The sequence below is a fragment of the Podarcis tiliguerta genome (assembly GCF_965153285.1).
Source record: "Podarcis tiliguerta genome assembly, chromosome: 1".
Classification (NCBI taxonomy): Eukaryota; Metazoa; Chordata; class Lepidosauria; order Squamata; family Lacertidae; genus Podarcis; species Podarcis tiliguerta.
Genome location: NC_139534.1, coordinates 128224656 through 128368834, shown reverse-complemented (window position 1 = coordinate 128368834; position 144179 = coordinate 128224656). Strand labels below are relative to the sequence as shown.

Sequence of the window (144179 nt, the reverse complement as noted above, 5' to 3'; positions counted from 1 at the left end):
TGATCCTGTAGGCTCTTTTTACGATCTTATGTCTCTCTCTGTGCATCTACTGAATCCACGCTGTATGGAAAGTTTTAAAGCCATCAGTTTCTACAAGCAGCAGCCAGCATGGATGCAACTAGACAGATGGGGACAGCCGAGAGCATAATTAACCGAGTCTTCAGGAAAGCTTACAGCCGGACACTCTAGATTAATTCACAGAGGGAGTAAATACGGTGGAGCAAGTGGGGGCGGGGGGGTGGCCAGTCCTGCAAATAAATGAAGAGCTAGATTTCCAATTTCAAGGAATACCCTGATCTGAAGCCCCAAGTTAAAGTTACAATCGCTGGCATCTCCACTAAGGGGTGGGAAGGACTCCCTATCTGAAGCTTTGGAAAGCTGCTACCAGCCAGTGCAAGCAATGCTAAGTTAGATGGCCCAATGGTTTGGCTCAGTATGAAGTTGTTTGCTATGATTCTGAAGCCTGGTGTACAGATGGGGAGAAATTTGATTCGGTTCACTTTCAAATGAGAACTTATTGAATTTTCACTTTCCAAAGCAATGCATGAACAGAAACACAGTCGTCCTTCAAAATTTGTGTTTCTCTGAAATTCTCCGGATTCTGCAACACAATGGTCCGTCCAAGTCATGTTCACAAAAATGCATATACTAGTGCATATAATTTATCAGTGAAAATACAAAAGGGCATAATATTAAGGAAAAGTGCTTTGCAAAACAGTATGTTCGGCAAAATAACATACAAACACAGGTATTTTATTTTGGAGGTGTTAATTTTGCTGTTATTTTTATTAAAAATTGCGATCTATTTTTAGATCTTATCATGACTTGCGGGGGAATTGTTTAATTTCATTGTGTACATTTGGATATGTTATTATTTATTGCTTGTGACTGCTTTTGTTATATTTTTGTAATTATGTAAATCTGTTCTTCTTGGGCATGGCTTTAACTTTGGAAAGATGGCATACAAATAAAGGACGGTCCTTTTTTAGGGAAAAATTGCACTTAAATGGTGGTGAGTCTTCAAAAACAATAACATTTCAAATTGATGTAAAAGAGCTTATAACTGAATATAAAACTGGGGAAATGATAAATCAAGAGAAACCAAAACTAAAAGGTTTGCCTATTACTACCCCAGACCCAGGGACTGGTTAAAAAGGTAAAAAGGTAAAAGTAAAGGACCTCTGGATGATTAAGTCCATTCAAGGGCAACTATGGGGGTTGCGGCGCTCATCTCGCTTTCAGGCCGAGGGAGCCGGCGTTTGTCCACAGACAGCTTTCCAGGTCATGTGGCCAGCAGGACTAAACCGCTTCTGGTGCAACGGGACACTGTGACGGAAGCCAGAGAGTACAGAAACACCGTTTACCTTCCTGTTGCAGTGGTACCTATTTATCTACTTGCATTGGTGTGCTTTCAAACTGCTAGGTTGGCAGGAGCTGGGACAGAGCAACGGGAGCTCACCCCGCCATGGAGATTTGAACCGCTGACCTTCCGATCAGCAAGCCCAAGAGGTTCAATGGTTTAGACCCCAGTGCCACCCATGTCCTTTACCTTACCAGGGACTGGTTATGGGCCCTCTAAACTTTCTATCAGTCACTCTTGTCTGGAAGGCCAAGCGCATTTTGCCCTGATGCCACTGGGCAAGTGGAGCTGCGAGGGTGCACCAGTAAGCTTGACAAGCAACCAGAATGTTTTGTGCTGCGAGCCCACCCAGCAGAGCAGCCCACCCCTTACTGGGTGGTCCAGCTCGTATTTGCATGGATTCAATATAACATAAGGCCTGCTGGATCAGGCCAATGGCCCATCCAGTCCAGCATGCTGTTCTCAAAGGAGCCAATCGGATGCCTTTGCGATACCAGCAAGCAGGATTGGAACACAAGAGCACTCTTCTCGTCCTGTGGTTTCCCGCAACTGGTGTTCGGTGTGCTGGGCCTGGGGGTTAACCCAAGCAGAGTGATCCAGGTCCGGTCCCAAATCCAAGGATTCTATGAGTAGTCAGACTGACAGGGTCAAGGCAGGAAACCAGGCTAGGTCAGGCACAGGGTCTCAGGCAGGTTCTAGCAAACAGCAATGTTGCTCCCGCAACCTGGGACAGGGTCCGACAGCCTTTTATCTTTGTCGGGATAACGGCCGGTCCTGATCCCCCAGTGACTCACCTCCCTGACTTGCCTGAAGGCCAGCACTCCTCCTGCGAGTACTCAGGTCTCTCCTTCTCTCAGACCTCAGTCTCTGCAGCTCGGGAGACGTCGGTGGGTTATTAGACCCAGGGGCCGTCTCAGCCTCCCCTGACCCAACTGGTAGTGGAGCAGCTGTAAGTGATGGCCCAGCTGGAGGCAACGAGGTCATCCCCGCATCTGGAGCCAGGGCAGGCTCAGGCCCCTGACTCGGCCCAGCTGGTGCTTGTTGCAGGGGAACCTGTGCAGACTGGGGCTTTTCAGAATCAGGCCCCAGACTTGGTTCAGATGCCGCCTGAGACAAAGGATCCGGTGACAACTCTTCGTGACCCCTTGGACCAGAGCACGCCAGGCACTCCTGTCTTCCACTGCCTCCCGCAGTTTGATCAGACTCATGCTCGTAGCTTCGAGAACACTGTCCAACCATCTCGTCCTCTGTCGTCCCCTTCTCCTTCCGCCCTCCATCTTTCCCAACATCAGGGTCTTTTCCAGGGAGTTTTCTCTTCTCATGAGGTGGCCAAAGTATTGGCGCCTCAGCTTCAGGATCTGTCCTTCCAGTGAGCACTCAGGGCTCACTGAGCACTCATGAGCACTCAGGGCTCATCCATTTCCTTCAGAATGGAGAGGTTTGATCTTCTTGCAGTCCATGGGACTCTCCAGAGTCTCCTCCAGCAGCATAATTCAAAAGCATCCATTCTTCGGCGATCATCCTTCTTTATGGTCCAGCTCTCACTTCCATACATCACTACTGGGAAAACCATAGCTTTAACTAGACGGACCTTTGTTGGCAAGGTGATGTCTCTGCTTTTTAAGATGCTGTCTCAGTTTGTCATTGCTTTTCTCCCAAGAAGCAGGCGCCTTTTAATTTCGTGACTGTTGTCACCATCTACAGTGATCATGCCTCCATCATAGCTAGTAGCAATCCGTTCCCCTCCCCCCCCCCCATTTTTCTAATCCTCTTTTAAAGCCATCTACGTTGTTGGCCATCATTGCCTCCTGCAGGAGAGAGTTCCATAGTTCTGCTCTTCAGTGTGAAATCAAAACTTCAAAGCACCAAGAAAAGAGCACTGTTGATAAATAAAGGAAATTCAGTCTTTTTGTTGGGGAGGGGATCCCTAATAGAATTCAGTTGACCTGTGAAGTCTTGCCAGGGATTGGGCATATTGTTTGCTTTCAGATTAGCAGGTGAGGACCCCGCTGACAGTCACACTAAATGGAAACATTGCAAAAACACATCCATCACACCCATCTTCTGACAAGCGACTTGGACGCTCCATTCCTGACATGACCTTGGATTCTGAATCTTCGCACTTCTCTCCTTTGAACGCCTTTGGACTGGGTTACATAAACATTATGGAAATGTTCCCTCCAGTGCAATCATTCCACCCCAAACACTTCCCAAGTCAAGCTGAAACATTCCTACTCTTGGGCCTGAGTAGCAAAATGAGCAAAGAAAAACTCATCTAGTTAAGTCAGAAAAAGCTACCTCCAAAATGAGGGATGCAGAAGGAATTTGATTCATTTCACAGTTATAGGGGAACTTTCCTAATTCACACATCCTGAAAAAATATGGAAACCAAAACACAACCATCTTTCGAAGTTCACACTTCTCTGAATTTTGCAATGCCAAGTAACATGTACAAAATTCATATACTAGGGTACACCGAGGTAAAGTGTGTATTTTTTTGTGTATTTTATATATTTGAAATCACTTAGCATTTCAGAAACCTCTAAGTGGTCTTAGAGATGTGCGTAGCATTGAGAATAACATACAGGTGATGGATATTTGTTTACTTCTATATTTCTTCTGTATTACAGTATACGCAGAAAAGGAAATTTGATATAAAAACACAGTTTAGCATTGAGTGCCTGGATGAAAAGCCACCTGGGAAGACCATGTAAGCCCCTTTGGGTTGCATGACAGCTGAAGCAGTTGTTTAGAATGTGAATAATAATAATAATAATAATAATAATAATAATAATAATAATAATATTTCGTCAGGCAAAAACACTCCAAGATGGTGCAGAGCAGGGTCAGTGAAAGGTGTGGCCTGAGGAGAGCCAAGGGCCAGGAATATAGGCCCTGAGGGCCCCATTTGAGGTTCCTCACTCTTGCCGTAAGAGGTCCACGATCCAGGCACTGACCAGACCCAAATTTCCTTTGTTTCAGCAAGCTGCTTGCTTTCTGTGCCTTCAGGCCCTGCCCTTGGACCAGGGCTGAGGTCCTCTCCTTCCACTGCGACCACAAGAATGCTGGGCAAAGCCGTACGAACCCACAGAAGGGAATTATGCAAACAACATATGCCTAGCTTCTCGTCATTTGCTTGATTTATACAAGCCACAGGACGGAGCTTTTCTCGGGCAGAACTGAGAATATCCCGGCTTCTAATTTTGCAGAGTCAATACAGCTCTTTCAGCGGTCGGTGTAGCTTAAGGGGTGAATCCAAGACTGATTGAGGTTGACCAGTTATTGAGTTGTTCAATTGATTTCTCCCCTCCCTGCGCCACCCTTTGTGAAGCGAGTGTAAGTTTGCCTAAGTCGAAGCTAACACCAATTTCCTGCAAAAACATTAACCAAACACACAGAGAAACGGTCCGTGTAACTCTATCTACTGCTTCAATACAATTAATAGAGGCAGATATTGACACTTCTTGCCTGACTCCTATTTCCACCCATTGCACTCCAAACAATGAGCTGACGCTAAATTCCTTTCGAGCAAATGTGTGGTGTTGTCACTTTAAACAATACCTAATTTAATTTTGGTGTTTGGAATGCAGCGATTGGAAATTATTAATGCTCTCGCCTAATGCTGGAAACAGATCATTCGACTATAAATTATTAGCATAATCAAGCCTTCCCCATTCTCAAGAGCATGATGCTCTGACAGTGAAAATGGGAAAAACCACCCAGATTTGATGCGATGAAATGGAATGCCTGAAAAACTTGATTTCAGATGCATCTATAGAATCTGGTACATTGCTTAGCTCTTCTCAGGCTCATTTCATAATGTGTGGAAAATACAATCCCTTAGGAGAACTGAACACCTATCTGATCACATATTTATAAGAGTTGAAGACGGATTTTGAAAAACTGCATGTTTCCCCCACGCTTCTGAAAAGAGTGTGAAAAGATGGAGACAAGTGTACAACAACGAAGAGTCTGGTGTGTTGTTGCGCAACTCAAATCTAAATTTTTGCAAGCAGAACATATCTATGACCGCTCAAGCTTTCCATAAAAACACAAGAAGAGCTCTCCATCTAGTGGCCCGTCTAGCCCAGAGTCCTGTTCTCACAGTGGCCAACCGGATGCCTCTTGAAAGAAGTGTTACAGCTTCCTGCCAAGGCAGACAAAGGAAGTGATCTCACAGAGTTCTCTCTAGGAATTTTTACAGGAAAGCTCTGTGAGCTTCAGTCCCTTCATGTGCCCATCTGGCAAAGCAAGAATTGTTGGTTAAACTGTACTAAAGTCCCACAATGACGTTTTCCCCTGAGCTTTAATTGAAGCATGGGAAGTTGAGGAGGTTGGCTACAAAACATAAGAGATGCATCAGTTTGGGGCTTTCTTCCCTTTACTCTAATTTCCTCTCTCTGCTTCAGTTTGCAGGCTTTCCTAATTATTATTACTATTATTATTATTATTATTATTATTATTATTATTAATATTATTTATCTGTACCCTCCCCTCCCCAGCCAGAGCCGGGCTCAGAGCAGTTAACATCATATAAATAATACAATATGCATAAAAACAAGCAATCAATCAATTAAAATGCACCCCAAAATGAATTCAAATAAGTTAAAGTTAAAGTTAAAACTGGACAAATAACAATCCCCAGGTTAAAATTGAAAGCGGTTAATACTCGCCAGGACCAGCTGTTTCCACTGATATTATAAGGACCTGTGAGCGGGCTGAGAAACCTCCTTCGTGCTTGTTCTTATACAAAGAGAAAATGTGTCAGGCTGGACCCTGACCAAAGGCCTGGCAGAACAGCTCCGTCTTGCAGGCCCTACAGAAGGATGTCAAATCTTGCAAATGTAGCTGGTTGAGCACTGGACTAGAATGCTGGATGAGATAGGCCTTTAAGCCTGATCCAGTGGGACTCTTCAGTATGCTATTCTCATTGCCTTTCGAAATTAAAGATGGAGGCCACCAGAAGTGGAACTCAGAGGTGCCCTGGTGAGTTTTGCACACATGCACACAGTTACTCAGAATTTGCCCCTCCTTGAAAGCTGAAATGCCCTTCCTTTACTTTGCTGTCCATGGCAACATAGGAAGGGGTGTTTCAGTTCAGTCATAATACATACGGACCCTATGATCAACAGGTGAGGCTGGCTGGTGGTTTTGAACTGTAATTGTTTTTAGAATGGTGGAATCTACACACATATAAAAACACTGTGGAAATGCTTTTTTAAAAAAACGTTTTGAAAAATATATTGAATTTGCCATAGCTCACCATCGCCATCTAGTGGCACATTTGTATACTGCACTTCACAACACACTTAAAACATTTTATTTGCAGCTGTATAGCTGAGTCCAACGTTTCTGGTCTGTTTGAGAATGTTTGCTGTGATTCTGTTTTAAATGGTGAATCTGGGGAAAAGGCCCCAGGCTCTCTGAAGGACCGCATTCTCCCACACAAACCTGCCCAGGCTTTGAGATCCCCAAAGGAGGCTCACTTGGTGGGGATGTAGGAAAGGGCCTTCTTGGTGGCTGCTCCCTAGCAACTTTGGAATTCCCTCCCTGGAGAATCCAGACTGGTTTCCTCCTTGTTGTCCTTCCATTGGCAAGTGAAGACTGTTTTATTCTGACAGACACTTTGAGAATGACTTTTTTTAAAATAAAAGGAATGGGATTTTTATAGCGAAGAGCTGTTTTCCTATCTGTATTTCAATAGATTCTTCTTTATGTTGTTTTAAATTTAATTTTGTTGTTGTTGTTGTTTAGTCATTTAGTCGTGTCCGACTCTTTGTGACCCCTTGGACCAGAGCACACCAGGCACTCCTGTCTTCCACTGCCTCCCGCAGTTTGGTCAAACTCATGCTGGTAGCTTCGAGAACACTGTCCCACCATCTCGTCCTCCGTCGTCCCCTTCTCCTTGTGCCCTCCATCGTTCCCAACATCAGGGTCTTTTCCAGGGAATCTTCTCTTCTCATGAGGTGGTCAAAGTATTGGAGCCTCAGCTTCAGGATCTGTCCTTCCAGGGAGCACTCAGGGCTGATTTCCTTCAGAATGGAGAGGTTTGATCTTCTTGCAGTCCATGGGACTCTCAAGAGTCTCCTCCAGCACCATAATTCAAAAGCATCAATTCTTCGGCGATCAGCCTTCTTTATGGTCCAGCTCTCACTTCCATACATCACTACTGGGAAAACCATAGCTTTAACTATACGGATCTTTGTTGGCAAGGTGATGTCTCTGCATTTTAGGATGCTGCCATTGCTTTTCTCCCAAGAGAAATTACCTTTTAACAATTACCTTTTAACAATTATCTTTTATATGAGTTTTAGCTTTTAGGTATTTTATCTGTGTTGTTTTAAACTTGCATGAGCTGCCTTGAGTCCTGGCCTGGAAAAAGGCGGGATACAAATAAATAAAATAATATTAATAACAACAAACTAACTCACAGATATGAAGCCATCAATAACCTGTAGTTATTGTAGTTGCTGTTCCTTTTCATGTCCCAAATGGTTACCTGTCCCGATTGAGATGGGACAGGACCGCACTTAGAACCTGCCCTTCCAGTTGCACAGGAGATCCTCCATCTCATTTATTTCCCCCTGTCTTCTTCTTCTTCTTTTACAAAATGTTCTGGCGCAGCAAGGCCTTGGATTGGGCCATTAAGGGGCTAACCAGGGAACGCTTGCAATGTTTTGATCGGGTGCGTCTCGGCGCCGCTGCGCCTCTGAATGGCTTGATTGCCTGCGGAAGGCTTAAGGATCTAAGTCACGCCCTGAATCAACATGAAGGGTTTTTAATCGTAAACTTGGTGACATAAAGACAAATGTCGAAATCTCAGGACCAAATTATGTCTAATTGCTGTTCGACGGGAGACGCGCCGCTGAACTGCCAATTTGCATATGGGGGGAGGGACACACGCTGCATTGTTTTAAACAAGTTTACCAAACATATCATTAGCTGCAAGCACCAGGAACCCTTTTTTTTGTTTTGTTTTTAATTCTTAATTAGAGCTCCACTCAGCGTTGAATGGGCCAACTTCATCCTCTTCCAGTAAGTGCTTCTTTATCAGAAGATTATATTGAGCACACCGTCCACAGGGGGTAAAGATCAAATGTAAGTGAAGGCAGCCAGTTTGGGCAGAAGGGATGGAGATCAGAGAAAATGAAGTTGGAAGCCTCTGCTTATGAATCCCCAACAACGTTTAAAGGCCCGGGAACTAGAAGGGAGCGGACTACCCCGAGCCAAATTTGCATCTCTGGTGTTTTAAGAGATCTGGAGGGCTGGAAACGAAATCTTTCCTAACCTGGCAAAGCAATCCTTGCGTGTGCTTTGTAGTCTGCAGTGGGGATGAGAGAGTTCACCAGCCTCCAAATCATGTTCGGTTATTGTTGCCTACGTTTGCTCTGTCTTGCGTTCCGCTCCACGTCAACTTGAAGCTTAGACAGAAGTTCTAAAGCTGATTCCAAGATTTGCAACATCCCCATCAGCGTTCAGTTCCTATCAGTCCTTCCAGTACAAACTCTGGTTTTCTCCTGCTTGAACTACTGCAATGAACTCTCCCTGGGGCTACCTTTGAAGGTGACTCGGAAACTACAACTAATCCAGAATGCGGCCGATGGACTGGTGACTGGGAGCGGCTGCCGAGACCACATAACACCAGACCTAAAGGATCTACACTGGCTTCCAGTACATTCCCAAGCATAATTCAAAGGATCTACACTGGCTTCCAGTACATTCCCAAGCATAATTAAAAGTGCTGACCTTTAAAGCCCTAAACTGTCTCAGCCCAGTATACCCGAAGGAGCATCTCCACCTCCATTGGTCAGCCCAGACACTGAGGTCCAGCACTGAGGGCCTTCTGGAGGTTCCCTCCCTGCGAGAAGTGAGGTTACAGGGAACCAGGCAGAGGGCCTTCTTGGTAGTGGCGCCTGCCCTGCGGAACGCCCTCCCATCAGATGTCAAGTAACTAAACAGGTATATGACTTTTAGAAGACATCTGAAGGCAACTCTGTATAGGGAAACTTTTTAGTGTTCAATGTTTTATTAAGTTTTTGTATATGCTGGAAGCCACCTAGAGTGGCTGTTGGGTCAGCCCAGTTAGGTGGGTATTATTGTTGTTGTTGTTGTTGTTGTTATTATTCCCCACCTCCGGGTTATAGGTGCATAAAAACTCTCTGCAAAAATGACAATCTGCTTGGGATAATCAGTATGATCTTTTCTGTGTGCTCCTGGATATTCTGTTATTGCAATGCATTTTACTTGGGGCTTCCCTTAGGCCTGGTCTGGAAACTTCAACTGGTGCAAAACACTATGGCTAGATTATTGATGGGGACACACTAATGCCAGCCCATAACTCTGACGCCTGCCCTGGCTACCTGTATGTTCCCAGGCAAAGTTCTTCTATTCATTTACAAGGCTCTTAACCATTTTGGTCCAGGATACCTTGAGGACAACTTGATTCCTTATATCCCTGCCAGATCACTAAGGTCTTTGTGGGAGTCTCTGTTAGTGGTCACCCACTGCTCAGAGTCCCAGATCACATCGACCCAGATCACATCGACTATTGTGGCCCCCAACTCCCTCCTGCCTGAAATATGGAAGGTTCTTTTCCTGTTGAACTTCAGGCACCCCGCTTAAGAACAATTCAGCAGGGATTTTAAGTTGGCATTTCTTGTTCAAATTGTTTTCTCTTGTGCATCTCTTCTGTAGCCTCATTGTGCGCTGCTTAGAAAGCAGCAGCGTTAAGCAGCACGTTAAGTTGTCGAAATAAATTAATACTGGCAAAACCCTATTCGGAAAACCTACAGAAATCTAATTGAAAAAGCAAAACGAGACAGATGCTGAAAGACAGATGGGAGCATCTCACAAGAGCCCAAAGTGAGACTAGTGAACCAAGTTAAATTTCCAGTTCTCAGACGCGGCTGTTTCAGTTTGTACAATTCATCGATCTTTCAGGGGTAGATTCCCTCCCCACATTTTATATTACTGGTTATGCCCCATGGCTGCTGTGATGTGTGTGGAACTTCAGCATATTTGAAGGGAGGAAGGAGAGAGCCAGGAATGGCGGTCAGGAGGGATGGAGGAAGGAGCAAAACTGTGGGCTGAATACACTAATCAGAAATTAATCAGAATTGTGCCCTGTAAATAAAAGGAAGTGTTCAGCACTGATAGCATTGTTGTAGACATTCTGCATCCACCTCTTTATTCAGGCAGGGAGGACAGCTGATTTTATTCACAATAAGTCACTTGTGTCTGGGATGCTATTTCGCTGAGACATTTAATTAAATGATCCCAAACCTTCTATTGAGATACTGTAATATTATGGTTAATCAGTTGATGAATCAATTGATCGGTTCTAAGCCAGGCAGAAAATGACATCCAACCGGGCAGGGGAGGGGGAGGGGGTGGAACAACCCAACGCTTTATCTGGTTGACTGTCCCAGAAAGGAGGAAGACTTGTAACCTGAAATGGCTTCACCCTTCTGTTTTTGCAGCTGGAAAAAAAGAGAGAAGCAAGGTAGATAAAGGGCCATCTCATAATTGGCCATTGAAGCAAGGGATGTCCACTTGAGTACAGTGGAGGTTGAAGACACTTGAACTCAGGACGCAAGGGAGAAACGGGCTAAGAGGAAGGCACGCTTGGCAAATCCACACTGTAATCGACTCCTGCCTGGAAACCCATGTCCCCACTGTGGAAGGACGTGTGGATCCAGAATTGGCCTCCACGGTCACTTATGGACTCATTGTTAAAACCGTGTTTATGGAGGACAATCTTACTCAGCTACGAGTGATCGCCAAAGAAATAGAAGAAGAAGAAAGCAAAGAAATGAATGGTCCTTTTGTACCAGCATTATGTCAGGGCCTGGTAGAATGGAATAGAGAAAGCTTGTTGTTGTTGTTTAGTCGTGTCCGACTCTTCGTGACCCCATGGACCAGAGCACGCCAGGCACTCCTGTCTTCCACTGCCACCGCAGTTTGGTCAAACTCATGCTGGTAGCTTCGAGAACACTGTCCCACCATCTCGTCCTCTGTCATCCCCTTCTCCTTGTGCCCTCCATCTTTCCCAACACCAGGGTCTTTTCCAGGGAGTCTTCTCTTCTCATGAGGTGGCCAAAGTCTTGGAACCTCAGCTTCAGGATCTGTCCTTCCAGTGAGCACTCAGGGCTGATTTCCTTCAGAATGGATACGTTTGATCTTCTTGCAGTCCATGGGACTCTCAAGAGTCTCCTCCAGCACCATAATTCAAAAGCATCAATTCTTCGGCGATCAGCCTTCTTGATGGTCCAGCTCTCACTTCCATACATCACTACTGGGAAACTTCAATGAATTGGCTGCAGTTAATTGAACTGCATCTAGCCCATCGCCATCTTCCAAGCACTGGATGAAGTTTGTTGTGGCAGGAGCAGTGGAAAGTCAGGCTTTTGACTGGGCCTATACATTCCCTGCCATTTCTCAGCAGTGATCATGTGTCCTGGGGAAATCGCTTCTGTGTGCTGGCGAAATCTCTCCTTAAATACACAGCTCAAGTCCTTATTAGCTAGGCACAAGAAGTGGAGAGAGAGAGAGAGAGAGAGAGAGAGAGAGAGGCAATAAAGCAGGGAGCTGTTTAGCAATTATTCTAAGACAATCAGCCTTCTTGGCGTATCTTGAACTCTCTTCAAGATATAAATCTGAAACTCGTGCTGCCCTCTTCATGAGACTCAAACGCATGTGAATCTTGGAAGTGACTCTCGGCCGACTGATATTTTTATTCACCTCACACTCCCAGGAGCTCACTGACTGGAATTCAATAGAAACTGTTCTCTGTGTGAAAGTAATTTCAGAAAGTAATCTAGTTTATGGAAATGAAAGGCATCAAAACACAGGGCCAAAAAAAGAAGAAGAAGGGAGGGGTAGCCCACTGTTTCTGTAGAAGTGTTCCGGCATCAAATATTTGACATGGAAATTTATCTAATCCCTCTGGGGCACGCAGGTTTCACAAGTGTTAACGTCTTTCGAAATGAATTTCACAAATGTTTATTTGGGATTCCCGGGCACACAAATAATTGAGAATATCAAGGCACCTCGCGGAATCAGCCTTAATGATAGAGATCTCGGCGAGTTAAAGGGTATGAATTTTAATCGGGGGGGGGGGAGGGGAGGTGCAATTCCCTCCCCCCACACACACACCAATCGTTCAACATGAACACGGAGAGTAAATATGCCTTGGCACTTTTGAGTCCTAGCTGCCATTTTACTCTGGTACTTCAAGATGAGACCAGCGCATTTGTCACATTTTAGGAAAGGGGGCAGGCTGGAGACAGAGCAGGCCTAGCTCACGGTGGGAAGAGCACATTAAGAAAGCGTTGACAGAAAGGCAGAAAAGGGATCCTTGTGACTGAAGAGAGAAAGAGAGGCAGTCTTTCTTGGGATTAGGGCTGTAAAACGGCCTCCTTCCCCATTCTGCCCAGTATCTATCGCATGCAGGAGTGCTTCCATTCCGATGCATTTCATCCTTCCACTGAAAACCACATAATTCGTCTCGCTGTCTGCTGCGGCAAAATTAAATAACTAACCCAATTAATTAGGACGCGGGTGGCGCTGTGGGTTAAACCACAGAGCCTAGGGCTTGCAGATCAGAAGGTCGGTGGTTCGAATCCCCGCGACGGGGTGAGCTCCCGTTGCTCGGTCCCTGCTCCTGCCAACCTAGCAGTTCGAAAGCATGCCAGCGCAAGTAGATAAATAGGTACCACTCTGGTGGGAAGGTAAATGGTGTTTCCGTGCGCTGCTCTGGTTCATCAGAAGCGGCTTAGTCATGCTGGCCACATGACCCAGAAGCTTTACGCCGGCTCCCTTGGCCAGTAAAGCGAGATGAGCGCCGCAACCCCAGAGTCGGCCACGACTGGAACTAACAGTCAGGGGTCCCTTTATCTTTACCTTCACCTAACACAATTAATTAGAGAAATTACATTGTTGTTACATTATTGCACCCCATCCATTTCAATGCAAACTGAATGCAATGCAAATTGAGTGGTGAGGGGACATAATCAATAAAGTATAATTTGTGGACTGAAAGGAACAGCAGCTGCCCACTGACTTCCATTCTGTACAGTGGGCAGATTAGTAAACACAGCCATTTCTGCCCCCATTCCTGTTTTTGTTGGAATTCTCCAAGATCTGTACTTGAGAGGCAGGCCAATACAGGAACACAGTGGACGCTCAGGTTGCGAACGTGATCCGTGCGGGATGCACGTTTGCAGCCTGCAGTGTTCACAACCCACATCTGCGCATGCGCGGGTTGTGATTCGGTGCTTCTGCGCATGTGCGGCTGCCGAAACCCGGAAGTAACCCGTTCCGGTACTTCCGGGTTCTGGCGGTCCGTAACCCGAAAAAACGCAACCGGTAGCGGCTGTAACCCAAGGTATGACTGTATCCAGAAACACTTCTGAATCTATCCAAGTCTGGCCTGCGAGTGGTTGCAGACCAGATCCAGTCACTTTGGGAAGAAATGGATTTTCTGGATCCATTTCAAACAGGGTTTTATGCCCAGTTTTGGAGATGCCTTCAGGATGCCTTCAGGAACAGTGGCGTAGCGTGGGGGGTGCAGGGGGTGCCAGCCGCACCGGGCACAACATGGGGGGGGGGACGCGCTCGCACTCGCAGCTCTCTGCCCCTACCTGGCTCACTCACTCTCTCTCACTGCAGGGCTGGCTGTGTGAATCCGATCCGAGCCGCCGGGTCACCGCCCACTGTGGGGGGGAGGGTGCCAGGTGTGTGGTGCGGTGCGGAGAGAGAGCGAGGGACTATCTGGGGGAGGGACAGTGCAGCGGGGGGGGGGGCGCAAATTACTTGCCTTGCCCCGGGTGCTGACAACCCACGCTACGCCACTGTTCAGGAAGGCCCCAAGGAAGGCACGAAAACCTAGCCTCTCTTACACATGCGTGCACCCATGGACACACATGGCTTAGCATAAATGTGCGAGCCTCCAGACTCCCAGAGAAGGGATCATGGCCACTGCACTCCTCCTGCTGAGCTCCACTGAGGACACACCAGAGGTGGAGTTGAGAGAGCTATTGCTGTTATTGATATTATTGTTGTATCTTTAGTTTTAATTATTTTTAAAATTGTGATTGTCTTCTATTTTATATGTGACCCCCGAGGTCGTGTTTTAAGCTTTATATATGTTTTCAGGGTGATTTGGCACTGGCTGTGGCTCTCCAGAAAGGGAGTTGTCCTCAGCCTTTCATGGAGATGCTGAGGACTGAACTAGAGACATTTTTCAAGTAAGGGGGTCGGGGGGGACAAAAACACACATCCAAAAGCAAGGATCTCCCCCCCCCCCATTGCCCTTCCCCATTGCGGGATTCCTGTCATTAACCTATACTGCTATTTTTCCTTCAGCAGTCTTAACATGCAAGCCACATCTCACCCGCCTAGAAATATATTTTGCCCCTTAGGTGATGTCAGGGAACTGCCATCAGTGCCGGAGGGAGAGAGCAAAATCCAGAGGGATTCCAGAGAGCGTCCCGGGATTGGGAGAGGCAGCCCATCTTCTGGGGAAGAGAATCAGCGTAGCACCAGTGGAGAAGGGGGGCAGATGGGGGAAGCGGCGAGGCGGTCCCATGACTCCTTGCCGGGGACCAGCGGGGAGAGTAGAGGTCCTCCGCTGCCTACGCCCTCCTTGCGCAGAAGGCTTTCGCGCAGAGAGAGTAGGAAGAGACTAGGCGTCAAAGAGCTTCTTTGCTGGAAGAAGTTTAAGAAACGCCCACTGACGGATTCTGCCAGCGATTGAGACAGCCACGGGTGAGTGGCTGTCCGGACAGAAAAGGTTCACTCAGGCAACCCAGCCAGGTGTTTGCACCAGCTTACGCACGAGCAAGCCCTAGAACCATTACAGGTTCCATTCCCGTACGGTAGAGCTGCATATTCCTGCATTGCAGGGGGTTGGACTAGATGATCCTCAGGGTCCCTTGCAGCTCTGCAATGCTACGATTCTATGATTGTGTGCCATCCACACCATTACTGGTGCCACCACTCTCTCCACACAAAGCAGGTGCTCTTCCACCTTCCCCTAAACTTGATATACAGTGGTACCTCGGGTTCCAGACGCTTCAGGTTCCAGACGCTTCAGGTTCCAGACTCCGCTAACCCAGAAATAGTACCTCAGGTTAAGAACTTTGCTTCAGGATGAGAACAGAAATCGTGCAGTCGCAGTGCAGCGGCAGCAGGAGGCCCCCTTAGCTAATGTGGTGCTTCAGGTTAAGAACAGTTTCAGGTTAAGAACGGACACCTGGAACGAATTAAGTACTTAACCCGAGGTACCACTGTATATGAGATTGAAATGGGAACAGTTTTGATATTGCATTTTCAGGTATCTTCATGTTTTGTGTGGTTTATTACCAATTGCCCCCACTTTTTTGGGGGGGGGGGGATAGCAAAGCCTCTGAGAAAATAACTGTTTTGTCCCGCAATAAAAAGTGCACTGGCTGCTTCCCGTTTTATTTTATTGTATTTCTTGTGTGTGAAGCCGTTGCTGACGGCCACATTCAGATTGACAGGCGACTGTGCAAGTACAGAAGTAGATAAAAAGGGCACCTGTCACTCCCAGGATTATTTTATTTAAAAAACCCCACCCATCTTCCTCTGGGTCCAGCATCAATTCCCCAGTCTGAGCCACCTGCCCCCGGCCCACTTTCTGCTAAGGCCTGGAGCTCACATCTCCGAACTCATCCCTGCGACATCTGGGGCCGGCTGCCGGCCGGAGACACTCCCCTCTCATTACCAGAGCCAGCGGGGAATACAAGAACCCTGTTCCCCTTCACTCTCCCTTTATGAATGGGTTGTCGGGGCGGGAGGAACACTTGATGGGCAGGCAGGGGAGGCAGGAAGAGGAGGCGTCCCACCCAGAGCATCATTTTCTCAATGGAGGGATGAAAAGGCCTGCAGGCTGCTATTCATCCCGACTCTTGTCTCGTCCCCTCCCCATTCTTTAGGGCTGCCATTCCAGCTGTTATTGCTGTCTAACCCCACTGACCTCTGGTGTGTCCTCAACCATGGGAGGAACTCGGCCGAGGGAGAGGGGGTCTGCTCCCCCTACTGTTTCAACACCAGTCTTATTTGCCACCCATTGACTCGGCTGCCCAGGGTTCTGTCCTGACCCACAGTTTGGTGGCACTGCTCAAGGTGGCTTAGCCATGGGTGCCCGGCCAATCTGTGAAGCCTGGTTGCAACCGTGATGGAAGGGTTGATTTTTTTTTGGGGGGGGGGATAAATCTATTTGCTTATTTAAAGGTACAGTGGTACCTCAGGTTACATACGCTTCAGGTTACAGACTGCGCTAACCCAGAAATAGTGCTTCAGGTTAAGAACTTTGCTTCAGGATGAGAACAGAAATTGTGTTCTGGCGGCGCGGCGGCAGCAGGAGGCCCCATTAGCTAAAGTGGTGCTTCAGGTTAAGAACAGTTTCAGGTTAAGAACGGACCTCCGGAACGAATTAAGTACTTAACCCGAGGTACCACTGTCAAGGTAAAGGGGGCCCTGACCATTAGGTCCAGTCGTGGCCGACTGTGGAGTTGCGGCACTCATCTCGCTTTATTGGCCAAGGGAGCCGGCGTACAGCTTCCGGGTCATGTGGCAAGCATGACTAAGCCGCTTCTGGCGAGCCAGAGCAGCGCATGGAAATGCTGTTTACCTTCCCGCCGGAGCGGTACCTATTTATCTACTTCCACTTTTGACATGCTTTCAAATTGCTAGGTTGGCAGGAGCAGGGACTGAGCAATGGGAGCTCACCCTGTTGCGGGGATTCGAACCACTGACCTTCTGATCGGCAAGTCCTAGGTTGTGTGGTTTAACCCACAGCGCCACCCACGTCCCTATTTGCTTATTTACATATGCTCAAATCTCCCTTTGTGTACTTTGTAACTCAAGGAGATTCACCAGTGTTGAAGCAATGATTCTTCAACATCAACTTCATTGGACTGGTCACGTTGTGCACATGTCTTCCAAAGCTGATGGTCAACAAAAGAGTTTTAAAGCCTCTCTCAAGGCAAATCTTTAAAAAATGTAGTATAAACACTGAGAACTGGGAAACACTGGCCTGCGAGCGCTCCAGTTGGAGAACAGCCTTTACCAAAGGTGTCATGGGCTTTGAAGACACTCGAACTCAGGACGCAAGGGAGAAATGTGCTAAGAGGAAGGTATGCTTGGCAAATCCACACCGTGATCAACTCCTGCCCGGAAACCAGTGTCCCCACTGTGGAAGGACGTGTGGGTCCAGAATTGTCCTCCACAGTCACTTACGGACTCACTGTTCAGACTATCTTTATGGAAGACAATCTTACTTGGCCACGAGTGATCGCCAAAGAGAGACAAATGCACCATAAAAAAATAATAATACCACTAATAAAGAGTGAACTCCATCTTTGGACTGGCAGGCTCCTGTGACAGCTGGGTCCATCTAGCTTACCATCTGTGTACCACCCTGAGACCTGCGGGCATAGGATGGTATAATAATAATAATAATAATAATAATAATAATAATAATAATATGTCCACACTGATGAGCAGCAGTTCTCAGACCTACCTGGAGAAGCCAGGGATTGAAAATGGAGCCTTCTGGATGCAAAGCGGGTACTTTTATCACTGAGCTAGGATTCTTCTCTTGCATGGAAGGGTTGTGTACCTTGTCTGGGGGCTGGGGCTGGGGGCCTGGGGCAGGGCAGGGGCTGGAGAAGGTCAGGCGACCCTCTAGGGAAATAGCATGGGTAGGTACTGATCTCTCAGCACCAGCAATTCCTAGCCGTGGTGGAATACCTGATCCAAGGCCACAGGGAATTCAACTCAGGGGCCTTATTTCCCTCTTTTAACATTTCGACTTTACCATTGTTTTTTTGTTTTCCCCCCAAAGCAATATTTTAACTCCAAAGTTCACCTGCTAATCCTTAAAGCTGCTGAGACACCAGAATCAATAGGATGGGATTTTGCGATTCTCATTATTGTTATGTATTGTTCTTGCTGAGCATTCTGTATTAATATTTATAAATGCTTGGGAAGTCATATATATGAAATTTATATGAATAGAAATGAGATGGGGGGGGCTGGCTTCCTTGCTACAGAGAACTATTGTATGCAATATACTTGATTACCTTTTGGGACAATGGCAAGGAAATGAAATGATTTGCTAAACAATCCACTTGATGCTAGGCGAGGGTTGCTGAACTGGGAATGTGTTTGGGTGCGGAGGAAATGAATGAAAATGCTTCAGGTAGGTTGATATGATAAGTAGAGACCTGTAGCCCAGTTAGGGTGACTATGTATGTATCACCCAAAACAAAGGCAAGGCTCATTTTCAAAACATTTAGATATGCTAATTTCTGCGAACTGATTTCTGTAATTTAACTGGGTGGGGATCTCACCCTACTGGGGAGCGAGACTCTGCCCAGGTAATCTGTGTGTGCCTTCTCAGCCAGTATGTAGTTCAGGTGCTCACAAGTTGATCGGCAACTTGAATAGCTTCTGCAGGTCTCTAACAACAACAACAACAACAATTTATTTATACCCCGCCCTTCCCGGTTCAAAAACCAGGCTCAGGGAGGCTAACAACAAATTTAAAACACTTTAAAACACTTATAAAAGCAGCATAAAACACAGTATACAAACATGAATAACAATAAAATTCAAAAATCAAAATCAGATAATCTCCAGGGCTAGCTGGCTGAATTGGTCCTACTTGGGCCAGCGAGGAGGCCAGGGGAGAATTAGCTGTGGGGTCTCAGAGCAGGTGATCTTCGCAAAAGGGGGAGGGGGAGGGAAGAAAAGGGAAATAAAAGATCAGGCTGAATTCAAATTAAAGGCCAAGCGGAATAGCTCTGTCTTACAGGCCCGACGGAAGGAGGTTAAATCCTGCAGGGCCCTGGTCTCATGGGACAGAGCATTCCACCAGGTCGGAGCCATCACTGAAAAGGCCCTGGCCCTGGTGGAGGATAGTTGACTTCCCTAGGGCCCGGGACCTCTAAACTATGGTTATTCATGGACCTTAAGGTCTTCTGTGGAGCATATATATTAGACTTGGACCAGTCAGCACTTCATATAGAGAACTGTCCTCAGTAAAGTGGAATATAGGACAAGCCTGCAGATGCACAGAAAAATCACCCTAACCACCATCCCCGTCACATCAGTTTGGCTTCCTTCTGCCACAATAAAACCAACCAAGAGACTAAACATAAGGGCTGTGTCCCAGATATGGCCGGATCCTGCACTCTGGGGCGGATTTGGGTAATATTTCATAATACGGCACCCTGCATGGCAAGGCAAAAAATTAGGTCTTATCAGTTATGGATCTTCTCAATGTTTCACCCCCTCAGTTTGGCACCCTGTATGGCAGAACCGCCCTCACTGACCTAAATCCTGTGCTGCATTTTCAGATCAACTCAGGATTTGGCCAGATCAGGTTGAGGCAGGGTCAGATCCCCTGGGTCAGATTGTGTCCAATCTGGTGCCCTCCATATATTCTTGAACTATTGTTGTTGTTGCTGTTTAGTCGTTTAGTTGTGTTTGACTCTTCGTGACCATCTGGACCAGAGCACGCCAGGCACTCCTGTCTTCCACTGCCTCCCGCAGTTTGGTCAGATTCATGTTTGTAGCTTCGAGAACACTGTCCAACCATCTCGTCCTCTGTTGTCCCCTTCTCCTTGTGCCCTCCATCTTTCCCAACATCAGGGTCTTTTCCAGGGAGTCTTCTCTTCTCATGAGGTGGCCAAAGTATTGGAGCCTCAGCTTCAGGATCTGTCCTTCCAGTGAGCACTCAGGGCTGATTTCCTTCAGAATGGATCGGTTTGATCTTCTTGCAGTCCATGGGACTCTCAAGAGTCTCCTCCAGCACCATAATTCAAAAGCATCAATTCTTCGGCGATCAGCCTTCTTTATGGTCCAGCTTTCACTTCCATACATCTTGAACTATAACTCCCATCAATCCCAGTCATCGGGCATCTTGGCTGCAGGTGATGGGAAAGGGATTCTGACATCATTCGGAAGACACCAATATTGCCTATCGTGGCCAATGCAGTACGCATGAAAAATCGAAAGACTTGCTGTTCCATTTTGTTGATTCTGGCTTCCGTTACCCACCCCAAGCCTTTGGGGGTGGGAGGGCTACCAATCTAAACAAATAAATCCCGAGCCACCTAAGCCTATGTGGAACGATGGCCTCTTTATGAATATCTGGAAAGCGACCAAGTCCTTTCCGTTGCGGCTACTTCTGCAAATAAATAATAATTAGAAAAGAGATTGAATTTCTGCCGCGAGCACCTTCGCAGTACATGCAAGAAAGAGAATACCTGAATAGTTTAAGCAATAACACACAAGATGGGCTTCGTTTTACAGTTTTGCCGCCACCGCAGGGGCTGCTAATCTGAAATGATTTTATCCGGAGGAAAATGGGGTTTACCAATGGCTTTGGCCAAGAGCCCGCGATAGCAAATGCCACTCTTCTGGATGGCGGAACAACAAAAGGGGCGGTGGAATTAACTGCCCAAGTGTGTTTTTGTTCTCTTCCATCAACACATTTCCCATGTTGTCCCTTTTTTTCAGAGGGAAAATTATATAAAACAAAGAAAACACTCTAAAGGAGCTCTTCGTGTCCGAGCTACTTATTTGTTGGGCATACGGCGGCATCGTCAAAGTGATGTTTTCTTTTTTCCCCAAACCTTTGTGCTTTTCTCCTCTGGTTCAGCGCAGGTAGAGCTTTCCTGCTCACTGAGTCAGAAAACTGGGTAATCAAACCTGGAGTCCTGCCCTGAAGCACTAACCAATACCTGATACTTTAAGCACATTCGTTTCCCAATAACAGCGCCCAGTGATGAGGTCTCTCAGTGGGGGCATCGGTTTACCCCCTGAAGCAAAGGGGCTTGATTGCCTTCATTATCGGACTTTGGCGAACTGCAAAAACATTGTTCCTGGCCACCAATGAACCCAGCCCTGCTTTCAAGCCAAATCATCCTCGTTTTGTCTCGAAAGCCGAGTTGTATTGGTGGAGATAACGGGCACTCAAATTTTGGCAACATCGTGCAATAAACTTTTTTAAAAAAATGTTTATTTTGTGGGCGAGGGAGGATTAGCTTGTGCTGGAATTCTAAATGGATATTCAACTTGTAAGTTGCATCATTAAATATATATATATCTCAACCCAGCCTATTCCCTTTATGACATCAAAGCTGGGAAAAAAACTACTTTGGAAGAGAGCATCATACCCAATACAGTGGTACCTCGGGTTAAGTACTTAATTTGTTCCAGAGGTCCGTTCTTAACCTGAAACTGTTCTTAACCTGAAGCACCACTTTAGCTAATGGGGCCTCCTGCTGCCGCCACAGTGCGATTTCTGATCTCATCCTGAAGCAAAGTTCTTAACCTGAGGTGCTATTTCTCGGTTTCTCTGTAACCTGAAGCATCTGTAACCTGAAGCGTATGTAACCCGGGGTACCACTGTACTTAAAATAGAAGACTTATACACAAATGTGCTTGGGACAAAGTAGGCTTTGAAATGCTAATATTTAAGAGTTGTTATGTACAGGCAAACAGGCTCCACGTGGTTGCACCAGACACCACCCTCCTTCTTTTTAAAAATATTTTAACATAAATAAATTAACATTTCATTTCCAAGAATAATTAAACATACTTTTATATCTTATACAAATTTGTTATGACTTCCATCAATCGCATCTGAACATTTTCCAATCTATTCACTTAATTTACATTCTTTACTTTCACTATGACATTTAAGTCTCATAACTAATATCTCTCTTCTTTCTCTACTTTGCAATGTTTCATATATTCCTCCTTACAAACGTCTTGTAGTCCTACCATCCTAATTTGTTGATTACAGTTGCTCTTCAAATAATTTGTATATTTCTTCCAATCTTCTATAAATTTCTGGTCCCCCAGGTTTCAAATCCTTCCTGTCATTTTATCCAATTCTGCGTAGTCCATTAGTTTTGTCTGCCATTCTTCTTTCATCGGTATTTCTTCTTGTTTCCATTTCTGGGCTGACAATACTCTTGCTGCTGTTGTTGCATATAGACGCAATTTAACATCTTGTCTGTTAATATCCTCACCTATAATACCAATTAAAAACATTTCTGGTTTTTTAAAAAATATTTCAACATAGGGACGCGGGTGGCACTGTGGGTTAAACCCAGAGCCTTGGACTTGCTGATCAGAAGGTCAGCGGTTCGAATCCCTGCAACGGGGTGAGCTCCCGTTGCTCGGTCCCTGCTCCTGCCAACCTAGCAGTTCAAAAACACATCAAAGTGCAAGTAGATAAATAGGTAAATAGGAAGGTAAACAGTGTTTCCATGTGCTGCTCTGGTTTACCAGAAGCGGCTTAGTCATGCTGGCCACATGACCCGGAAGCTGTATGCCGGCTCCCTTGGCCAATAAAGCAAGATGAGCACCGCAACCCCAGAGTCGGTCACGACTGGACCTAATGGTTAGGGGTCTCTTTACCTTTACTATATTTCAACATCTTTTTCATCTCATTATATATCGTTTCCCAGAAGTTTTTGACATCACCCTCCTTATGGGCACCCCAGTGCCTGAGCTTAGCATCGCACACACCCTTTGTTCTTCCAGGACTTTTCCTGAGCTCCCTTCACGCCCCCCATGTCCTGGGACCTACTGACTCAGCTCAGGCCACTCCTTCACTCAAACTAATGGTAGGGCCGGCCCTGGAAAACATCACGGTTTGAAACCATTGATAGCACCTGGTATTCTGGATCTGTTCTTCTGACATCACCTTTCAAAACGGCTTTTGTTACTCTTTGAGAACCGTTACAGGTGAAAAACAGTATGTGATAAGAAATCTCCGTTGGAAAAAAGGAACGCTCCCAGAGATTACAGATTGGCAGATACTCATGTTAGAATATCTACAATTAGCAAAACTGAGGGGATCAATTAGAGGAATATCGAAACGGAAAGCAACTAGAGAATGGATAATATTTAAGAATCACATAAAACTTTATTGCACAAATAACTCCACATTAGCAGAAATTGTGTGATATTTGGAAAGAAAAAGATGAAAGGAATGTATACAAAGCAGAAAGAAATATTATATCATGTAAACCTGTGTAAAAAAGAATGTTATATCAAACAGTATAATGAGAAGGATGGGAACGATTGTGTCGATGATTACTTTTACTATGGAAATAATTTTGTCTTTTTTATTTCTTTGTTTCTTATCTTTGCTACTTCTTAATTTTTTTATTTCTTTATGAATTTTCTATTTTATATAGTTTTTTTAAAAAAAAACCTGTTAAGAGATAGTACATAATGTTTGTATAGACATGCAATTTTTTTAATCAATAAAGAATATTAATAATAATAAAAAAGAAATCTCCAGACATCTCACAGAATTACAGAATTGCAGAGTTGCGAGGGAGCCCCAAGAGTCATCTAGTCTGACCCTCTCCAATGCAGGAATCTCAGCTAAAGCATCCACGACAGATGGCCATCCAACCTCTGCTTAAAAACCTGCAAGGAAGGAGAACTTCTCTGGTGCAACTTCTGTGCATCACAGTCGCTTTTGAGGTGAATGTCCTTCTGAGGCCCTCCTTTGTTTGCTTCTTCCTCAAGAGGTCCAGAAGGTGGAGACACAAGAACGGGGCCTTCTCTCCAGTGGCTCCCTGTCTGTGGAATGCTCTCCCCAGGGAAGTTCTCCTGGCACCTTCATTATACAACTTTAAATGCCAGGCAAAAGGGTTCCTTTTTAACCAGGCCTTTGGTTGGTCTTATTGACATCTAACACCCTTTTAGAATGTCCCTTGGGGGGGTGTTTATTGGGTTATTGCTTTGGTTTGCTTTTATATGTTGTGGTCTTCTTGTGAACGGCCCTGAGACCTCTGGGTATAGGGCGGTGTATAAGTTGAATAAATAATAATAATAATAGAGGCAATGCTCACCTCACACAAGAGAGTGATAAAAGCTGCTGAACTTAGCAGTTGGTCTCTGAATATCAAGGAAAAGTTCTGGTGGCTAAACTACAGAAATCGCAGGAGTGACGTCACATTCACAAGGCCAGCCAGTATATGGACATTGGCATCAGTTCCTTGGGAAGCGGATGGTGCTGTGGGGTAAACCACAGAGCCTAGGACTTGCCAATCAGAAGGTCGGCGGTTCGAATCCCCGTGATGGGGTGAGCTCCCGTTGCTCGGTCCATGCTCCTGCCAACCTAGCAGTTCGAAAGCACATCAAAGTGCAAGTAGATAAATAGGTACCGCTCCGGCGGGAAGGTAAACGGTGTTTCCTTGTGCTGCTCTGGTTCGCCAGAAGCGGCTTAGTCATGCTGGCCACATGACCCGGAAGCTGTCTGCCGGCTCCCTCGGCCCATAAAGCGAAATGAGTGCCGCAACCCCAGAGTCAGTCACGACTGGACCTAATGGTCAGGGGTCCCTTTACCTTTTATCAGCTCCTTGATAAGTGAGTCGAGAAAGTCCATCCGTCAAGAATGAGGAAATGGCCTTTGCCATTTTGGTTGCCCGCTGTGCCCTGGGGCTATAATTTGCCAAGTAATTTCCCATGAACATCTGCCAATGCTCTGTGTGGTAAGCAACAGTTAGCCAGCTAGGGATGTTCCACCATACTGGCACAATCCAGTCTACGAGAGGAGCATTTTCTCTCCTCCTCCTCCTCTTCTCTTTCAGTGCTCCTCGCATCTAAAATGAGCTTGTGGTAAATCCTGTCAACTCAACACCTGACAAAAGCGCTTCGACGTCAGATGTAAAGAATGCCACCTACGGCTTAATGTCTGGCTTTAGAAAATACAACAGAGAGAGAGAGAGAGAGAGAGAGAGAGAGAGAGAGAGAGAGAGTCAGAGCGGGGATGGGGGGGGAGACTATCAAACCACTCCCGAACGTTGCAAACAATGAGTCCTTTTGTCTTCCTCAAGCCCAGTTAAGTCAACCGAGTGGAAATGCTACTTCCATCCTTAATCGACAAATGAAATTAAAGTTGTTGAAAGATGCCTGTGAAACCAGGAAGGCCTCAGCTTCTTGCTGAGAGCAGAAGAAAAGCTGAAACCCACCAAATATTTTAGCAGCTTTATTAAATTTCCAATTATATCTGGGATCGTTGCTAAGCGCATGCTTGCAGACGCACCGCGAGCATGAGACGCGCAGGTTGGCTCGCAGGAGGGAGATTTAGAGGTTTAAAGGTTTCTTCGGCGCAAAAAAGGAAAGAAAAAGAGAAAGGAGTGTTAATGAAGGAGGCTTGACAATCCGTGACGTTTGTGCGGAGCCAAGGAAGTCAGAGCGGCGTTTCCATGTGGTTAGAGGAGGAGATCCCAGGTCCCCAGCAGCAGAAAGAGACGACAGAACTGGTTGGCACATTGCAGTCTGCAGCAGGAGGGAGTCACATATACACCAGGCAAGCAAGGGGCCCTTTAGCTATCTATGGCACCAAGGTCTGCCTGCAATCTCCTTTCAACCAAGAAGGGGAGAATGAATAATAATAATAATAATAATAATAATAATAATAATAATAATTTATCATTTATACCCCGCCCATCTGGCTGCGTTTCCCCAGCCAGCTCCCAATCGAGTGTTAAAAACAATAGAGCATTAAATACTAAAAACTTCCCTAAACAGGACTGCCTTCAGATGTCTTTTAAAGAGAAGATAGCTGCTTATTTCCTTCACATCTGAAGGGAGGGCATTCCACAGGGTGGGCGCCACTACTGAGAAGGCCCTCTGCCTGGTTTCCTGTAACCTCACTTCTTGCAATGAGGGAACCGCCAGAAGGCCCTCGGCGCTGGATCTCAGTGTCCAGGATGAACGATGGGGGTGGAGACGCTCCTTCAGGTATACTGGACAGAGGCCATTTAGGGCTGAGGTCTAGCGCCGAGGGCCTTCTGGCGGTTCCCTCACTGCGAGAAGCAAAGCTACAGGGATCCAGGCAGAGGGCCTTCTTGGTAGTGGCACCCACCCTGTGGAATGCTCTCCCATCAGATGTCAAAGAGATAAACAACTACCTGACATTTAGAAGACATCTGAAGGCAGCTCTGTTCAGGGAAGTTTTTAATGTGTGACATTTTGATGTATTTTTAATCTTTGTTGGAAACTGCCCAGAGTGGCTGGGGAACCCCAGCCAGATGGGCGGGGTACAAATAATAAATTATTATTATTATTATTATTATTATTATTATTATTATTATTATTATTACATCATAGGAGCCTACACAACACCAAACACTGTTGCTCTATATAGGTTTTATTTTATTTTATTTTATTTTTATCTTATATTTTGGAAATGTACAAGTTTTTTGCTTTAGATTTTTTTGGGGGGGGCCCAAGAGAGTGGGGCCCTGAGCTATAGCTTGTTTAGCTTATACGTAAATCTGGCATAGAAAAGCAATGACAAACCTAGACAGCATCTTAAAAAGTAGAGACATCACCTTGCTAACAAAGGTCCGCATAGTAAAAGCTATGGTTTTCCCAGTAGTGATGTATGGAAGTGACAGCTGGACCATAAAGAAGGCTGATCGCCAAAGAATTCTGGTGCTGGAGGAGACTCTGGAGAGTCCCATGGACTGCAAGAAGATCAAACCAATCCATTCTTAAGGAAATCAGCCCTGAGTGCTCCCTGGAAGGACAGATCCTGAAGCTGAGGCTCCAGTACTTTGGCCACCGCATGAGAAGAGAAGACTCCCTGGGAAAGACCCTGATGTTGGGGAAGATGGAGGGCACAAGGAGAAGGGGACGACAGAGGACGAGATGGTTGGACAGGGTTCTCGAAGCTACCAGCATGAGTTTGACCAAACTGCGGGAGGCAGTGGAAGACAGGAGTGCCTGGCGTGCTCTGGTCCATGGGGTCACGAAGAGTCGGACATGACTAAACGACTAAACAACAACAAATCTGGCACTGGTCATAGCCATCGGGGCTTGTAGCCATTGGTAGCCCTGTCCAGAAGGAGCCATCGCAGGTAAGAGAAACTGACTGCTCTGGCAGTCCAAGTTGATTTCAGCACTGCTGGACAGGACAGCATCCCCACCAGCACAACTGAGGGCAGCAGGGAGAGGACACACAAAGATCTGCTTCTCAGGAGGATCATTGCAGAGGCAGCAGAGGCTGTTGCCATTACCCCAGGGCCACCCCAGCTGGCTCGCTCTGCTTAATGCAGGGGTTTAAGTTTTAGATCTTAAAGCAAGACTTATAGAACAGAAACTGCTATTAAGAATCTATTGGACTCCCTTAAGAAGGTAAAGGGGGACACGGGTGGCACTGTGGGTTAAACCACAGAACCTAGGACTTGCCAGTCAGAAGGTCGGTGGTTCGAATCCCCGCCACGGGGTGAGCTCCCGTTGCTCGGTCCCTGCTCCTGCCAACCTAGCAGTTCGAAAGCATGTCAAAGCACAAGTAGATAAATAGGTACTGCTCCGGCAGGAAGGTAAACAGCATTTCAGTGCACTGCTCTGGTTAGCCAGAAGCGGCTTAGTCCTGCTGGCCACATGACCTGGAAGCTGAACGCCGGCTCCCTCGGCCAGTAAAGCGAGATGAGCGCCACAACCCCAGAGTCGGCCGCGACTGGACCTTTACCTTTTTATAGGGAAAAATTAATATGCTCTTGAACTATACAGTGGTACCTCTGGTTACATACGCTTCAGGTTACATACGCTTCAGGTTACAGACTCCGCTAACCCAGAAATAGTGCTTCAGGTTAAGAACTTTGCTTCAGGATGAGAACAGAAATCGTGCTCTGGCGGCGCAGCAGCAGCAGCAGGAGGCCCCATTAGCTAAAGTGGTGCTTCAGGTTAAGAACAGTTTCAAGTTAAGTACGGACCTCCGGAATGAATTAAGTACTTAACCCGAGGTACCACTATATACCCATTGTATGGAAATTGACAACAGGGCAGTGAAAATGGATTTTGTGTACTGAGACTGAAACTGATGAATTGGAAGAATAGAGAGATGATTCCCCTTCATTGATGGGTTGACAACATGACAACATTGGCAACAGCTTATAGACCCAGACTTTCTTTGGAGAAATGCAATGATATTTGGAATGAGTTTACACATTAGGTTATTGGCAATTATATGTGTATTATTAGGATAATCAGAATATACACATGTATGGTAAGGGGGGAGTCCCCCTCCCCCTTTGTCATTCTCACTCACTTTTTTTCTTTCATTCATTCTCTCTCTCTCTCTCTCTCTCTCTCTCTCTCTCTCTCTCACGCCCCCCCCCTTTTATGAATGGAATTCTCTGAATGAAATATTAATACTTAATGCAGCAGTGATGAACCTCATTCCTAGCAGCTGAATTCAGCCTCCTGGGCCTCTCAGCCTGGACCCTGGGACTCTCCCCAGCCCAACCCCTTCTCCACAGGCCACAACAACCCTGTGAGGTAGGTCAGGTTAGGATGTGGCCATTATTTGTCCTCCCTGGTCTTTCAACAGCTTTAGATACCACCGGCAATTGTATCCTCCTGGAGTGGCTCTGGGGATTGGGAATTTGAGGTACATGGTTTGATTGATTGTCTCACGGTTTATTCATCATCTTCATCAGACCTTTATTGGCATCACATACAAACATCCATAGCAAATCAGTACAGAATTCTGCCTTCCCAGTGACACAAAACATTTGTGAAATGAAAGAGAAAAAGCAGTCTAACATGAACTCGCAGTTTAATGGCTGCTGTTAAGCTGTGGTCCAAAGCCATAGTTTGTGGCTCGCTGAGGAACCTTTGGTTTGTTCCCACAATGGCTTGGCATTCTGGGCAAGCTCAGGGTCTTTTGTGAATGATCCCCAACTCAAATCTCACTTCCGTCACGAACTCGGCAGGTAGCCTTAGGTTAGCCTTTGTTATCTCTCAGCCTCAGTTATCCTCACCCCATCTGTAACATGGGGATAATAAGAAACACGTAATTGCTTTCAAAAGAACTGAAAGTGGTACTTTGCATGAATGTACACTGCAGTCTTGCTGTGACTTTCAGGCAAGTAGAAATCGCTGGTTTTTGAATTGCACAAAACTTTGACTAAATAGAGGCAAAAGTAGAATGAGTGCCACACTGCAAGGAAGAACATTTCTTTCAAAACGCCTTCAGCTCTAAAAGGGAGAAGCTATCTCCAGGCTAATACGGACTGACCTTACAGGGCTATTGTGTCATTCTTGTCTCAGTCTTCAGGCAACGCAGATGAACAAACTAAATGCCTGTATTCTAAAGAGACAGTGAGGTGAAGTGGTTAGGGACCGCTGTTCCTGGTATGTCCCACGGAGGACCTTACAGTCTTCAAATAAAAACATCTTGGAGATCCCGGGCCATAGAGAGGTTAGGCTGGCTTCAACCAGAGCCAGGGTCTTTTCGGCTGTGGCCCCGATCTGGTGGAACACTCTGTCACAAGAGACTAGGGCCCTGCGGGACTTGACATCTTTCCGCAGGGCCTGCAAGACAGAGCTGTTCCACCAGGCCTTTGGCCAAGGCACAGCCTGACCCCCTCCTTTGGCAATCCTCACAGAAGGAGGTTAAGGGGTGATATGATAGCCATGTTCAAATATATAAAAGGATGTCACATAGAGGAGGGAGAAAGGTTGTTTTCTGCTGCTCCAGAGAAGCAATGGATCCAAACTACAAGAAAGAAGATTCCACCTAAACATTAGGAAGAACTTCCTGACAGTAAGAGCTGTTCAACAGTGGAATTTGCTGCCAAGGAGTGTGGTGGAGTCTCCTTCTTTGGAGGTCTTTAAGCAGAGGCTTGACAACCATATGTCAGGAGTGCTCTGATGGTGTTTCCTGATTGGCAGGGGGTTGGACTCGATGGCCCTTGTGGTCTCTTCCAACTCTATGATTCTATGATTCTAACTCTAGCCCAATGGTTGCTATTCATTTGATTCTGAATTGATTTTAGAATGTATTTCAATTAATTGACTGTGATTTTATGTAAATTGTGCTGCTTTTACTGTTGTTAGCCGCTCTGAGCCCGATTTTGGCTGGGGAGGGCAGGATATAAATAAAATTTTATTACTATAAAGGTTCAGATTCACACTCTGCCCTGTTGCTCGTTACGCTGAGCTTGGGCCAGTCACAACATCCCACCCTAACCCACCTCACAGGGTTGTTGTGAGGATAAAATGGGGAGTGGAAGAACCATGTACACGCCACCCTCTGCCTTCTTGGACCTGGGAGACGAGGGTTCGAAACGCTACTCAGCCACAAAGGACTGACCTTGGCCAGTTGCGCTCCCTCAGCCCAACCTATCCCACACAATCATTGGGTGGATCAGATGAAGAGGGGAAGACCCACTTATTCCACCTCGGAGGAGGAGGAAGAAGAAGAAGAAGAAGAAGAAGAAGAAGAAGAAGAGTAGTAGTAGTAGTAGTAGTTTGGATTTGATATCCCACTTTATCACTACCTGAAGGAGTCTCAAAGTGGCTAACAATCTCCTTTTCCTTCCTCCCCGACAACAAACACTCTGTGAGGCGAGTGGGGCTGAGAGGCTTCAGAGAAGTGTGACTGGCCCAAGGTCACCCAGCAGCTGCATGTGGAGGAGCAGGGAAGCGAACCTGGTTCACCAGATTACGAGTCCACCGCTCTTAACCACTACACCACAGTGGCGAAAGGAGGAGGAAGGTGGCATATCATATCACAGAATCCTAGTTGGAAGGGACCCCAAGGGTCATCGAGTCCAACCCCCAGCAGTGCAGGAATCCTGCCCACAGCCGTCTCTGGGTGGGCTTGAACCACCGACCTTCTGCTTAACAGCCAGATGCACCGACACACAGAACAGAAAGACTTTCTGACAGTAAGAGTTGGAGGGTAGGACTCGAACCCATGGCTTCAAGTTACAGGAAAGGAGATTCCAGCAAAACTTCAGGAAGAACTTTCTGATGTTAAGAGTTGTTTGACAGTGGAAGTGTCTCCCTCAGAAGGTGGTGGACTCTCCTTCCTTGGAGGTTTCTAAGCAGAGGTTGGAGGGCCGTCTGTCATGGCTGGTTTAGCTGAAATTCCTGCATTGCAGGGGGTTGGACTAGATGACCCCTGAGGTCCTTTGCAACTCTACAGTTCTATGAGCCATGATGGGCTGGAGGACAGCAACCATTAAATAGAATAGCAACAATTAAAATAAAAGAAATAATAACTTGGGGAAAAGCAGGGGGAATAACTGCAGTCATAAATAAATGCATGAAATCTAAACGCCAAGTTTCATTACTCATATATCTAATTGGGTCAGGGCCGGATTTAGGTTTGATGAGGCCCTGAGCTACGGAAGGTAATGGGGCCCTTGATATGTCCAGCTGTCTTTTGGCAACAACAAATCGTCACTTTTTTGTGTGTTGAATATATGCTATATGGTAATTTATGGACCTAATACAGTGATGGCCAAACTTGGCCCTCCAGCTGTTTTGGGTCTACAGCTCCCATCAATCATCCCTGGCTAACGGGACCAGTGGTCAGGGATGATGGGAATTGTAGTCCCAAAACAGCTGGAGGGCCAAGTTTGGCCATAGCTGGCCTAATAGTTATGTATCTAAAGCCATTTGCACATGTTGCCATGCGACAAGTCCATGCAGAATGTAGGCACCCTTTATATAAAAATGAGCAAACCAGTGATATTTTAGGGAGCAGGCTAGCAGGCGGGGACCTTGACTTACATCATAGGAGCCTAGGTAAAGGGACCCCTGACTATTACGTCCAGTCATGGCCAACTCTGGCGTTGCAGTGCTCATCTTGATTTATTGGCCGAGGGAGCCGGCATACAGCTTCCAGGTCATGTGGCCAGCATGACTAAGCCGCTTCTGGCGAACCGGAGCAGCACACAGAAATGTTGTTTACCTTCCCACTGGAGCCGTACCTATTTATCTACTTGCATTTTGACGTGCTTTCAAACTGCTAGGTTGGCAGGAGCAGGGACTGAGCAACGGGAGCTCACCCCGTTGCGGGGATTCGAACCGCCGACCTTCTGATCAGCAAGTCCTAGGCTCTGTGGTTCAACCCACAGCGCCACCCATGTCCCTTCATCGGAGCCTACACAACACCAAAAACACTGTTGCTGTATGTAGGTTTTATTTTGTGTGGTTTTTTATCTTATATTTTGGAAATGTATATCCAGTTTTTCCCCTTTAAATTTTTTGGGAGCCCCTAAGAGAACAGGGCCTTAGCTTTAGCTTGTTTTAGCTTATACATACATCCAGCACTGAATTGGGTATTTGATAAAAACCAAGGAACCACCTTTGAGAGTTCCATGGACTGCAAGAAGATCAAACCTCTCCATTCTGAAGGAAATCAGCCCTGAGTGCTCACTGGAAGGACAGATCCTGAAGCTGAGGCTCCAAGACTTTGGCCACCTCATGAGAAGAGAAGACTCCCTGGAAAAGACCCTGATGTTGGGAAAGATGGAGGGCACAAGGAGAAGGGGATGACAAAGGACGAGATGGTTGGACAGTGTTCTCGAAGCTACCAGCATGAGTTTGACCAAACTGCGGGTGGCAGTGGAAGACAGGAGTGCCTGGCGTGCTCTGGTCCATGGGGTCACGAAGAGTTGGACACGACTAAACAACAACAACAACAAAGGAACTACCGGCGTGTCTGTGTGTGTGGATTGACATTTCTGCTTCCCCTCTCCTCCCTGGGTTTTTAAAAGGTGGCATATTTCCTTTTCCCCCTTCTCACCATTAGAAAAAGAAAAAGAAAAATCGGGCGATGAAGAAGAGGAAGGAGATGCAAGGGCTCATTCTAGTGTGACAATTAAATCCAACCATTTAGCAACTTGCATCTGTAAACAGAGGAGAACGCGCCTCAAAAGGCCTCTCCAGCCTGCCGGCGAGGAGAAGGGAAGTTTTAAATCTGACGCCCGCATTCTGAAACACATTCCAAAATGTAAATACGCACACACAAGCATGCAGCTACATATTTTGAAGGAAACAATTGCAAGGCTGCCTCTGTCAAAGATGCCCCCCCCTTTTTTTTTTTGCAAACGGAGAGATGCTCCCCAGGTCTTCTCTGGCCTGCCCTCTGCTGGAGAGAAGCCGCAAGCGCAGGCCACGCTGCCTCCAATTAAAATTTGGCAGCTTCCGCTCGCATCTGCTTTAGGAATCCAAAGCGTGAAATTTGGAGTAGCAGGTTTAATATTTGATCCAGCCAAATAAATTTTGCTACAAGGACTTACCTATGGTAGGGGTTTTTTTGTGGGGGGGGGCGAGGGGGGGAGTTATTATTCTTGGTTCTCTGCGGTTTTTTTGTTTTTTGCTTTTTTGTTCCCTTGCCACCCAGCCTGTCCAAACTCAAAAAAAAATCTGTCACCAAAGTAAATACGTGGCAGGCATAATTTCATGGCTGTGCAAAAATTTGTTTAATTTCCCATCCGGTACAAATAATTACTTAGCATAATACCACTTAAAATGTGGGCTCTTATCAGGAAACCGCTGATGGCACATTAGGGAAAAAAAGAGAAAAGAAACAAAAAATATATAACTTGAGAAATAATTATGGTATCTTGGCAGGGTGGGGGGGTGACATTTGCACTGATCTCCTACAGCGAGGGTCAACCTGACAGCGGACACCAGGTAATATGCAGCTAGCACGGCGGCCGAGGTTTGACCAAAACATCCATGGAGTCATAGAATTGTAGATAGTTGGAAGGGACCCTCAAAGGCCATTTAGTCCAACCCTCTGCAGTGCAGGAATCACAGCTAGATGGCCATCCAGTTTCTGTTTAGGAAACTCCAGCGGAGGAGAGTCCACCACCTTCCGAGGTGATCCGTTCCACTGTCAAACTGCTCTTGCTGTCAGAAAGATCGTCCTAATCTCTTTTCTTGTCATTTGAATTCTTTGATTCAGGTCCTTCTCTCTGCAGCAGTTGAAAACAAGCATGCTCCATCACCCGTGTCCTTCAGATATTTGAAGACAGCTATCACAGCTCCTCTTTTCCAGGCTAAACATACCCAGCTCCTTCAACCGTTCCTCATATGGCTTGGTTTCCAGACCCTCGATCATCCTGGTCGCCCTCCTCTGCACATGTTCCAGCTTGTCAACATCCTGCTTAAATTGTGGCACCCAGAACTGGACACAGCATTCCAGGTGTGGTCTAACCAAGGCAGAATAAAAAGGTAAAGGTACCCCTAACCATTAGGTCCAGTCGTGGACGACTCTGGGGTTGCGCGCTCATCTCGCTTTATTGGCCAAGGGAGCCGGCGTACAGCTTCCAGGTCATGTGGCCAGCATGACTAAGCCACTTCTGGCAAACCAGAGTAGCATGGAAACGCCGTTTACCTTCCCGCCGGAGCAGTACCTATTTATCTACTTTGACGTGCTTTCGAACTGCAAGGTGGGCAGGAGCAGGGACCAAGCAACGGGAGCTCACTCCGTCATGGGGATTCGAACCGCCGGCCTTCTGAGCGGCAAGCCCTAGGCTCTGTGGTTTAGACCACAGCACCACCCGCGTGGCAGAATAGAGTGGTACTATTACTTCCCTTGATGGGGACACTATACTTCTGTTGATGCTGCCTAGAAGAGCATTAGTTTTCTTTTGCTGCTGCATCACACTGTTGACTCGAGTTAAGCTTGTGATCTGCTAAGATGTAACAGGGCTTAGTGAGCAAGGAGACTCTTATATACTTTTTCACATTGTGTTCAACCCACATCTGATGGTCTGCAGCTATTGAGCATTTGCCTGGTTGTTCTTTGAGCACGTGGTTGCTCACTGCTTTGAACCATGGGGAAGATATTGGGTAGGATCCAGACAAAGGCTGCAATCCTAGCCCCACTTACCGTGGAGGAAGCCCTATTGAATTGAATAAAGCTTACTTCTGAGTAGAATCGCACTGTACGTTGCTTCCACCTAAACACTAGGAAGAACCTCCTGACAGTAAGAGCTGTTCGACAGTGGAATTTGCTGCCAAGGAGTGTGGTGGAGTCTCCTTCTTTGGAGGTCTTTAAGCGGAGGCTTGACAACCATATGTCAGGAGTGCTCTGATGGTGTTTCCTGCTTAGCAGGGGGTTGGACTCGATGGCCCTTGTGGTCTCTTCCAACTCTATGATTCTATGATTCCACTGAGGTCCCACTGAAATCAATGGGGACTGAGGATGATTCACGACTGACTTGTCCCATTGTTGTAAAAAGTCCGTAGTTCAAGAAAGTTTGGGTCTAGCTCATGGCAAATGGATAAATGCTACAGTCTAAAGAGCCCTGTGGGAAAAGACCGCAGCTGCCAGTCAGTCTACTTCGATGTTGCATAAATTTCTCCAAGCAGATATTATTTCCAGGTCCTGCTCTTCAAGATCTTTCCACCTGGAGACACTGGGGAACAAACCAGTGATCTCCTCCATGTTGGCTGGTACCCAGGGGAACTGGTAGGGCAGGAGGCAGGGAGCCCAACAGCAGGGGGCGCCAGAGCCAATGGCAGGCTGAGTCAGCTATTTCTAGCGTTGTCCCCATCCGTGTCATGGACTGGTTGGGTGTAGAGGAATGGTGAGAGGAACCAGCCGGAGAACCCAAAAGGAAAGATGGCTCAGCGTGGTGGTGGGACAATGATGAACGGTCAGAAGGAGAATACTGGGAAGAGGAGGAGTCAGAAGCAGAAGATGTAACAGGGCTTAGCGAGCAAGGAGACTCCATGGCAGAGAGAAGTTCAGAATCAGAGGCAGAAGCAGGAGAGGAGGGAGGCCAAGAGGCAGAGATGAGTCAGGCTGGTGAAGAGGCACAGGTGTCTCCCCCTCCTGCTGCGACAGGCTCCCCGTCCCCGGTCTCCCCAGGACCAGAAGAGGCATGAAGAGAGCAGAGCAACGTCGGAGGAGTCTCAGATTGCTTGGGAAGGACCAGGTGGAGCAGGAGGCTTAGGCAGTGGACCTTTAGTCTCGGCAACTGCTTCATAGGGTCAAGACCTGAGTTGCAGCGCTGATTAGGCCTGACACTCCTGTGCAGATCCTGATTTGCTAATGAAGGATCTCTACCCACTGGATAAAGGAAGCTGCCTTATAAGAGTTGGCCCTTTTCCTTTTAGACATTGCCCAACCAAGTACATAAGAAGAACCTGCTGCCCATCAGATGCCAACCAGGTGCTCGTGGGAAGCTCTTAAGTTGGAGCTCAACGCAACAGCCCTCTCCCCTCCCTCCTATTTCCAGCAACTGGTATTCAGTCTTGTCCAGTCCCAGATAGTGCTGGTAGAACATATACATTGTGGCTGCCAGCCAGTGCTGGCCTCATTCACCTCCAAGGATCTCCTCCTCTTCTAAAGTCATCCAAGCTGGTGACCATTCCATAGTCATGGTGAAGAAGACCTTCCTTGTCCCGAGTCTTCCAACATTCAGCTTCCTTGGATTCCCCGAGTTCTGATATTAGAGACAGGAAGAACAAATTTTCTCTGTTCACTTTTCCTACACTCCATGAATAATTTTACACACCTCTGTCACATCGCGTTGATTTAGCAGGAGGCAGGTGTAAACCTTTCTCCTAAGGCATCCTTTAATCTATCAAGCAGTCTGCTTTTCAAATGCTGTCGCTGGAGATTTTACTTTGGCTCAATAAGCAGTTGAGAAATAGCTTAAATAGAAAGATCAGTGAGAATTTAAGTGCAAATACTTTTTTTACACACACACACACACACACACACTTACGATCTAGATGCCAGAATTGTGACTGTACTGTCATAATTATGTACGCTAAGGATCAACTATTAAGACATTGTGTGAATTATATTATATATTTATACTCTCAATGTAAAATAGTTTTTAAACATTTGAAAATAGTGTTTTATACGGCAGGCCCCTTATATTGTCTAATTAGTTTAACAAGATAATAAAGTTGATGAGACTTTTTTACGTAGATGTTTACATTATATACCATAACATGTTTTAGAATAGTATTCTATTACAAAGAGAAATGAGCAAAATAATCCAACAGCTTGCCCAGTGGTGAGCTTATATGCTGAATATTGAAAAACGTGACAACAATACTTTTACATAGAGCAGATTTTCACAGCATCCTGAAAAATCACAGAGATTGGTGGTTCTTAAGTGTACTCGAGAAAAGCGCAAGGCATTTTGGCAGGAGGGAAATGAACATACTTCTCTTGGTGCCAGATTTATTTGTGTTCCATTTCCATAAAAGAAGGGCACCCGTTTTTATCTTCTGAAGCAATATTGGGTGCTAAAATGGCCACCCCAGCATGCTTACTCGCGAGCAGGTCTGCCCAAACTCCTTGGGACTGAGCAACTGTGAAGGCTGTGGAGCAGCACCGCTGCCTTTTAAAAGTAGGTGCCTTTAAAGGCGAACAAACAGTTGCTTAACTTCGTATTTTTTCAATTTTTTTATTACCAAGTACTAAGCAAGCTCTCTCTCTCTTTCTTTCTCTCTCTCTCCCCCTCCGATAATGCTTTTGTAGACAAGAGCGAAGGGGTGGGGAAGAGGAACGACTTGTGGTTTCGCCTTGGCCCCTTCCCATGGAGAAGTTACTTTCAAGTCAGCGAAAGTCCTTAGCCTATGATTAAAAGTCTTTGCCAATTAGCGCTCGACAACTCCCATTCATCCCCTCCCGGTTCAAGATGAGTAGGAGACTAATAAGGCCGTGTGATAAAAGGGCAAAAGGCACCGAGACAGCCAAAAAAAAGGTCTTAATGAGCCCTCCTTCGTTTATTTGTCCCCCTAACAGCTGAACTGTTGCGGCCATTGATGCTGTTCAAAAGGCCGTGCTCTGAGCCCGGCAGGCTCCAGTGGGCATCTTCAAACCGCCGGAGAAAGGGAGCGCAGGATTGTCTCCCTTGGTGTCACGCCAAGACCAATAAAGCCCTGGCCGATCAGTCAACGAAACGCCAGCCCCCACCATTAGCCCCACTGCCACCACCCTCTCCCAGCCCGCCCCCCTCCCCTCTCATCCATCCCCCTTTGAGATTTATTTCCTGGCTGCAGCGGACAAGGAGGCAGGTGGAGGGTTTGGGGATTGTGCAGTAGTCAAGACCTCGTCAACGGCTGTCACAGGAACCCTTGTTGCAGAGCAAACTCGGTGACGGGCACCTCTTGGTCTCAAGAAAAAAAAAGAGCTCTCCATCCCATCATACAAACCCAACTCCCTGCCCTCAACGGCTTATGACATCACAAAGGACACTCCAAAACAGGGGCCCGCGATGGCATCCTGTAGCACTTTTAAAAGAGAATTAGTGGTTTTAATTATGGCCGTCGTCTGAAAGGGAGCCCAGCGGAGTTCACCAGGAGGCCTTTTTGATCAAGGACCTTGGCTAGAACAATGGTGCGGAACTGTGACTATTCCTCGTACGGAGGAATAGTCGGGGTGGGGTGGGGGTGCGGGGGCTCTCTCCCCCCCCCTCCGCCCCTGAATAGCTCGCCAGTGATCTTTGAATGCCAAGCAAGCTCCTAAAACCTTCCCTCTTCATTAAGCGGACATTTCTATACAGGGGCCTGTGTAAGTGCTCTGGAGTCTAGCAGCTACACAATTGGAGCGGGGTGCAGGGGGGCCGAGAATCCCTACAGATTCTGGCTACTACTTACCCAAGTGCTGAAGGGCCCTGAGTGACTTAATTCATTAAAACAGGTTGCTATTAATTAACTGTCATAATCAAATAAAGAGCCATTATTTGCATTTCTTAACGCCGTTCCCTTTTAGTCCGCAAGCAAGGAGGCGGTGCGTGGAGTGGGGAGGGATTCTTTTAACAAAAAAATATATATTGGGGGGGGGGGGTTTAAAAAACCCCCAGCACACGCACACAAGAGAGAGAGAGAGAAAAAGAGGGTGAAAAGAAAAACACTCTCCCCCTACCCGCTTTCCACAAATGCTCCTTTTCAACATGTAAGCAGCAGGACCGGCGGCTAATTACAAGGACCAGATCGGCAAAAGGAACAAACAGGGGAGGCAAAACGCAAATAGGAAAGTAATTAGGAAAATGCAGAAATGTGTTTACTTGGCAACCGGTTTGTGCAACTGAGACGAAGGGAACAAGGACGGCCCCTGGTTGTTTGAGAAACTCGGGGAGGCCGGTGGCCCCAGGAGGACCGCTGGAATTAAACTTCTGCCCGTTGGCTTCCTTCGAGCATGGCGGCCGCTGCAAGGAATGAGGAGGCCTCACTCTGGACGCGCTGGGTGGATGTTTGGTGGCAAGCGGAGCTTTGCTTTCCAGAGGGCAACCAGGGTCAGGCAATCAGTTCGGTAACGAAATAAGGGTTGGTTACAGGGAGACTCAGGCACCTGGTGACATTCTACAGGGAACCAGACAGAGGGTCTTCTCGGTGGTGGCACCTGCCACCCTTCTGTCAGATGTCAAACAGATAAACAACTGCAGTCATACCTCGGGTTACAAATGCTTCAGGCTGCATTTTTCCGGGTTACGGACCGCCGAAACCCAGAAGTATCGGAATGGGTTACTTCGGGGTTTCAGCAGCCGCGCATGCACAGAAGCGCTAAATCGTGCTTTGCGCATACACGCTGAATCGCAACCTGTGCGTGTGCAGACGCATTGCTGCGGGTTGCGAAAGTGCATCCCACACAGATCATGTTTGCAACCTGAGTGTCCACTGTACAGTGGTGCCCCGCAAGACAAATGCCTCGCAAGACGGAAAACCCGCAAGACGAAAGGGTTTTCCGTCTGCAGAGGCGCTTCGCAAGACGAATTTCCCTATGGGCTTGCTTCGCAAGATGAAAATTGAGGAAAAATTTTGAGGTTTTTTTTGCTCCAAAACCCCTTTTCTGAATCGCTAAGCTGCTAAAAGCATTTTAGCAGCAAAACCGCTAATCCCTTAAGCCTTAAAAAGCCATTTTTAGCCCTTAAAGTGCCAATAGCGCTAATAGCGCTAATCCGTCACTGGGCTTGCTTCGCAAGACGAAAAAACCGCAAGACGAAAAGACTTGCGGAACAGATTCTTTTCGTCTTGCGAGGCACCACTGTATTTGACTTTTAGGAGACATCTGAAGGCAGCCCTGTTCAAGGAAGTTTTTAATGACTGATGTTTCAATGTGGTTTTAAGATTTTGCTGGGAGCTGCCCAGAGTGGCTGGGGCAACCCAGTCATAAGGGGGGGCATATTATTATTATTATTATTATTATTATTATTAACCCTGTTTCAAGAGACTCTGGCCCTTTCCCTGCAGGCAGTGTTTTGGGAGCAGAACACTTTGCCCCAAGCATGGAGTTTCCAGGTGTGGGTAAGAGGGCGAGGGGCTGTTCAGGTGGGCCTTTTGTCCTTGCACCAGAATTGTCCCTGGACTCCCAACTCGCATCAGCTCCAGCATGCATGGGCAACAGGCAGGGACAAAGATGGCAGTCATTCCTCCTCTGGTCGATGCTATGGATAAACAACCTGACTGTTTGCAGGCATTGCAACTGTCTATTCACTCTAAGCGATTTTGCAGCGGCAAGAGGATGCTACAAAACAGGCAGGAAAACAGGGTAATTTATCTGTTTATTCGATGAACGATCGTGCACCCACAGGTTAAGAAAAACACCTCCCAGTGCAGCTAACACAATGAAAAACGAAAACAAAATGGCAATATACACATACAAAAAAGCAAATGTAGAGGAGCATTAGAAAATTGCCCTTCCAAAAGAATGAGGGAGGTGTTCACAGTGAGATCCAGCACCTCTTTTTCTGGAAAAATAGCACCGGGTTCAACTAATTCTAGTTTTTGTCTCCATCCTCCTCCCTGCTGAGTTCTACAAGGGCAACTCTGAGATTAAGGAGGAGAAGCTAACAGGCACTGGAGATGGATGTAAGAGACAAGTCTGGCAGGTTGGGGATGTTTAAGAGTCAAAAACAGCACCCTGAATTAGCCCACTTACCCACCAACCCAAAAGAGATGGGGAGCTAGCACAGCTGTCTTAAAACAGCTGAAATGCACCCAGTCCCAGTTAGCAACCTAGCGGGTGCGTTTTGTACTAACCACAGTTTCCAAACTCAACGACAGCTCCACATTCAGTGCATTATGAGCATATGAAGCTGCCTTATACAGAGTTAGGTTATTTGTTCATCTAGCCCAGTATTGCCTTCTCTGGCTGGCAGTAGCCATCACCATAAGGATAATGAATTTTGTATTGATGGTGAGTAATCCTGATTGAAGTCCGAAGGCCAAAATTCACAGGAAGATATAAGCTGCTTTATACCATGCCAGGCCAATGGTCCATATAGTTCAGTATTGTCTGCACTGACTGGCAGCAGCTCTCCAGGGTTTCAGGCAGGGGGCATTCCCAGCCCGACCGACAGGTGCTGGGGATTAAACCCGGGACCTTTTGCATGCAAAGTGGGCGCTCAACCGCTAGATTTATGGTCCCACCCCTTTGGATAATTACAACAATCCTGGGATGCCACCAGAAAATTTGTAACTTTTGTTCGGAGGCTGCAAATGGAGCACGGAAAGGAGTGCTGTGCCGATGAGGCTGCTTGGCTCTCCAAATAACAGGCTGGATTTAGTAGCCCTCAAGAGACTCCATTGAAAGTTCCCATCGGCTCATTTGCAGGGGACTTATTTGGCAATGAGCACGGCCCCTCCGATCGCTCCCGATCTGGCTGAGGGCTGTTGGCACATCTTCCCGTCAAGTCTTTCCTTCACTTCAATTCTCAATGTATTTCCCTGTTGCTTTTCTGACTGCAAAAAGGCTGTTCCTTTCTGAAAGTGGATTTGTTGCACTTGGGCCGCAGAACACTTCCACCCGTTTTAAACACATGCCCTTCAATTTGTGCACAAACTACTGAGAGCATTGGATGACTAAAGGTTTCAGTAAGGTAAAGGTAAAGGGACCCCTGACCATTAGGTCCAGTCGCGGACGACTCTGGGGTTGCAGCGCTCATCTCGCTTTATTGGCCGAGGGAGCCGGCATACAGCTTCCGGGTCATGTGGCCTGCAGGACTAAGCCGCTTCTGGCGAACCAGAGCAGTGTACAGAAACACTGTTTACCTTCCCGCCGGAGCGGTACATATTTATCTACTTGCACTTTGACGTGCTTTCGAACTGCTAGGTTGGCAGGAGCAGGGACCGAGCAACGGGAGCTCACCCCGTCACTGGGATTCGAACAGCCGACCTTCTGATTGGCAAGTCCTAGGCTCTGTGGTTTAACCCACAGTGCCACCAGTACTATTGGCAAAAAGAGAAATGCTTCTCTGTCTACTTTCCCAGCTTGCACATTGTTTTAGTTTGTTTGTTTGATGCCATTTCATAAAGCCTCTATCATTTCACCCCTTTCTTAGACCCTCCCCCAGTGCCAGATTTATGGATAAGCTAGCAGTTCGAAAGCACGTCAAAGTGCAAGCAGATAAATAGGTACTGCAGCGGGAAGGTAAACGGTGTTTTCGTGCGCTGCTCTGGTTCCACATGACCTGGAAGCTGTACGCCAGCTCCCTTGGCCAATAAAGCAGGATGAGCGCCACAACCCCAGAGTCATCCGCGACTGGACCTAACAATCAGGGGTCCCTTTACCTTTAAACAAGCTATAGCTTAGGGCCCCACTCTCTTGGGGGCCCCCAAAAAAAATTAAAGGGGAAAAAACTGGATGTACATTTCCAAAATACAAGATAAAAAACCCAATAAAATAAAACCTACATACAGCAACAGTGCTTTGTGTTGTGTAGGCTCCTCTGATGTAAGTCATGGGCCCCGCCTGCTAGCCTGCTCCCTAAAATATCACTGGTTTGCTCATTTCTGTCTCAATTACTTTGATAAAACACATATTTTGTTATGTGCAAATGGCTTTAGATACCTACTAGGTCCATCAATTACCATATATAGCATATATTCAACAGAAAAAAACAGCGACCATTTGTTGTTGACAAAGGACAGCTGGACGTATAAAGGGCCCCATTACCTTCAGTAGCTGAAGGCCTCATCAAACCTAAATCTGGCCCTGCCCTCCCCCCATTTTTTTTAACAAAGTAAGCAACCAAGAGCTTGGCTTTGCTTCCACCCATAGACCGCTCAGCTTAGATTCTCTTCCTATATTTCATTATTTCCCCAAGAGTTGTTTTCTACGTGTTGTCCACAGCTCCTTCACTTTGTGCTTTGCTGAAAAGTCTCCCGGCCCGTTTTCATTTGTCTCAACCCCCGAAGTTCCTTCTTCAGGTGTTTCACAGCTTGCAAAATGCTGCTCTGCTGGGGCTCATCTGCTGCTTTCTCCGTGTAGAGGAGGAAGTGCTTGATGGCTTCTGACAACAGCAGTTCCGGGTCTTCCCTTTCCGGCTGAAGGTGCAACATCCTCTCGCAGGCAATCGCGTAGTTCTTGTGCCAGTTGACCGGGTGCACTTTGTGGGTGCTGACGATCTCCCTGTACAGCTAGGGACAATGTGGGGGGGGGGACACTCAGTTTTGAAGGCTCTTCCGAACAGGATGGATCTGATTTAAATCACTAGTCAAATATTTACAACCAGATGAAGGTTTCATTTTGAGAATAATAAATTTTTCAGAGTAGTTTTTACAGTTACAGTGGTACCTCTGGTTACGTACTTAATTCGTTCCAGGGGTCAGTTCTTAACCTGAAACTGTTCTTAACCTGAGGTATCACTTTAGCTAATGGGGCCTCCTGCTGCCGCCGCCACCGCGCAATTTCTGTTCTCATCCTGAAGCAAAGTTCTTAACCCGAGGTACTATTTCTGGGTTAGCGGAGTCTGTAACCTGAAGCGTCTGTAACCCGAGGTACCACTGTATATCAAAAATTACTGATTTGGTTATACTGTTAGAAATACATAGACCGATCATTATGAAATTATTGTGAGGTTTAGTAAGTTACCGTATACTGGCTGGCGAGCAGAGAAAGGGGCGAGCCAGGGCTGCCCCGACCTTAAATTCACCTGGTGGGACTGCCCCCCCCCCCGCCAGCCGATTGGCTGGCCCGGGAGGAGGCGCATATTAATGGGACTAGGGGGAATCCCTGACTCCCGCAGGGCTTTCCTGCCCCCGCGAGACTGTAGTCGCGGGACGGCAGCCCGCAACCCCACCCCCTCTCTAGGTTGGGAGTGGCTTTACCGTATACAGTGGTACCTCGGGTTACTTACGCTTCAGGTTACATATGCTTCAGGTTACACACTTTGCTAACCCAGAAATAGTGCTTCAGGTTAAGAACTTTGCTTCAGGATGAGAACAGAAATTGTGCGGCGGTGGCAGCAGCAGGAGGCCCCATTAGCTAAAGTGGTGCTGCAGGTTAAGAACAGTTTCAGGTTAAGAACGGACCTCCGGAACGAATTAAGTATTTAACCCGAGGCACCACTGTATATCCGAGTATAAGCCGACTTTTTCAGCACATTTTTTATGCTGAAAAAGCCCCCCTCGGCTTATACTCAAGTGTGGCGGGCGGCGGCGGCTGCGCGGTGCCCCTCCCAGCCGCGGCTCCTATGCCTGCTCTTGCAAGTGGTAGAGGCGGCGGCAGAGGGACAAGTGGCCTGAAAGGAGCCCCCTGTTCCTTCCTCCTTCTCTGCCTATGCCGTTGGCGGCGGCGGAGGAACGAGCAGCCCGAAAGCAGCCCTTTCTTCCTCCGCTGCTGTCGCCACCACCCATAGCTGTCAACGTTTCCCTTTTTTTAAGGGAAAGTCCTTTATTCCGAATAGGATTCCTCGCAAGAAAAGGGAAAAGTTGACACCTATGCCACCACCAGGTTTGTGGTGTGGTGAACCGGCTTATACTCGAGTCAATAAGTTTTCCCAGTTTTTTGTGCTAAAATTAGATGCCTCTGCTTATATTCAGGTCAGCTTATGCTCGAGTATACAGTGGTGCCCCGCAAGACGAATGCCTCGCAAGACGGAAAACCCGCTAGACGAAAGGGTTTTCCGTTTTTCAATGCGCTTCGCAGGACGAATTTCCCTATGGGCTTGCTTCGCAAGACGAAAATGTCTTGAGAGTCTTGAGATTTTTTTCCCGCTCCCCACCCCCTTTTTCTAAGCTGCTAAACCGCTAATAGCCTTTTAGCAGCTAATCCGCTAATCCCTTAAACCTTTAATAGCTGCTAATAGCCGCTAAACCGCTACTAGCGCTAATCCGCTAATCCGCTAATAGGGTTGCTTCGCAAGACAAAAAAACCGCTAGACAAAGAGACTCGCGGAACGAATTAATTTCGTCTTGCGAGGCACCACTCTACACGGTAACTTTATATTTGGAACACTTTTCCACTGCAGTTTATTAGAAGGAGAAAAATAATAATTTCCTTAATAACAATTTAAACAATCTATTTAACTAAAACAATAACATCATAGCATATGTATGCATGTTTGTTGACTAATGTGTCAAACTTTTTTTTTGTAAAAAAAACTTAGACTGAGTTTTAGCACACATGAAAAACTTAAAACTAATTCTTATTTCCTGATGAATAGCCTTTGGACAATAATGTACCGTATTTTTCGCCCTATAAGACGCACTTTTTCCCCTCCAAAAATGAAGGGGAAATGTGTGTGCGTCCTATGGGGCGAATGCAGGTTTTCGCGGAAGCCTGGAGAGTGAGAGGCGTCGGTGCGCACCGACACCTCTTGCTCTCCAGGCTCCAGGAAGCTATCCGCAAGCCTTGCGCACCTGGGGGGAGTTCCCCTGGGCGCGCAAGGCTTGCGGGCGGCAGCCTGCAGCGTGGAGCACGGGGCGCCCTTCGGAGGACGCCCCGTGCTCCGCGCAAGCGTCAGCAAGCCTTGCGCACCGGGGGAGAACTCCCCCCCGCGCGCAAGGCTTGCGGGCGGCAGCCTGCAGCGCGGAACACGGGGCGCCCTTCGGAGGACGCCCCGTGCTCCGCGCAAGCGTCAGCAAGCCTTGCGCGCCGGGGGAGAACTCCCCCCCGCGCGCAAGGCTTGCCGGCGGCAGCCTGCAGCGCGGAACACGGGGCGCCCTTCGGAGGACGCCCCGTGCTCCGCGCAAGCGTCAGCAAGCCTTGCGCGCCGGGGGAGAACTCCCCCCCGCGCGCAAGGCTTGCCGGCGGCAGCCTGCAGCGCGGAACACGGGGCGCCCTTCGGAGGACGCCCCGTGCTCCGCGCAAGCGTCAGCAAGCCTTGCGCGCCGGGGGAGAACTCCCCCCCGCGCGCAAGGCTTGCGGGCGGCAGCCTGCAGCGCGGAACACGGGGCGCCCTTCGGAGGACGCCCCGTGCTCCGCGCAAGCGTCAGCAAGCCTTGCGTGCCGGGGGAGAACTCCCCCCGGCGCGCAAGGCTTGCGGGCGGCAGCCTGCAGCGCGGAACACGGGGCGCCCTTCGGAGGACGCCCCGTGCTCCGCGCAAGCGTCAGCAAGCCTTGCGCGCCGGGGGAGAACTCCCCCCCGCGCGCAAGGCTTGCCGGCGGCAGCCTGCAGCGCGGAACACGGGGCGCCCTTCGGAGGACGCCCCGTGCTCCGCGCAAGCGTCAGCAAGCCTTGCGCGCCGGGGGAGAACTCCCCCCGGCGCGCAAGGCTTGCCGGCGGCAGCCTGCAGCGCGGAACACGGGGCGCCCTTCGGAGGACGCCCCGTGCTCCGCGCAAGCGTCAGCAAGCCTTGCGCGCCGGGGGAGAACTCCCCCCCGCGCGCAAGGCTTGCGGGCGGCAGCCTGCAGCGCGGAACACGGGGCGCCCTTCGGAGGACGCCCCGTGCTCCGTGCAAGCGTCAGCAAGCCTTGCGCGCCGGGGGAGAACTCCCCCCCGCGCGCAAGGCTTGCCGGCGGCAGCCTGCAGCGCGGAACACGGGGCGCCCTTCGGAGGACGCCCCGTGCTCCGCGCAAGTGTCAGCAAGCCTTGCGCGCCGGGGGAGAACTCCCCCCGGCGCGCAAGGCTTGCGGGCGGCAGCCTGCCGCCCGGCGCATGGGGCGCCCTGAAGCAGAGCGCCCTCGCGCCGGGCAGACATCGGCCAGCCCCACAAGCTCGGGGGACAGCGGGGAGGCGCAACGCCGCCATCCCGCTCCTCCCTGACCTGGTTTTGGGGGGGAAATAAAGGGAAAAAAATTTTTCCTTTATTTCCCCCCCAAAAAAGTAGGTGCGTCCTATGGGACGGAGCGTCCTATGGGACGAAAAATACGGTAACTTAAATAGAAAACTATCCGTAGAAACATTTTCCCTCCAAAAACATTTTATTTTAAAAATCCGATTTAAATTTTAAAAAATTGATTTAAATAGAAAAAAATCTGATTTAAATAAAAAAACTTTAAAAATTTTTTTTTTTAAAAAAACAACATTGATTTATATCCACCCTGCTTCTAAAACATTTGCAGAAAACCTGCAGAAATGTCGCATGTTCATACCATGCCCTCATTTTTCTCAAATTTTAAACTAACACTCAGGTTATTTTTTTTAAAGGTCACGCTTGATGCACCAAATATCCATAAAAAAAGTTATGTATTCGTTCAAATCTGCAGAAAAGTAGTACATGTTGAACAAACACACACCGTAAGACACAGCTCAATCTGATGCATATCTATGCAGAGGGAAGTCCCGCTGAATTCAACAGGACTTACTCCCAGGTAAGTGTGCACAGGATTGAAACCTTTGAGGTTTTGTGCCTGCAGCTGACAAAGCCTCAGGCAGTAATTGGCTGTGCTGCTGTGATGCCACAGGAAGACTGGTCCAGCAGAGCAAAAAGGAAGGGAAATGAGAGAGCTTTGGAAAGGAAGATGGTAGGGAAGGGAGCGAAAAATGGAAGTTTCCGTGGGGATCATAGAATCATAGAGTTGGAAGAGACCACAAGGGCCATCGAGTCCAACCCCCTGCCAAGCAGGAAACACCATCAGAGCACTCCTGACATATGGTTGTCAAGCCTCTGCTTAAAGACCTCCAAAGAAGGAGACTCCACCACACTCCTTGGCAGCAAATTCCACTGTCGAACAGCTCTTACTGTCAGGAAGTTCTTCCTAATGTTTAGGTGGAATCTTCTTTCTTGTAGTTTGGATCCATTGCTCCGTGTCCGCTTCTCTGGAGCAGCAGAAAATAACCTTTCTCCCTCCTCTATGTGACATCCTTTTATATATTTGAACATGGCTATCATATCACCCCTTAACCTCCTCTTCTCCAGGCTAAACATGCCCAGCTCCCTTAGCCGTTCCTCATAAGGCATCGTTTCTAGGCCTTTGACCATTTTGGTTGCCCTCCTCTGGACACGTTCCAGTTTGTCAGGGTCCTTCTTGAACTGTGGTGCCCAGAACTGGACACAGTACTCCAGGTGAGGTCTGACCAGAACAGAATACAGTGGCACTATTACTTCCCTTGATCTAGATGCTATACTCCTATTGATGCAGCCCAGAATTGCATTGGCTTTTTTAGTTGCCGCGTCACACTGTTGGCTCATGTCAAGTTTGTGGTCAACCAAGACTCCTAGATCCTTTTCACATGTACTGCTCTCAAGCCAGGTGTCACCCATCTTGTATTTGTGCCTCCCAGAAAGGTCAGAAAGCAGGACAGCACTCCATCATACACACTAAGCCTTCCTCTCTGCTTCTTTGAGTTAAAGAATACAAGGTACCTACCTTGTAAGCGTATGTATAAAGCTGGGCTTTCACATCCGTAGACACACGAGCCGTTTCCGCTAGGTCAAAAATGAAGAAGGCTGTCTTCATCCTGCAAAAAAGTGGAAGCTGTTAGGAGCTCAGCCTACACTCGAGTAGGACCCTGGCAGAGACACATGCCCGACTGGCACGTTCTCTCCCTCCTGGTCGATCGTTCGGGAGCTTCAAAAGCTTTCGTCAGCCCGAACGTCACAGCGACCGATGCCAACCGACACCGGCACACTTAGGGATCCGCAGAGTTTGCGCATCATGCGTAACAGACCTCAGCAACTCAGCATTTTGGCTAATCTACTTTATTTACCTATAAACACACACGGAGCACTGCAACATGGCTCCCTCTCTCTCTAGCATCAGACAGCAAAGAGAAAGAATAAAAAACAATAGTCCCACTTCACAGAACACAGTAACACAAACATCCTGTCTCTGTCAATTCCCACTCTGTGGAGTCAAAACATACACTGTCATGTGATAGACAACAATCCCATGACTGCAATCACGGAGCAGGAATTCTAACAGAAGCACATTACTGTCAGGGTTAGGGTAAAGGTAAAGGTACCCGTGCCCGTACGGGCCAGTCGTGTCCGACTCTAGGGTTGTGCGCCCATCTCACTTAAGAGGCAGGGGGCCAGCGCTGTCCGGAGACACTTCCGGGTCACGTGGCCAGTGTGACGAAGCTGCTCTGGCGAGCCAGCACCAGCGCAGCACACGGAAACGCCGTTTACCTTCCCGCTATAAAGCGGTACCTATTTATCTACTTGCACTTAGGGGTGCTTTCGAACTGCTAGGTGGGCAGGAGCTGGGACCGAGCAACAGGAGCTCACCCCGCCGCGGGGATTCGAACCGCCAACCATGCGATCGGCAAGCCCTAGACGCTGAGGTTTTACCCACAGCGCCACCCGCGTCCCTACTGTCAGGGTTAAAGGTTCTTTAAATACCAGCTGGTGCCCCTGAACCAGGGTTGGCTGAGGACACGGAGCCAGAGAAACTATGCCAGAGATGTGGTGCCCAAGATGGTGGCAGTAAAGAATAATAAAATTCTAGAGTTGGAAGGGAACTCTAGGGTCATTATTCTAACCCGCTGCAATGCTGGAACCTCAACATGCAGGGGCCCCCATCCAATTTGAAACCGTACAGGACCCTGCTTAGCTTTGCAAACAGGCTAGCAGTTGTATTGCTGTATTATTGCTGGGTTGGGGCTAAGCAAAGGAGGCTTCCAAGCAGCCTTCCTCTACTTGACGGGGTTGGACTACAACTCCCATCATCCCTAGCTAGCAGGACCAGTGGTCAGGGATGATGGGAGTTGTAGTCCAAAAACAGCTGGAGACCCAAGGTTGAGAAACACTGCTTGAAAGTATTTGCATTCACAAAGGTTCACGCAGACACTATTTGCACCTGGCTGCAGGTCACCAAATGCTGCTTCCTATATTTCTCCAATGCCTTCATTGTGTCACCTGCTTATTAATTACAGAAATGCAATTGCAGAGTTGGAGGGGACCCCAGGGTCATCTAGTCCAACCCCTGCATTACCGGAATCTCAACACCCAGTTCCCCCATCCAATTTGAAACCACTGCTTAGCTTTGCAAACGCAAAAGGAGTTTTACTGCTGCAGCTTGTGGCGCAATTATCACAGAAAGATAGGAAGCTGCCTTATGGCTGGACCACTGGCCCATCTAGCTCAGTATGGTCCACACTGAACGGCAGCAGCTCTCCAGAGTTTCAGGACAGGGGATCTGGAGATGCAGAGGATCGGAGCTGGAACCTTCTGTGTGCTGCACCACTGAGCCATGGCCTTCTCCTTAAAGGAAGCAACCTTACACTGCGTTGGGTCATTGGTCAATCTAGCTCAGGATCGCTGTCACTGATTCGTGGTGGTTCTTGGGGGGTTTCAGGAAGGGGCACTCTCAGTCCTACCTAGAGATGCTATCGGGGACTGAATCAAATACCTTCTGCATTCAAAGCAGTGAGAAACTGCATTCTGGCACTGAGCTACAGTGGTGCCTCGCAAGACGAAAAGAATCCGTTCCGCGGGTCTTTTCGTCTTGCGGTTTTTTCGTCTTGCGAAGCAAGCCCATTGAAGGAGTAGCGCTATTAGCGCTATTGGCTAAAAACGGCTTTTAAACACTTGGGAGATTAGCGGTTTTGCTGCTAAAATGCTTTTAGCAGCTTAGCGATTCAAAATAAGGGGTTTTGGAGCAAAAAAAAAAATTCAAATTTTTCCGTCATTTTTCGTCTTGCGAAGCAAGCCCATAGGGAAATTCGTCTTGCGAAGCACCTCTGCAGACGGAAAACCCTTTCGTCTTGCGGGTTTTCCGTCTTGCGAGGCATTCGTCTTGCGGGGCACCACTGTATAGTGATTCTTCAACATCAACTTCGTCAGACTGGTCATGTTGTTCAGATGCCTGATTATCGTCTTCCAAAGCAACTACAGTCATTCCTAGGGTTACAGACACTTCAGGATGCATTTTTTCAAGTTACGGACCCACCGAAACCCGGAAATACCAGAACGGGTTACTTCTGGGTTTCAGGGGTCACGGACGCGCACAAGAGCTAAATCGCGCTTTGCACATGCACAGAAGCGCCGAATCGCAACCCGCGCGTGCGCAGACACGCTGCTGCAGGTTGCGAATGCTGTGGGTTGCGAACGTACATCCCACACGGATCATGTTCGCAACCTGAGCGTCCACTGTACTCTGTTTAAAAATGGACTACTTAAAAACTACTTACAAATAGAAAGTGTAATGCTGGTGGTCAACAAAAGAGCTTTAAAGACTGTCTCAAGGCAAATCTAAAAGAAAATGTAGTATAAGCACCGACAACTGGGAAACACTGGCCTGCGAGCGCTCCAGTTGGAGACCAGCCTTTGCCAAAGGTTTCATGGACTTTGAAGATGCTTAAACTCAGGACGCAAGGGAGAAACGTGCTAAGAGGAAGATACGCTTGGCAAATCCACACCGTGATCAACCCCCACCTGGAAACCAATGTTCCCACTGCGGAAGGACGTGTGGATCCAGAATTGGCCTCCACAGTCACCTATGGACTCATTGTTAAAACCGTGTTTATGGAAGACAATCTTACTCGGCTACAAGTGATCGCCAAAGAAGAAGAAGAAGAAGATGAAGAAGATAGTCTTTTCCCAAATGAAGGCCTGTGTGGACACCATGGTGTCTCCCTTCCTTTTAGAACCCATTCAGAAGGGGAAATGTGTGTGTGTGGGGGGGTGGATTGGGGGCTCTCACCTGGCTTGCCACATCTCTTCGTTTGCCACCAACTCCCATGAAGATGCATCGAACCTTTAAGAAGTGAACAACAGGAGCTGATTAACTGGATCATCAGACATGAAAAGGTCACAGAGAAACTGAGAGTATTAAACAGGGTCATGCTGTAGAAACACTGGAATTTGACGCTCAAAGACATTCTGCGCCAGGGACAGCAGAATTCTGTGGGGCACCTGAACTGTGAGATGTCGAGCGCATTTGCACACCATGTCTCATTCTGCAAAGCATTCTGGTTATGATGGAAGAGCAAAGAGCAACACAAGACAAAAACAAACACCCCTCCCTCTAATTCTTACTTAGTTGCCACTCCAGCTCCTGAGATTTCAGCAAGCACAATCCACATGCTCACAGGCATATCTTCACAATTAGAAGGACTAGAAGCTTGATTTTTAAAAACACCTTTAATGTTTTGCCCGTAACCTAGCCCTGTGGATGTTGCTGGGCTACAATTTCCATCACCCTTGACCACTGGACCATGCTCGCTGGGGCTGATGGGAATTGTAGTCCAAAGCTCCCAGGGAAGTCTGGTGTAATACACTGTATTTTTCGCTCCATAAGACGCTCCTGACCATAAGACGCACCTAGTTTTTAGAGGAGGAAAGGGGGAAAGCCCCATTTTTGGGGGGATCTGCTCACCGTTGTGCAGCTTCTTTTGCAAAGGGGAAAAGCCCCCTTTTTTGAGGATCAGCTCAAAGTTTTGCAGCTTCTTTGGCAAAGGGGAAAAGCCCCCTTTTTTGAGGATCAGCTCAAAGTTTTGCAACTTCTTTGCAAAGGGGAAAAGCCCCCTTTTTTGAGGATCAGCTGAAAGTTGTTGAGCTTACTTTGCAAAGGGAAAAAAATCCTGTTTTTATGGGGTTCAACTCGCAGTTCTGCAGCTTCTTTAGGAAAGGAAAGGGAGCAGTTTCTACAGTTTCCAGACAGATAATCAGCCAGTCACATGTTGCTGGGAAAACATACAGCCTCCTTCCGCAGAACATTCAACAGTGGAGGCCTGGGCAAGGGTGGTTCAGGGCCGGAAAGGGAGCCAGCGGCAGACCACACACTCACTCCATAAGACGCATAGACATTTCCCCTTACTTTTCAGGAGGAAAAAAGTGTGTCTTGTGGAGCGAAAAATACGGTATAAGCCACCCCACCCACCATTTCTGAGGCCAACACCATGGCTCAAGAGCTAAGGTTGCCAAGGAAGACTGGGGGCAACTAGGCCAGATGTAACTGCACCCAAGTTCCTCATCCAGGTTTGCAAACTTTCAAACCCTGCCACCAGTTCTGCTGTTCTCACCTCCCATATTCCTCGCTCCAGTTGTAGAGGTTTCTGGTTCTCTCAATCCACTCTCTGGGGTCGAAGGGAGTTTCCGAAGGCACTAGCTTCTCGCAAGAGCCCCACGGCCAAAGGGAGTGGCTTTTCTTCCAGGTGGGGTCACCTTCGTGGAGCCCAATGCAGACAAAGGTTTCTTTGCTGTTGCAAACAAGCCACACACAAAAAAAACCAAAAAGCAAAATATAAATGGGAAACTGGAGCTGCAAAAAAATCACCACCGCCAATATTATCAATATCATCGGTATGCAGATGACACCCAGCTCTACCTCTCCTTTAAATCAGAACCAGTGAAGGCGGTGAAGGTCCTGTGTGAGTGTCTGGAGGCGGTTGGAGAATGGATGGCAGCTAACGGATTCAGGTTGAATCCTGACAAAACTGTTTTCAATACTCCCAGTACATTTCCAAGCACAATTCAAAGTGTTGGTGCTGACCTTTAGAGCCCTAAACGGCCTCAGCCCAGTAGATCTGAAGGAGCGTCTCCACCCCCATCATTCAGCCCGGACACTGAGGTCCAGCTCCGAGGGCCTTCTAGCGGTTCCCTCCCTGCGAGAAGCCAAGTTACAGGGAACCAGGCAGAGGGCCTTCTCGGTAGTGGCCCCCACCCTGTGGAATGCCCTCCCATTATTCCTTATTTCAAGGAAATAAACAACTATCTGACATTTAGAAGACATCTGAAGGCAGCCCTATTTAGGAAAGTTTTTAATAACTGATGTTTTAATGTATTTTTAACCTTCTGTTGGAAGCCACCCAGAGTGGCTGGGGAGACCTAGATGGATGGGCGGAGTAGAAATAAATAATAATAATAATAATAATAATAATAATAATAATTTGAATAGTTTTGCTGTAACCCACCCTGGGACATCATTAGGGTGAAGGTAGGTAATGAATTATAATCACAACAAAAACGTGTGTGTGCTCAACATATATACATACACACAACACACACCTATACCCATTCTTGATGTAAACATGAGTGTTCAGGAGGAAAGCTGTACTTTGGATTGCAGGTTCAGACGCTATAGAAAGCAAGGGTGGTTAACTTTATTTTTTTAATGAGCCCAGGAAGAATCAGAGCTTTATGTGTGGTGACACCAGAAGCCTACTTTGTATTTAAAAATTTTTTTTGCTGCTGCTATCAAACTTGGGGTGGGTGAGTAGTTTTTGGGGACACAGAAAAACGCTTAGGTGGTCCCAATAAGGGCCCCAGGTGGGAGATTAGCCTCCCCTAACACAGAGCAATTTGAGAATGCAACTGATGCAATTTTTATGGGGAAAAGGAATGCTATTATGTGAACAGGAATGCTTACTGTTTATTTACTTTGAGAAAGTGATGGAGGTTAAATGCGGTCGTCCCATCGGGCAGCGTCCCTTCCAGAGGATTCCACCGGTTCCCAGGAAAAATGACGCCAGGCAAATGTTTTGACATCTTCGGTAAGTACCAGTGGTAAGTCATCATCTAGCGCAGGCAAGAGGAGATGAAATTAAAGATGAGGCCTGTGGGCTTCTCCGACCCGAAGCACCATCGATGTAAATAAACATACCTAAAACCTGACACTAAGGCTGCTGTGATGGCCTGGGATTCAGACTCGGATGCTCAACCTGAGGGATCCCAGCCTGCACAGGATTCCCCGCCTCCAGAACCAGCTGAGCCAGGGCTGGGGCTTGAGCCTGAAGGGTCCTCACCTGTGCTGGACCTTCAGGTGCAGGCACCAGCTGAGTCTGCTCTGGCCCCTGAGGTGATGGAGGACCCATTGCCTGCAGGTGCTCCACTCTCAGCCCCGTCAGGGGAAGGTGAGGTTGCCTCTGGGTCCGGTCACCCTCCAGCCTCTCCTGAGCTGCAGGGCAGAAAGGCGGAGGGAACTAAGTTCCCGCAGGAGGAGTGCTTGCCTCCAGGCCAGGAGAGGCGAGTCACCAGAGGATCGGGGCCGCAGATAAAAGCCGGCCAGTCCCAGTCCCAAGTTGCGGGAGCAACATTGTTGGTTGTAGTTCCTGCCTGGACCCTGTCCTTCCAGAAGCCTCTTGAATTAAGTAGATTAGGAAAGATCTCTACACATCAGATCAATACTTTCTGCACTAAGAAATGCAAACTGGCAGGGCTGGGGGCAGTGCCAGATTTGCGTATAAGCTAAACAAGCTATAGCTTAGGGCCCCACTCTCTTGGTGGGGGGGGGGGGGCAAAAAAATTTAAAGGAGAAAAAACTGGATGTACATTTCCTAAATATAAGATAAAAAACCCAATAAAATAAAACCTACATACAGGAACAGTGTTTTGTGTTGTGTAGGCTCCTATGATGTAAGTCGTGGGCCCCGCCTGCTAGCCTGCTCCCTAAAATATCACTGGTTTGCTCATTTCTATATACAGAGGTACCTTGGTTCTCAAACTTAATCCGTTCCAGAAGTCCGTTCCAAAACCAAAGCGTTCCAAAACCAAGGAGTGCTTTCCCATAGAAAGTAATGCAAAATGGATTAATCCGTTGCGGACTTCTAAAAACAACCCCTAGAACATTGTATTTCACTATTAATATACTTCTTCTTAATTGCATTTCAGTTCAACAATATACGCTTTTTTGTTATGTCCAAATGGCTTTAGATACCTATTAGGTCCACGAATTACCATATAGTATACACAAAATATATAGCATATATTACCATGTAGCATATATTCAACACAAAAACCAGGGGCAATTTGTCGTTGACAAAGGACAGCTGGACATATAAAGGGCCCTATTACCTACAGTAGCTGAGGACCTCATCAAAACTAAATCCGGCCCTGGCCAGGAGTGTCACCTGCCTGACCTGAAACTCTGGTTAAAACTGCTCTCGGCACCAGCAAGACTGAGCTTCATGTACCAATGTCTGGCCAGCAGAGCAGCTTCTCGTCTTCCCATGCCTTGCAAGGAACTGTCATCTCACACTCTGTAAAGTATGCAAACCTCGCTTTCCACCTACTTCTTGGTCCACCAAGGTAACGTCAGGTCTCACTCCCTCACAATAATGGAGGTAACGGAGAGAATTGCCGGGCAAGTCCCCTCTCAGCAGGACAACGGCATCTGGAGGCATGGAGGACAAAAGGTTCCTGGCAAAGCGGTCGACGACGTGGTTGCGGCTTTGGTCGCAGACGCTGGGCGGAAAGAGATAATGGGAAAGAAAAGGGAAAGCTGTTTTGTGTTGCTTTTAGTCCATCCCCAAGTAGCTCAGCTAGATAAACAGGAGTGGGAGACACAGCGCGGCTTTGGATCCCAGGATTGGTAGCATTTGCAAACCCTTTCAAGAGCAGTGACAGGCCACCGGGCAGCTTAGTGTTTATTTATTAAGGACCTGACATTCTCTACATGCAATGCAATAATAATAATAATAATAATAATAATAATAATAATAATAATAATAATAATTATACTCCGCCCCTTCCCGGTTCAAAAACCAGGCTCAGGGCGGCTAACAACAAATTTAAAACAATTATAAAAGCAGCATAAAATACAGTATAAAAACATGAATAACAATAAAAATCAAAAATCAGTTAGATAATCCCCAGGGCTAGCTGGCTGAATTGGTCCTGCTTGGGCCAGCGAGGAGGCCAGGGGAGAATTAGCTGTGAGGTCTCAGAGCAGGTGATCTTCACAAAAGGGGGAGGGGGAGGGAAGAAAAGGGAAATAAAAGATCAGGCTGAATACAAATTAAAGGCCAAGCGGAATAGCTCTGTCTTACAGTCCCTGCGGAAGGAGGTTCCTGTAGGGCCCCTAGTCTCATAGGACAGAGCATTCCACCAGGTCGGAGCCATCACTGAAAAGGCCCTGGCCCTGGTGGAGGATAGTCTGACTTCCTTAGGGCCTGGGACCTCTAAACTATAGTTATTCATGGACCTTAAGGTCCTCTGCAGGGCAGACCAGGAGAGGCGGTCCCGTAGAAAAATGACACAGGCCCTGCCCTCAGGCATATTATCCGTAAGAGGCAAGGAAAAAGGGATGTGGAGGGCAGAGGAAGAGAAGTTTACAAAACTTCCCTGACATTAATTTCCATAAGAACATATATAGAGTCTGCTTAATCAGGTCAATGGCCCATCTAGTCCAGTATCCTGTTCCCACAATGGCTGAACGGCTGCCTGTGGGAAACCAGGAGGCAGAATTCGAACTCAAGAGCAACACTCTCCCCTCCCATGGTTTCCAGAAACTGGTATTCAGAATAATTGCTGCCTCCAGCAGTGGAGGGCAAAGCATAGCCATCATGGCTGGTATCCATCAATGGCCTGTGCTCCATGAATTTGTCTAGCCCTGGTGATCATCTAATGTTTATTGGATGGATTTCCCCCCTAAATTGATTTTTGAATCCTGAAATTGTTATTGACGTTTTATACTGTATTTTGTTGCATCGATTAAGTGTTTTAAATTTGTTGTTAGCTGCCCTGAGCCTGGGAAGGGCGGGTATAAATATTTATTATTATTATTATTATTATTATTATTATTATTATTATTATTATTATTATTACTAAAGCCCAGCAAATTGGTGGGCATCACTACTGAATTAATTGTGGGGTGTATCTTAATTTATTGATTGCTTGTCTTACTTGTATGATGTTAGCCGCTCCGAGCACGGCTTTGGCCGGGGAGGGTGGGATATAAATAAAATTATTATTATTATTATTATTATTATTATTATTATTATTATTTCCTCTGGCAAAGGAGTTTGCAAAGGAACAAGGCTCCACATCCCTTCAGCAGACATAGATGAACTCGACCAGAGATGGAGGACTTGTTGGAGTCAAGCTCGCAGCAGGTCCAGCCAGCATCTGATGTTGGGAGTTGCATTTAAAACATAGGGAGGGGCAAAGATTTCCTGGCCTAAATAGAGCCAATCATCTCATTCAGCAGACGGCAGCTTTGGATGGTCAATGGCAGAACTAGTATTGATGCCCTGATGCAAGGCTGGATTTAGGTTTGATGAGGCCCTAAGCTACTGAAGGTAATGGGGCCGGCTATATGTCCAGCTGTCCTTTGTCAACAACAAATTGTTGCTGTTTTTTTGTGTTGAATATTTGATACATGGTATTTTATGGACCTAATGGGTATCTCAAGCCATTTGCACATAACAAAATATGTATTTTATCAAAGTAACTGTTGAACTGAAATACAATTAAGAAGAAGTATATTAATAGTGGACGGATGCGGGTGGCGCTGTGGGTTAAACCACAGAGCCTAGGACTTGCCGATCAGAAGGTTGGCAGTTCGAATCCCCGTGACGGGGTGAGCTCCCGTTGCTCGGTCCTTGCTCCTGCCAACCTAGCAGTTCGAAAGCACGTCAAAGTGCAAGTAGATAAATAGGTACCGCTCCGGCGGGAAGATAAACGGCGTTTCCGTGCGCTGCTCTGGTTCGCCAGAAGCGGCTTAGTCATGCTGGCCACATGACCCAGAAGCTGTACGCCGGCTCCCTCGGCCAATAAAGCGAGATGAGCGCCGCAACCCCAGAGTTGGCCACGACTGGACCTAATGGTCAGGGGTCCCTTTACCTTTCTATATTAATATGTGGAACGCCCTCCCATCAGATGTCAAAGTGATAAATAACTACCTGACATTTAGAAGACATCTTAAGGCAGCCCTGTTCAGGGAAGTTTTTAATCTGTGATATTTTACTGTATTTTTTGTTTCTATGGAAGCCGCCCAGAGTGGCTGGGGAAACCCAGCCAGATGGGCGGGGTACAAATAATAAATTATTATTATTATTATTATTATTATTATTATTATGATTAATAGTGAAATACAATTAAGAAGAAAGTACAAGGTGAGTCTTTTAAAAGAGGCGCCGTGGAACATGTGTACTCTGTATCCACGGGGCCTCACCCTGTATATTAATAGTAAAATAATTATTAAGTTCTAACTTTAAGTGATTTTTTATTCATAGCAAACTTAATAATGCAAACACATTGGCATTTGGCAATAACAAAAGTTCCTTTAGAAACGAAATTTACAAAGACTCATAATTTTTTTTGGGGGGTGCCCAAGAGAGTGGGGCCCTAAGCTATAGCTTGTTTAGCGTATAAGTAAATCCGGCACTGGCCTAATGCAGCATTTTTGCTAAGATCCCAGGTGGCACGTTTTTGGAAGATGCTCCCATCCTGCCCAAGCAGTGTGAAGTCTTAAGAGCTAGCGTAGCAAGATGATTGGACTACAAGAAGGGAGACCTGGGTTCAGATCCACGCTAGGCCCCGTATACCTGAAGGAGCGTCTCCACATTCATCGTTCAGCCTGGACACTGAGGTCCAGCTCCAAGGGCCTTCTGCGAGGTTTCCTCACTGCGAGATGTGAAGCTACTGGGAACCAGGCAGAGGGCCTTCTCAGTGGTGGCGCCCACCCTGTGGAACGCCCTCCCGTCGGATGTCAAACAGATAAACAACAATATGACATCTGAAGGCAGCTCTCTGTACAGTATAGGGAAGCTTTTAATGGTTGATGTTTCATTGTGAATACGGTGGTACCTCGGGTTACATTCGCTTCAGGTTACATACGCTTCAGGTTACAGACTCCGCTAACCCAGAAATAGTACGTCGGGTTAAGAACCTTGCTTCAGGATGAGAACAGAAATCGTGCTCCGGTGGCGCGGTGGCAGTGGGAGGCCCCATTAGCTAAAGTGGTGCTTCTGGTTAAGAACCGTTTCAGGTTAAGAACGGACCTCCTGAACGAATTAAGTACTTAACCCGAGGTACCACTGGATTTTGTTGGGAGCTGCCTAGAGTGGCCGGGTACGAATAAAGGAATAAAAAAACAACTGTAGTAGCAGTAGTAATAGTAATAGTAATGGTAATAGTAATAAATAGGCCAATTGCTATCTTTCAGCCTAACCTATCTGGCGAGGGTGTTGTGAGTAGGGACATCAGACAATTTCAATGGAAATGGAAACGGAAGGGGAAATGGCTGATGTTGCTTACATGTCCCATGTCCAGAATGGAAATCAAACCAGTTCGGGAATTGTTGTTGTTCCTGCTCCTTCTGATATGTAACTGATTATGTCCCCCTCCCTGTTTGCATTCCCTTTCCTTTGCCCAGGGTGGAATGGGATGTAGCAGTGAGGTGAATAACGTAGCATTTGGCGAAAGGCGAACTGCAGTGGAACGGAAGCGGTGCTGCATGCGATGGATACAAGGCAGAACAGAAGGCGGTGCCTCCTTACAACACGAGTTGTGTGGCTAAATAAGGAAGCGAGAAGCAGGTGTGGCTGCCCTGAACCACTTGAGGGAACAGTGGGAAATGAACACGACGCTAATTGGATTTTTAAGCCCACTCTGCAAAGCTGAACCCACTGTGCTCTTTCTTGCAGTTACCTGTAATTAGAGTAGATTTGCCAGGTAACCAGAACGGCAGCAAGAAGCCATTCCAGGCAGCGAAGCACTCGCCTGTTTCCAGCTACCCCCTCTGCAAAAGCGAAAAGCGAGGAGAAACCGAGGCCGGCTAGAACAGCAACCACCGCATTGCTCTGCATCCAGAATCGCTCGACCTGCGGAAGGACAGACAGACAGGGTTTCCCCAACTGCGTAGAAATGTGATGGGTATTAGACTCATAGAAACACAGAGTTGGAAGGGGACTACGGGGGTCATCTAGTCCAACCCCCTGAAATGCAGGAATCTTTTGCCCAACGTGGGGCTCATGCTCCACCAACTGAGCTATCCTAGGTATCATAGTAAGGATATATTAATTATAACTGATTCTCTAGAGACCCGTGTGTTTGGATTAACACAAAATGGCTTGTGCCTGTTTTTAAAATGCTGGGCTTGCACCTAAAGAGACCCAGTACTGGAGTTTAAATCTCACTGTTAGGCAGATTTACTGACGCCTAAGAATAGGTTTTAAAACCTTTTTAATACATCCCAGCTCTTAAGGCACCTGGCCTTAAGACCACAGACTGCAAGGTAAGTTTAAAATGTTTTACTTACAGTCACTAGGTCTCAGAGTTGAATTTTCCTTAGTAGCAACAATAAAATGCAGGTAAACGTGCTTAGATGAAATATATACAGCAAAGCAGCCTCAGATACATATGAGAGGCAGAGAACAAAGTTGATGTATTTCTGCTTCCTTGCTTGCAGCGTGACAGAGAGACAGAGAAAGGATGTGACATCACAGAGGCTACTCTAGTAATTGAGAACTCTGTGGTCCTTAACCCCTTCACATACTAACTAGCACTGTTAGGTTTGACTGCAAATCTCCCACACAATGCATGTTTGCAAAACGCTGCATGGAGTTCAGCTTTAGTGAATATAGACCTGGGAGATTGTCTTTCGGTTTTCCAAAATCTAGAGGAAGGGCCACAGCTCACTGGCAGAGCATGTGCAGAAAGCCCTAGGTTAAATCCCTAGCATCACCAGCAAAGAAGGTAATCTCTGCCTGGGACAGGTGGAATTTTCAGGTTTAAATTTTAGTTGCATGTAATTTTAGTTACAACCTGGCATCTTTTTTCATTTTGCCAGTTTATAAGGAGCAGGTATAAAACAACAGAAACAAGGGAACACATCAACATTATAGAAAAAAGAGAAAAGTATAAGGTATGTTGAAAATTATTAGGTTTTCTCCAGTCCTCAACAAAGTCAAGCAGAGATACAGCACTCATGTCCATAACATGTTTTCTGTGAAAAAGGGAAGGAACCAAGAGTTAATGAATACTATAAATTTAATCAGTCTCATTATCTGAGATATCACTATCAGTTTCTCTTTTTGCTTCTTCGTATTTGTCACCCTATCTATCACAGACTTTCTAAAAGCTGAAAGTTTGCCCAGATTGAAACAAACTTCTACAGCCTTTCACATGTCACAGTGCTTTTTCTTTTTCATTTTTTTCCAGAACCGCCCCCCCCCAAGAGATGGGCTTTGTGAGGGAAATGGAAAAATACTTTTTTCGCCCTTAACTTTTCTCTCCCTCCCCCAGACATTCATCTCTCTGCTCAGACATCGCAGAGCAATTTCTAAATCCTGAAATAAGCTTTAAATTAAATTAAAACCATGCATTTTGTTGTTTTTTTTTTAAAAAAAACATAAATAGCAACCTTGAAAGCAAACATACCACTCCTTTAAACAGCGGCTTTGAAATATCCAGATTTGCTCTCCAAGCAAAGAAAAATGAATAGGCAAGGAGCATTGAAGTGAACAGCCAGACTAAATTTGGCTTCTCCATCTTGGGCCTAGAAGAGGAGGAGAGGGGAGAGAGACTGCGATTAAGAGAGTGATTAAGGTGGAAAAATGCAAATGACAAAGCTGCGTTTTAATTGAAGAATGGCAGAAGATGCAGCACACACAACTAACATCACGAAAGGTACATCAGAGATGTGATTCCAAAGAAAGCCATGCGAAAGGTGGTTGCTGTTGGCTTAAATCATTACTTTTAATGTGATCGTTAAAACTACGCTTCAAACAAGGTTCCCAGGGTGGAATACAAAGCCTGCAGTGAAATGAAATAAATCAGCTACACAGCCATAAAATCACTAAGCGGTACAATAAGGCAGCGGTCCAAACGCCCCCCAAAGGCCTGGGTTTTAGCAATGCACAACGGAGGAGGATACGAGAACAACTTTTTGAAGAGTAAACCCACGAACAAAAACCGGCCGCTACCTCAGTGCTGCACACAAACACGCAATGATAGCAAGGGCTTGGGTGATGGCGGAGAGCTCCGTCCTCATGTCAGTCACTTGGAAGCTGCAAAGGCATCAAAAGTTAAAATATAAGTAGTGCAATAGCTAAAAGCAGATGTTGCAAAAGCCGTCAGATCAATGCATCCACAAATCACAGCACTACAACTGCTGGCAGAAAAATCACGGGGTCTCAGGAGCCATGGAGTGGAAGTCATGATGTCCTATTCTGACAATTGGGAAGACTAAGTTGGGGCCCAGCATGGCCCACAGTTGACATCATAATGATGGGAGACATGAATGGAGTGGTGCTAACATCATAATGATGGGAGACATGAATGGAGTGGTGTCTACACATATGGATAAGTCTTATAACCAAAATCTAACATCAGACGGCAGACTGCCTAAAACTTTTTTTGAAATGACTGACAATCTGGATTTGATTGATATATGGAGGACAAAGAACCCCCTAGGTAAAGAAGGAACTTTCTTCTCTGAGGCCCACCTGTCTTGGTCAAGGATCGACCAAATCTGGACCTCCAGGGGGCTGGCACCCAAGACTAAAAAGGTGGAAATCTGCCCAAAAACATGCTCCGACCACAACGCTCTGAAATTAGATCTCAGACTTACTCAAACCGGTTCCTTCAGATGGAGAATGAATGACACTCTTTTAAGAGATCAAGAGATTGTGAAAAAGGCCCAAAAAACATTAAAGGACTATTTTGAGATAAATTTGAATACTACAGTAGAAAAAAGAACGATCTGGGACGCAAGCAAAGCTGTCATGAGGGGGTTTCTGATACAACAGAATACAATTAAGAAGAAGCTCTGGAATGGAAAGAAAGATAAAATACTGGAGAAAATACATCAAGGAGAGAAAAAATTGAGAACTAAACCAAAGTCAAAGGATCTGTTGAGAGAAATTAAATTCCATCAAGCAGAATATTCAAAATTGATTAATCAGGAGATTGAATGGAAAATAAAACAGATGAAGCAAAGATCCTTTGAATCAGCAAATAAATGTGGAAAGCTGCTAGCTTGGCAGCTGAAAAAAAGACAAAAGTTGAATACAGTTACAAATCTAGAGATTGAAGGAAGAACGGTGCAGAAACCAGAGGAAATTAGGAAGTGCTTCCACAGATATTTTAAAGAACTTTATGTACAGGGGCCTCAGAAAGAATCAGAGATAGATCATTTTTTAAAGACAAATGGACTATCAAAAATAACTCAAGATAAAAGATCAATCTTGAACTCTACAATAACCACTCAGGAAATTGAAAGTGCCATTCAGAACATGCAACTAGGCAAATCTCCAGGCCCGGATGGGCTTACCTCCAAATACTACAAGACTTTGAAAGACTATTTAACACAACCCTTGTTGGAGGTATGCAACCAGATCATGGATGGGAAGAGGGCACCAGAAACGTGGAAAGAAGCGTTCATCACATTGATACCTAAGATAGAATCTGAAAAGACTCAACTCAAGAACTACCGCCCCATCTCACTCCTGAATGTGGATTACAAAATATTTGCAGACATTTTGGCAAGTAGACTTAAAAAAGTTTTAATTGAAGTAATTCACAAAGACCAAGCAGGCTTTCTCCCTGGTAGACATTTATATGAGAATACCAGAAACATCATCGATATTTTGGAACTTTTACAAACTAACAGGAACACAAGGGCGGTGTTAATTTTTGTTGATGCGGAGAAAGCATTTGACAATATATCTTGGATGTTCATGAAGAAAAACTTGGAAGGGATGGGAGTGGGGCGGGGGTTTGAAAATGGGTTACGAGCAATTTATTCAGAGCAAAAGGCCAAATTAATAGTGAACAATGTGGTGACGGAGGAGTTCAAAATTGAAAAAGGGACACGACAAGGGTGCCCTCTATCCCCTCTTTTATTCATTTCAGTCCTGGAGGTGCTATTGAACATGATAAGGGAGGACCGGCTGGTACAAGGGATAGAGGTCGGAGTGAAACAATATAAACTTAAAGCTTTTGCAGATGACCTAGTTTTGACATTGCAGGAGCCAGAATCCAGTACAAAAAGAGTTCTTGAACTTATATCTGAGTTTGGTCAGGTGGCGGGGTTTGAGTTGAACAAACAAAAAACCAAGGTTTTGACCAAGAATTTGACACTTACAGAAACAGAGGGGTTTCAGAGAGAAACAGAATTAAATGTGGTAAAGAAAGTGAAATACCTAGGGATCTATTTGTCTTCCAAAAATTTGAATTTATTTAAGGACAATTATGAAAAATGCTGGTTGGAAGTAAAGAAGGATTTAGAAATTTGGTCAAGATTGAAACTTTCCTTGTTGGGAAGGATTGCAGCAATTAAAATGAATGTATTGCCGAAAATGTTATTCTTGTTTCAAACCCTACAGATCGTGGACAGAGAGAAATGTTTTGGAAAATGGCAGAAGGATATATCTAAGTTTGTCTGGCAGGGCAAAAAGCCCCGAATAAAGTATAAAATATTAACTGATTCAAAAGAAAGAGGGGGGTTTGCCCTGCCGGATTTGAGGTTGTACTATGAAGCTGCAGCCTTCTGCTGGCTGAAAGATTGGTTTTTGCTAGAAAACACCGACGTCCTAGATCTGGAAGGTTTTGATAATGCATTTGGTTGGCATGCATATCTATGGTATGACAAGGTTAAAGTTCACAAATTGTTTAAAAGCCATATTGTCAGAAAAGCGATTTTTGCAGTCTGGATGAAATATAAAGACTTATTAGAGAGTAAAACACCGAGGTGGCTATCACCGGTGGAGGCCAAAGCTCGAAAAAGACCCAATATGGAGGCCTATTGGCCGAAATATTGGGAATTAATTGAAAAAATTGGAGACGGTTGGAAGTTGCAGAGCCAGGACAAATTAAAAAACAAGGTGCGAGATTGGTTACATTATGCTCAAATTCAAGAGGTTTTTAAAATGGATAAAAAGGTTGGTTTCCAGGAGGGGAAATCGAAACTAGAGACAGAATTGTTAGAACCAAAGACCAAGATTTTATCTAGAATGTATAACTTGCTGCTTATGTGGAACACACAGGACGAGACAGTTAAATCTGCTATGATAAAATGGGCACAGGATGTTGGACATAATATTATGTTTGAAGACTGGGAAAGGTTATGGAACACCGGAATGAAATTCACGGCATCTAGTGCCTTGAAGGAAAACATTATGAAAATGATATACCGGTGGTACATGACCCCAGTCAGGCTAGCCAAGATGCATCACCTGTCTGACAACAAATGTTGGAAGTGTAAGGAAGCAGAGGGGACTTTCTTCCATCTCTGGTGGACCTGCCCAAAAGTGAAGGCCTTCTGGGAAATGATTTATAATGAATTGGAAAAGGTATTTAGGTATACCTTTCCTAAGAAACCAGAGGCCTTCCTGTTGGGCATGGTGGACCAGAAAATGTCAAAGAAAGATAGAACTTTGTTTATGTACGCTAGCACAGCAGCAAGAATACTCATTGCAAAGAGTTGGAAGACACAAGATTTGCCCACGCTGGAGGACTGGCAGATGCAGTTGATGGACTACATGGAGATAGCTGAACTGACCGGCAGAATCCGAGATTTGGATAAAGAAACAATTGAGGAGGACTGGGGAAAATTTAAAGATTATCTGAAAAAATATTATAAGCTGTATGAATCCTAAGAAAGTGCATGATTAGGAAACGTTAAGCTTCTGCGAATATGATTAAGTAAATGGTAAAATTAGTGACAAAAGAGAAAAGGAGACAATTTAAATTGAATATGTTATGTTTATTTTAAAGGTATTGAAATTGAGATATAATATATTGTATTTGGATACATAACATTCGAAAGTTACAACAAGGTATGAAATAAGGTAACAACATGCTGACATTGTTAATGCAAAGAACGCAGAATCGGAAGGGGTGGGGAAGTCCAAGTTTTATTTTGTTTTTGTTGTTAAAAAAGAGAAAATTTGTTTCTTGTAACTACTTTATTTGTTTATAAACCTATAAAATTATGGAAAGAAACGCAATAAAAAAATTTATAAAAAAAAAAAGAAAGGATGTGACATCACAGAGGCTACTCTAGTAATTGAGAACTCTGTGGTCCTTAACCCCTTCACATACTAACTAGCACTGTTAGGTTTGACTGCAAATCTCCCACACAATGCATGTTTGCAAAACGCTGCATGGAGTTCAGCTTTAGTGAATATAGACCTGGGAGATTGTCTTTCGGTTTTCCAAAATCTAGAGGAAGGGCCACAGCTCACTGGCAGAGCATGTGCAGAAAGCCCTAGGTTAAATCCCTAGCATCACCAGCAAAGAAGGTAATCTCTGCCTGGGACAGGTGGAATTTTCAGGTTTAAATTTTAGTTGCATGTAATTTTAGTTACAACCTGGCATCTTTTTTCATTTTGCCAGTTTATAAGGAGCAGGTATAAAACAACAGAAACAAGGGAACACATCAACATTATAGAAAAAAGAGAAAAGTATAAGGTATGTTGAAAATTATTAGGTTTTCTCCAGTCCTCAACAAAGTCAAGCAGAGATACAGCACTCATGTCCATAACATGTTTTCTGTGAAAAAGGGAAGGAACCAAGAGTTAATGAATACTATAAATTTAATCAGTCTCATTATCTGAGATATCACTATCAGTTTCTCTTTTTGCTTCTTCGTATTTGTCACCCTATCTATCACAGACTTTCTAAAAGCTGAAAGTTTGCCCAGATTGAAACAAACTTCTACAGCCTTTCACATGTCACAGTGCTTTTTCTTTTTCATTTTTTTCCAGAACCGCCCCCCCCCAAGAGATGGGCTTTGTGAGGGAAATGGAAAAATACTTTTTTCGCCCTTAACTTTTCTCTCCCTCCCCCAGACATTCATCTCTCTGCTCAGACATCGCAGAGCAATTTCTAAATCCTGAAATAAGCTTTAAATTAAATTAAAACCATGCATTTTGTTGTTTTTTTTTTAAAAAAAACATAAATAGCAACCTTGAAAGCAAACATACCACTCCTTTAAACAGCGGCTTTGAAATATCCAGATTTGCTCTCCAAGCAAAGAAAAATGAATAGGCAAGGAGCATTGAAGTGAACAGCCAGACTAAATTTGGCTTCTCCATCTTGGGCCTAGAAGAGGAGGAGAGGGGAGAGAGACTGCGATTAAGAGAGTGATTAAGGTGGAAAAATGCAAATGACAAAGCTGCGTTTTAATTGAAGAATGGCAGAAGATGCAGCACACACAACTAACATCACGAAAGGTACATCAGAGATGTGATTCCAAAGAAAGCCATGCGAAAGGTGGTTGCTGTTGGCTTAAATCATTACTTTTAATGTGATCGTTAAAACTACGCTTCAAACAAGGTTCCCAGGGTGGAATACAAAGCCTGCAGTGAAATGAAATAAATCAGCTACACAGCCATAAAATCACTAAGCGGTACAATAAGGCAGCGGTCCAAACGCCCCCCAAAGGCCTGGGTTTTAGCAATGCACAACGGAGGAGGATACGAGAACAACTTTTTGAAGAGTAAACCCACGAACAAAAACCGGCCGCTACCTCAGTGCTGCACACAAACACGCAATGATAGCAAGGGCTTGGGTGATGGCGGAGAGCTCCGTCCTCATGTCAGTCACTTGGAAGCTGCAAAGGCATCAAAAGTTAAAATATAAGTAGTGCAATAGCTAAAAGCAGATGTTGCAAAAGCCGTCAGATCAATGCATCCACAAATCACAGCACTACAACTGCTGGCAGAAAAATCACGGGGTCTCAGGAGCCATGGAGTGGAAGTCATGATGTCCTATTCTGACAATTGGGAAGACTAAGTTGGGGCCCAGCATGGCCCACAGTTGACACCTGCCCTGGGCCACCCTTTAAAGACGTATTTTGCCCGAGGTTCCAATGAATATTTGGCCGCTGGTTCCCATGGTGTTTCAGGGTGAAGTGACTCAGCCTGCGTCAAATTCAACTGTGGTTTCCCAGACATCTACACCGTCCAATTGCCATATTCATCTGCACATTAAAGGTAAAGGTAAAGGGACCCCTGACCATTAGGTCAGGTCACGGAAGACTCTGAGGTTGCGGCGCTCATCTCGCTTTATTGGCTGAGGGAGCCGGCGTACAGCTTCCAGGTCATGTGGCCAGCATGACTAAGCCGCTTCTGGCAAACCAGAGCAGCGCACGGAAACGCCGTTTACCTTCCCGCCGGAGCGGTACCTATTTATCTACTTGCACTTTGACGTGCTTTTGAACTGCTAGGTTGGCAGGAGCAAGGACCGAGCAATGGGAGCTCACCCCGTTGCGGGGATTTGAACCGTTGACCTTCTGATCGGCAAGTCCTAGGCTCTGTGGTTTAACCCACAGCACCACCCGCGTCCCCATCTGTACATTAATCCTCTCAAAAATGTGTTTAAAGATTGTTAAACTCATTTTTTTGAAAAGCATCTTCTTTCAAAACATGCATGTCCAATGTTACATCAGTACAGTGGTACCTCGCAATACGAATGCCTCGCAAGACGAAAAACTCGCAAGACGAAATAGTTTTTTGTTTTTTGAGTTGCTTTGCAAGACGAATTTCCCTATGGGCTTGCTTCGCAATACGAAAACGTTTTGCGCATTCGTCAATGCATTCCTATGGGAAACCGTCAATGCATTTCCTATGGGAAACCGTGCTTCGCAAGACGAAAAATTCACAAGACGAAAAAACTCGCAGAACGAATTAATTTCATCTTGCGAGGCACCACTGTATTTTCATTTTTAAATACAGTGGACGCTCGGGTTGCCAACACGATCCGTGCGGGATGCATGTTCGCAACCCGCAGAGGCGCAGCGGCGCACGTGAGGGTTGCGATTCAGCGCTTCTGCGCATGCACAAAGCACGATTTAGCACTTCTGTGCATGCATGACCGCCGGAACCCGGAAGTAACCCATTCCAGTACTTGTGGGTTTTGGTGGGTCCGTAACCTGAAAAAACATAACCTGAAGTGTCTGTAACCCTAGTTATGACTGTACATTCTGACATGTCAAAATGTTTGGGAAGTGCAAGAGACCCGTGGACAATGAAGTTCCAATCTGCACATTGGTTCCAGGAGGTATGAAGGTGGTCAGCTGTGTGAGAATTCACGGAGATCAACCCCCCTGAGCATCCCTGCCCTGGAACAATGTTATTACATCAGTGGTATTGTGGGAAGTCAAAATGCTGCTGCCTGATGCAGCCGAATAATCCCCAGGGCCTTCTGTGTGGCTGCTCCAAAAATGTGGAACTCTCTCCCTAGAGAAGCCAGCCTGGCTCCCTCCTTGTTATCCTTCTGCCGGCAGATGGAGACCTTTTTATTCCAATGTGCTTTGGGGAACGGACCATTTTTCATAAAAGGGTTGGTGTGCCGTGCTGCTTTTATTAAAATTATTTGTATGATGTGTGTGTATATATAATTTTATCAATGTTTAATTGGATTTTAAATGATTTTCCCTATGTTTTTAGCAGCTCCTATTTTTATCAATTGCCTTGAGTCCCTAGCAGTGAAAAAGGAAGGATATAATACACAGAATAATAATAATAATAATAATAATAATAATAATAATAATAATAATAATAATAATAATAATTTATTTATACCCCGCCCATCAGGCTCGGTTTCCCCAGCCACTCTGGGCAGCTTCCAACAGAATATTAAAATACAATAATCTATTAAACATTAAAAGCTTCCCCAAACAGGGCTGCCTTCAGATGTCTTCTAAAAGTCTGGTAGTCGTTTTTCTCTTTGACAAAGAAGAAGAAGAAGAAGAGGTCACCAGTGTAGGATTTTGTTATGAGCCCTCCCAGACCAAGAAAGAAATTAAATGATTCACTTACAGCAATATATCAGCCATACTCGATCCATTCTCTAATTTTGCCTACACAGGAAAGAAAAACACTCAACAAATGCTGCAATAGGTTCCTGCCCTCTTTTTTCCAGAGGTTAACCCCAGGATTTTTACTGGAGTCCCATCGCTACATATTGTCAGAGCCAACTCCATGGGCGGAAGTACACTTTATTTTCCCTGTCCTGAATCTGCCAACATTCAACTTTGTCGGAGGGTCCCAAGTTCTAGAAAAGGAGAGAGGGGGAAAAAAAATCCCCATGCACTTTCTCCACTGTCAGGGAACTGCCATCGGAGCAGGAGGAGGTGAGAGGGCTCCCAGATGATGGTGGAGAGGGTCCCAGAAGGAGGAGGGATAGCCCTTACGCTGGGGAAGGAAATCAGCGTATCACCAGTGGAGAAGGGGAGGAGCTAGAGGAAGCGGAGAAGTGGCTCCAGGACTCTTTGCAGGAGACAAGCGGAGAGGGGACAAGTGCTCCGTTACCCACGCCCACAGTGCGCAAAAAACTTTTGCGCAGGCAACGGGGGAGGAGACTGGGCGTCAAGCAGCTTTTATGTTGGAAGCGGTTTAAGAAACGCCCACTGACGGATTCTGCCAGCGACTGAGGCAGCCACGAGATAGAGGCTGCTCTGTCAGAAAGAGTTCAACCATGCAAGATAGCCACGAGTAAAGGCAATTTACGCACAAGCAATCCCTAGAACCATAACATCCACACATAAATTTTTGCGCCACTGCCATGTCCTCCCTTATCGCGGACTTTCCTCAGAGTCACTTGGTGCTGGCCCCAGTAACGTAAGGAGAGCCTACAGGATGAGGCCAACGGCCCATCTAGTCCAGCCTCCTGTTCTCACAGTGGCCAACCAGATGCCTGTGGGAAACCAGACAGCAGGATTCGACCAGAGGAGCCCTCTCCCCTCCTGCTGTTTCCAGACAATGCTCAGAAGCACTGCTGCCTTCAACCGTGGAGGCAGAGCTGAGCCATCTTGGCTCATAGCCCTTGATAGATTTATCCTCATTTTCTGAACCGAATCCGCTACCTTTTCGGAAACTGCTAGCAGCTGGATATCAGTTGGACACCCCTTGCCCTGGGCACCTCCAATCATAGCTGTCAACTTACAGATTTGAAAATAAGGGACCAGCAGCCTCGAAAATAAGGGATCAACAGCCAAAATAAGGGATTTTGCGAACACAGGTATGTTCAACTTCTGAGCCCCTCCAAACCAAAGGCAGAAAGCCCAGCCAGCAGCCAAACGAAGCTTCAAGCGGTGGTTCCCACAGCGCAGCAACCCGGCAAAGGGGATGCAGCAAGGGAAACCACCTTCACCTCTCCGCTGGGAAGCGCTGAGCAAAGGCGAGTCCCCAGCAACGCGGCCGATTTGATCGGCACAAGGCATGCAAGGTCCACCCCTCAGTCGTTCTTAGACTCCTTATTGGGTGAGCAACGCAGCCAAGCAACACAGTTGGAGCCTCCCACCTCCCTGGCCGGCAGGGAGGGAGGGAGGGAGAGGAGCTGCTTCCTTTGAAACCCGGGAAATTTAAGGGACATCATCAATAAGGGACAGCAGCGGGATACAGCGCTGGGATAAGGGACTTTCCCGCTAAACAAGGGACGGTTGACAGCTATGCCTCCAATTCATTGCATATGTTCAGCCTTCCCCTTCCATTGACACGAGCAAAGCAGAGTGTCACACCGCAGCTGTGACGGCCTCACCGGCCTGCTCATTTTCCCTTCGGAACAAAATAACTACGATTAAGCGGCACGAGGGAGATTGCATTTATTTCTCTAGCTACCAAGCGGTTTAGCCACCCCAAAGAAGAAGCACAGTGGCTACGAAACCGCTATTTGAGAAATAACAATTTTTAAAGCTCTTCTGCCACTAGGATCCCAGGCTGTGCGTCTAAAAGATTCGGAGCCACGCGGACTCCAGATACATAAGAGAAATCTTGTTCTCTGGAAGAGAGCCCCTCTCCACCCCCCGCAACCCCCGGTTTACCAAATTGAAGGTTCCGTATTCTTCCCTGAGAAGATGGGTCGTAAATCCCTTAAGGGTCGTCTGGTCTCCCCAGGTCCAGCGAGCTTTGTTGAGGTAGGAAGAGGCAGGCAGGTAGAGATACGGCAGGCAGCCAGCCAGGAAGCAGAAAGTCAACTTTACCATGTGGCCTGGGGTCAATTCCTGCACCAATAAAAGAAAATAAAATGTCAAATTGCACCACGGTGATTATTTCAGTGGGGTCGTGCCGGAACTTTGCCATCAGACATCAAGGGTTGGGGAGGAAAGGGAAAGGAAATATGTGGAGATATATATATTGACACACACAGAACTGATCTCTCAATTTGCACGTTAAGTCCCCGCGAAAAGGCGATGTTGAAAACGGCACCATCTCCGTGGATTACTCGGGGGAAATGACATCGCTCTGATCTCTTCTGCTTGGCAGGATGAATTTTTAAAGTGAAGCGAATAATATTAGAGGCTCCCCGAAAGATCATGTTTGTGGCGCGTTTCGCCACTGAAACTGTGCCGTGGGTGGTGGGAGACGCTGCAATGCGGAGATAAACCACTTTGCGATGATCAGAGTTGGCTGGTTTTCCACCTGCAACCCCCTTCGCCCATAATTAAATTAAATAACTAAGGCTTGTCCCCACCTCACACAACATGCTCTACGTCAATAGCTTGATCCCATTTATTTTTCTAGCTCTGGAGTGCCAGGACACAGAAGGATTCAGAAGAGAATGGGTGTATGTCTAACTGTAAAAGACAACGGTTCTGTTTGCATGTCACAGTAAACCATGGTTAACGGTTTACAGATTGTCCTCTCCGCTGGGTGAGAGGAACCACAAACCATGGCCTGCGGCTTAGCGTTTAGTCTGAAGCACTGACTATCATTTCTTTTGCTCACACCATAATTAGTAAGTAAAGAACAAATCTTGGCTTCACATTACGGCTTTTTTGGGAGCAGAGGAAACCACAATCCCTGGATCAGACATCCCACTAAGCCTAACACTGGCAAACCACAGCTTACTGTGACAGGAAAACTCAGCTAACAGGGCAACTGAAAGGATTATTGCATTCTTTCTGAGGCTAAAGTTAGACAATCTCTTGAAGGAAGATGTTTATCAATAACTATTAGCAAAGCAGAACCTCCATGTTCAGGGGCAACAGACCTATGAAAACTGGTTGCATGGTTGTTGTTGTTGTTTTGTTGTTTGTTTGTTTTTTTAAAAAAACTGCACTTTAATACATAACAAGCAACCCATTCTAGATTGTAAGGTCCTTGGGAACAGAGAGCTATTTTTTCCTGTCTGAAATGATAATGGGGATGATGATGATGATGATGATGATGATTTTATTATTTGTCCCCTGTCCATCTGACTGGGTTGTCCCAGCCACTCTGGACAGCTTCCAACAGATATAAAAACATAAGGGCTGTATTTTTATACATGGTTTTAATATGTTAAAAAAAACCTTTCCAAGCAGTGTTTAGAAAACTAAAACAACAAATAATGTTACAAAAACACAGAATAAAATAATAATAATAACAATAAATTTTATTTATACCCCGCCCTCCCCGGCCAGAGCCAGGCTCAGGGCGGCTAACACCAATAAAATCACAGTAAAAATATAGTAAGAAAAAAAAAAAGAAAAAAACCAATTTAAAATACAGGTTAAAATGCAATTTAAAATGCAGCCTCATTTTAAAAGTCAAAACCATAAGGGGAGGGAAACATAAGGGTCAGACTGAGTCCAAACCAAAGGTCAGGCGGGACAGCTCTGTCTTGCAGGCCCTAGTCCTGCACGGCCCTAGTCTCTTTTGACAGAGCGTTCCACCAAGTCGGGGCCAGTACTGAAAAGGCCCTGGCCCTAGCTGAGACCAATCTAACCACCTTGCGACTTGGGACATCCAAAATGTTGTCATTTGTGGACCTTAAGGTCCTCCACGGGGCATATCAGGAGAGGCGGTCCCGTAGATATGTGGGTCCTAGGCTGCATAGGGCTTTAAAGGTCAAAGCCAGCACCTTAAACCTGACCCTATACTCCACCAGGAGCCAGTGCAGTTGGTAAAGCACTGGATGAATGTGATCCCGCGGCAGGGACCCCGTAAGGAGTCTCGCCGCAGCATTCTGCACCCGCTGGAGTTTCTGGGTCAGCTTCAAGGGCAGCCCCGCGTAGAGCAAGTTACAGTAATAAAACCATTAATACTAACAAATACGGACTATTCCCAGTTCTTTCTCCTTCTGAGACACCTGCCAGCTTCCTGGCTCTCACCCAACACTCCACGCATCTACTTTGGCTCTCTCCCAGAACAGGAAAAAAAAAATCACAAAACCACCCCCTCCTCACAATAATGGGGGTTCCTGGAACCAAGTGGCAAACCCCCTAACCCTTCACTGTAGGCTTGCTTTTATGGGCAAGTCCCAAGGGGAATTGTGTTGGGATACTGTCAGGGAGACAAAGTCTATCTCGACTCCACATCGTCTCTGGACGTCCATCGATCTCCCGTAGACACGCAGTATCAGCAATTAGCGACATGAGCTCCAGAAATAGCTTGCCACATTCCAGAACTGATGCACACTCTATCAGCAGATAGTGCACAGCGAAAGATGCAGTCAGGAGAGCATGATTTACAAGTTTATTCAGCGTTGATCAGAACAAAGAAAAACATGACTGCCTGCTTGAGAGTTCCGGCAGAGAGAGAGAAACGAAAGCAAAGACACAACATAAACATCCTGTGAAACACAGGAAATGCGCAGACTCTGTGACTCAAAGCCTGCTCCCTTTTAAGGTGGAACGGAAATATCCTAACAAATAGCACTTCCTCAAACCACCCAGAGATGTCTTCCATTTTGCACTCACAGTTGCACTGCACGGGACCAGTTCCAAGTTACCTCCTCCAAGCTATTAGAATCTCCCTCCCGCAACTTTGGGTGGCAAGCTCTGCCCCTTTCTGCATGCCCAGGTAAAAGGCAAAGGGCCCCGGGACAGTTAAGTCCACTCAAAGGCGACTCTGGGGTTGTGGCGCTCATTTCGCTTCCAGGCCAAGGGAGCCCACGTTTGTCCACAGACAGCTTTCCAGGCCATGTGGCCAGTAGGACTAAACCACTTCTGGCACAATGAAACACTGTGGCGGAAACCAGAGCACACAGAAATGCTGTTTACCTTTCCACTGGAGCGGTACCTATTTATCTACTGGCATGCTTTCAAATTGCTAGGTTGGCAGGAGCTAGGACAGAGCAGCAGGAGCTGACTCCATCGCAGGGATTCGAACCGCCGACCTTCCGATTGGGAAGCCCAAGAGGCTCAGTGGTTTAGACCACAGCGCCACAGAGAGAAGGCTGCGAAGAGTGTCTGGCCACGCTCATCCCTGGACTCTCTCGGCCACCCAAGTCTTCTTTCCAAAGTGTATTGTGGGTACTCACCCTCTCCCTGAGCAAGCAGGAGAAAACCCACAGCGCGACGCAAATCACATAGATGACGATGGTGTGCTGGTTGCACAAGCTGAGGCCGCAGCAGAAGGCGCCCGCTTTGCAGATCTGCAAAAAGGAAACGAAAGGAGCATCTAATCGTGGCTTTTTAAATTGGTTTTTCAGAACGTAAGAAGAACATGCTGGATCTGGCTAGTCCAATTTCCTGCTCCCACAGTCACCAACCAGATGCTTGTGGGACTATTTTATTTAGAAATACAATAGTCAGATGGATGGACTATAAATAAATTGCTGTATTCTTATTAGTACAGTGGTACCTCTAGATGAAGAAGAAGAAGAAGAAGAAGAAGAGGAGGAGGAGGAGGAGGAGTTTGGATTTGATATCCCGCCTTTCACTCCCTTTAAGGAGTCTCAAAGCGGCTAACATTCTCCTTTCCCTTCCTCCCCCACAACAAACACTCTGTGAGGTGAGTGGGGCTGAGAGACTTCAAAGAAGTGTGACTGGCCCAAGGTCACCCAGCAGCTGCATGTGGAGGAGCGGGGAAGCGAACCCGGTTCCCCAGATTACAAGACTACCGCTCTCAACCACTACACCACACTGGCTCTCCGGAGCCCTGTTCGCATCTAGAGGTAAACGTAACTAGCGATGGCACGTCTGCGCACATGTGCGTCGCTTTTCACCGCTTCTGTGCATGCGCGTGACATCATTTTGAGCGTCTGCGCATGCGCAAGCGGCAAAACCCGGAAGTAACGCGCTCCGTTACTTCCGGGTTGCCGAGGAGCGCAACTCGAACGCGCTCAACTCGAAGCGTATTTAACCCGAGATATGACAGTAGCAGCTCTGGGTTTAGAAAGAGGCTCTGGTAGCAGGTCTTGCGGAAGTCTCTGGGAATAAGAGCAGGGATGATGGGATAGATGGACTTTTGGCCTGATCCGGCAGCCGAGCTCTTCTCATGTTCATAGGAGTTGCTGCCTGTCCGAGCAGACTATACTGGGCTAGATGGAAAAGCAGTCTTATGCAGTAGGAAGAAGTTTTCCGCGTTCCTACAGGAACAAATCCAGGTTTAGTGGAAGAGCATCAGTTTTAAATGCAGAAGGGGCCAGGTTCAAAACTTGGCAGCACCTCCAGATAGGCCGATCTGAACCTCAGGAGTGCTGCTGCCAGTCAGTGTGGGCAATACTGAACTAGATGTCCAATGGTCTGACTCAGTAGCAGACAGTTTCGTCTGTTCCAGGTGTCTTAAACCATCATGTGCAGTTCGGCCCGAGATAAACCTTCCTAGACTCAGCTTCTTCCAGATGTTTCGGACTACAACTCCCATCATCCCCAGCCATCACGGCCATGCGCTGATGGGGTCTGTAGTCCAAAACATCTGGGAAGGCTGAAATCAGCCAGACTGGTGACTGGGAGCGGCCGCCGAGACCATATAACACCGGTCTTGAAAGACCTACATTGGCTCCCGGTACGTTTCCAAGCACAATTCAAAGTGTTGGTGCTGACTTTAAAGCCCTAAACGGCCTCAGTCCTGTATACCTGAAGGAGCGTCTCCACCCCCATCGTTCTGCCCGGACACTGAGGTCCAGCACCGAGAGCCTTCTGGCGGTTCCCTCACTGCAAGAAGTGAGGTTACAGGGAACCAGGCAGAGGGCCTTCTCGGTAGTGGCACCCGCCCTATGGAACGCCCTCCCAACAGATGTCAAAGAGAACAACAACTACCTGACATTTAGAAGACATCTTAAGGCAGCCCTGTTTAGGGAAGCTTTTAATGTTTGATGTATTACAGTATTTTAATATTTTTTGGGAAGCCGCCCAGAGTGGCTGGGGAAGCCCAGCCAGATGGGCAGGGTATAAATAAATTATTATTATTATTATTATTATTATTATTATTATTATTATTATTATTAAATTGTAGGCTAGGGTTGCTTCCGTTAGTGGTGTAGGTGGGGAGGGAAATAATCTATCGTGATGTCTTTTGATCGTGAGCGGTCTACCTTTGATCTCTCCTTGGCGGTCGCAGCCTCCCGGAAGCGCACGCAGAGAGCCATCAGCAGCCCCACAAACAGATTGTTTAAGCTGAAAACCTCTGCCGTGATGGACCACTGCCATGTGAGGCGAGAAAACGAAAACATCCCCACAGCAAAGATCCCTGCAGCATGCTTGCCAGAAAGCCTGCAAACACAGATAACAAGAAAATGTACCGTCTCCTCCAACAACTCTTAGTACACACCCCACCCCTCACACGGAAAAACAAAATTGAAGAAGCCTTCGTTGTCCTTCTGGGCTGCCACCCCCACCCATCTTGAAACCCACAACAGCAGCAGCAGCAAAATACACCTTTCTGGGGGGTCACACCCACTGAAAGGCTTTTCTTGTTTTGGGGTCTTTTTAAAAGCATGCCTTAATCTGGACTTCTGGATCAGTTCTTGATTACAAGCGTTCAGCTCTGAAAGGCTTGGGGGAAGCAGGACGCATTGGTTGAGAGTTTAGAGAGAGCAAGTGAGGGCTGCAGACTCTGTATGCGCACAGGAGTGCTCTCTCTCTCTCATGCACACACGCACACACAAAAACACCCGTTGCAATAGCTTTCACATCAGTTTCCAAGCATCCTGCAGCAGCCCTGGGTTCAGCAAAAGTGTGGTTGAGGGGACCGAGGATGAAACTGGACTGTGGTTTTAGATTCAGGTAGGTAGCCGTATAGGTCTGACGCAGTCGAAATAAAAATAAAAATAAAAAAAATGTCCAGTAGCACAGTAGAGACCAACTACGTTTGTTCTGCATGCACACTTCTTCAGATACGAACTGTGGTGGTTGTGATGGGGGGGGGGTCTCCCATTGGCACGGTTGAATACCATAAACACAGGGGCCTCAATTTCCACCAGGACTGCTGAGCGGACAAAGGTTTAAAGTGCTCTCAGAGTATATGATTTTTGAAGCCATTATGTACCTTAACCTTATCGTACGCTAGGTAGGCGTGCCATCCATACCTATTGTCAAAACTTTCTAGATTTAAAATACTAGCGTTTTCCAATGTAATCCATTCTTTTAGCCACGCCAAACATTCTGCTTCGTAGTATAATTTTAGATTTGGTAATGCCAGTCCTCCTCTCTCCCTTTTATCTGTTAATAGTTTATACTTTATGTGTGGAAGGGAAGTAGAGGCTGGTGGGTTTTATAATTAAGTGTATAATTATGCAGCTGTTGTAATTTAGATATTATATTTTATATGAGGGAATCATGAATCATTGGGAATTTTGGTTATTATGTATATATGTTAAGTTTCAATAAAGATCTTTGGGGAATTTTTCTAAAAAAAGTTTAAAGTGCTCTCACCACGATCTTGGTCCATCTCAGACCCTCCCAATGCAATGTCTTATTTTTATTTTTCAAAACAAAAAAAATCAAAAAAACCCTTACGCCTTAAGGTTGCATTCAAACATGACTTGACAGGCCTGCACAAAAAGTTAATGATATAGTTTATTGGTATTTTTATATGAGAGAACAGGGTCTTGGGGTTGTTTTTCCACCATGGGCTGGCTGGCTTTGCGCCAAAAACCAGCCCCATAGCCCTGTGGCCCTGTTCGCAGGCTATCAGGTGTAGTGTTTCGGTGTTTTCCGAGGACGAAATTCACTGAGCCCTCCCGGCTATGCTAATGCACCTTCCTCCTGAGGAATATTCTGAGAGAAACAAAATGGCGGACCACCACGCCAACAGGGACCCAGATGCGCTCTACGTGGGGCTACCTTTGAAGGTGACCCGGAAACTACAACTAATCCAGAATGCGGCAGCTAGACTGGTGACTGGGAGCGGCCGCTGAGACCATATAACACCGGTCTTGAAAGACCTACATTGGCTCCCAGTACGTTTCCGAGCACAATTCAAAGTGTTGGTGCTGACCTTTAAAGCCCTAAACGGCCTCGGTCCAGTATATCTGAAGGAGCGTCTCCACCTCCATCGTTCTGCCCGGACACTGAGATCCAGCTCCGAGGGCCTTCTGGCGGTTCCTTCATTGCGAGAAGTGAGGTTACAGGGAACCAGGCAGAGGGCCTTCTCGGTAGTGGCGCCCGCCCTGTGGAACGCCCTCCCATCAGATGTCAAAGCGATAAACAACTACCTGACATTCAGAAGACATCTGAAGGCAGCCCTGTTCAGGGAAGTTTTTAATATGTGACATTTTAGTGTATTTTTCATCTTTGTTGGAAGCCGCCCAGAGTGGCTGGGGAAACCCAGCCAGATGGGCAGGGTACAAATAAATTATTATTATTATTATTATTATTATTATTATTATTATTATTATTATTATTATTATTGTTGTGTGTCCACATGTGGCTTCCTTCTGGAGTGTTCCAGAACAGCAGCCAACCGCTGAAATGTTGCTCTCTGCCCCCTCCTTGCACAAAAAAAATGACGTAAAGAGTTTGGGTCCTTGCACCGGACTTCCTCCCCTCAAATATCAGCCAAAGGTTTTGCTTTATTAAAAAATCAACCCCAAAACTTTTGACCCAGGCACACATTAATGTTGCTGTTCACACAAGCATGGGGGGGGGGGGAATTGGGGGTCGGCTATGAGACCGTGTTGCCCCCCACCATAACCCTTTTTAAGGCCGGGACTACACAACAGCACAAAAAACAGCAACCACAGATATCTGACCGGGAGGCTCAGTTTAAAGGTGCAGGTACATAAGGAAAGATAAAGGACCTCTGAATGGTTAAAGACCTGTAATCAAAATATGTAATTAAAAATACACAGTAAAACAGCAACAGCCATTGATTGAAATATGCGATAAAGGTAAAGGTACCCCTGCCCGTACGGGCCAGTCGTGTCCGACTCTAGGGTTGTGCGCCCATCTCACTTAAGAGGCTGGGGGGCAGCGCTGTCCGCAGACACTTCCGGGTCACGTGGCCAGCGTGACAAGCTGCATCTGGCGAGCCAGCGCAGCACACAGAACACAGTTTACCTTCCCGCTGATTAGCGATCCTTATTTATCTACTTGCACCCGGAGGTGCTTTCAAACTGCTAGGTTGGCAGGCGCTGGGACCAAACGACGGGAGCGCACCCCGCTGCCGGGATTCGAACCGCCAACCATGCGATCGGCAGTTCCTAGGCGCTGAGGTTTTACCCACAGCGCCACCCACGTCCCAAAATATGCGATAAAGAAATGTAATATGTTGTAACTTTTCTGTGCTCTTCCCAGGGAGCCAGCTCAAAGTCTTATTTTTTAAAATATTTGAACATCGCTATATCATAAAATATATCAAAGCGGTTTACAACAATGTCTATATGTAATAAGCACACACTGAAAAAATTAAAAATCACTTTCCAATATTATAGCCAATACAACACACCAGTGGCGCCTTCTGCCCGATCCCTAAAAAACACAAATGCCCTAAGCACAGACAACATCCCTCTAGATCAGTCACCAATTCTAGCCTGGTCCAGGAAAGTCTTACAATCATTTACCAATAAGGACACTCTGAGGGGAGAGACTCCATCAGGCAAGGTCTTCTTCCACCTGCCTTGCTCCACCCTCTAATCTGTGCTTCTCAATTTGTATTGTATTACTTTATGTACTGTGGCTTGCCGTTGTTTTATTGATTATAGTTTAGAAAGTATTTATTTTAACTGTTGAGTGGATTTCTCTTTAACCTTTATACGTTGACATTATTCTGTACTATTCTAACAATTGTTCTAATAATTAGAGGGACGCGAGTGGCGCTGTGGTCTAAACCACAGAGCCTAGGGCTTGCCGATCAGAAGGTTGGCGGTTCGAATCCCCACGACGGGGTGAGCTCCTGTTGCTCAGTCCCTGCTCCTGCCAACCTAGCAGTTGAAAAGCACGTCAAAGTGCAAGTAGATAAATAGGTACCGCTCCGGTGGGAAGGGAAACGGCGTTTCCGTGCGCTGCTCTGGTTCGCCAGAAGCGGCTTAGTCATGCTGGCCACATGACCCGGAAGCTGTACGCCAGCTCCCTCGGCCAATAAAGCGAGATGAGCGCCGCAAGCCCAGAGTCGTCCGCGACTGGACCTAATGGTCAGGGGTCCCTTTACCTTTACCTTTAATAATTGTTGAATGTTACTTTATTTGATGCAGGTTGCTTATTTTAAAGTTTTGTTTTATTATCACATTTTTGTATTGCATTAGATTGTTAGAAGGTGTACATTTTTTGTTTCTTCAGCTTGTAAACCGCCTTGAGTACTGTAAGATAGAAAGACGGTATACAAATAAAAGGTGATGATGATGATGATGAAGACACTCTGCTGCATCAGGCCAATGGTCCCTCTGGTCCAGCCTCCTGTTCTCGCAGTGGGAAACCAGATGTTGTGTGGCAAACCCACAATCAGGATTCGGACACAAGAGCCTTCTCCCCTCCTGAAGTTTCCAGCAACTGGTATTGGAAAGCACTGCTGACTCCAACTGTGGAGGACAGAGCGTAGCCATCCTGGGAAAAAGCCATTAATGGCTTCTCCTTCTCCATGAATTTGTCTAATCCTCCTTTAAAGCCATCTAGGTTGGAGGGAGGGAGGGAGTTCATTCCACAGTTTAACTAGGTGCTGTGCGATGAAGTCCTTTTTTTATCTGTCCTGAAAGAGAGGGTCTCTTTCCTTCTCACCTGAAGTAAACAATGATTAGCACCTGTACGAATAAAAAACCAAACCAACAAGAATTGGGGGCCCTCCCACTATTTAAAAGAAATTCTTCCAGAAGCCTAAAATGAGCAGTAGCTGGAAAAGTGAGCCAGGAATCATTTCTCAAGAGCTACGGAGTGCTGTGGGCCAATATGTGAGATGGCTCCAGAATCACGTTCATTTATTCGTTTTGTTCTGGAAGATTTATTCAACCACTCAATCAAAAAACCTTCTAAGTAGCCACACAGAGAATAAAACTGCAGATCAAACACAGGTGAAACCTACATGCAAAAATAATTATAGTGAAAAGACACAGGTAAAAATTGGTTAAAATAAATATGGGTGCCTAAAATTGTACACCTGGGCAAGCTTGCTGAAATAAAATGTTTATCGCTATTTGCAAAGATGACACCATTTATTTAATGCAGCGGTTCCCAATTAACTAAGTACTGGTTTTCAAACGCCAAGCCACGGACCCCCTACTTTTGATATCTGTTTGTTTGTTTTGTTATGTGAACGGTGCCACGGACCCCCTCTGCTGACCAGCAATTGGGAACCATTTATTTAATGTATTACTAATTTATTTATTCTATATATTTATATCCTGCCCAATAACAAAAGTTTTCAAGAGAAGTCACAACTTCCCTGAGAGGTGAGTTAGGGTAAGTATGATTGACCCAGTAAGCTTCATAGCCAAGCAAAGATTCGAGCCGAAGTCTCCCCTTTGCATGTTGCATTTTCTCACTCCTTGAATTGGGCCCCAACCTTTAAAATTTGGTGGGCTATCAGGTAAAATCCCCTTGGGGGCTCTTGCATCTGCGCAGTGAGGACAGGAAGCTACGTCATACTGAGTTGGACCACTGGTCAACATCGGCCAATGTCACCTACTCTGACAGGCAACAACTCCCCAGGGTTTCTGGCACAGAAGTATTCCCAGTCACCTGTCATCTGAGATCCCTTTAAAAATGGAGGTGCTGTGTGGATTGAAACATGCATTCACAACACGTGCTCTACTGTAAAGTTATGGGCCCTCTGATGGGCTAACAGGTGGACACCTCTGGACTTCAGATCTTCAACTATCTGAAGGGCTGTCACATGGACGTCTTGCAGGACATCTTTGGGAGAAGAAAAGACTAAGGCAGGGGTCAGCAAACTTTTTCAGCGGGGGGGGCGGTCCACTGTCCCCCAGACCTTGTGGGGGGCGGACTATATTTTTTGGGGGGGGTGAACGAATTTCTATGCCCCACAAATAACCCAGAGATGCATTTTAAATAAAAGCACACATTCTACTCATATAAAAACACGCAGATCCCCGGACCATCCGCAGGCTGGATTTAGAAGGCGATTGGGCCGGATCCAGCGCCCAGGCCTTAGTTCGCCATGGGCTAAGGATACGATACGATAATCTTTATTGTCGTTGTCCCATACAGAACAACGAAATTGAAAAATCTACATCAGGCATTCAAAAACCAACAAGCCAACTATCCCAACCTGGTTAGCCCCCTAAAAGCTCTCAATACCCCATAATTAAATACAATATACTCCCACAGAGACCAGCTTACACTGAGTTTAAAACCAAAATCACATTTGGATAGAAACTGTTTCTCAGGCGGCTAGTCCTAGTCTTTATAATCCTGTACCTTCTTCCAGAAGGCAGAAGCTGAAAGAGATCATTGGGTGCGCACTATCCTGCGCTATCGCTGCAGCTTTCTTATGGCACCTGGAAGCAAAGATTTGATCCAAGGTGGGAAGAGTGCACCCAATTATTCTCTCCAAAGTCTTTACAACCTTGTAAAGTAAACCCGGGTGGCGCTGTGGGTAAAACCTCAGTGCCTAGGACTTGCTGATCGCAAGGTTGGTGGTTCGAATCCCCGCGGCAGGGTCAGCTCCCGTCGTTCGGTCCCAGCTCCTGCCCACCTAGCAGTTTGAAAGCACCCCTAAGTGCAAGTAGATAAATAGCTACCGCTTTATAGCGGGAAGGTAAACGGTGTTTCCGTGTGCGGTGCTGGCTCGCCAGATGCTGCTTCGTCACGCTGGCCACGTGACCCGGAAGTGTCTCCGGACAGCGCTGGCTCCCGGCCTCTTGAGCAAGATGAGCGTGCAACCCTAGAGTCGGACATGACTGGCCCGTACGGGCAGGGGTACCTTTACCTTTAAAGTAAACCCTACAAAAATCTGGAGTGGACTCCCTAAGGCAGTTGGATGTGGCACCTTCTATGCCTCCTTCCGGCAACTCCTGCAGCCAAGCTGCTGCCAAGCGTCTTGCTCTGCTTTCCTTTGGACCACATCAGCCAGGCCGACGGGAGCAGGGGGTCTTGCTACCTGGGGGCAGCCCAGGACCTCCATACACACTGCCTAGGCTTGCGCCATGGGGAGGTCACTTCAGTGCTGGTAACACAGCAGAAACAATGCAGGAGGCAGCAGGTATGAGTTACTTCAATCACAGCAGGTGCTGGATTCTCTAGCAGTGTGACTTCAGCCCACGGAGGTGAAGAAGAAGAAGAAGAAGAAGAAGAAGAAGAAGAAGAAGAAGAGGAGGAGGAGGAGGAGTCTGGATTTGATATCCCGCCTTATCACTACCCTAAGGAGTCTCAAAGCGGCTAACGTTCTCCTTTCCCTTCCTCCCCCACAACAAACACTCTATGAGGTGAGTGGGGCTGGGAGACTTCAGAGAAGTGTGACTAGCCCAAGGTCACCCAGCAGCTGCATGTGGAGGAACGGGGAAGCGAACCCGGTTCCCCAGATCACGAGACTACCGCTCTTAACCACTGCACCACATTATTCTTTTGCAAGACCCTGAGGAAATGGAGTCTCTGTGAGGTGAGTGAGGCTGAGAGACTTCAGAGAAGTGTGACTAGCCCAAGGTCACCCAGCAGCTGCATGTGGAGGAGCAGGGAAGCGAACCCGGTTCACCAGATTACAAGACTACTGCTCTTAACCACTACACCACACTGGCTCTCACTGGTGAACTCCGCTGTCTCTCGAGACAGATGGATGCAAACAGCAACACCACGTGGAAGGTGTTTTCTCCTGCTCCAGAAGAATGTAGGACCCAAGCCAATGGATTCAAATGACAAGGAAGGAGATGCTGACTCAACATCAGAATGAACTTTCTGATGGAGAGAGCTGTCCAACAGTGGAAGGTGGTGGACTCTCCTTCCTTGGAGGTTTCTAAGCAGAGGTTGGAGGGCCATCTCTCAGGGCTGGTTTAGCTGGAATTCTTGCATTGCAGGGGGTTGGACTAGATGACCCGAGGTCCTTTGCAACTCTATGAGCCATGATGGGCTGGAGGACAGGAACCATTAAATAGAATAGAAACAATTAAAATAAAAGAAATAATAACTTGGGGAAAAGCAGGGGGAATAACTGCAGTCATAAATAAATGCATAAAATCTAAATGCCAAGTTTCATTACTCATATATCTAATTGGGTCAGGGCCGGATTTAGGTTTGATGAGGCCCTGAGCTACTGAAGGTAATGGGGCCCTTGATATGTCCAGCTGTCTTTTGTCAACAACAAATCGTCGCTTTTTTGTGTGTTGAATATATGTTATATGGTAATTTATGGACCTAATACAGTGATAGCCAAACTTGGCCCTCCAGCTGTTTTGGGTCTACAGCTCACATCATCCCTGGCTAACGGGACCAGTGGTCAGGGATGATGGGAATTGTAGTCCCAAAACAGCTGGAGGGCCAAGTTTGGCCATCACTGACCTAATAGTTATGTATCTTCTTCAGCTGCGATTCCCACTTTGCAGGAGGTCCCTTCCAATGCTACAATTCTACGATTCTCAAACAGGCCCCCTCGTGGTAAATCCCAGGGTGTGGCCTGAAGGCAAATGAGCAAAGCCTTTATTGTTTTATTGTTTGTGAGGCTGAGAAGGACCACAGGATCCTGACGCACACTGAGTCAGACTATCTAGCTCAGTAAAGCCTGCAGCTCTCCAGCAGCAGCTCTCCAGGGTTTCAGTCAGAGGTGTGCTACTGGAGCCTTTAACCTGGAAATGCCGGGGGCCTTCTGAATGCCAGGCGTGTGTCCTCTGCCGCTACAGTCCTTCCATGGTATACAGTGGACGCCCGGGTTGCAAACGTGATCTGTGCGGGATTCGCAACCCACAGAGGCACACCTGCGCACGTGCGGGTTGCGATTCGGCACATCTGCACATGCGCAAAGCGCAATTTAGCGCTTCTGCGCATGCGCGACCACTGAAACCCAGAAGTAACCCGTTCCGGTACTTCCAGGTTTCGGCAGTCCGTAACCCAAAAAAACTCAACCTGAAGCGGCTGCAACCCGAGGTATGACTGTACTGACGACTGGTGTCAGAAAGGTACAAAACACCCACCTGGTGCTGCCTTGGTGATGGCGAGCCAGGCAGGAAGCTGGAGGAGGAAGAGGAGGAGCACTTGACCCACTGAACTTTGACCTTTCCCAGAAGGGGCGACTGGGATGACAGGGCAATGATGAAATATGCGAAATTTTCCCTGCCAGATTTTGCTTTCTCAAAAAGCCTTGTACACACCATACACTTAAAAGCACTTTTCCTCGCCCCGGAGATTGCTGGGAACTATCATTTGCTCCTCACAGCGCTACAATCCCCAGCAGCTGGAACGAACTAGAGTTCCCAGGATTCTTGGGGGGGAGGGAAGCAATGTGCTTTAAATGCATGGTGTGTGACAGGTCAAAATATGCTTCCTGCCCACTTTATGTAGGACCAGCTTAGAACCCTTTTGGATTGGGGCACCGGGGGCAAGAAGAGAAGGCGGCTGGTGAACTGGTCACTCAAGCACTGATCGTTCACTGGTGACAGCATGTCAGAGGACAATTTACATTTCAGAATAAGAAATAAGTCTGGGAATTATCCCTGAGGGAAAGCAGCCTTCCCTTCCATTAGTGATTCCTCACCTGGAGACCCTAAGGCAGCCTTTCTCAACCTGTGGGTCCCCAGATGTTGTTGGACTACAACTCCCATCATCCCTGAGCTCTGGCCTTGCTAGCTAGGGGTGATGGGAGTTGTAGTTCAACAACATCTGGGGGCCCACAGGTTGAGAAAGGCTGCCTTAAGGCAACTGAAAACCTGAAACTTTAGGTCAAACCTTGGGATCTAGCCCCATAAAGATGCCTAGCTAGCAGAAGCAGTGGTCAGGGACGATGGGAACTGTAGTCCAAAACCAGCTGGAGACCCAAGTCTGGGGATCCCTGCATTAGACCCACCCACTTCTAAAAGGCTACAGAGAGTTAAAGGCCAAAGGCTTGGTTACAGAGGGACGTTTTTGCCTGGCACCTAAAGATATGTAATGAAAGCACCAGGCGAGCCTCCCTGGGGGAGCGTTCCACAAATGGGGAGCCACTGCAGAAAAGGCCCCGTTCTCATGATGCCACCCTCCAGGCCTCTCACAGAGGAGGCACACAAAGAAGGGCCTCAGGTGATGATTGCAGAGTCTGGGTATATTCATATGGGGAGAGGTGTTCCCAGGAGTTCTGAGCTGTTTAAGGCTTTATAGGTCAAAAATAGCACTTTGTTTTGGGCCCAGAAACTAACTAGCAGCCAGTGCAGTCGGGCCAGGTTTAGTGCTCAAGCCATCTTGTGTTGGTGAGCAACCCGGCGATTGAATTATGCACCAGTTGAAGTTTCTGAACCATCTTCAGAGGCAGCCCAGTGCGTGTGCCCACGCACGCACTGCAATACTAACTTAATTAATGCATTACCTGACAAAGGATAACTGAACGAGGACACAATCCAGAAGCTTACAGAATCACAGCGTTGCAGAGCTGGAAGGGACCCTGAGGGTCATCCAGTCCAACCCCCTGGAATGAGGGAATTTCAAACAAAGCATCCATGATAGATCCAACCTCTTGTGCTAACTATGAAAACCTGCCTGAGAATTGTGGGCAATTGCCGTCACCACGGCCCCACCCGTTTACATGGGGAAGTAATGGGTGGATTGTTGTTGTCGTTTAGCCGTTTAGTTGTGTCCGACTCTTCGTGACCCCATGGACCAGAGCACGCCAGGCACTCCTGTCTTCTACTGCCTCCCACAGTTTGGTCAAACTCATGCTGGTAGCTTCGAGAACACTGTCCAACCATCTCATCCTCTGTCATCCCCTTCTCCTTGTACCCTCCATCTTTCCCAACATCAGGGTCTTTTCCAGGAAGTCTTCTCTTCTCATGAGGTGGCCAAATTTATTGGTGCCTCAGCTTCAGGATCTGTCCTTCCAGTGACCACTCAGGGCTGATTTCCTTCAGAATGGAGAGGTTTCCGTAAGAATGGAGAGGTTTGATCTTCTTGCAGTCCATGGGACTCTCAAGAGTCTCCTGCAGCACCATAATTCAAAAGCATTGATTCTTCTGCGATCAGCCTTCTTGATGGTCCAGCTCTCACTTCCATACATCACTACTGCGAAAACCATAGCTTTAACTATGCGGACCTTTGTTGGCAAGGTGATGTCTCTGCTTTTTAAGATGCTGTCTAGGTTTTGGGCGGGTTACAAAGGAGAATTTCTGGTGCCCCAATCAAAGGCCCGATCCTATTTAGAACAGGTCAAGTCTCTCCCTCTTTTCCAATTCTACCAATGAAACCTGGCGGACGTTCACCAGGTCCAGTGATTAGAAAACACTTGCTTTGGAGTGACGGTTCTGTGGAACGTTTGAAGTTGGTGGAGCTCCTACGTTTTCTCTCGTGCGAGAAGTATTACGTGAAAGCAGCCGCACAGTGCAAACACACTCCAAAGGGCACTTTCCCCCAGAAGTTGCAAAAATGGTGTCCTCAGAAGTTGCTCCTAACTCTACTGCGGGCGGCTATCTCCTTAAGGCAGCCAGGGCTGACGTTGCGACCCAATCTATCGTTCCGAGTCACGCTTTTTTCCAAAAAATCTCTCTATAAACATACTTTTTTTAAAAAAAAAGTCAACCTGCACTTTATTACAGCTTCAACTGGTGTAGTTTAAGAAGAGATGCCCGGATGCCAAGTGGCGGAACGGAAAGTTAGGGGTATGGGGTAGGAAGGGGGGAGGTTGGGGGGGGGAGGAAGGAAAAGAAAAGAGGAAACTCTGCAGGAAACAGATTTAAGCAATTTAAATGTTTTATAAGTTTTTTTTTTTTTTGTAATTGAGGAAACTTTTCATAATCTGACATTTGTTAAAAAAAAAAAAAAGAGCCCACTTATTAGAAATTATGCAGCAGAGAGGGCTGTGGAAATATGAGCTCGCTTCACAATTATGAAGGCAGGCTAGGAAGCCCTCGTCTATTGTGTGAAGTGGCATAAACCCCACAGAGGGGCCTATCAGCTCACTAACAGGCGGGGGGCTGCGCCTTTCAAAGTGAGAGATACAAGCTTCAGGGCAAAAACCTGCCAGCTCCCTTCTGACCCCGCAATCCCCTACTGGTGACAGATCCAAGCTCCATAGCAAATTAGACCTTCTAACATTACAATTGCAGAAGACAGATTCCATTAGCGGTATCTGAAATTGAGTGGAGAGCAGCCGCGTTATCAGACCTGACTCATAAGCGGTGCTATTAATCAGAGCTATGATAGCATTTATATATTTCAAGCTATCTGCCTCGGCTGTGATATTCGGCTACAAAGGGTTGATGGGACTTAGGGACGGGGACAATGGAGCTTTCTTGGAAAAGCAGAGTAAATCAAGAAAGTCTATGACTTCCGCACATTCTGAAGGGATTGCGGTTTACATAAATTTTCTCCCAATTGGAGATTGAGCTCTTCCCCATCTTACACATGGGATTTAGTTGTCACTCAATGGGAACAGCTGTGAAAAGGTGAAGCAGCCCACCGTTCAGAATACTGCCTCCGCTTTTAAAGCAATTAACCCGTGAACAGGAGGATACCTGGCGATATCAAGAGGATTAGGCCAGGCAGCGCTTTATTAACATTTCCTTGAACTAATTCTAACTCTGACTAGCTGTCACGAAAGACTCCCTTTTTTTTGGGGGGGGGGAGAAAATTAAGGGTGGGAGGGGGTGCGCTGGCCTGCTTTTTTCTTTCCAACACCCCCTTCCCGGCTCCCAAAAATGAAGCATGGATCCTTGAGTCTAACAAAAAAAAACCCAGCATCTGCTAAAATTTTTTTTTTTAAAGCAAATGCAAATGAGGTAAATCGGTTAAGGTCCCTATAAAGTCTAATTCAATGCAACTTTGCTGCAAGTGAGAGAGAGGGGGAAAATATCTCTCCGTGTGTGTGTGAGAGAGAGAGAGAGAGATCAATTAGCCAAAGGGTCATGGTAGATAGTCTCCTAAAAGGGAAATTAATACAAGAGCTTTCTACAGCCTATTATTCCGCACCCCCACTTTGCTAAAACTTAGAAGCTACTTGTTACTTAAGTATTAGCTGCTCCCGAAATTATAAAAGAGCCTTGCAAGAACCGCAGACAAAGGGGAATAGTCTAATCTGTGAGAAATGTACCCAAATATACCTTAAATCGGAAGATTCCGCACTCCCTTTTCAAAGCGCGGCGTTTTAATTTTCTGCTCGTCGCTGAATGGGATGATGGTCAGAGATACAATGTCTGAAGAGAATAAGCTCTGGGCTTAAAGAGTAAAGTCTCCATTTGCTCCAGGCTGGCATATGAAAGCAAGGGAGACACCCCGGCAGGTGGAAAATCTGATTAATTAATTTGCCTGACAGTAGGCAGGTAAGGATTCTTTTGGGATTTTGGGAGGGGAATTGATACAGCGGCCTCACCAGGCCACGGAAGGAAGGCGTCAAAACTGCAGGGTCAAACAAAGGCAAGCGCCCTCAAATTCTGCGAAGAAAGCCGAACAATTCCTCAAACGAGCCCCAAGTTTATAAAAGACCGAGAGGTGGCCGGGAAAGGGAATATAAATCCAAACTGGGAGTCAACTCATCCCGTTTAAACTCAGGATCCAAGAGCTGTAAAATGGGTGCATTGAAAACTTACAGCAAAGAGCTAGCCTTTCGCTTTAGCAGACTGCCTTGAAACCAAATTTACCTTCCGATTTCTACAGTTCCGGCTTAACTTTGGAAAAGCTGCCTTCTCTCCCCCCCCCCCCCCAACAGCATATTTAAGATTTCTTTCACTTCAGGGTAAGGGGGGGGAATGTCAGTGCTGTTCTGTGACTTTCGGCTGCGGGTGCAAACAGGCAGGAGCTACCCTGCGGACGCCTTGCTTTTATTTTAGATGAGCCAATATGTCATGGCTTCCGCTTCAAGAGTTTCCACACGCCAAGAATGAAAGCTAAAAATTAAGGGAAAGGTCCTCTCGCTACGTATTTCTACCTGGGAAAAAATGCAAATGTATCCTGCCATAATATAAACAAGAGAGAATTTTGTAGTGATTTCCCCCTTCACACACACAAGCAAAAAGTTGACGCTTGCTTTTAATTTATGCTCTTGTCCTCTCCTGTGTTTCTCTGAATACACACACAGGCAAAACAAACATGAGGGTGGCCCTATAGCCTAACACCCACTCTTTCAAACATGGATGGAATGAATTATAACTTTCCACTTTGGGAATGCTGGTTAATGTGAATTTATTTCTTTTCGGCAGTCTTGGGAGAACGCCACATTCTCAAGTACATTTGCAAAACCTCAGGAAGAGGCATTTTGTAATAGAATTACATCCCAGCTCTGCAGATTTCTGCTTTTTTCCCTTTCTTCCTCCATGTGCAATGCAGCACATGTTTCACAACTGCTAAAATGTGTATTGCTAAACACCCTATAACTCCATCCCTGCTTAATGGAAAGAATGCAAGGATTTAAGAGAAAGAATAAGCAAATATTATGGCTCATCTAAGATTCTATAGAACTTTTGCTTTCAATGATGTTGGAATTCACAGGTAGATTAACACTTTTGTTTTTTCCACTTCTTCATTATTTGCAAAGGGAATCCAGTTTATGAGTCAATACTTTACTTATTCTTTTGGAGCTGTGCTATTATCTTTGTACTTTCCCCCTTCCACTTTATAAATTTTACATTTCTGATTCTTCGCTTACTTTATTTTCATTGTTGGCACTTCCTGACAAATAAATAAAAATATTTTTTTAATAAATAAATAAAGCAAGAGAATGAATGCATACGGATTCTATTCAGCAACCGTTGCAACGTTTGTTTTGAAAGGGCTGAAACTTTAGCATACAAAACATAAAAAGGTGCCCCCTCCTCAAAAGGAAAAGGGGGTGGGGAACCAGCACACCAATTCTGTCAAAAGGATATCTTAAAAAATTAAACTGGCATTAAAATAAACACCAAAAAGTTAAAAGATGGAAAATTCAGGAGCTGAGTCGTTTTAAACCTAATCAGTAACAGCTGTTAAAAAGAGAGGTTTTCATATCAAATCTGCTCACGCAGAAATTGAAGTGATAAAAATTCAGGAGATGACTAAAAGAGATTTTTTCTGGGAGGGAATTCCTATTTCAGGCAAGAAGTATAGATGGAAACTGGAAGGCGCCCCCCCCCCCCCGTTCATATAAAAAAGGGGGGGGAGTCCTAAATACCTGGCAGAATTCAAACCATGATTAGAAGAACAAAGTGTCAGAATACAGTTAACACTAATCCCGCGTGTAGAACAATGTCCTCTTAAGTGGGAATGAATGAAACTATTGTACGAATCAAAAAGCCTCCTTCAATTAAGCATTAAAATGAAACTATCTTGACCTGAAAACGAAGAGGAAAACTTGGGGAAGATGCCTCAAAACACAACGCTGGACAAAGGACCAGAATCTGTTAAAAGAACTGATTTACATAGCATATACAGAGAGGAAATTGTGGAAAGTGATGGGGTGGGGGGGGGGATGGTTGGTTGGTTATAAAACAACAGAACCAAATTAAAACAACACAGAAAAAACAAACAAAAAAATGCCAGCGAGAAGCCAAGCGACGATTCTTTACTGTACTCAACTGTCAGCGCTGCAAACAGCCTCCGTGCGCTTATATGCGCACGGAAGGAAAAAGGTTTCCAGGAGGTTAAGTTCAGGTCATGCAACAAATGAAATTGTTAACAACCCCAACTGACACTCTATAATGTCTTCTTCTGCCAAATCAATAGGCCGCTCTCGGCTCCAGATTACCATAGAGATGGTCTGCTCCTTTCTGAAGGGTGCCTATTGTCTGAGGGGGGAAACAGATTTGCCACTTGAACTGCCGTTGTTCCCCGGGGATCTGCACTTCATTAATTATTTGCTGCCTTAAAAAAAAAAAAGGAAAAAAGAAAAGCGACAGACTTTTCGTATATTTGCAAGCACCTACTGGATTACAGAAGGAATTTGAGATATATATTTTTCTTGTTTCTGAGCCCCGCCACCCAAAAGAAATCCCGGAAGGCTTTTTTAAAGGTCACTCTGCCCTATGCAAATATAGGGTGTTGATATCATATTTGGAGACGCCTCGGGGGCGTCTAGAACTCAGTTGCACCCACTCCCACCACCCTGAAATGACTAGGCCCTTAAAATAAATTTAAAAAGCAAGAATGTCCCAAAGGGACTTCAAGCATTCCTGTGACTGTTCTACAGAGTGTCCTTTAGACTTAATTTCACTTTTTTTTAAAAAAAAAGAAGAGTTTATCACGGGTGGGGAAATGCATGTAAACGACAGCTGAGGTACGTGTGGTTTGCAACCAATCGTGACAGCGCAACATCACAGCATACCACATCCTGCAAACATTGCTGGGGTGGAACACTTCTGTGGCATATTGTCAGAGCTGGCTGTACAAATGTTCTGTGCTGGAGGTTGCGATCTATGTCTGCCTTTGGTGTGCAAGGCCCAGTAACGTGGCAGGAAAGCGCCGTCCTCAAACTGCAAAACTCCAGAGAAGGCCTACTAGCTGCAGCGACGTGGGACAGAGTAGGTGATGTATAAGAAGTTGCGACTGCACCCCTCCACTACTGTTCCGTGGGTGTATTCTGCAACGTTATCGCTAATGCAAGAAAAGTGCATTACCGGTGGGTTTTATAGTGGACAGTCCAAGCACCCTTCTGAGTTAATAGTTGTTCTATAATGCTTCCCAAGGGACGCGGGTGGCACTGTGGGTTAAACCACAGAGCCTAGGACTTGCCAATCAGAAGGTCGGCGGTTCGAATCCCCACGACAGGGTGAGCTCCTGTTGCTCAGTCCCTGCTCCTGCCAACCTAGCAGTACGAAAGCATGTCAAAGTGCAAGTAGATAAATAGGTACCACTCCGGCGGGAAGGTAAACGGCGTTTCCGTGCGCTGCTCTGGTTCGCCAGAAGCGGCTTAGTCATGCTGGCCACATGACCCGGAAGCTGTACGCCGGCTTCCTCGGCCAATAAAGCGAGATGAGTGCCACAACCCCAGAGTCGGTCACAACTGGACCTAATGGTCAGGGGTCCCTTTACCTTTACCTTTAATGCTTTCCAATGTCACAGCACGATTGACGTCTAGAGTGGCACCCTTGCGCTGGAGCGCAAAGAAGGTGGGCCAAAAAAAACCCCAAATTAAAAACCTGGAACATTCGTGGTTCATTCCGCAGGAAACTACAGGACGCACACGGATTGGAAACGAAACACTTGGATTTATTGGGTATATGAATAATTATTGTAAAAATGTGAAGACACTCACAGGACTGATATTAACTCTGCGACGAAAAATCGTAAATTCTAAAACTTTTTGACCAAAGAGACAGAGTTGACTATAAGGATATAAAGGTCAGAAGTGGAAGATATAAAATGTGATACAAAGACTTGAAAATAAAAAACCCGTTGAAGGTGTGGAGGGAAGTCACGAGCTCAGTAGAGCAAAGAATTTATTTGCTTTGTTATCGGTATGTTGAAATATTGGGTTAAAAAGAAATTAATAAAAATTGTATTTTTAAAAAAGGAAACGAAACACTTGGTCTGCCCCAAAACGTTTTAACGAAACAGTGATTGCCCCAAATACTGTCATAAGCAGAAATCATCATGAATGCACACTAAAAAGGACAGTTAAAAGAGCCTTATTGAAATGTTCCTATAAGACTGGGTTTGTGGATGTGGTGTGTAAAACAAAAAAACGATCTTCAAGAGGTTTGAATGACACATTTGGCCACTCTTTCCCAGTAAATACATCCCCTAATATTATACAGAGTTTCAAATGCCTGCCGTCTGAGGCATGAATTGTAAATGCCCTAAAAAACATGTGTTTTTTTTAAAAAAAACCTCCCAAAATTAGCTTGCCATTGCGATTTTATTTTCAATTTACCTGTTTATTATTTTTCTCTTTCTACTGTAGGACAACAACAACAACAAAAAACCCGCACGCAAATGTAATTCCTTCGCAAGGCTTCATCCTGTGATGTTTAGAATAAACAGAGGATGAGGACGTATCCTTACAAAGAGAGGCATTACTGGGAATGCATTAGAGATTAATATAAAATAAAATGTATAGACGAGGGGATTTCTGCCCCCTCACCCCCCTGCGCCACCACTAATGGAACTTGGGAGCATTATTATTTATTCTTCTCCAACATTAGGCTCAACGCTGCTCCCAGCCGATATGACAAAAGCACTCTTTGCCCTGAGAATTCGCGCTTTATATATTTCCCTCCGAAAAGCTTTGGGGCCTTTTCCCCATATTATTGCTATTAACCCTACTCCTTTAACGACGCTGAAAATTAGTTAAGGATGAATTATCTGATAGGGGGAGCCCCTATTCATGAAATATTAGAGAGGTGTACTTAAGCAAATAAGGCACTGAAGGCGGCTCTGCCAGAAGGCACACAGTATGTAAAACATTTATCGCAGCCTAGGAGCAGCCAGCCAGCCAGCGAGAGCGTTGAGTCCACCGGGCGCTTTTCCCTGAACAGCCTTGCATCTCTTTCAAGGAAGCCTGGCAGGAGTGCTTGGCGGAGCAGGTCTAGGTTTCAAGCAATGTTAATTCTTATTTGGTAGAAAAGAAAATGTGTAATGAGGATCTTCAAAAGAGGATGGCTGCTCCCCTCTCTGCTTGCAGGAGGCTGTTCGCGCACAAGCCCCGCAAAGTTCCCTTCCCCTTGAAATTTCACTCGTAAGGAATTAAAGGGTGGCTGATCTAAGGTGCCCGGTCTGCCTCCGAAACAAGTCGTCTGCAGAACGCGGCGATTGGCATTTCCCTAGGAAAGCCCCAGAGCCGTAAGAACGAGCATGGCTACAGTGCTGGCATTTGGATGTGGGCAGCTTGGGGGTTCAGCGCATCACCCGGCCGTGAAATTTTTCACTGAATATCCCGGGGCAACTTGGTATCGGTTGGCCTCAGTTCCACGCCCATTAAAGGGGATTATTAAGGGTGGGTGGTTTCCGCCCCCGAAAAATGAATGGAATAAGGATTGTCAAAGCACTCCTCAGCTTTGAACGCAATATAGGAATGGTTAATAATGAATAACTGGGGTTCTAAATAAGAGGAGCCACCTTTGACAAAGCCTGCCCGTGGGCAGTTAGGTAAGGCCAACGCATTGCCATCGAACTAAATAATTTGTTAGCATGATAGGGTTGGGGAGCAGGGAGAGAATGTTACGCTTTATTTGACGTATCTTCGAAATAGCCCCTGTACAGAAATACTCATAAACCTTCAGTTTCAGTTGGAAAAATGATTGGTTTACCCGCACACCCATACCAGTCCAAGAAACCTCTCTTGGCAGAGTGCTATCAGTTATAGCCAAAACAAAAACTGCATTTTGATGTGGGTGAGACAGCCTTTGCCGATTTGGCACAGTCCCATGACAGGGTTTCTTAAAAACTGCCTTGACACTGGTCTTGTTCGCATGTAACACTAAGCCATGGTTTGTTTAAGAAATCACGTCCCACAGATGATCAAACAAATGAACGCTGGTTTCTCCAAAAATCTGGTTTGTTTCCCAGCTGCTCTTGCGTTGGTGAGGGATGAGGTGGAAAAATGAGCAGTGGTTAAGGGAAGTTCTTGGATTCCACACAGCAGCCAAGCCATGGTTAGAACAAACCAAAGTTATTGGCACACAAAAAACATACTGTGCCAACAACAAACCATGGTTTCAGGCCGTGGTTTGTTGGCAGGAAAAATACTATTGTTAAGTGGCTGGGCAGGATTAAGACAAAATGCCAGGCTGCTCATACAAAAATATATCACCAAAGCAACAACTCCAGAGTAAGCACTGTGGACAAGCAAACAAATAAATCACAGAAAGAAATCATATTTACTTCTGCGATTTATTTGTTTGCTTGTCCACACTCCTTACTCTAGAGTAGTTGCCTTGGTGATCTATTTTGGTATGACTTAGCAGTGTGCCAGTATATCACTGCCCTGTATATTACGATACGATTATAATCTTTATTGTCATTGTCCCATACAGAACAATGAAATTGAAAAAATCTACATCAGACATTCAAAAACCAACAAGCTTGCTATCCCAGCCTGGGATTGTTTGTTGAAATGCTCTCCCTTGCAGCATTTATCTCCCTTATACTGTTATCCCCAAATCATTAAACAAGCCCTATTTCTCTGACCCTTGTCAATCAGAACAATCCTTCCACAAGAAGCCACAGAGGTGTGGATGCTGCTGCTCCTATGATACAATCCTGTGTCTACTTTATGCATGTGACTGCCCAGGTGGGTTTTCCCCACCCGGCTGATGCCCAACTGAGAGAATGGTTGAGAGGAAAGACTGATATAACTGGCCTTGGGCCCTAACACTGTGGTCAGCGTGGTTGCATATTGCAGCTACAAATCGGCAAGTCACCAGTTCAAATCCTCTCATTAACTCAACAGGTGGCCTTAAACAAGCATGCCCTTAGATAGAAAAATAGACAGATAGCCCTCAGTCCTTCCACCTGTAGCATGGGCGACGTTGACTTATCTTACAGGGTTGCTGGAAGACTTATAAGTAGATAGTGCACTCAAAGCGCTTTGAACACTTGAAAAAAATTGTATTAATTGTAATAACAAGATGATAATAAGATTAGAAAGGGAAACCAAGTAAGGCGGGAGATACGGTGGCACCTCGGGATGCAAACGGGATCCATTCCGGAGCCCCGTTCGCATCCCGAACAGAACGCAAGACGCGACAATGCGTTTGTGTGGGTCGCGTTTCGCCGCTTCCACGCACGATGTCATTTTGACCGTCTGCGCATGTGCGAGCGGCGAAACCTTGAAGTAATGCGCTCCGTTACTTCCGGGTCGCCGAAGAACGCAACCCGAAAGCGCTCAAGCTGAAGCGTATTTATCCCGAGGTACGACTGTATAAGCATCCTGATTAGGAACACCTGTTGGGATACTGCCAGGGAGACAGAAACTTCCTGTGAGCCGGAAGTCCGCAGGCCTGTGACAAGACCTCCACACTGCAACATTTTGCTGCAGCGCCAATTTGCTATCAGCCTCAGCAGCATACGCAACAGGGGCCACTCACAGTCTTACGCCTCTCATTTGGGAAAGACCCACATGGCTGCCCTCCCTAAATATATCACAATTGCCTGGGATCACATTAGGGAGGGAGAAGGGGGCAGTCTCCCACCCTGCTGGAAGCGAGGGTGAAGAGGGCCTCAGGGAGCCGGCACCAATTCAGGTATCCACCAGATTCTAGAATCCTCTCCAGGGGAACATAGCTGGCATCACCAGTGACAGCTTTTAGATGCCAGGCAAATACACTTCCATCCGCCCAGGCCTTCTGTGGTTAAGCTAGCCCAGGGGTCAGCAACCTTTTCTAGCTGTTAGAATCATAGAATCATAGAGTTGGAAGAGACCACAAGGGCCTTTGAGTTCAACCCCCTGCCAAGCAGGAAACACCATCAGAGCACTCCCGACATATGGTTGTCAAGCCTCTGCTTAAAGACCTCCAAAGAAGGAGACTCCACCACACTCCTTGGCAGCAAATTCCACTGTCAAACAGCTCTTACTGTCAGGACGTTCTTCCTAATGTTTAGGTGGAATCTTCTTTCATAGAATCATAGAATCATAGAATCATAGAATCATAGAGTTGGAAGAGACCACAAGGGCCATCGAGTCCAACCCCCTGCCAAGCAGGAAACACCATCAGAGCACTCCTGACATATGGTTGTCAAGCCTCTGCTTAAAGACCTCCAAAGAAGGAGACTCCACCACACTCCTTGGCAGCAAATTCCACTGTCGGACAGCTCTTACTGTCAGGAAGTTCTTCCTAATGTTTAGGTGGAATCTTCTTTCTTGTAGTTTGTATCCATTGCTCCGTGTCCGCTTCTCTGGAGCAGCAGAAAACAACCTTTCTCCCTCCTCTATGTGACATCCTTTTATATATTTGAACATGGCTATCATATCACCCCTTAACCTCCTCTTCTCCAGGCTAAACATGCCCAGCTCCCTTAGCCGATCCTCATAAGGCATTGTTTCCAGGCCTTTGACCATTTTGGTTGCCCTCCTCTGTACACGTTCTAGTTTGTCAGTGTCCTTCTTGAACTGTGGTGCCCAGAACTGGACACAGTACTCCAGGTGAGGTCTGACCAGAGCAGAATACAGTGGCACTATAACTTCCCTTGATCTAGATGCTATACTCCTATTGATGCAGCCCAGAATTGCATTGGCTTTTTTAGCTGCCGCGTCACACTGTTGGCTCATGTTAAGTTTGTGGTCAACCAAGACTCCTAGATCCTTTTCACATGTACTGCTCTCAAGCCAGGTGGCACCCATCTTGTATTTGTGCCTCTCATTTTTTTTGCCCAAGTGCAATACTTTACATTTCTCCCTGTTAAAATTCATCTTGTTTGTTTTGGCCCAGTTCTCTAATCTGTCAAGGTCGTTTTGAAGTGTGATCCTGTCTTCTGGGGTGTTAGCCACCCCTCCCAGTTTGGTGTCATCTGCAAATTTGATCAGGATGCCCTTGAGTCCATCATCCAAGTCGTTGATAAAGATGTTGAATAAGACCGGGCCCAATACAGAACCCTGTGGCACCCCACTAGTCACTCTTCTCCAGGATGAAGAGGAACCATTGATGAGCACCCTTTGGGTCCGGTCAGTCAGCCAGTTACAAATCCACTGAGTGGTAGCATAGTCAAGACCGCATTTTACCAGCTTCTTTACAAGAATATCATGGGGCACCTTGTCAAATGCCTTGCTGAAATCAAGGTAGACTACATCCACTGCGTTCCCTTCATCTACCAGGCTTGTAATTCTGTCAAAAAATGAGATCAGGTTAGTCTGACATGACTTATTTTTCAGAAATCCATGCTGACTATTGGTGATCACAGCATTCCTTTCTAGGTGCTCACAGATTGTTTGCTTAATGATCTGCTCCAGAATCTTCCCTGGTATTGATGTTAGACTGACTGGGCGGTAATTATTTGGGTCCTCTCTTTTCCCCTTTTTGAAAATAGGGACAACATTTGCCCTCCTCCAGTCTGCCGGGACTTCGCCTGTTCTCCAGGAATTCTCAAAGATGATTGCCAGTGGTTCTGAGATCACATCTGCCAGTTCTTTTAATACTCTTGGATGCAGTTCATCTGGCCCTGGAGACTTGAATACATCTAAACTAGCCAAGTATTCTTGTACTATCTCCTTAGTTATTCTGGGCTGTGTTTCCTCTGCTGAATCATTTCCTCCAAATTCTTCAGGTCGGGCATTGTTTTCTTTATCGGAGAAGACTGAGGCAAAGAAGGCATTGAGGAGTTCAGCCCTTTCTGTGTCCCCTGTTTGCATTTCACCATCTTCTCCTCTGAGTGACCCCACTGTTTCTTTGTTCTTCCTTTTGCTACGAACATACCCATAGAAGCCTTTTTTGTTGCTTTTAACCTCTTTAGCAAGCCTGAGTTCATTCTGTGCTTTAGCTTTTCTGACTTTGTGTCTACACGTGCTGGCTATTTGTTTGAATTCCTCTTTGGTGGTTTCCCCCCTTTTCCATTTTTTGTACACATCCTTTTTTAATCTTAACTCAGTTAAAAGTTCTTTAGATAGCCACCCTGGCTTCTTTAGGCACCTTCCATGTTTCCGTCTCATTGGTATTGCCTGAAGTTGTGCTTTTACTATCTCCCTCTTAACAAACTCCCAGCCATCATGAACTCCCTTTCCTTTTAGTATTACTGTCCATGGGATCTCACCCAGCACTTCCCTAAGTTTTATGAAGTCGGCTTTCTTAAAGTCAAGAAATTGAGTCCTAGTATGCTTGGCTGCTCCTTTCCGTTGTATAGTAAACTTCAGAAGAGCATGATCACTTGCGCCTAATGATCCTTCCACTTCTACCCCATTAACCAGGTCATCGACATTGGTTAGGACCAGATCTAAAATGGCTGTTCCTCTTGTTGCTTCTCCCACTTTCTGGACAATGAAGTTGTCTGCAAGGCCAGTGAGGAATCTGTTTGACCTTATGCTCTTGGCTGAGTTTGACATCCAACAAATATCTGGGTAATTGAAGTCCCCCATTACTACTATCTCCCTTCCTTTTGCATGCTTGGCCATCTGTTCCAGGAAGGCATCATCTATGTCCTCCGTTTGGCTTGGGGATCTGTAGTAAACTCCCACAATGAGGTCACTATTATTCTTCTCTCCCTTAATTTTGACCCTTTCTTGTAGTTTGGATCCATTGCTCCCTGTCCGCTTCTCTGGAGCAGCAGAAAACAACCTTTCTCCCTCCTCTATGTGACATCCTTTTATATATTTGAACATGGCTATCATATCCCCCCTTAACCTCCTCTTCTCCAGGCTAAACATGCCCAGCTCCCTTAGCCGTTCCTCATAAGGCATCGTTTCCAGGCCTTGGACCATTTTGGTTGCCCTCCTCTGGACACGTTCCAGTTTGTCAGTGTCCTTCTTGAACTGTGGTGCCCAGAACTGGACACAGTACTCCAGGTGAGGTCTGACCAGAGCAGAATACAGTGGCACTATTACTTCCCTTGATCTAGATGCTATACTCCTATTGATGCAGCCCAGAATTGCATTGGCTTTTTTAGCTGCCGCGTCACACTCTTGGCTCATGTCAAGTTTGTGGTCAACCAAGACTCCTAGATCCTTTTCACATGTACTGCTCTCAAGCCAGTTGTCACCCATCTTCTATTTGTGCCTCTCATTTTTTTTGCCCAAGTGCAATACTTTACATTTCTCCCTGTTAAAGTTCATCTTGTTTGTTTTGGCCCAGTTCTCTAATCTGTCAAGGTCGTTTTTAAGTGTGATCCTGTCCTCTGGGGTGTTAGCCACCCCTCCCAGTTTGGTGTCATCTGTTGGCCGGTCCAACGTCCCTCAGACCTTGTGGGGGGCCGGACTATATTTTTTTTGGGGGGGGGAGGGAAATGAACGAATTCCTATGCCCCACAAATAACCCAGAGATGCATTTTAAATAAAAGCACACATTCTACTCCTGTAAAAACACCAGGCAGGCCCCACAAATAACCCAGAGATGCATTTTAAATAAAAGGACACATTCTACTCATCGAAAAACATGCTGATTCCCGGACAGTCTGTGGGCCGGATTTAGAAGGCGATTGGGCCAGATCCGGCCCATGGGTGTTAGGTTGCCTACCCCTGAGCTAGCCTCTACAGCTGTGGTCATCTTTGAGAAGAGTCAGGTACTGTGTTGTTGGCTGAGCATTTGGGGAATTGTGCATTGTACGACGTTGGTTACATTTCTGGCTTTTCGCAATTTTATAGGTTTGTATGTTATCTTCTTGAGTCACCCTGAGTCTGAAACAATTAATATAAACTCCTGTGAGCCCCTGACAGCACAGCCAGCGCAGTCCAAACTCTCTGGAAGCCACTGGGCAGGCCAAAGCCGGCCCAAAAAATGGTTTGAACTGCCCAAAATACCATTTCTCACCTGTGAGTTAGGACACAGAGAGATGGGGGGGGGAGAGCTAATGTAGTACCATTATTTAAATGTATTTTTGAATTACTGTAGCAGCTACCACCCTGGGCTCCTTTGGAAAGAAGGACAGGGGTATAAATTTAACGAATAACCAAGCCAGGCCACCCCAAAATGCTTTCTCTTTTGCACATGGTTAGAAGCAAAGAATCCTGCAATGCAAAAAAAGGGAAAGATTGTTCATATTTTCTTGCAATTCGGTATAACCTGAACACCCCCCCCCACACACACACAATTCCAACTGATGATCTCCCGTTTCCACTGCAGCCCCCGCCAATCCAAGCTGCATCTCAATATTATTTGGTCAGTACAGTATTCCAAGTCACTGTACTGTACACACAGGTGGAATAACGCAAATGAAGCCATCAGCAGGCAGCTGCCTCCCCTTCGTAACGCTAGCAATTAAAAGTTTGCCAGTACAGTTGATGCACGTATTGTTAACTTATTAAAAAAAAGACATCTGTGTCTTTTTGTGATGACAAACATTGTTACTTCTGGTTAGATAAACCTGATCAGCATCAATGAGACTGAACAATGTTGCCACTCTTTTGAAATAAATGAGTTGGGGTTTTTCCGGCCGGGGTGGGGGGTGTTGCCTGTGCGTGTGTTTTTAACTTCTGTGAAGACTCCAAGGCCCAATACAAAATTTAAATTATATAAACTGTAGCCAGATGAATCAATTAGCAGTTTGCAGCAAGCGCTGGGGTGGAAACTGACAATTCAGTGGCCGTGGCGATTCAGCTGAATGTTGTTTTTGACTTTAACGTAGAGTTGTACTGCTAAACCAAAGAAAGGAAGGGCTTTTAGTATATAGCAGATATTTCCTTGTGTGCGCTGTTTGTTTAAAGCAAAACAGTTCACGGAATGTATCCCAATTAATTTAGATTGAGTGCAGATATTATTATTGTTTTAGAATGCAATTTATGAATGACGCTTTCCCACTAAGGATATGACTATGAACTACAATAAGGTTAAGAGAAAGGGAGAAAGAGGAAGTGGGTATAGAAGGGAGGGAGGCAGAAACAAGGAGGAAATTGAGAGGGGAAAGGAAGGGGATAGAAGATTAATAACTAGATCAGCTGCTTACTTCTGAAATCAGGGGGAAGGGCCGTAGCTCAGAGGCAAAACATCTGCTTTGCATTCAGAAGGTACCAGGTTCATTCCCAGGCTTCTACAGGTAGGACTGGGAGAGACTCCCTGCCTGAAATGCTGGAGAGCTGCTGCCAGCCAGTGTTGACAATACTAAGCTAGATGGACTCAGCAGAAGGCAGCAGCCTACGTTCCTAAGATCATGTCCCAACGCCTCCAGAAATTCAGTCCGGGGTACACTCTTGCAGGGATGTTTGAAAACGAAATGCTTTATGCTTGGGGATTTGCGGGGCCAGCACATGCACATGCCTCGGCTAAATGCACATGCAGGGCGCATGCTGAGCTCTGCCGGCCCCCAAAGACTCCCTTCCTTCATAGGCAGGCAGTGCCAGCTCTGCTTACGCAAATGGATCACGCCACGGAGAAGCCGTCCGAGTGCAGGGACTCCAAATTCAGGCAATGGTGCCTCTGCCCATTTCCCCACAGGTGAGAGTGGCAGCCGGGATAAGTGCAATAGCTGTACAATCTGCATGGAACACTTTGCCCTGCTGATACATGGGCTGGGCGACATCCAGTTTCCAACATTGCGATATATCACCAGCTAAACATTGCAATATATCACAATGTCTGAAATAAGGAAGGAGCTACACAGAGGCATCGGCTGGCGTCAGGTTTTTCCTACATTGTGATTTCTGCATGGCAGACACACCCACACACCATGGTTCACAATATACTGCCAGGTCAAAAATGAACGCCCATCACGATTCGCGATATCTTGCTGGGTCCAGAACGATGAAAACTCTATCACGATATGGACTTTAAAAACCGGTTTGGGGACAATACAGAACTTTCCAAACCTTGCGTGCTGGTGACGCAGTTTTTAGACACGCATCCTTTCGCGGCACAGCAATTCAGTTTGGCTAGCAAACCGCCAGGCCGCTCGTGCCCTTTCCAGCCCTGGGGGAGCACAGGGAGCGTTTGCACGACATAGCTACACACTGCAGCCGACACACAAACGTGTCGTGACGCATCATTTGGAAAGCTCTGTGTCAATAGATTGCCCAGCCCTACTGATACAGTGGATTTCCATTTCCCAAAGTGTCTGGTTTGTTCCGTAACCCCAAGCAGGCAGCTTCCACGAGGGAGCATCTGCCAGCTTCCGCTTCTGCAATGGAGCCGAGAGCCGAGATGCATCAGGGCAGAGCAAAGTTAGTTCACTGGTGCTCTGTAGTTTTTTCCACAATCGACTGAGATTGGGATCCAAAGGCCAGCTTAGACTCATGCAAGGGGCCTGCGCTAACTATGCACAATTTTCGATGTCCCCTGTCCCCGCTGCTTTCCCAAAACTGAATCCCCAAAACACCCACGTTACAAACTGTTCTTGAAACTCCTTCGGTGTTTCAGAAGCAGTTTGCCGCTCCAGGGAAGCAGGTGCGGCGGAGTTGGGGGGGGGTGAGGAGTCCTCCCTTAGACTCACACAGAGCTAGCGTCATGTCCTGTCAAGCCCGGCCTTCGCCCGGAAAATTATGCATTTTGTTCGGTTCTGCATGCACAGCCTGTCACGGACAGCAGCCACTGCCGCCGCCGCTGCTTTTGTGTCGGGGAGAAGCAGATCTCCACAATTAAAGATCCTACCCAGTAACTGCAGATCCCGGAAAAGCAGGGGGAAAATATATACCAGCAGCATCTACTTTACCTGGCCACGGTGTAAAAGAAAAACGGCGCTGCGGCGGCTCCGAGCACAGCGCAGAGCAGGTTCACGCGGAAAGCGACCGAGCCGAAAGGGAGCAGCTCAATTGCCAGTTTAGCCAAAAGAGTGAAAAGCGGATAGCCTGGGGGATGAGCAACCTAGGAGGGAAAAACAAACAGAGAAGGCTTTGCAGTGAAGATGTCACACAAGGGCTGTCTGATGGAGAAATAAGTGCCTTATCAGCCTCATAATAAACACACAAGTCAGAGCACAGTCCCTTTTTAAAAAAGCAGATTTTCTCCCCCACCCCTTCTCATCTCATCTTGTCTCTCTAAAGTGCCAATTCTAAACTTTGCAGAAATATTTGCCTTAGTGGATTTGCTACACTCATCAAGGAGATGAATGCGCCACTTAAGAGATGCGGTGGGACTCATCGCCATTGTCCTTTAAATGGCTTGAAGTTTGGGTTCATAGTATATTACGGTCATTCAAAAGGCTGGGATTCCAAATATATATACATATACATATACAATTCGACCAAAATAGAGAGAAAGAACAGATTCTGAACTATTTTATTGGTTAGCAAGTTGAAAGACCACACTGCTATCGGATTACCACCGCGATGACAGTCCTAAGGTCTCGCCTAAAGGGGATCACACGCCGTAATAAAAGTTTATTAAATAACAAAACTTATTAAAATTGTTAACCCGATTTATTTTATTCTCCCCAGCTTATACAAAATTTGGGTTGATAATAAGCCAACTACTGTATATACAGTAAAGCCTTTGCTTTATAATTTAGTTTAATTGGATTTAAAACTTGGGAGTAAATTGTCGCGTGCTGTACTTATAAGTTAGCAAAAACTGTGGTTTGAAAATAAATTAATCTACTTTAACTCCATGCTTAATTAAACTTCCTTAATTCCTAAAACTGTTAATGAGAGCATTGATTAAACAATAAAACTAATACTTACTCCAAGCTCATAGGCGGCTGTGATCAGCTCCCCTGTGAAAAAATAATGTAAAACCAATAATTACTATTAGGGAACGACACTCCTCCCAAGTTTTGAAAATCCAAACCCTTGCGTTGGGGGTTTTGCATTAATTTGACTGGATAAAAGTGTAAATCTGTAGAGATTTAACAGCATGAAATTTTTCCAAGAATATTTTCTTCCCCCACTGATGTCGTTGCACAAAATATCTTTTGTTGCGTGTTTTTTTCTCGGCACTTCTATCAGCAGATAAATGAAGGTGCATTGTAATAATAATAATAATAATAATAATAATAAATGGAACTATTCGGGTTACGCAAACAGTACTGCAGGAGGGGATGTGAAATAACCATGCAAACTGCATTTCCACAGCAGCTCGGCTCAATACCGATTTACCGATATCGTTCCTTGTCTCCCAAAATATCTGCAGCTTCGCATTTTGAAGCGGGGGGACCGCGCTAACATGGCATATACCATATACAGGGTATACCTGTGGCAGTGTATACCCAAGGGACTTGTGAATTCTCTGCTATGTTGCGATTATATTTGGCCTCAGTTTATTGTGTACGAAAAGCCCTGTTCCGAATTATTTTTCCACCTTTTTTGCAATTTCTTTTTAAAAAATGAAAGAGAATAGTGGCGTCAAGAATGTCCGTTCGGCCGGTTGCACCTTCAAAGCACTGTACATGGGATCAGATGCACTGTGAGATATGTCAGATGGCATTAGCCAAATCTGTTTCACGTTACTGTAGGGAGGATCGTACTTTGAATTAAACACGAGCGTCCAAAGCAAAGCACTCCCATCGGCTCCAGCGCTCAGCACCAATAAATATCTGGAGGCGCACCTGACGTATTATTTAGGTGGTTTTCATCACATGCCTGAAGACACACCTGTACCATGGCTTCTGAAACATGAGATACATTTTAGGACCCACCCTGGTCTCTCTCGACTGTCATTTGTTGTAAACCAATCTTAACTTTTAAAAAAAAATATGTTGCAAACCGCCCTGGGACCTTACTGGGAAGAGCGGCAAGAAATCAGATTATCTACTTATCGGGCTAACTGGCTGTGAAATGGATACCAATCCTAGCACTGATGGCATTTTTGCTTCGTGCTACGTTGAATGAAACCCCTGGAGTCCAACAGTATCTGGAGGGAATCAAGCCAGCTATTTATAAAACCATACAGTTTAAAATAAAATAAAAGCAAACTTGAAAGGTTTAAAGGCACTTAAAAAGCACCAAGAACGTTAAAAGCAGTGGCAAATTTCAAGGTTGCCAGGGCCAGTATCTACCAGCTATCAAATGCCTGGGTAAGCAAGGATGCCTTTATAAATTTCCGCTGGGAGCCAATAATGAGGGAGACAGATGCAGCTCACTGGGGAGGGCAGGGAACAAACATGGAGCCACCACCAAGAAGGCCCTGCCATGGGTCAATGCCAACTGGGAAGTAGCAGGAGGCAGCACCACCACTGGGTCTCCCCTGGCCAACTGTAGGGCCCAAGATGGTTGTTACTGGGAAAGTCGCTATTTTAGGTACTTGAGTCTTGTACTATTTAGGGCTTTTTACTCTAGCACTGACACCTTGGGCTCAGTAGCTCACTGGCAGCCAGTGCAGAGAGGCAGCGTCCAGACCAACTTCAAGGGCAGCCCCATAAGAGCACACTGTAGTAGTCTAAGTGGGAGGTCACTACGGCATGGGCAACTGAGGTCACACTATCCCAGTCCAGGGGCATCCACAGCTGGCAAACCGGCCTAAGCTGGGCATAAATACTCCTGGCCACAGACATCAAATAATAATAAATAAATAAATAAACAAGCAAATATATTATTATTATTATTAATCTCCCACCCATCTGGCTGGGTTTCCCCAGTCACTCTGGGCAGCTTCCAACAAAATACTAAAAATACAATAAAGCATCAAACATTACAAACTTCCTAAAACAGGGCTGCCTTCAGATATCTTCTAAAAGTAAGATAGTTGTTTACAGTATTTGCTTGACATCTGGTGGGAGGGCGTTCCACAGGGTGGGTGCCACTACCAAGAAGGCCCTCTGCCTGGTTCCCTGTAACCTCACTTCTCGCAGGGAAAGAACCGCCAGAAGGCCCTCGGAGCTGGACCTCAGTGTCTGGGCAGAATGATGGGAGTGGAAACGCTCCTTCAGGTATACTGGGCCAAGGCCATTTAGGGCTTTAAAAGTCAGCACCAACACCTTGAATTGTGCTTGGAAACGTACTGGGAGCCAAAATAGGTCTTTCAGGACCGGTGTTATGTGATCTCAGCGGCCACTCCCAGTCACCAGTCTAGCTGCCGCATTCTGGATTAGTTGCAGTTTCCGGGTTACCTTCAAAGGTAGCCCCACATAGAGCTCATTGCAGTAGTCCAAGCGGGAGATAACCAGAGCATGCACCACTCTGGCGAGATAAGAGTGTGTCTGGTGCACCATCTAGAATCCAGGAATACTCCTGGATCTGTGCAGCCCCTCCCAGAACACACCTAATACTTTATTTCCAGGAATCAGCCACCCACAGCTCCCCACTGCTTCCAGGGACTGGTCAAACACCTTCACAGTCTCTCCTGATTCAGAAGGAACGGAGAGATAACAGCTGCTTGTCCACAGCATACAGATGACACCATGCTCCAAATCCCCATAGGACAGCTTCCAAGGGGTTCCTATAGATGTTGAACAGCATAGGGGGCAGAATGGACTTATTTTCAGGACCCCACAACTCAAACGCCATGGGGCCGGGCAACAATCTCCTAGGACTACTTTCTGATCCTATTGGCTTCCCAATATATTCCAGGCAAGACTACCTGAGAGACTGTTTGTCTGTCATACAGTCTGTCATAAATTTCTACACTTGGGGGACAATTTGCTTAAAATACCGCTCCATCTTGGTTGTACTGTACATGCAAATCACAAAACGTTGCTACTGTAGAGCGCAACTGCATTTTCAGGGTGGGACTGAACTGAGAGAAAACAATTGCAAATTATATTTTTGGTATGTGCGGAATCCACACTCTGCAACAGCAACGTAACGCTAAAGTATCTCAGCAGCCTAAACTGCAGTCCTATAAAGACAGTAAGCACCACTGAACCTATAAGCTTGTTATCTGGTTAGGGAGGAGAAAGCCAAACCAAAAATCCTGGTTCGGATGACACTCTGAGACAAACCTTGGTTTATCTTAGCACGGCACGGCAGTGGAAAGGACCAGGGAGGAAAAAACTTCTGCTAAGGGAGACTGACGTTTGCACAGTCCTAGTAGCAACCCTGACAGATGAATGGCTGGCACTTGCAGATATAGCATCAGGCAATCTGAGCAGTTTCAAAATTTCTTTGTTTACTAAGCATGAGCAAAGCAAACATGCTAAACTATTACCACTCTCTGATGCAGCGGAAAATTTTCCTGGTGCAAACTAAAAAATTTCTGGTGGGGGGTGGGAATCTGATTCAAACTTTTCCAGGAAATCCATACAGCTGCCACTTGGCAATGCTTCAGTGATGTGCAGAATGCACAAAACGGGGAGCACCTCCTTTTTCCCAATACCCGCTTCTCCCATCCCATGGCATGCAAGGTCAGTATTGCTGCAAAGAGTGGGTATCAGCCGGCTTAGTTGAATCCCAAGGTCAGATTTAAAGTAAAGGTAAAGGGACCCCTGACCGTTAAGTCCTGTCGCAGACGACTCTGGGGTTGCAGCGCTCATCTCGCTTTACTGGCCGAGGGAACCGGCATACAGCTTCCAGGTCATGTGCCCAGCATGATTAAGCCGCTTCTGGTAAACCAGAGCAGCACACGGAAACGCTGTTTACCTTCCCGCCGGAGCGGTACCTATTTATCTACTTGCACTGGTGTGTTTTCAAACTGCTAAGTTGGCAGGAGCAGGACTGAGCAACGGGAGCTCACCCCGTCGTGGGGATTCGAACCACCGACCTTCTGATCGGCAAGTCCTAGGTTCTGTGGTTTAACCCACAGAGCTCCTCCATATAAGAGGATGTAATCCTGTTACATTGAAGTGGGCCTGGTGGGGGATAAGAGGCTGCAGGAGCAAACATCAAGGGCTCACACAGACTTCTGATTGTCCCACTGCTTCCCCACCCCCAGAAAACCCAATCTTTACTGCTGAATCGGCAAAAACGTCAACCAGGTTTTCCACAGATAGACGTTTGCTCCAATTCAGCACTAAAGAAGAAGTTTTCCCAGGGGAAACAGTGGGGCAAACAGAAAACTGCTCTCATCTGTGCCTGCAAAGAATGGACAAGCAGAAGTGAAGATGAGTCCTGAGAGTGGTAGCAGAAGATCCCTAGGGATCTGGAGATAGAGCTTAGTGACAGAGCACCTGCTCTGCATGCAGGCCACAGGTTCAATCCCCAACATGCCCAGGAAGGGATGGGGAAGCCCCCTGTCCTGGAAACCCACTGCCGCTCCGTGTAGACTATATTGAGCTAGGCCGACTAAGAGTCTAGCTTGCTATGAGGCAACTCCCTGTGTTTCTCCATGTGGTTTTTACTCCTTAGCCTGAGGCCGGATGGGCATCTTTGGCTCCCAGGGATGGTGCGCACTGACCTGTCTTTCAAAACAGATTTCTTTCAGCTGCCAAGCCAGCTTAGCCTAGCTTCATAACTCCCACAGGGAGTCCCCAAGTGTGAGCACCACGGACCCTGACTGACGAAGGCCAAATGGCAAGCTTTGGCGTGCTTTTGAACTGCTAGGTTGGCAGGAGCAGGGACCGAACAACGGGAGCTCACCCCGTCGTGGGGATTCGAACCGCCGACCTTCTGATTGGCAAGCCCTAGGCTCAGTGGTTTAGACTACAGCGCCACCCACAGAAGCACAAAATACCTTCACGGGGAACTCCCCCAACAGCCCAATGAGAAGCAACCATAAAGGCATAAGAAAGGATGTGCTGGATCAGACCAGTGGTCCATCGACTCCACCAGGCTCACAGTGGCCAACCACCGAAAGCAGGATTAGAACACAGAAGTCGTGGAAAGCTCTCTCCTCCCTGAAGGTCTAATCATCCAAGCCATGGGTAGGCAAACTAAGGCCCAGGGGCCAGATCTGGCCCAATCGCCTTCTGAATCCGGCCCACGGACGATCTGGGAATCAGTGTGTTTTTATATGAATAGAATGTGTCCTTTTATTTAAAATGCATCTCTGGGAACTCCTACTTGGCAACTCTGGGAACTCCTACTTGGGGACTTCCCTGGCTTTTTTCTGGCCCATGTAGGACCAGTCTGGATAGTTAGCCTTGCTGAAGACTTGACGTTTTCACCCTCCCAAAAAGTTTTTGAGTTTCTGCTGGTATGAGGCTGCATTTTAATGTTGTATTTTAATCAATTGTTTTATATCTGGTGTTAGCTGCCCTGAGCCCGGTCTTGGCTAGGGAAGGCAGGGTATAAATAAAATTTATTATTATTATTATTATTATTATTATTATTATCATCATCATTGATCATTTGTGGGGTCTGCCTGCTGTTTTTACATGAGTAGAATGTGTGTTTTTATTTAAAATGCATCTCTGGGTTATTTGTGGGGCATAGGAATTTGTTCTTTTCCCCCCAAAATACAGTCCGGCCCCCCACAAGGTCTGAGGGACGGTGGACCGGCCCCCTGCTGAAAAAGTTTGCTGACCCCTGGACTCCAATCATCCAAGCCATCTGAGTTGGTGGCCCCACTACCTCCTATGGAAAGGAGTTCCACAGTTCAACTATGTCCTGCATGAAGGGCTTTCTCTCATCTGCCCTTAATCTTTCAACATCCAGCTTCGTTGAAAGCCCTGAAGTTCTAGTGCTATGAAAGGAGAAAAACTTTTGTCTATCCAATTTCTCCATGCCATGCAAATTTTGTAAACTCCCATCATGCACCGCGCTACACTGGGAGACTTTCTTGAGGAGTGGCTTTCCTCCGCCCTTTAGAAGCTTGCGGGGCCTTTAAAGACTATTTACAGAAATACTATAAAATTAATGAATGTTAGAATGACATCGGATGGAGGTTAAAAGGTTATTAGTAATAATGTGGCGAAGGAGTATGGAAAATTTTAGGGTTAAAAGATGAAGAATTAAAGGTTTAATATATTAAGATAAAGATTAAGATAAGATAGAGGGAAGGGATTTGCTGATTAAATATTTGAATTGGAATACAGTGAGGGGAGGTGTGGGGAAGTCTGGGAAATAAGCAAATGCAAGAAATATTATGAAAATGGAATTGTTTTTATTTGTTTTTCTTTTTCTTTTTGTATTTTTCTTTCTTTTTTCTATGTAAAAGTCTTAATAAAAAATATTATTTAAAAAAAATAGAAGCTCGCGGGGCCTTCTCTGTGGTAGCCCCAAAGTTGCGGCACTCCCTCCCCACAGACGTGCTTCTGGCACTTTCCTTATAAATTCACCCCGGCTTTTGACACACGAGGTGTATAATTTTAGAACTCACCCTATTTCCATGACTCTAAGCTGTTTTAAAGTGTTTTTAACATGTTTAATTTCTTGCAACTCTGAGAGCTGGAGGTCAGGTGATAATAATAATAATAATATAATAAAGTGCTTTAAATGTATGCAGTGGATGTGAGTTTTTAACCTACCAAATGGGCAGTAATAGTGACCTCCTTAAAACACTTTAAAGTAGGGTCGAGAATTCTGGATTTACCGTATTTTTTGCTCTATAAGACTCACTTTTTCCCTCCTAAAAAGTAAGGGGAAATGTGTGTGCGTCTTATGGAGCGAATGCAGGCTGCACAGCTATCCCAGAAGCCAGAACAGCAAGAGGGATTGCTGCTTTTGCTGCGCAGCAATCCCTCTTGCTGTTCTGGCTTCTGAGATTCAGAATATTTTTTTCCTTGTTTTCCTCCTCCAAAAACTAGGTGCGTCTTGTGGTCTGGTACGTCTTATAAAGCGAAAAAATACGGGTAATTGTTTTATCTTTCGTAAAACGCCTCGGAGGGTTTTTTGTTTTTTTACAATCGAGCGATGTATAAATTTCATGAAAGTAAAGAAAAATTCATGTATTTGACTGTTTTTCAAAACGTCTGAATATGCAGCATTCTGCCATCCTGTCTTGCTCTCCAAGAAGCCAAAGCGATTGAAGCTTGCCGTCACTTGCTATAGTTTTTGCCAGCGCAACCTGCATGCTTCGAACATGCATGCCCTATACATGACGGCTGCAGCATCTAGAGATGGGTGCACAATGTGGCCCATGGCCGACTCACCTCGGATCGGCTCAACGCTTTTCAGAGGAGGAGCTACCATTACACACTTTCTACTGCCAACTACTTAAGCGCAAAGAAACAATGGAGGGGACACAAAATCTACCCACCCGGGAGGAATGGCAGATGAAGCTGATGGACTACATGGAATTGGCGGAAATGACTGGCAGAATCCGAGACCAGGGAGAAGAGTCGGTGTAAGAAGAGTGGAAAAAAATTAAAGTATATTTACAGAAATACTGCAAAATTAATGAATGTTAGAAGAATGCTGGAATGAAGTTACATGGTTTTAGCAGAAATGGTATAAAGAATTAAGCAAAAACTGATTGTTAATGGGCTAAAGTGGAAAATTTAAAGTTAGATTGTGTTAAGATAAATTATAGAACAAAAAAAAGATTGAGAAAGATGGAAAGGATTTGCTGAAATAGCTAAATTGAATTAGAATACAAAAAAGGGAGGTGTGAGGAGGTCGATGAAACAAGTAAATGAAAGGTAAAGATATGGAAATATTGGGTGTGTTTTTAAATGTTTTTGTTTTTCTTGTTGTTTTGATGTATTTTTTTTTGTTTTTCTTCTTATTTTTGATGTATTGTTTGTTAATTTTTTTATTGTTTTTTTCCCTTTTTTCTTTCTGTAACTATTAAACTTCTAATAAATATTATTTAAAAAAAAACAATGGAGGGACCTCTCTGGGCATCTGTATTGGGGGGGGGGGTCATTCCATTTGAAGTCCTCACAACACCAACCCTCTGAGGTAGGCTAGGCTGAGAAGAAGAGAGAGGGTGGGTTTTTGAACTGGCAGAGTCAACGCCAATCCATATCCAACGCTTGAGCAACAGCGCCATCGTTGCTCTTTTGAACCTCGGAATCATAGAATTGCAGATGGGAAGGGATCATGGCATGAAATAACCCAAAAGTTTCTTCTTAAAATAATAATTATAACCATGCAATTATATATAGAGAGAGCATCCACCATTGCCCAGCAAAAGCAAAGCTCCACTTAGTCATGCCAGGTGTATGAGTTTTTAGTCTATTCTATTGAGGTTTTAACTTTCTATGTTTTAATTCAATTTAATTTGTTGGGTTTTTTGTGATGCTTTTATTGCTTTAGATTTTTGTAAAACCGCTCTGAGGTGCGGATTTCCCCCCACCTACAATTTTCATATTTTTATTTCATAAAATTTATACGCTGCGTTTTTTTTGTGTGTTTTTCTAAAAGGGGGGGGTTACTAAAAGGTAAAACAGCAATAACTGAGTGTAGGGTGGAGTGGGGAAAATCACAACCCTACTTTTAAACCTGCAAATGCTAAAGTACTGAAACAGATTAAGGTCACCTCCGCTTCCTAAGAACCTGGGTAAGCAAGGCTTGTCTGAAGAGGAATATTTTTAGCCGGCGCCCTCAATAGGCAGGGAGTTCCACAGTTGAGATGCATAAATTTTATGAAACCAATAAATATATAATAAAATATGTAATACATAATAAATAGAGGGAGAAGGAGAAAGTGGGGGGGAAACAACCCGCACAAACCAAGGAGGCTCCATATTAACATAAATTGGAATATGCAAATATATGCAAATTTAGCCAAGAGGGTCCCGCCCCTTGCCCCGCGGTGCATCATGGGGATAGGAGGAGGGGGACGGGTACGTTACCAGAGTCTCCCCCGGGCACGGAGAGGGGCAGGGCCGCCACGTACAAGGCCGCCACCCCCGCGCCCACCGCGCCGGCCCCACTCAGCGGCCCCATGGATCGGAGCCGCGCATGCGCGCGCCCAGCCCGCCTCGCCGCCCGCTCGCCCGCTGGCTTCCGGGTTGTGGGCGGGGCCAACGCCGGCCTGTTCCATTCCCCGAGGGCGCGGAAGAGGGAAGCTTCCTGCACCCCCTTCGCGGTGGTTGCGCCCACGCCGGAGCGCTCACCGCTTGCCTGGCCTGGTTGCGGCGACGCGCTCCCCCGACGGCGGGCAGCGGTACTGCAGGCACGAGAGGACCCGGGAGATTGCGGGGAAACGCGGTCGCTAAGATGGGGAGTCTTTGCGGGAGCGTGTAGCTCCTTGAGGGGTTCCTTGAGGCCCCAGATCGCCGCATCGAGGGCAGTCCTCCTTCTTTGCACCTCCTTCCCGCGTGCCACGCCGGGGCAAGCCTCACTTTGCTACTGAGAACGCGCAAATGAAGCCCACAATTGCGCCTGGTGCGCAGTTCTGTTGCTGTTGTTGTAGTTCCTTTCTCACAGTGGCTGACCACTGGGGGAAGCTTGCAAGCTCAGACATGAGCACAAGAGCCCTCTCCCTTCCTAAAATTTCCAGCCACTAGTAAAGTAAAGGGACCCCTGACCATTAGGTCCAGTCGTGACCAACTCTGGGGTTGCGGCGCTCATTTCGCTTTATTGGCCGAGGGAGCCGGCGTACAGCTTCCGGGTCATGTGGCCAGCATGACAAAACCGCTTCTAGCGAACCAGAGCAGCGCACAGAAACGCCGTTTACCTTCCCGCCAGAGTGGTACCTATTTATCTACTTGCACTTTGATGTGCTTTCGAACTGCTAGGTTGGCAGGAGCAGGGACCGAGCAACAGGAGCTCACCCCGTGGCGGGGATTCGAACCGCCGACCTTCTGATGGGCAAGTCCTAGGCTCTGTGGTTTAAACCACAGCGCCACCCGCATCCCCAGTCACTAGTATTCAGAAGCAAATGTGGAGGCACAGCACAGACATCATCGTTAAGTAGACATTGGCAGCCTAATCCTCCATTATTTGAAGCCATCCAAATTGGTGGCCATTTCTGCCTCCAGAGGGACGCAAGCAATACACTAATGGCAGGATAGTCAAGTATATTCTGTTGTTGTTTAGTCATTTAGTCGTGTCCGACTCTTCATGACCCCATGGGCCAGAGCACGCCAGGCACTCCTGTCTTCCACTGCCTCCTGCAGTTTGGTCAAACTCCTGCTGGTATCTTCGAGAACACTGTCCAACCATGAGGTGGCCACAGTCATAGAATCATAGAGTTGGAAGAGACCACAAGGGTCATCGAGTCCAACCCCCTGCCAAGCAGGAAATGAGTCTTGGAACCTCAGCGTCAGGATCTGTCCTTCCAGTGAGCACTCAGGGCTGATTTCCTTCAGAATGGAGAGGTTTGATCTTGCAGTCCATGGGACTCTCAAGAGTCTCCTCCAGCACCATAATTCAAAATTCTCTTTCATGGATCACTACCTTGTCATGGCAAAGGGACTTAAATAACTCAGAGAAGCTATGAGCTAGGCCATGCAGGGCCACCCAAGATGGACAGGTCATAGTGGAGAGTTTTGACTAAACGTGATCCACCTGAAGCAGGAACCAGCAAGACACTCCAGTATCCCTGCCAAGAAAAATCCGTGGACAAAGACAACAGGCATATAAAAGTCACATTCTACGTGCTTTTAAACATGTGGTTTCCAATGGATATAAACTGCAGCTCTACAGTCATACCTCTTTCCCAACATCAGGGTGTTTTCCAGGGAGTCTTCTCTTCTCATGAGGTGGCCAAAGTATTGGAGCCTCAGCTTCAGGATCTGTCCTTCCAGTGAGCACTCAGGGCTGATTTCCTTAAGAATGGAGAGGTTTGATCTTCTTGCAGTCCATGGGACTCTCAAAAGTCTCCTCCAACACCATAATTCAAAAGCATCCGTTCTTCTGCGATCAGCCTTCTTTATGGTCCAGCTCTCACTTCCACACATCACTCCTGGGAAAACCATAGCTTTAACTATGTGGACCTTTGTTGGCAAGGTGATGTCTCTGCTTTTTAAGATGCTGTCTAGGTTTGCTGTCTCCTTTCTCCCAAGGAGCAGGCGTCTTTTAATTTCGTGACTGCTGTCACCATCTGGAGTGAACATGGAGCCCAAGAAAGTAAAATCACTGCCTCCATTTCTTCCCCTTCTATTTGCCAGGAGGTGATGAGACCAGTGGCCATGGTTTTCATTTTTTTTGATGTTGTGCATTTCTAACTATGGTTTATACCTCCACACCCTGATTTCAGGTCCGCAACCAGCCTGTATTATCGCTGCAAATTCATGCAGCGCGCACGTAACATGGGGAGAGTGCATGCACCAATTCTCATTTATGGCAGGGGAGATTGCGCTTTCGCTCAGTCCCTTTGCCAGCTTCCCATAGATCTCTGTGTGGCCACTGTGAGAACAGGGTGCTGGACTAGATGGGCCACTGGCCTGATCCAGCGCAGCTCTTTTTGTGTTCAGACATTCAGCTTCATTGAATAGGCCCGAGTTCTCCTATTTATGAGAGAGGGAGAAAAAACGTCTCTCCAGCCACTTATTCCACATGCACATTTTTTTCTTGTTGTGCCCAATCTACTGAAAATCAGCTTTCTATATTTACCTGAGTTGCATCAGGGATGGAGGGGGGGGGGAATCCCAGGTAATACTCCCCAAGTAATATTAATGAGCATTTCAGGTATCTCAAAACAGTTCACGTGTGTTGTCTAGTTCAATGTGATGCTCTCCAGGGTTTGCTGAACTACAACTCCCCTCATCGATGTAAAAGACAATATGGTATTATACCCATTTGGCAGATGGGAGGACTGAGGCTGAGAGACTGACTTGCCTAAGGCCCCCTTTTGAGTTCATAGCCCAGATGAGATTCGAAACCCAAGCCTTGCGCTAAGCACCCAAGAGCAGATCTAATGTGACTTCTCAGTGCAAACAAGCTGGAATTTGTGAAGGATTGCTTGGAAGGGAACATTTAAAAAATAATAATACAGTTATGGCTTCTTCCGGGAAAATTAACAAGCCTTGAAAGTGCACGGTCTCCCACCCACCCCTTCCCTTTGTCAACCAGTTTTTTGCATAACTGAAATAGCTGTCACGATGCAGAATAATGCTTAAACGGTAAATTCAGCAGGAAGTAAATTCAGGCAAACTGGGGGGTGGGAGGTTAGGGAGACAGAGAGAAAGAGCAGGAAGTAAAGGGCTAGAGTGAAATGTTCAATATCCAAATTCACTCCTGTCGGAGGCAGTGATGGCCATTAACATAGATGGCTTAGAAGATGATTAGACAAATTCATGGAGGAGAGAGAGGGCTGTCAATGGCTGCTAGAATTCCTGCTGAATGATTGCAGCCACGGGATTGTTGTCTTTCACATGAAGTGGTATGTTTCGACTCCACAGAGTGGGAAGTGACGGAGACAGAATGTTTGTGTTACTGTGTTCCGTGAAGTGGGACTATTGTCCTTTATTTTTCCCTCTTTGCTGTCTGATGCTAGAGTGGGAGAGGGAGCCATGTTGCAGTGCTCCGTGTGTGTTTATATGTAAATAAAGTAGATTAGCCAAAATGCTGAGTTGCTGAGGTCTGTTACGCAATCTGCGCAAACTCTGCGGATCCCTGAGTGTGCCGGTGTCGGTTGGCATCGGTTGCTGTGATGGTCAGGCAGAACAAAGCTTTTGAAACTCCCAAATGATCGACCAGGAGGGAGGAGACATGCCAGTTGGGCATGTGTCTCTGCCAGGGTCCTACTCGAGTGTAAGCTGAACTCCTGACATGCTAGCCATGGTGGATGCGCTCTGCCTCCATGGATGTTTCTGAAAACCAGTCAGTGGAAACAGCAGGAAGAGTGATGGCTCTTGTTCTTGGAACCTGCCTTCAAGCTTCCCCATGGAGCATCTAGTTGGCCCCAGTGAGAACAGGATGTTAGACTTAGATGGGCCATTGGCCTCATCCAACAGGCTGTTGGGAACCTGAATACGTGCAACTACCCACACAGAAAATTAGCATTTGGCCGACAGCCAAGGCAATGTGAAGGAGTAAGTCTGCCTGGTGATACAGAGGCATGGAGACAGCTCCATGATTGGTCAAGCTCTCTCACGGGAATAATGATTAATGGCCTACTAACTGGAATGTACGGGTTTGAGTGTCAGTTCAGTGTAGGAGTGAGTTGTGTGAGAGAGAGTTAGTTAAAGATCCGTGTTCTGTTCTGTTCCTGTAACTAGTCCACTGTATATAATAAACTCACTGGAAGGACAGATCCTGAAGCTGAGGCTCCAATACTTTGGCCACCTCAGGAGAAGAGAAGACTCCCTGGAAAAGACCCTGATGTTGGGAAAGATGGAGGGCACAAGGAGAAGGGGACGACAGAGGACAAGATGGTGGGACAGTGTTCTCGAACCTACCAGCATGAGTTTGTCCAAACTGCGGAAGGCAGTGGAAGACAGGAGTGCCTGGCGTGCTCTGGTCCAGGGGGTCACGAAGAGTCGGACACGACTAAACGACTAAAGAACAACAACAGCAATATAATAAACACCTAACTACAAGTTCCTGGTTCCTGCTTCGTCTATCCTGTCTGCAGCCAAGTCGCCAGTTGCTTCCGTGGATTCTGCATTTACTCTGCTAGGTCTGCCAACTGGTCAGAAAGTTGCGATACACCAATAGGTTTTGCCAATAGTCCTTAGGTTCTTTGGACTAAAGTTAGTGAGACACTGCTTCATTTTCTGTAATGGGCCAGCTTCCACTTCTTGCAGAATTGTCCTGCAGCTAAGCCCCTGCTCCCTTGCAGCAAGGACAACATATGCATGTGATTTCTATATAAAAAGTGTTGGGGGGTTGTGTGTGTGTGTGTGTTTCTGTCACCTGAATTCCCATTTTCAGACACTGGACTTAGTGCATCGTATGGAGGGTGTTTATATGCCAAACAGAAGGATATCTAAGAAAAAACACACACAGAGAGAGAGAGAGAGAGAGACGCAAATCTGGCCAAGGATTGTAGTAAAGGATATTTTTTTATTAAAAAAAAAAAAACAGTAGTTCAACGCGTGGCAGTAGTTTAGAAAGCAAATAGAGTACAGGGAAGTATTGATAGAAGAATAAAACACACATTCACAGAAATCATTATGGGATTGTAACAAAAGACTAGAGAAGCTGTACCTGGAGTACTGGAGGAGATTAAAGAAAGGGTTTTGAATACAAATGGAGGGGGGGGGGGCTTGAGAGATATAGCGGAGCACATAACCGGGATGATAAAACAGTCATGTGGATTAAATCTAAGCAGAGACGTTTGGGAAATTAGGTTTGCATTTCATTTAATTTTTTTTTAAGGAAAGGGGGGAGTGGAAAAAGAGAGGAGATTAAGGGATGGCTTGATTGAAATGTTGCGTATCAAATTCTGAGCAGGTGGGCGATCGTGGACCATCTAAGGTAGCCACCCCGGTTCAGAGGTCTGGGTGTGCCCAGGTGCTTATGTGCGGTGTGTGTTCCCCCCACCACCAAACCTTTTCAATGCACATAATGTAGCTCCCTCTATTGAAATGAATGGAAGTGCTGGCAGGGGGGTCAGATTCAAGCTGGATGGTCAGTGATTTGTGTTTTCCAGGAAATGTTGTACTTGAACAATTTTCAGTGCAAATCAGGTCATTTACATGGGGTAATTGACAGTTTGCAAAAGGAATTCCGACGCCGTATAGAGTGATCTAATTTAGCGTGTTTATTTTCCTTGTATTTAGGAAACAATGGTAGAAACTTTTGGGGGGGGGGTAACAAATGTTTATTCACTTTCAGTATCTAACATGGAAACAGATACCTTTACAGTAATTCCCTCTCCCCCACCCACCCATTGAACAGATCAGATTAATAAATTTTGAGAGAGTCTTTTGTGACAATCTTCAGGGTTATCATCAGAAAACTTTATGAAACAAAGTTAGAAACTTTGAAAATGTCAAGCTTGCCCAGTATTGTATTTGCAACCTGCATCCATTCATTGTTACTAACAGTCTTACAAAAGGGACATTTTCATGTGGAAAAGTAAGCACTTCAAGTTTTTCGGGGAAATCTTTCATTCTGGGAAATTTAAGACACACATGAGCACAGACACCACTGGGGAGGAGTGAAACAGAAGCAATCTGGCTACATCCACTAGCATTCTGCTCTTTGTTGTTGTTTAGTCGTTTAGTCGTGTCCGACTCTTCGTGACCCCCTGGACCAGAGCACGCCAGGCACTCCTGTCTTCCACTGCTAGTAGCTTCGAGAACACTGTCCAACCATCTTGTCCTCTGGCGTCCCCTTCTCCTTGTGCCCTCAATCTTTCCCAACATCAAGGTCTTTTCCAGGGAGTCTTCTCTTCTCATGAGGTGGCCAAAGTCTTGGAGCCTCAGCTTCAGGATCTGTCCTTCCAGTGAGCACTCAGGGCTGATTTCCTTAAGAATGGAGAGGTTTGATCTTCTTGCAGTCCATGGGACTCTCCAGAGTCTCCTCCAGCACCATAATTCAAAGGCATCAATTCTTTGGCGGCATTCTGCTCTAGTCTATGATTTATCATACAAAATTTCTTGTCTCACACATAATCATCACCTGTGAAACTGGGGCACTCCAGGAGATTTTGGACTACAATTCCCATCAGCCCCAACATCACACTGATGGGAGTTTTAGTCCAAAGGATCCGAAGGACACCCAGCCAGTGAAGCCTGAGTCTGCATTTAGTGGGTTTTTGGAAAATGAGATGGACATGACATTTTTAGAGATGTGCTTTTTTGTTAACCTAATTTGATTCAATTAATATATTTTGCTGTAGGTGTGGATTGGTGTTTTCTGTAGTTTTCTATAATTAAAGTGTTTTTTGTTTTGTTTTTTAAAAAAAAAAAGCTGAAGAAAAAACAGGAAAATACTTTCCCCTTCCAGGTATAGAGCTAGTCCTGAGATTAAGCTTTAAGTTTCTAACACTTCACCTTGTGCTGTAGCTCTAAAACTTGTGACACTTGAGCATACTCTAGTGGAGAGTCAGCGAAACAGAACTGGAGGAATCTGGGGAGGAAAGGATCAGTTTAAGGAACGGCCAAAGCTACGACCCTGAACAAGTCAAGAAAAAGTCAAGTATCTTTAAGAAAGTCAGCAAGAGATGGAAGAGGGGACTTGAGAGCATCGGAAATGGGGAAAGGCAACAGCAGGAAGAAAATGAGGTGGAGAGGGGCGAAGAGGTGGGTCTGAAAGCAAGGAAGCCCAGTATAACCTCAAAATCGTGATATGCCAAATGCACGTTGAATTGAACAGTGGAGTGCAATAGATTTAGAAAACCTTTCCTCGCCGCTATCGGTTAGCCAGAAAGCGTTTTCTTTTTTCTCCTTTTTTTTTTGAATAATTTTTATTAAGAATTTCCAACATAACAATTTATCAAAAACGTATCATCTTCTTCCCCCCAATTCCCCCCCAAAAGAAATCCACCCACATGTTATTCTCTGCATATTATAAAATTGTAAAGATCCTTAAATTATCTGCCTATATGTAACCAATAATAAATTTGTGTTTGTTTATTCAAAACCTGCCAAGGAGTCCAGTTCGTTTTGTTGTTTCTTTAAGTACTTTGTAAAAGGTTCCCATTCTTCTCTAAAGTCACAGTTATCCTTATCACGGAGTTTGTGCGTCATTTTCGCCAGTTCCATGCCGGAAAGTGTTTTCTAGCTCTGGGGAAACTCAGATATCAGCCGGACAGTGGGAAAGCCATGTGGTTCATTCATACCCAAAAAAAACCTGGCACAGGCAAACGAAAGGTGGTCTTTGAGACTGTGTGCATAAGCCGTAAGATGGCACAAGACTGGGTAGCTCAGTTGGTTTAGAGCTTGGTGCTGATAACGGCATGGTTGAAGGTTCAATGCCCGTAGGGTATGGCCGCATATTCTTGCATCGCAGGGAGCTGGACTCAATGAATCTTCCAACTCTACAACTCTGTCATTCTATGACTCTGTTCCATGTAGTCCACACACAATCTAGACCTGTTGAGTATTATCTTGCCCCTGAAAAGCACTTCCTGAGAAACTGGTTTCGTTCCAAAAAGGAAAGCCCATCGCAGATGGATTCCGCATTAGCATTCAGTGTGCCCATTTTAAAAGCACTGAAAACAGATGTAGGTGGTCCTACTTTTTGTGGGGGCGGGGGCTGCATCCACATTTGCCCAATGACCTTGTGGGTGGGTTTATATTGGGGAGGAAGTTGCCATTGGGGGCCCAAGTACAGAGGCTCACAAAGGTCCGTATACTTAAAGCCATGGTTTTCCCAGTAGTGATGTATGGAAGTGAGAGCTAGACCATAAAGAAGGCTGATCACCAAAGAATTGATGCTTTTGAATTATGGTGCTGGAGGAGACTCTTGATACCGATCCATTCTGAAGGAAATCAGCCCTGAGTGCTCACTGGAAGGACAGATCCTGAAGCTGAGGCTCCAATACTTTGGCCACCTCATGAGAAGAGAAGACTCCCTGGAAAAGACCCTGATGTTAGGAAAGATGGAGGGCACAAGGAGAAGGGGACGACGGAGGACGAGATGGTGGGACAGTGTTCTCGAAGCTACAAACATGAGTCTGAACAAACTGCGGGAGGCAGTGGAATACAAATGTGCCTGGCGTGCTCTGGTCCAGGGGGTCAAAAGACTAAACAACAACAACAATCAAATAATTTCACCCAACCTTACGGACAGCAAGGTCTAGAATCGATCTAGATTGAAAGCAGCTGGTTGAAGATGGGTATGAATGACCCTGAACTGAGAAAAAAATACATTTCTGGGCTGCATACGGGTTAGCATGCATGCAGCCTTCGCCACAAATACCTGGCTTAACCAGGGCCTGCAGCTTTAAATGTGGAGAACAAAGGGAAATGAGAAACTGGGAGAAATGGGAACTTTTCACTAGGTGTAGGGCAAGTGGTAGGGCTGTATCTCTCTCCCCCCACTTCCTCCAGCTGAAGCATCCCATTAGCAGAGCTCTGCCTCCAGGAGGTCTGGTTCTAAAGCAACATCTGCTGTTACTATTAATCTGCAACACTGGTTCCCAAAGAGGGTGGTACAGCCCCTTGAGGGGGGAGGATTACCTGGGGAGGATGCTAAGAGGCAAGGGGGGGGGGCTGGAGGTGTAAAAAAAAGTCTTTGAAAAGCTGTCATCACTGAATCAGGTTCATCAGCTTTGCTGGGTTAATTAAACCGAATAGTTTTAACTGAATTTTGGTTAAACGTGCAATTCATTGTTACTGTTTTGAACTTTATGTTGTTATTTTGCTCCTTAACAGGTCATGCAAACCGCTGTTTTGAATAACGCTTTCATAGAGTAGCATACCCTCCAACATTTCTCCGATGAAAATAGGGACGTCCCTATTATTATTATTATTATTATTATTATTATTACTACTACTACTACTACAGCCGCCCATCTGATTGGGTTGCCCCAGCTAATCTGGGCAGCTTCCAACATATTAAAAACATTAAACATTCAAAAACTTCCCTATACAGGGCTGCCTTCAGATGTCTTCTAAAGGCTGTATAGTTGCTTATCTCCTTGGATCACAGGTCGCATAACTCCAACATCTCTCCTATGAAAATAGGGACGTCCTAAGGAAAAGTGGGATCAAATCAGAAACAGGGACGCTTTCTGCAAATCCAAGACTGTCCCTGGAAAATAAGGACACTTGAAGGGTGTAGGAGGCAGGGCCGGATTTAGGTTTGATGAGGCCCTCAGCTACTGAAGGTAATGGGGCCCTTGATATGTCCAGCTGTCCTTTGTCAACAACAAATTGTCGCTGTTTTTTTTGTGTTGAATATATGCTGTATGGTAATTGATGGACCTAATAGGTATCTAAAGCCATTTGCACATGTTGCCATGCAACCCGTCCATGCAGAATGTAGGCACCCTTTATATAAAAATGAGCAAACCAGTGATATTTTATGGATCAGGCTAGCAGGCGGGGCCCATGACTTACATCACAGGACCCTACACAACACAAAACACTGTTGCTGTATGTAGGTTTTCTTTCCTTTCTTTGTTTATCTTATATTTTGGAAATTTGCATCCAGTTGTTTTTTTCCTTTACATTTTTTTGGGGGCCCCCAAGAGAGTGGGGCCCTAAGCTATAGCTTGTTTAGCTTATACGTAAATCCGGCACTGGTAGGCGGCACCAGGGATGAGTTTATCTACAGTATGGGAATGTCGGTCCTGGATATGAAGACTTGCTTAACCCTTAGGAAGTTTATTGCACACGGGCAAAATTTGAATCCGGGACATCCTGCTTTATGGCACCGCCTCTCTCTCTGTACGATGCCCAACTCTCTCTCGCTCTTTTGCCTCTTTCCCCCTTCCTGCTCTGTATTAGCAAGTACACAAGGTGGAAAGAGAGCAGGGGGAAAAATAAACAAGATATTTGTAAAGCAATCTCAAACGCAGCTGGAGCAGGCATCTCCAAAACCAACCGAAGCTGTGTGTACTCAGCGAGGTGCCTCTCCTGCCGGGGTCTGTTGCAGCTTTTCTCCTGAGAGGCCTAGTTTAGAGGAGAGGCGGGAGATAACGGAAGGGAGAGAGAATAATACTTAGAGCAAATTCTCTTCACCCATGGCATTGTCATTACAAACTCCAATGAGCACAGTTATTGCAAATAAATAAAAACAATGGACCAGAACCAGTTTTACATAAGAAAATACAGAAATGCCATCCAATTAGGCCTAAGCTTCCGTTAAACCTTTTCTTTCGCCCATCAGGTGATAAGGTTAATAGGAAAACACTCAGAGGCACTTTTTGGGGTGGGGGTAGGCGAGTCATTAAAAAGAACTAACAGGCTGATCATAAGACAAAACAGTATTCACACACTTAAACTGGCTTAAGAGTTAGGGTGGCCATGTTCCCCACTCTTCAGAGGACACTCCTCTATTTGGAGAGATAAGAACATATGAATTGACCCGCTGGGTCGGGCCAAAGGCCTATCTGGTCATCTAATGCAGCCGTCTACAATGCAGAAATCTTGCATTGCAAGAATCTTTTTGCCCAACGTGGGGCTCAAACCTGCAACCCTGAGATTAAGAGTTCCATGCTCTACTGACAGAGCTCCCCCTCATCTTCCAACGTGATCTATGCCATCATCTTCCCATAAAGCCCTTCTCCATGAACCATGCTGTCAATTACAAGCTTGATCAGGAGAGATTGTGGGTTTCTAATCTCTGATAGCTTGCTCAGTGACACAAGTTGTCCTCTGACATTACAGTGACTGAGCAGCGCCTATATTTACACAGCTTTTGAATGCATTTAACAGGACCAGGGTTCACTGGTGGAGCCTATTTTCTCCCTTCACGAGGTCTCAGCTTGAAATCCCCAGCGTCTGAAGTTCCAGGAGAATGTTTAGTACTTTGTCAAATGCAGTGGCGTAGCGTGGGTTGTCAGCACCCGGGGCAAGGCAAGTAATTTGCCCCCCCCCCCCGCTGCACTGTCCCTCCCCCAGATAGTCCCTCGCTCTCTCTCCGCACCGCACCGCACGCCTGGCACCCTCCCCTCCACAGTGGGCGGCGACCCGGCGGCTCGGATCGGATTCGCACAGCCAGCACTGCAGTGAGAGAGAGTGAGTGAGCCAGGTAGGGGCAGAGAGCTGCGAGTGCAAGCGCGCCCCCCCCCCCAGATGTTGCACCCGGTGCGGCCGGCTCCCCCCCTGCACCCCCACGCTACGCCACTGGTCAAATGACAATTCCCAGGATTCTTTAGAGGACGCCAGGACAGAAAAAGGGATATGAAATCAACCGCTCAGCAGGGCAGAATATCGTTGTCATGTTATGCTGCTGCTGAAAAAAATTGCACTAGCTGCCAACTAACCACTGGTCTCAGCTGAAGGTGCACACATACCTTGCTCTCCAGTTGAGAAGATGGCCTGAGTGGTTGTGACGTTATCAGCTCCTAGGCCCATCTTCTTCCCATCTGACAACAACATCTCGTCAGGCTATCTCTGCTAAAATGCCAGAAGTAACTGGACAATGCTGAAGTTTGCAGCTGGAAAGATTCGCAAAGGTCCACATTCCTATCGTGCACTGGCTGGATGCAGAGGAATGGAGGCAGGCACCAGCTGGGAAACCCCCAAGGGCTCAGTGGGAGAAGACTAGAAGGAGGAGGTGTCAAAAGCTGAATTGGCAACAGGTTGTAGTGAGCAGGGGGAGTCTGTGACAGAGAGCAGTCCAGACTCAGAGGCAGAAGCAGAGGCTAGAGAAGAGGGGAGCCAAGAAGCAGAGATGAAGCAGGCTGGTGAGGAAGCCAGGTTCTCTCCCCTTCCTGCTGCGACCAGCTCCCTTCCCCCCTGGTCTCCCAGGACCAGAAGAGGTATGAAGAGGGAGGAGCAGAGGCAGATGCAGAGACAGAATCTCAGATTGCTTAGAAAGCACCTGGGGGAGGAGGGGACATAGGGAGCTGTGGGAAAGTCGGGACCTTCAGCCTCCACAACTGCCTCATTGGAGCAAGATCTGGGAAGAGTTGCTGTGCTCACTAGGCCTGGCCTCCCGAGCTGTCTTGTTTCTTTGAATAACGAGTTAACTTCATGGACGCCATGTGAGTTATTACTGATCCTCTCCTGGCACCTGCACCTGACCATTCCTTTTTGGGCAACATTTTGGGGACCACGTGCCAGTGATGGACATGGCTAGAGACAAAGGTGGACAAAGCAACGGGTGCTAATTTTACCTTTCTAAAGCAGGTTCATTTCTACATACACACCAGTGTGTATGTAGCCAGTGTGGTGTAGTGGTTAAGAGCAGTAGACTCATAATCTGGGGAACTGGGTTCGCGTCTCCACTCCTCCACATGCAGCTGCTGGGTGTCCTTGGGCCAGTCACACTTCTTTGACGTCTCTCAGCCTCACTCACCTCACAGAGGGTTTGTTGTGGGGGAGGAAGGGAAAGGAGAATGTTAGCCGCTTTGAGACTCCTTTGGGTAGCGATAAAGTGGGATATCAAATCCAAACTACTCCTCCTCCTCCTCCTCCTCTTCCTCCTCCTCTTCTTCTTCTTCTAGACTACACTGAAATAATAGAATCATGGAATTGTAGAGTTGGAAGGAACCACGAGAGTTTTCAATGCAGGAATCTTTTGCCCAACTTGGGGCTTGAACCCTGAGATTAAGAGTCTCATGCCTTGTTCAAACGTTTCCTTGATTGTCCACGAATCTTGCCGCCGTACCCTTTCAGAACCAGTGGACAAGGCCTATCCCTACGGACCCAGCTCTGGACAGGTGCCCAGCTGGCCTGGGTCTCCTGGCCCTGCCTCTCACCCCCTAGCTCCTGCTGGTCCAGCCTCCCACTCCATCTGGTCTGTGGCCTCTGGTCATTCTCCCCTCAGGCCTGGCAGAAGAAAACTACAGAGAAGGGTGGAAGCTCAGTGCTCTCCCTTCTGCTTTTTGTGCAGAAGTTCCCAGGTTCAGTCCCCAATGGCAATGTCTCCTGCATGAAACCCCACAGAGCTGCTGCCAGTCTGTGTAGGCAATACTGAGCTAGATGGAGCAATGGTGCGATTCACTATAAAGCAGTGTCCGATTTTCAGGGACAATGAATGGTTCAGAGATGATGCACCTGCTCCAGTTCAGAAGTGCTCCAAACTCTCAGGACAAAGGGACCAAGACGTCATCTTGCTCTGGAACCACCGATCTCATCCTTGGGAAAGTGCCCATGTTTTTTGGGGAGGCGGGGGGAGGTGAGTGGGGGGCAAAACATCTGGATCCCCCTCTTCCTTTTATCTGCCCATCTTTGAGAGATTTGGTAGCTTACTTTTTATTTTAGTCTCTTCCAACACATTTCTGCAAAGCTGCTTTGGGCTGAGTGCTTCTTAGTCTCCTTTTCTGTTTCTATTTAAACATATAAAAATGTTTTTAAAAGCACATTTGGGGGGGTGGAGGAGGGGGTTTGTGGGCTGCCTAAGAGCGAACTGGAGACGTGCCCCATTTGAGTCTTGTTTACAACGCAGCTCAGCGGCACAATAAATTGCAATAGATTAAGATTTCCACTAAACTGCATATGTGTGCGTATATGTGTTGGGGTTATGTTTTTGTTTTTTTGTTTTAACTCTTCTCAAAGTGCAGAATCTATTAGTTCACAACCTTATGTTTCAGTTGGAAGAAAGTAGCTTTGCACTCCATGAAATGTGTTAATGCAGGGATAGAACCCCTCTTATCCTTTCGCTTTCGCCAGTTCCAATCAGCAGAATGGATTATGTTTTTAATAATCTGACATTAGTATTAAAAGTGATATTTAAGGCATTAGTCCCTGTAACTGGCACAGAGCGTGAGAGGGCCGCAGCGTCCCCCTTTTCTCTTTGGCGACAAAACATATGTTTACGAAACAATGCATTAGCGAAAAGGGGACCAGCCAAATACGTGGAGATCAACGGAGGAGACTAGATTACACTCCGCACATCACTTCCCTTCTGCTTCCCCCCCCCCTCCAATTAGTGGAAAAAGAAAGATTTGAGAGCCATTATGAAACTGATTGTGGAGAAACGGATTACAGAGACAGTTCAGGACTGGTGGGCAGGGAGGCCGTGGCTATGCCTGGAGGACCAAAATTTGGCCCGGGGTGGGGAAACCCAAGCACGGCTCTTTGGGGATCTTTTGGGGATCCCCTACAGCCAGTTTTCCCCCACTTACCTGTCCTGCTCCTCACCCTCCTAAATTACCAGGCTAGAATGCATCCTTGAACTCTGATCATACCTCTTGCCTTCCTGGGTAGAGGATAGGGAGGTAGAAGAAGAAGAGTTTGGATTTGATATCCCGCTTTATCACTCCCCTTCAGGAGTCTCAAAGCGGCTAACATTCTCCTTTCCCTTCCTCCCCCACAACAAACACTCTGTGAGGTGAGTGAGGCTGAGAGACTTCAAAGAAGTGTGGCAAGATTCGTGGACAATCAAGGAAACGTTTGAACAAGGCATGAGACTCTTAATCTCAGGGTTCAAGCCCCAAGTTGGGCAAAAGATTCCTGCATTGAAAACTCTCGTGGTTCCTTCCAACTCTACAATTCCATGATTCTATTATTTCAGTGTAGTCTAGAAGAAGAAGAGGAGGAGGAGGAAGAGGAGGAGGAGGAGGAGGAGGAGTTTGGATTTGATATCCCGCTTTATCTCTACCCAAAGGAGTCTCAAAGTGGCTAACAATCTCCTTTCCCTTCCTCCCCCCCAACAAACACTCTGTGAGGTGAGTGAGGCTGAGAGACTTCAGAGAAGTGTGAGTAGCCCAAGGTCACCCAGCAGCTGCACGTGGAGGAGCGGGGAAGTGAACCCAGTTCACCAGATTACGAGTCTACCGCTCTTAACCACTACACCATGCTGGCTCTATACTCTATACTCACTGTAGTATGTTGTTGTTTAGTCGTTTAGTCGTGTCCGATTCTTCGTGCCCCCATGGACCAGAGCACGCCAGGCACTCCTGTCTTCCACTGCCTCCCGCAGTTTGGTTAAACTCATGCTGGTAGCTTCGAGAACCCTGTCCAACCATCTCGTCCTCTGTTGTCCCCTTCTCCTTGTACCCTCCATCTTTCCCAGCATCAGGCTCTTTTCCAGGGAGTCTGGAAAAGAGGTGGCCAAAGTATTGGAGCCTCAGCTTCAGGATCTGTCCTTCCAGTGAGCACTCAGGGCTGATTTCCTTCAGAATGGAGAGGTTTGAACTTCTTGCAGTCCATGGGACTCTCAAGAGTCTCCTCCAGCACCATAATTCAAAAGCATCAATTCTTCGGCGATTAGCCTTCTTGATGGAAGCTCTCACTTCCAAACATCAAAATAATTTTGGGGGATGTACCACCAAAAACATGATCCCTGCCTCCCTTCGAGAGCGCTGGCTATTCTTCCGCAGTTCTCCACAACATATTGTTGTGAGCAGCACTTTTCAAGTCTGACAAATATGAAAGATCGGGAGAGAGAAAGGCTTCTTTGTGTTGATGAGGAAATGAGGGTTTTATTTGTCCCAAATTAGATCTGATATAAATGAGATTGCCCGGCAAAAGCAAGTTCACACCTTTCATTCAGTTTGTGTACACACTTAAAGTACAAATGTAAGAGGCTTGTTTATAATTATATTTTGGAAATTATTGGTGTTCTCTTGTAGCTGCTTTATACTTTCTGGATGTCCCGCGATCGTATTATAAAGTAATTGTGTTCTGCGTTATAAATCAAGCACTGCTAGGTGTTGTTTCTTTTTGTTTTCCAATGTATTTCTTGTTGTTGTTTAGTCATTTAGTCGTGTCCGACTCTTCGTGACCCCCTGGATCAGACTACGCCAGGCACTCCTGTCTTCCACTGCCTCCCACAGTTTGGTCAAACTCATGCTGGTAGCTTCGAGAACACCGTCCAACCATCTCGTCCTCTGTCGTCTCCTTCTCAGGGCTGATTTCCTTCAGAATGGAGAGGTTTGATCTTCTTGCAGTCCATGGGACTCTCAAGAGTCTCCTCCAGCACCAGAATTCAAAAGCATCAATTCTTTGGCAATCAGCCTTCTTTATGGTCCAGCTTTCACTTCCATACATCACTACAGGGAAAACCATAGCTTTTACTATACGGACCTTTGTTGGCAAGGTGATGTCTCTACTTTTTAAAATGTATTTCTTATCAATAAAAAATTCACTGTGGCATGAGCAAATTTTTATTCTGAAAGTGTGGCCCAGTGGGGGGAAAAAACCTTGGAGAACCGCTGGCATAATCTACAGCTAGACTGGTTCCTTATTGTCCTTCCGCCAGCAAGTGAAGACTGTTTTATTCCGCCAGGCCTTTGGGAACTGACTGTTTTCTTAAGTGCCATGCTTCAATAGTGCCATGCTTTTCTTTTGGTCTGTATTTCAATACATTTGTTTTTATATTGTTTTGATGCTATTAGAGTTTAATTACTTTTTGATGAGTCTCTTTTATAAGTGTTTAGCTTGTTGCATTTTAGCGGTGTTGCTTTATTTTTTGCAAGCAGCTTTGAGTCCCGGTCTGGGAAAAAGGTGGAATATAAATTGTTGTCGTCGGCATCCGTCTGTCTCAGGAGCAATGGAGGAGTGACTAAATATAATAATCATAATAAATCTATATACCCATGAGGGGTTTTGAGCAGGAACTCGGGGGAACTAAGTTCCCTTACCTTTTTAAAATTAAATAATTGTTTTTTTGTGGGGGGCTGGAAGAGATGTATACCCAAAGCTGATTATCGTCTTCCAAAGCTACTACTCTATTCCAGACTTAAGAATGGAAACCGTAATGCTGGTGGTCAACAAAAGAGGTTTAAAGACTCTCTCCAGGCAAATATTAAAGGAATGTAGTATAAACACTGGCAATTGGGAAACACTGGCATGCAAGAGCTCCAATGGGGAAACAGTCTCTACCAAAGGCGTCATGGATTTTGAAGAAGCACAAACTCAGGACGAAAGGGAGAAAGGTGTTAAAAGGAAAGCACATTTGGCAAATCCACACCGTGATCAACTCCCGCCTGGAAACCAATGTCCTCACTGTGGAAGGACGTGTGGATCCAGAACTGGCATCCACGGTCACTTACAGACTCACTGTTAAGACTGTGTTCATGGAAGACAATCTTGCTTGGCTATGAGTGATCACCAAAGAAGAAGTGGTGTTAGTGTAACACTCAGGTATCTGATCTTCTGTTGTCTGCCTTTGAAGAAAAAGTTAGAATGGTCACTACTGCTAAATGTGTTTAGAAAGCCATTTATTTAGAAATATCAGCTGGTTTGCTTAAGCACAGCAGTTCTTTTCATTGTGTTCAGGGATGGTCTCCGGAAAACCTCACCGACTTCAGAAATCCAGAGTACGGGGAGCCAGAGACAAGGACCACTTGGCAGCATCACCCAACCACCTCTGCCAGCTTCTGCCAATCTCCTTCCTGCCAACTTCCCCAGGCCTGTCTCACTATAGGGCAGCTTCCCACAACACTATGCCTTTTGACCCTCAATCTTTGTTGATGTTTAGTCGTTTAGTCGTGTCCGACTCTTCGTGACCCCATGGACCAGAGCACGCCAGGCACGCCTGTCTTCCACTGCCTCCCACAGTTTAGTCAAACTCATGCTGGAAGCATCGAGAACACTGTCCAACCATCTCATCCTCTGTCGTCCCCTTCTCCTTGCACCTTCCATCTTTCCCAACATCAGGGTCTTTTCCAGGGAGTCTTCTCTTCTCATGAGGTGGCCAAAGTCTTGGAGCCTCAGCTTCAGGATCTGTCCTTCCAGTGAGCACTCAGGGCTGATTTCCTTAAGAATGGACATGTTTGATCTTCTTGCAGTCCATGGGACTCTCAAGAGTCTCCAATCTTACCAGACCCTCAATCTCAGTAATTTCCAGTGCCAACATCAAATTTGTTAGGTTTATTGCAACGGCATGAAGTTCCAGAATGGAGAGACAGGTATCAGGAAATGGGTGGGTGGGTTTGGTTACAGAAGAGTGATAGAAGACAGAAGGGATCTTGTTGCAAATATGCAACTTGGTGGGAGGGGGCCCCGTCATATTTGAAAGCGGATACTCTTTAGCAGATCAGGGAATTTTGAAAAGAAAGGGGTCCAAAAGCTAATTATATGGAAATATTTCTATTTGCACATTACACTGGAAGGCAGAGTGGAGTGGGCAACTAATATCTGCACAACTGACAAGAATATTAAGTTCCCCATCCCTTTTCACCCAGCCTGCCTTACCTTCCGCAGCAGGGATTCTGTCCTAGTTCCTATTAAGGTGAGCCCAGATTCAAACTCATTAATGGGCTGCATTTTAGATATGATAAGAATTTAGTGGCTGGTGTTAATTAAACTACAAAACAACTCCTCTCGCTGTGATTTGCATTCCAAGTTGGAGCAATTAATTCGCTCACTTAAACTGATCAAGATTTAATTACCATCACTCTGTGCAATTACTCCATAATTAAAGTAATTTGCTTCTTTCCACTCGCTGACACTGTCATTGAACAGCCATTCAGGGTACCCAAAGAAGTGATAATTAACTTAAAGAACAGCTCAAGGCAGTTTTCTTCCACAGATATTTTCTTTCTCTCTCTGTAACTCAAGGCTCTTTCAAAAGTCGTCTTTGGCACCGCAAAGCCAGGGGCAATGGCAAGGGGGGGGGGGGAGAGAGAGAGAGAGAGAGATGATGATGTCAGCAACTCTCTGTAGGGCCTCACTCACACTGAGGTGGGGAAACCTGTGTCTGTGATGCAGCACTTTGAACTGTACCTGGAGGCACACAGAATTAAAGGATCCTCCTTTTCAAAATATCCTTCCATCTCAGGGAGGTGCTTTCTACTAGTTTTCTGTGATTTGTGGAAGGGCCGCAGCTCAGTAGGAGAGCATCTGCTCTGCGTACAGAATGTCCTAGATTCCACGCCCATCTCCAGGCAGAGCTGGGAGAGACATCCTGGACTCTGGAGAGTCACTGCCAGGCAGTGTATACCATACGGAGCCTGCTGTATCAATGGTCTGGCTCCGTACAAGGCAGCCGCCTGTGTGTCAGAAGCTAGCCAGCAGTAAACCACACAAAGTGAAAACTCTTCATTAGAAGAAACAGGATCTGCTTGGGAGTGCCAGGCCTAATGAGCACAGCAACTCTTCTGCAATTAGTCTGGCCCCTATGAGGCAGCTACGGAGTCTGAAGGTCCTTGCCTTCCCACAGCCGCTGAAGGTTCCTCCTCTCCTGGGACTTCCCCAAGGTATCGGAGACAACGCCGGCATGCCTGTCTTTGCTCTTCCCACTTCATGCCTCTCCTGGTCCTGAGAGACTGGGGAGAGGGGAGCTTGCTACCCGGGAGGTGGGGAGACATCAGGGACTCTTCAGCAGCCTGACTCACCTCTTCCTCTTTGCCTCCCTCCTTGCCTGCTTCAGCTTTTGATTCTGGGCTGCTCTCTGCCACAGACTCTTCCTGCTCACTAAACCCTGTTACATCGTCAGCTGCCAACAACTCCTCTTCCCAGTCTTCTCCCTCTGACCACTCATCATTGTCCCACCACCATTCCCCAGGCTCTGAGCCTTCTTACCTTGGGGGTTCCCCACCTGGTTCCTCCCACCCTCTGTGTCCATGGCACCATGTTCCTTATTTGTCATACAGATGGATTATCTATCATCTTCTCTATCATCTATCTATCATCTATCTATCTATCTATCATCTATCTATCATCTATTTCTCAACCTGTGGGTCCCCAGATGTTGTTGGACTACAACTCCCATCACCCCTAGCTAGCAAGGCCAGAGCTCAGGGATGATGGGAGTTGTAGTCCAACAACATCTGGGGACCTACAGGTTGAGAACCACTGAATCATCTCTATCTATCATCTGTCTATCATCTATCTATATCTATCTATCTATCTATCTATCTATCTATCATCTATCTATCTATCTATCTATCTATCTATCTATCTATCATCTATCTATCTATCTATCTATCTATCATCTATCTATCTCTATCATCATCTATCTTGTATACTGCTTTATACCTTTTGCTGCATACCTCAACAAAAATCAACAGATATGGCTTAAATTCCACATTCAGTGCAGCTGCTCCTCTTTGACACCCAGGGTCAAAAATCACAGCAGAGCAGCCGGTGTCTGGAAGAGCAAGAGAACACAAGAAGCGCTCTTCTGGATCAGGCCAGTATCCTATCTAGTTCTTTTCTCACAGTGGCTGACCACTGGGGGAAGCTTGCAAGCTCAGACATGACTTCTGCTTGCAGGGTAGGGCCTTCCTCCCCCTCTCACCCCCTGGGTACTCCATGCCACCCCCAAATCTGCTCTGGAGGGCTGGGGGGAAATCAGAACAAATTTAGGGGACACACAGGGGGAGGAGGGGGGAGGAAGTTCTGTTGCTCAGGTGGGCATATTATTCTGCTGTGATTAGCTGTTCTGAGATGCTTCTGCAATGTTACCATATTAGTGCCACCTGCTGGGGCATTCTTGCCCTAGGCTGGCATCCATCTGTCTCGAGATGGAAGAGCATGCCTTTGCCCTTGAGCCAGTGCCACTAACTGGACTCATCCACTTCAGCCCCGACTGGGCTAGGTGAGCTGGGTAGCACTTCCAGAGACCACCTTCTGCACAGGAACAGGTCAAAGTGCTGTGGACTCACAGCTTAGAGTTGTGAGCACCGGATTCACTTCCACAAGTAGACAGTCGTCGCACAGCAGAGTACAGCAGAGTCTAGCAGAGTATATAAACGACTCGGAGAGCAGCTCTGTAGAATATTCTCTTTATTCTATAACGACAACTATTATACAACGATATACAGAGCTAAATGAGCCTAAGCATAAATGAATGCTAAACCGCACTGAGTGTCTGCAGCTGCTCTTAGCAGCAACCTTATCTAAACATTCAATCTCTCTCTAACACTGACTGACTGACTGACTGACCGACCGACTCACTGACCGACTCTTTGATGTGGTGCTGGAGCAGAATAAGTAGAGAGCAGAACACGCCTCCTCCTCTCTGCAGAATCAGCAGACTCATCAGGAGATTATTGGATATGGGAGGGGTGAAATCTCCTCAGTCAAACAGTTGCAGAGTTACAGCACCAGCGGTAGCTGTAGAGACCAACACGGGAGAGACATGTTTTGTTGCAGCCAGGACAGATGGAGGCCTCCAGTTTTGCTGCTCTCGTTTCTTCTCTCTGCGCTCCTCCCAGCGGTCATTCCTCCTCTGATCACTGCTGGGGACACACGACTTGACTGCCTGTCTCCAAGCACTGCAAGAGATTCCTACCAGGCTGATGTTGCCAGGCTTCCTGTCACATTGGCAGACATCTTTATAACGCACAGCTGATCTGCCAAGGGGCCTGGTGCCTGAAGCCAGCCACCCATAGATCACACACACACACACACACACACACATGTTTTTACATAAATTTTCTAAACAAAACAAATCATCTTATACATCATTTTGGCTAATTTAGCCTAAGACTTCCACCGACCACGCCCCATGATTTTCCAACCTCCTCTTTCAATTTTGCATTTGTTATCATAACTATTACTTTTAATAATCAATGACTTAAAATCTATTCTCCTCATTCTTTTCTGCAGTACTTCATATAGTTCTCCTTACAAAACTTCTTGTAGTCCTACAAGCGTAGTCAGTTGATTACAATTGTCTTTCAAATAACTCGCATATTTACTCCAATCCTTCAAGAATTTCTGGTCCCGCTGGTTTCGAATTCTCCATGTCATTTTACCCAATTCTGCATAGTCCATCAATTTCACCTGCCATTCCTCTTTCATCTGTAATTCTTCCTGCTTCCATTTCTGTGCCAATAATACTCTAGTTCCCATAGATCACATCCTTGTGGATCCTGCCATCTTCCATTCTGTGGATGTGACCAAGCCAGGAGAGCACTCCTGTGTTTGAGACACCACCCCAAAATCTTCCCGGCGCAGCGCATGTGGAAGGCATGGTGGCGAACAAAAGTGGGACTACGACACACATACCTAGGAACATTTTTGGTTTGGAAAGTGGCAGGATTCTAGATGGTACATAGCCCAAGTGCAAATAGGAAGAATGTATAAAACTGCTTCAAATATATGCTGGAAATGTAAGGAAAAAGAAGGGACTTTTTACCACATGTGGTGGGATTGTAGTAAGATAAAAAAAATTGGGTAATGATATACAATGAATTGAAGAAAATGTTCCAATTAACATTTGTAAAAAAAAACAGGAAGCATTTTTTTGTTAGGGATTGTAGGGAAAGACCTGCCAAAGAAATCGAAAAACATTTTTGTGTATGCAACAACGGCGGCAAGAGTCTTAATAGCACAAGGATGGAAGAACGAGGAAATCCAGACTAAAGAACTGTGGCAAGAGAAATTGATGGGTGACGCAGAACTGGCGAAATTGACACACAAACTACATGACAAGGATGACTGTGACTTCAAAGAAGAATGGGAACCTTTCACAAAGTACTTAAAGAAACAACAAAACGAACTAGACTCCTTGGCAGGTTTTGAATAAACATACACAGACTTTTTATTGATAACATATATATAGATAACTTAAGGATCTTTATAATTTTATAACATGCAGAGATTAACATGTGCTGAGAAACCAGAGAGAGGAGCTGAGGGCAGTCTGGCGGGGGGGGGGGCTTTTTTCTTTTGGGGGAGGGGGGAGGGGAAAATTGGGGGGGGGGAATGAGGATGATGTATTTTTGACTGACCGTTATTTTGAAACTCCTAATAAAAAAAATATTTTTTTTCAAAAAAATGAAAGTTGCAGGATTCAAGGCCATGCACAATTTGTAAACAAGGATGTTTGTCTGCTCTGAACATTTTGCGGGTGCAAACAATATTTAAAGCTGGATCAGATAACGCCACCCTGATAGCTTTAGTGTGGTGTAGTGGTTAAGAGCAGTAGACTCGTAATCTGGGGAACCAGGTTCGCTTCCCTGCTCCTCCATGTGCAGCTGCTGAGTGACCTTGGGCTAGTCACACTTCTCTGAAGTCTCTCAGCCCCCTCACCTCACAGAGTGTTTGTTGTGGGGGAGGAAGGGAAAGGAGAATGTTAGCCGCTTTGAGACTCCTGAAGGGGAGTGAAAGGCGGGATATCAAATCCAAACTCTTCTTCTTCTTCTTCTTCTTCAGGACCACAAATCACCATGAATGCACAATAAGAAGTGCGTCTACAGAGGCCTGCTGTTTGACTGCAGAACTTTGGCAACTTTTCCAAATGGTTTCATGGCAGTGGGGGAGGCAGAGACCAGTTTGGGCCTCCCTGCTTCTCCCATCAAAATTCAGGAAATGGTTCTCTGCCACTGAGGGGAGGGGGGCACATCTAAAGCGTTGCCTCCCTGCACCCTCCCCAAAGGCAAACGGAACAGCTCTGTCCCTACTTGGAGCGGCCTGGCCACGTGCTTCCTTTGCACTCATGTTAATCCCTCGTTAATGGACACTTTTTCCTAAGCCAGCGGAGATCCAAGTCAGTTTGCAGCCAACTTCCGGCAGATTGCATTACTTGCATCGCCTTGTTTTCGTTATTTGGAGATTTGAGGATTTGGTCAGTTACATTTAGATGGATTCTCTATGAGGCTGGACTTGTGGAAACTGGAGCTTGCGAGATTGATCTGGAAACAGCAGCCTTTTCAAGCTGCGCCGGCGGGGGCAGGAAGCTGGGGAAGGGCTGTGGGGCAGTGGTACAGAGCGTCCGCCTTGCATGCAGAAAGCCGCGGGTTCAATCCCCGGGGTTTCTAGGCAGGGCTGCTGCCAGTGAGTGTAGACAATATTGAGTAAGATGTCTGACTCAGTATATGCTAGGGCTGGGCGATATTCTTGCGTGTTTAGCAGATTAATTGCGCTGCAGAAAGCGTGCCGGGGAGATCCCACATTCAGGAAACAATGAAGAAACGCAAAAGTATCTTTTGCTTGGCTTTAACTACAAAACCAAAAACTCCTCTTACATTACAGTGGTACCTCGGGTTACATATGGTTCAGGTTACAGACTCCGCTAACCCAGAAATAGTGCTTCAGGTTAAGAACTTTGCTTCAGGATGAGAACAGAAATCTTGCTCCGGCGGCGCGGCAGCAGCAGGAGGCCCCATTAGCTAAAGTGGTGCTTCAGGTTAAGAACAGTATCAGGTTAAGTACAGACCTCCGGAACGAATTAAGTACTTAACCCAAGGTACCACTGTAAATCTATAAGTATGACCCATCCATTCACCAGGGTACTGAGAGAGGTACACACTGCTCTTTATATACTATACCCATTTGCTGACACAGCTTAATTAACACAACTTAACAGCACCTGCTATACTGCTTCACAGCTGTAAAACTAGGTAATGTTATTTGCTTTGGCCTTTAAAGAGATACACGTAAGGTAAAGGTAAAGGGACCCCTGACCATTAGGTCCAATCATGGCCGATTCTGGGGTTGCGGCGCTCATCTCGCTTTCCTGGCCGAGGGAGCCGGCGTACAGCTTCCGGGTCATGTGGCCAGCATGACTAAGCCGCTTCTGGCGAACCAGAGCAGCGCACGGAAACACCGTTTACCTTCCCGCTGGAGCGGTACCTATTTATCTACTTGCACTTTGATGTGCTTTCGAACTGCTAGGTTGGCAGGAGCAGGGACTGAGCAACGGGAGCTCACCCCGTGGCGGGGATTCGAACCGCCGACCTTCTGATCGGCAAGCCTTAGGCTCTGTGGTTTGACCCACAGTCCTGTTGGGATGTATTTTGGCTTGCCTGCTGCTGAAAGTAACCATGAGGTGATTGATAATATCATTTTTCAGTTTTAGATCTTTAAGTGGTAGCAGTTGCCAGGACATTGTCCTGTTCACCTCTGTATTGTTCCTTCCTTTAGCTGGTGATTTATCGCTATATTGAAAACCAGTTATCACCCAGCCCTAGTACAGTATCTGCCAGCTTCCTATGTCTCTGTGCACATTCCTAATGCACGTGTCAGATTCCAACTCTGGACCGGGCTGGGGAAATCTCTTCAGCAGTGTGTCATGCAAACATTCCCCACACTCTTCCTGGAAAGGGGCTAGTTTAACCTCTGTTTTGCAGGAAGCAAGAACTGCTGGAAGTGTGGGGTGAAAGAAGGTGGTTTTTTTCCACATGTGGTGATCATGCGATAAGGTAAAAACTTTTTGGGAAAGTATATACAATGAATATACAATGGGATGCGGGTGGCGCTGTGGGTTAAACCACAGAGCCTAGGACTTGCTGATCAGAAGGTTGGCGGTTCGAATCCCGGCAATGGGGTGAGCTCCCATTGCTCGGTCCCTGCTCCTGCTAACCTAGCAGTTCGAAAGCACCTCAAAGTGCAAGTAGATAAATAGGTACCACTTCAGCGGGAAGGTAAACGGCGTTTCCGTGCGCTGCTCTGGTTCGCCAGAAGCGGCTTAGTCATGCTGGCCACATGACCCGGAAGCTGTATGCCGGCTCCCTCGGCCAATAAAGCGAGATGAGCACTGCAACCCCAGAGTCAGCCACGACTGGACCTAATGGTCAGGGGCCCCTTTACCTTTACCTTTATACAATGAATTAAAGAAGATCTTTAGGTACACATTTCTGAAAAAACCAGAGGCATTCTCGTTGGGGATGGTGGGAGAGGATATTGATAAGAAGAATCAGAAATTGTTCCTATACACAACGACAGCGGCAAGATTACTGCTGGCTCAGGTGTGGAAACAACAACAATTGCCAACAGCAGAAGAGTGGCAGTACAAGGTCATGGAATATGCAGAAACAGCCAAATTAATGGGGAAAATCCGACAACAGAGCGGTGAAACATTTCAAAAAGAATGGGGAAACTATTTTATACGTAGGTTAAGGTGTGGATAAAGTTGAAAGAAGAACAACAATATACAAAATCGATAAAGACAATGCGAAAAACTTAGAGACGACATAAAAAAGCCAGAAGAAAGAAGGAGTAAATGTAAATGTATCTTAGGAGTAAATGTAAATGTAAAGTAATGTGTATATGTATAGTATGTAATCATAAAATCAATAAAGATTATCTTCAAAAAAAAAAGTTTAACTTCTGTTTTGCTAGTAAAACTGAATTACTGTGTCGCAAAATGATGCACGGCTAAAAAGTGTGTCACCATCGTGAAAAGTTTGGAAAAGCTCTGGTTTTGGGTGTGACAATCATGACACACACGGAGCGAGTTATAAAGTTTGCCTATGCCGTGGTTAAAGAAGTTATTTTATCTGTCCCGAATCCTCTAACAGTTATTGGAGTTACTGTTTCTGTAGATGCCAGTGTGGTGTAGTGGTTAAGAGTGGTAGACTTGTAATCTGGTGAACTGGGTTCGCTTCCCTGCTCCTCCACATGCAGCTGCTGGGTGACCTTGGGCCAGTCACACTTCTCTGAAGTCTCTCAGCCCCACTCACCTCACAGAGTGTTTGTTGTGGGGGAGGAAGGGAAAGGAGATTGTTAGCCGCTTTGAGACTCCTTCGGGATATCAAATCCAAACTCTTCTTCTTCTTCTTCTTTCTATACATGATTATTGGTTGTGTGTTTTGCAGAACTGAGAATTGAGGGGAGTGACATGGTGGGTGCAATGAGAATGTGGTTGTTGAGCAGTTGTGGGTGTCAGCACAGCTTCTGAATTCCTGGCTGTATTACATGCTATCCTATGGGGGGGGGGTGCACCATTTATGAGATTATGCTGTAATTACCTTGCATTTTGATGCTGCTGTGTTTTGATGTTTGGCGTATTATTTGCCTCCGTGCCTTTTGTTTATTTATGTCCTTCTGTACATTGTTTCGAGATTTATTGTTGTGCAATTATGTTACTTAAAATGTGGGAATAATTATCCCCCCCAAATGCTGCAGCAATAAAACCAACAGCACAGTTGCAAAGCTAAGCAGTGTCTGGTATGGTTTCAAATGAGATGGGGGACCGTGTGTTGAGATTCCTGCATTGCATTGCAAAGGTTTGGACTAGATAACCATTGAGATCCCTTCCATGATTTTAGAATCATCATTGTTAGTAGTAACACTGAATGCGGAATTTGTATTGTTTTATTTTTGTTGATTTTCCCAGTAGTGATGTATGGAAGTGAGAGCTGGACCATCAAGAAGGCTGATCGCCGAAGAATTGATGCTTTTGAATTATGGTGCTGGAGGAGACTCTGGAGAGTCCCATGGACTGCAAGAAGATCAAACCTATCCATTCTGAAGGAAATCAGCCCTGAGTGCTCACTGGAAGGACAGATCCTACTTTGGGCACCTCATGAGAAGAGCAGACTCCCTGGAAAAGACCCTGATGTTGGGAAAGATGGAGGGCACGAGGAGAAGGGGATGACAGAGGACGAGATGGTTGGACAGTGTTCTCGAAGCTACGAACATGAGTTTGACCAAACTGCGGGAGGCAGTGGAAGACAGGAGTGCCTGGCGTGCTCTGGTCCAGGGGGTCACGAAGAGTTGGACACGACTAAACAACAACAATTTTTGTTGATATATGTAAACGGCTTAGAGATTTATGTTGAAATGCAAAGCTGTATACAA

General features: G+C 46.3%; 1 protein-coding gene across 1 annotated transcript; it reads right to left on the bottom strand.

Moving 5' to 3' along the window:
* Positions 1 to 43174: 43174 nt before the first annotated feature.
* TMEM260 (transmembrane protein 260) lies at positions 43175 to 116288 on the bottom strand. The gene is made up of 16 exons (XM_083440758.1): positions 116157 to 116288; positions 107290 to 107321; positions 106323 to 106474; positions 78173 to 78350; positions 76175 to 76288; positions 72753 to 72932; positions 70750 to 70790; positions 68457 to 68540; positions 67912 to 68029; positions 60632 to 60804; positions 56272 to 56443; positions 54630 to 54778; positions 53284 to 53460; positions 51963 to 52016; positions 48687 to 48777; positions 43175 to 43570 (listed from the first exon to the last, which is right to left on the bottom strand). Exons 1-16 carry the CDS (start codon positions 116248 to 116250, stop codon positions 43289 to 43291), a joined length of 2091 nt encoding a protein of 696 aa, XP_083296884.1. The 5' UTR covers positions 116251 to 116288; the 3' UTR covers positions 43175 to 43288.
* Positions 116289 to 144179: the final 27891 nt, after the last annotated feature.

Bases quoted from the DNA above. Each gene is read 5' to 3' on its own strand.
- TMEM260 (XM_083440758.1), bottom strand. From the start codon at position 116,250: ATGGGGCCGCTGAGTGGGGCCGGCGCGGTGGGCGCGGGGGTGGCGGCC. The intron at 76,289-78,172 runs GTAGACCGCTCA...TCCTTTTTGCAG, and splicing joins CCGCCAAGGAGAGATCAAAG to ATCTGCAAAGCGGGCGCCTT. The intron at 68,030-68,456 runs GTAGCGGCCGGT...CTCCTCTTCTAG, and splicing joins TGTTTGTGTGCAGCACTGAG to GCCCAAGATGGAGAAGCCAA.